Below are 144,179 nucleotides of genomic sequence, written 5' to 3'. Positions count from 1 at the left end.
GAGATGTTCAAGAAGGCAACTCTTGCTTCTTGAAAATTTTGTTCACTTTGCTAGATGCGTAAGTTAGCATTTTTGCCTTTTGAGATAGGCAAGATAGCACATTAGCTTCTTTTGAGATAGCAATTTTTTGCTTCTCTTTAGACCAACAAGCTAGCAATTTTTACGATATACAAGTTTCACAATATATAAGCTAGCAAAAATTTCGAAAGCAAATGCAAGATAGCTTTCTTGTGTAAGCTCATGATTCTTGCTTCCTATTACAATGTGCAAATTGCAAGTTTTGCTTCTTAAGATATTCAAGATAGTGATGTTCAAGAAGACAATTTTTCTTCTTGAAATAAGCAAGTTAGCAATCTTTGCTACTTAAGATAGGCAAGCTAGCAATCAAGTTTTTGCATCTTCTTGACTTGTACAAGCTAGCTATCTCCCCCTTTGTCATTGTAAAAAAGAAAGGAAGAATACAGTTTTGTAGTTCTTTTTCCTTTTACAATGATTTCAAAATCATGACAAAGGATGAATAATCAAGTCATGAATGTCAAGACAATTTTTCATCATGAATATCATTGCATGCATCGTTATCATAGGTTGAAGTATTACATGCATAATTTCATATCATCATTCATAATTACATTAATGTTTCAATATAGCAATTTTTTCTCAAAGTGTGTAACTTAGCACTCATAACATTTTAAATCATGATTTACATCATATGCAATACATCACATCTTAATTAGAAAGCACAAGTATTGCATGCATAATTGCACATCATAAATATATCATGATGGTATCAATTTTGTCAAATTATATCCTACTATACATGATTGAAACTTCTTATTTGTATATATCAAAACAAATTAATGAATATTTCATGTATTCTTCTCTTCACATAAGGAATATCAAGAAGAATTATTAGGTGATGAGATAAACATTTCATGAATACAAGGAATTGCATAAAAATCATATCATAAGTGTTTCATGTATTCATATTATCACATGAAGCATACAGGACAACAATGCAAAGAAATCATATCATGAAGAATATCAATGTGAAAATTCAGCAACGATCACATGATACAATCGCAAGGCATGATATAATTATGCGACATATCATGAGATGATAATTTATCATATCAATGAAAGATATCAATGAGGATCAATTCGTGAATACCAAAGATATGATTCATGGTTCATTACAATTCTTCTTAACAAGTTCACGATCAAGATTCATATAATTCTTAATAAAGCAAATTGATGTACAATCATCACACAAGACATACAAGGCGAAGAAATCTTGTTATTTCTGTATTATGAAATATATGATATCAAGGCTCATGATTCATTTGAAAAGATATAGTACAAAGGGCAACTTGAAACATTCGTATCAAGATCACATTTTAAAATATTTCAAGTTTCAAGATATCAATATGACACTTCATTGAATTCTAAGAAATCAAAAGACAAGTTGCATTTCATTTGAAGAACTCCTTTTTGATACATGTAGGGAGCATAATGAACGATCTTGATTTATAAAGAGCTTCATGTTATAATTATCAAGATCATGATTTTAATAATTATTTTCTTTAGCAAAAACACTATCATTCATATTTCGAGATGGAATTTATAAGCAGGAATCATTTCATCAAATCCATTTTAGAAAAATATTTTTCATAAGTGTATGAGAAAATCCGATTGTTAAGATACCAATTGTTAAGTGAATCCGAAAATGAAATTAGTACTTTCATGCATTCGGATAAGATTTTGCTATAGATTTTCAAGTTCAATTATGAAGATAAAACATGCTCATGATCATAAAAATTGATGTATCCAAAAAATATAATTTCCAACATGTTATAGTGTAAAATCATCATGGCAATTAAGTGTTTTGAACATTGAATCAAGAATGTCCGAAAAATAATCTTAACACGTTCATGCATTCGAGCATATTTTTGCCATAGTTTTTCAAATATACTCATGAGAATAACACATGCTTATCATCGGCTTAAAATCTCATGCATAAAATTGTTAATCAAAATATTTAATTTCATCATTATGCATTTCTTCAAATCAAACATGATCTTTAATCAAAATCGAGAAATAACAATGGAAATCAACTTAATACACATTATTACTTCTTAACCATGATTTCATATTTTCAATCAAGATCATTTTATTTGTTTATCATAAAATATGCAATATTATCATTTTCGAAATTACTTAGTATGATCATAGTAATTTTTTTTTTTTAAACATGTAATTTTTAAGAAAATTAATTCTAAACTAAAAGAGAAAAATACATCATGAAAGCATCAAGTAATTTCAAAATAAATTAGGGGGATTTTGATTACCTCATCATTGTAGGCTGTTAAGGCGTAGTTTGCCGCCTTACTTTTGTTGACTTTCTCTTCTTCGGAGGAGCTCGATTCATCCCAATTTTTGTTCTTCTTCTTGCGTTTAAAGCAAGTAGTTCAATTCTTTTTGCTTTTTAATTTTCATTTCATTTGTAGTTTAAGTTCACCATCACTTGAGCTTATGCTCGAGTGGTCTTCAAATGTTCTATGTCCCAAATCCTTCCTGTTCTTTGGAAGGTTGGTTTGTTCATCATTGTCCTCATCACTTGAGTCATCGCTCAAGTGGCATTCATTTGTCCAGAGTTCCAAATCCTTCCTGTTCTTTGGAAGGTGATTGTGTTCAACATGTTCATCATGTGCATTGTGCACCATTTCATATGTCATCAATGAACCAATTAGTTCTTCAAGTGGTAAGTTGTTTAGATTTTTAGCTTCTTGTATTACAGTTACTTTTGAATCCCACTTTTTAGAAAGAGAACGCAAAATTTTGTTTACGAGTTCAAAATCCGAAAAACATTTTCCAAGAGCTCTTAAACTATTGACGACATCCGTGAAACGGGTGTACATGTGGCCTATAGTCTCGCTTGGTTGCATTTGAAAAAGCTCGAAATCATGCAATAAAAAGTTAACTTTCGAGTCTTTGACTCTACTAGTTCCCTCGTGCATGATTTCAAGTGTTCGCCAAATGTCAAAAGCCGTTTCGCACGTGGAAATCCGATTGAACTCATTTTTGTTTAAAGCGCAAAATAAGGCATTCATAGCCTTTGCGTTGAAAGAAAAATACTTTTTTTCCAAATCCGACCATTCGTTCATCGGTTTAGAGGGAAGTTGAAAACCGTTTTCAACGATATTCCATAAATCCAGATTTAGAGAAATCAAGAAAACTCTCATTCGAGTTTTCCAATAAGTGTAGTCCAATCCGTTAAAGAACGGTGGACGAAAGACCGACAAGCCCTCTTGAAGAGCCATTTCTCTCGGGTGTAAATCCAAAATGAGAAATACCCCGCTCTTATACCAATTGTTAGGATCGAGAGCACTAAGAGGGGGGGGTGAATTAGTGCAGCGGAAATCTTTCAGCGATTAAAAACGAAAGTTGCGTTCGTTCAATAAAAACTATTTTGATGCAAAAGCCGATTCTAAGATTACTTATGATTAAGTGCAGTTTACGTTTAAACACAGTTAGCGTCTAAACGCAGTTTGCGTCTAAATGCAGATTGCATCTAAACTCAGATTGCGTCTAAGCGCAGTTTGCGTCTAAGCACAGATTGCATCTAAGCGCAGTTTGCGTCTAAACACAGTTTGCGTCTAAGCGTAGTTTAAGCAGAAGTATAAAGACAATGTGCTGCTATTGTACAGCTCAAAAAGTAATCTGCAAAAAGTAGATTTACGTCTAAACGAAGATTTACGTCTAAACGCAGATTTACGTCTAAACGCAGATTTACGTCTAAACGTAGATTTACGTCTTAAACGCAGATTTACGTATGAACTTTGAAACTCGTTTGTATACTCGCAGAAGGCAATATGCAGTTGAAATCAAGATGTAAATGTAAACTGAAATCTGATGATTGTGCGAGGAAAGCCGATTTACGTCTAAATGCAGTTTTACGTCTAAATGTTGAAACTCGTTCGTAAAATTACAAAAGACAGTTTGCAGTTATAAATAGAATCAAAATGTAAATGTAAACTGCAAGGAAACTCGTTCGTAAAAGCGCAGAAGACAGTTCACAGTTATAAACAGATTCAAGACGTAAATGTAAGCTGCAATGTAAAGATCGTACGAAAACACCTATTGACGTCTGAATCCAGATTGGGAAAGATTAGAACTTAGAAACTTGTTCGTAAAGGCGCAAAGAGCCGTAGTTATGTAGGAGGTTTGCAGTAATGATAAGGTATTCGAAATAAAAGCAAACCAGAGATTTAGAGTGGTTCGGTCAGTCTTGACCTACTCCACTTTTGGCTTCCTCCTCCGACGAGGTCACCGATGTCAACTAGCTGCCTTCCTTCAATGGGCGAAGGCCAACTGCCCTTTTATAGTTTCTCTCCTTTTGACGGGCTCAGGAGACAACCCTTACAGATCCTTTCTCTCCTCTCTTTACAACTCAAGACTTGAAGAACAGAAAAGAGGAGAACTTTTGGACTTTACACAAATTTGAGCTCTTAGAATCACTGAAAAGATCAAGAATTCGGTGTAGAGCTGTGTCCATTCAGTGCTGAATGGGTGGGGTATATTGGCCCCTACTTGGGTTATAGGATTAACTCCTAATCCTAACCCTAATTAACGTGCTAACTATGAATTTAAAGACATTTTCTAAGCTATTACAAAGTCCGCAAGTCAAGACTTCTTCTGGCGAGCTTCCGGCAAACTTCCGGCGGTCTTCCGATGAACTCTCGGAAACCATTCTGCGGACTCCCGGCAAGCTCCTAGACTTCACGATTTGATCTTAGCGAGTTTCAACGAGCTTCGTCGGCAAGCTCCGATCTTTCTCGGCGAGCTCTGCGAACTTCCAACGAACCTTCCGGCGAGCTTCCGAAAAACCCTTCGGCAAGCTCCCAACTCATTCTCGGCTAGTTCCGGTAGCATTCCCGACGAACCTTCGGACTTCCGTCGAACTCTCGAACTCGCAACAAATCATTCGCGCTTGACTCCGACACTTTGTTTCGCTTTATGTCTTCATCGTTATCATAGTTAATCCTGCACAACAAAAACAAAACTTCGATTGAGACAATTAATCCTAAGCAATTAACCAAGTTGTCCGACATGTCATTAGTCCCTCGACGCTTCGTCCGATTCTTCGGCGCATCGTCCTCTTCTGCAGCCTATTGCCCAATCGGCCAGTTGACTCCGCAACTCCGATATCCTTGGCACAATACCCGCTCTTCTTGGCCCGATGCCCGAGTCCACGGCCCGAAGCCTTCTGTCGATACGTCGACCGATCCACCGGCCCGACGTCCAATCTTCTGACATGTTCCTTCGGCACAATATGATTTTCCTGCTTTAATTGTCTCATCCTGATCGAAGCATCCTGCGTCACTCAAAACGCAGATTAAATCATAAACATATATCAAGTAGTTTCATCATCAAAATACGAGATTCAACAATTTCTAGAATTCATGGATCGTCAACCTCGAGGACAAGGCTGATTTGAAAATGGCAGGTCTGTTAGGACTCTAGCTAGGAGAGTCCTGATAGAATTTTATTGAAAGGGGCATTCATGTAAAACCTACCTAGCCGACCCCTATTAAAGAGGTTAAGAGGCCGGCTATGGTTAGGGTTAGTTGTGAGGTTGCTTCTTAAAATAGGAGTATTATTAGGAATTGGTTAGAAGCAGGAGTCTTAAGTAGGAGTCCTATTAGGAGTTGGGGTTTAGAAGCCCTATAAATAGTCATGTATTTATCCTCTTTTGATAAGCAATAGATGAATCTTTTTAGCAGCCTTTGAGTAGAAACTTAGAGGAAGGAACCCCTATAGAGTTCCAAGGAGGCCAATCCCCTAAAGAGATGTAACCCGAAGCTTAGAATCTACTAGGGTTCTAACACAATCACACATCACATGAGTAATCACACTAGATGATCATGGACCACAACCTAATGTGATCAGGCCCGAGCTAGTGGGCTTAATCACTCACATCAAGATCTATGTGTGAAGTGGTGCATCTCCATGCCCTGTGATCATTCATCTCGTCCTCGTCGGTTCCGTCAGCATCTCGACGCATCTCTATGCATCGCGATCATTCATCTCAGCATCGTGGGTCCTGCTATCGCTTCCACGCTCCTCCTGTGTCTCATCGTATGATTACAACTTAATCATAGACACGCAAGCTTAACAATAAACAAGAAATAAAATAGAGGCTCGTAGGCCCCAATAATAATAATCACAAGTACGCACAGATCACACAGTCCATGATCATCCGTCCACATATCATACATCACATGTAAATATTATTATGTAGCATTACTAGATAATAATAATAATAATAATAATAATAATAATAATAATAATAATAATAATAATAATAATAATAATCAATTAAACTTTTAATTAATTAATATTTTTTGAAATTAAGAACATGTAGGGAATTTTTTAAATTATGAGGGGCATTTTTATAATTTAGATAAGAGGATAAAATTAAAATTTCTCAAATTCATAAGGGTAAAATTATCTTTTTACCAAAAACCCTAACACTCTCCATCCCTGCTACTTGCTGCAGCTGCCGCCACCCTACCTACAGTGGCGCTCTACTATGGGGGGCGAGCACTGCCCGTGCTGCCCATGGGCGGGTGCCCCTGTTGGTGGCGCTGCCCCCGTGGGTGTTGTGCCCGCGAGTGCAGTGCCCACAGGGTTTGTGCCTGCGGGCAATGCCCCCTCTTGCAAGAGCTATGCCGCTCTTGCGGGCAGGCCGCCCGTACGCGGCTCGCCCCTATGGGCAGGTCGCCGACGGGCCAACCCCCCGTCGACCGCAAGCCTGCGCATGCGCCGTCGCTATGCTGCTTGCTTGGGTTGCCACCCTTGCGGCTACACGCACGTAGATGGCAGCAAACTGCCATCTACAAGGACAGCAAGGGTAGCAACAATTGATGCCCTTTCTCGTTTTTGCGTCAACGATTTTGACGTCAAAAACTTCTCCGAAATACAACACATTCAGTTCAAAACCAGTCTTTCACATGAACAACCTGGCTTTGATACCATTGTTGGGAATCTTAGGGGGCATCATATGCGTAGTGGAAGAACATAAAAATAAAACCCCTAATTTTCCAAAAGATATGTTCATCGTCATGCGAAGATTGGTGCGAAAAAACCACGAAACTTAAAACTACATAAATGAAAGATTGTGTTATCTAGGGAGATTGTATATCCTTGAATGCCTACAGATCTCTAAGAGAAGGTAAAGGAGGTCAAGTGTCCTCCTCTCTAGCGGTGATCTACACAGTAGGGCTGAGACGATGCTCCTCAAACTCCAAGCCTGTTATCTGAGGAGGTGAAGGGGAGGAGAATAGGAGAGGCAACCCAAAAAGACTCTCAACCTATAAACCATTAGTTCCCTCCTATTTATAGAGGTCTCCTATCAATTTGACCCTAATGGATCATGTCCTATTGGGTATTGGATCTCTATCCAACTACCCAAGCCTTTTAGATCAGTGGATCTCTATCCAATAATCTCTCATTGACTCTTATTGGATCTCATCCATAGGAACCAATAATTCAAGGGCTTATTGGATATCCAATAAGATAGGGGCTCTGGCGGATATCTTATATCTGAACCTCTACTCATCGCAACACCTGTCATATGTGTGTAACCCTTTAGGCCCAATATTGAGCTAGCCGTGAGTCATACCTATCAGAACACCTTCTGGCTCAATGAATTATTATCTCCATAATAATTCACTCGACTCATCGACTACGTACGTACTAGGCCACTACGCCGCAATCACCAGATGATACAAGTGAATCTAATTCATTAGATATATCTGTCCTCAATTACCGTTACCTATCGTCCCTTATCAGTCTAATATTCCAGAGATCGTATATTGGGCATGGTGTTGTCAGACCCATACGGTTTCTACTCGAGTCTTGCTCTAATCAGATTTTCTTGGAGAACTCTTTCTCTCTCAATCCCAATGACCATAGCTAGGGATTTGTTTGAGCAAGAACACATGTGACATTCCTCTCATAATACCGAGAGTGGATGATCCTTTATCGATACTCAATAGTCCTCATAAGGTTGGCTACCACTTCCGATGACCGATTGTGCTGGATCTGAAACCTCCAGACTTATAAGTCTGGTATCAAAGAATGAAGTACTCATACAGGACATCCTTGGTGTCTTAAGTCTAAGGACCAGATACACCACTAGGACTATAGAATCGTTGTCTGACAATAAGGCATCATCAACCATCCAACATTCCGTAAGCGGATCAATTAGTGAACTCATTCTCCAATGAGCACTGTATTGTATCCCTAGTGTCCCCACATGAGCAGCTATGATACCAGCAACATCTATCATATGGATGGGTATACAGCACACTAATCTATCTGGTTATCTCAATGTCCCTCTTGAGTAACCTATGATCGGGATTATTTAAGGTCTATGTTTAAAGGTGAATCAGTCTCATTATCGTGATCTCGTCACGATCCAATTCTCATTGCGCAGATCCAAGAACATCATAATATATACATATGTATATGCAACAATCAATATAAAGTGATAAAATATCAAATAATAATAATAAATAATAAAACTACGTGTCAAGTCATACGTGCCATCACTCATGTGATTGGCTTGCAAGACACCCATGATTAGCAACTGAGTGGTACCACCGCCCAGTCTAGCGGTACCACCGCCTAATATAGTTTCGAAGATTGTTTCTAGGCGATACCACCGCCAGACCTTGCTATAGGTAATTGAATAGGCCAAACAATAGGCCCAATTTAGCCCTAATTCAAGCCCAATTGGCCCCTAATTGAGTTGGCATTATTTTCACCCAAAACTGACTCAATTAGATCTAAACTAACTCGATCTAAGCACACAATTATGAGCATGAATCCTATGTTGTCCGGCATGTCATTGGTTCATCCGGTACTTCGTCTGATCCTTCGGCGCATCATACTTTCTTTCGACGTATTGCCCAATCGACACATCATCCTTGGTGCAATGTCCGATCCTTCGACCTAATGCCCGAACTTATGTCACAAAATCCTTCCAGCACGTCGACTAGTTCTTTGGCCCAACATCTAATCTTCTAATATGTTCCATTTCGGCTCAACGTCTGATTCTTCCTACTTTAACCAAATTGTCTTTCCTTGATTGAGGTTAGTCCTACGTCACTCAAACACACATTAGATCATAACTTCATCAATTGAGTTCATCAACAAAATCCAAGATTCAACGTTGAATCTCCCCATTTTTTATGATGACAACCAATTGATGATGGAGTTTAAACTAAACTCCCCCTATCAATATGCTATATTGAAATAAAGTTTAAATTTCATAAAATGATAAGCATTGAATTTCATATCATTGCATGTATCATAAAATCATAAGTATTGCATGCATCATTCCAAATCATCATGGTATCAAAATATCAAAGTATATTACATCCTACCATATATGATCATCATAACTTCTCATTGTTTGCATCATCATATCATGAGTATTTCATGCATAATTTCATATCATCATCATAACTTCTCCTTTGTCATGAATAAAAAGAAGAAAAGTGCAACTAGCAAAATTTTGAAATATGCAAGCTAGTAAGGTAGCAAGTTTTGAACATATAAGCTAGCAAGTTTTTCAGATATGAAAGTTAGCAAATTTTTTTTGCATATTTTGAGATGTGCAAGTTAACATGTTTTTGCATCTTCTTGAAATGTGCAAGCTAGCAAACTTTGCTTCTCTTTTGAGCTAGTAAGTTTTTCTCCTTGAAATATGCAAGATAGTAAGTTTTTTTCTCTTTGAAATGTGTAAGCTAGTAATACTTCCCCCTCCTTTGTTATTGTCAAAAAGAATGGAATAATAAAATATTATAATTCTTTTCCCTTTACATCAATTTTTAAATCATGATAAAGATAAATAACAAAGATAAATTTATATCAATATTTCAATCATAAAAAAAGATCAAGTCATAAATACCAAAAGACTATGTATCATTTTTGAAAAATCTCTTCTTTTATAAATAGAAGGAATGATAGGAAACAATATTAATTCAAAAAGAAAACTAAGTCATAAAAATCGAGAAATCAATATCATGATCCGAAAAATATATAAGAAGAATTTATGCATTTGGGATATTTAACAATTTACCTAAATTTAACATTCAAGTTAGTACTTTGGTTCTGTTGAGATTTTCTTTCTCCTTTATCATTATAAGAAAGAAGAAGAGGGGAATAATACAATTCATTTCCCTTTACATCAATTCTCTAAGCATCACATAAGGTATATAACCATAAAAACAAAAGAATTATATATAATGAAAATAATATCAATAAAGATATAATATCAAAAATCATGTGAATACCAAAAGTCATGATTCATTTTGATATCCTTTAAAAAAAATGAAAAGAAATATTAGGAGACCGAATAGTAAGGGAAATCTTAAGTCATAAATTCCGAAAAAGATATTTTCTTTACTAAATAGCAAAAAGGAACATAGGAGAATAAAAGATCTTGATTCATATATAAGAAATCTTAAGCTATCAAGATTATGATTTATATATTAAGAATTTCAAGTTATAATTCCTATAATTCAAAATAAAAATCATGATTCATTTAGATACTTCTCCTTTTGTAAATAGTGAAAAAGAAATATAGGAGATAAAAGATCTTGATTCATTTAGAACAAATCTAAAGTATCAAGTGAAATATTTGGAAAAAAGTCATTCAAATTTAAATTATCAAAATCACTTTCATAGTTCAAGAGATTCATAAAATAACATAAATTCATCAATCTCTTATTGAAAAATCGATAAGATAGAAAAATTTTCAAGAAAAATGCATTCCCTTTTTATGTGTTTCAATTTATGTTATTTATTTCATGCAAGCATACCTTTGTTTTTTATGGTAAATAAACATGCATCATCGTTTAAAATCGAAAAAGCAAAGTTCATCACAACAAAGATCAATAGTATAACATTAAAAAAATCATCATTAATTCAAATCATCATCAAATCATTAAATCATCAAGCAAGATTTCATTAAACATAAAGTATTTTCAATCAAAATTATTTTGTTTCGGCTAGCGAGCTTTGTGAAGTGTGTTGGATCTCCGGTCATAAGCCATGAGCATCCACAATCAAGATTTTATCTTTGCTCCTAACTTTCAATTTTAGAGAAGTCTACAAGAAGGGTGTGTTTGTTCTAGGTACCTAGTTAGCTTTGGGTCCCTCATGGTTTGATCTATCATTCTTAGCTTTTGACATTAAGTCATTCATGGTTCTTTTAGGAACCCAAACCAACTTATGTGAGCCATACATTTTAAATGGACATTTATATGTAAAATGACCATATCTACTACAAAAATTTCACTCAACCTTAGGGGTAACATGCAATATGGGTCTTTTAATAAAAGTAGTTGGCTTTTGTTGAGTGTAGTTACTTACAAAGTCGATTCCTTCCTTTCTATGAACTTGACTCTTATTAGCAAGAATCATATTTAAAAAATTGTTATCAATTTTAAATTTATCTAACGTTTGTTGTAATAACAATTTTTTCTTTTTACTTGAATCTAATTCTTTACATTTAGTGTATGGAGTTAACATAAAATTATCATGCTCATTTTTTAATTTTTTAAATTCATTAGAAAGAGAAATATAATCCTTTTTTAAAAATTTATAATTTTGACTAACTAATTTAAATTCATCAAATAAATCATGGAAAGCATCAAACAATTCATTGTAAGGTAAAGGAGTTTCGGTTGAGTCATTTACCTCATCGTTGAAAGCCATTAAGATGCAGTTCGATACCTCGCCTTTGATGGTTTGCTTCTCATCTTCGGATGTACTCGATTCGTCCTATGTTGCATTGAGTGCTTTCTTTTTTTTTGGTAGCTTCTTCAATTTATAGCAAGTTGTGTAATTTTTAAGTTTGTTTTAGAATTAGTCTTTTTCATGAACTGTAAGTTTTTTTGTCAAAAAATCTATTGTTCGAAGTAACAAATCCTTCTTGTTCTTTGGAAGGTAGTTCTCATATTCATCATATTTAATAAAAGTCATTTCATAGGTCATTAAAGACTTGATAAATTCTTCAAGTAGAAACTTGTTTAAATCCCTTGCCTCTTGTATTGCAGTTACTTTCAAATCCTAATTTTTAGAAAGAGATTATAAAACTTTATTAATAAGTTCAAGACTTGAAAATTATTTTCCAAGAGCTTTCAAGCCATTGACGATATCCGTAAAACAAGTGTACATGTCAACAATGGTTTTGGTTGGCTTCATTAGAAATAGTTCAAAATCATATATCAAAAGATTTATCTTAGATTCTTTTACTCTATTCATGCTTTCATGAGTTACTTCTAGTGTGCACCAAATCTCATATGCAGTTTCGCATAAAGAAATATGATTTAAACTTATTTTTATTCAAAGCATAAAATAGAGCATTCATAGCTCTAACATTCAAAAAAATAGTTTTCTTCTCCAAATCATTCCATTTGTTCATTGGATTAGAAGATTTTTGAAAATAAATTTCGATAATATTCCATAAATTCAAATCTATAGAAAGTAAGAAAACTCTCATTCGAGTTTTCCAATAAGTGTAGTTCGCCCCTTGAACATAGGAGGTCGAATGATAGAAAGACCCTCTTGATTGCTAGAAAAAACCATTTCTCTTGAGTGTTAAACCAAATGAGAAAAACTTAGCTCTGATACTAACTGTTAGGATCGAAATCGACACTGAAGGGGGGGGGGGGAATTAGTACTTATATAAAAACACGTCGGTTTAAAAATTCTCGTTCGATGAAAACTGATATCGAAAAGATGTTTAAACTTAAAACATTTACAAGAGTTGTAATGAGCAGGTAAAGCAATTGCAAAATAAGTAAACAAGCAGAGAAAGGGAGGCACACTAATTTTATGGTGGTTCGATCATTGTGACCTATATCCACTCTCGATTCCTCTTTACTCAAGGCCATTGGCTTCCACTACCGATCTTCTTTCAACGGACGAAGATCAACTACTCTTACAACTCTTTCTCCTTTTCACAGGCTCAGGAGAGAACCTTTACACCTCTCTTTTAGACCTAACTCCTTCCTTAGAAAACTTCTAACTCTATGAGGAAGAGACTCTAAATCCTAATAGAGTTTCCAAATTTTCTCAAGTATTCTTTCCCTCTTTTCTACTCAATTTTATGCTTAAATCGAGCAGAGATGAGTGGAGTATTTATAGGCCCCAAATGGATTCAAATTTTGAGCTTAAACTATCTCATCTTGGGTCTTTAGTGTACTGGCAGTACCACTACCTGCCAGACTAACAATTGGCGGTACCACCACCTGTCATTCTGACACTGGGCGGTACCACCACCCAGTCTGACACTGACATTGGGCAGTACCATCGCCCAGTCTAGGTGGTATCGTTGCTAGACCCTACTATAGGTCACTGAATGAACTAAACAATATGCTCAATTCAGCCTTGATTTAGGCCCAATTGGCCTCTAATTGAGTTGGCATTGTTTTCACCCTAAAACTAACTCAATTAGACCTAAACTAATGTAATCTAGATACACAATTACAATCATGAATCCTATGTTGTTCGACATGTCATTAATTCATTTGACACTTCGTCCGATCCTTTGGTGCATCGTCCTCTCTTTCAGTGTATTGTCTAATTGACATGTTGACTCCCGTAACTTTTGATCTCCTTGGCGTAATATTCGATCCTTCGACTCAATACCCGAACTTATGGCACAAAGTCCTTCTGGCATGTCAACTAGTTCTTTGGCCCGACGTTTAGTTTTCTAACATGTTCCACTCCAGCCCAATGTCTGATTCTTCCTACTTTAATCGAATTACCTTTCCTTGATTGCGGTTAATCCTACGTCACTCAAACACACATTAGATTATAACTTTATCAATTGATTTTATCATCAAAATTCAAGGTTCAACAGTCCTAGATTTTTCAATAGTATTGCTAGTACACCGTCTTTTAGGGTGTCAGGTGGTAGTACTACCCAAATTGAGTGGTGATACCACTAGTGCTCAGTGCTATAGGCGACGGTACCGCCCAACACTAGCGGTAGTACCGTCAGGACCTCGAAAACTTAGGGATGAGAATTTTTAACTCTATTTGTTAAGTCATTTAGGGTCTTTAAATACCCCACTTATTTTTGCTTGATAGTAAAAAAAGTGAACGAAAAGGTTTGTGATTCTAAGTTGTAAAATCTTGAAAAGTATTAAATGTTCCCCTCATCCTCTTTAAAGTTTAATGTGTGAGACTTGTAAAAGTTCTCTCCAAAACTTATAAAAAGTAAAAAGAGTTGTAATAAGGGTGATTGATTTTCGCCTATTGAAAGAAGATCGTTAGTGAAAGTTGATGGCCTCAACGGAGGAGGAATCAAGAGTGGACGTAGGTCGCAATGATCAAACCATATGTATTTCCTTTTATGCTCTTCATTACTATTTCTTTCTGATTTAATTACTTATTACACTTATTCATTACTCTAAATCAAGCATACTTTTGATATTGGTTTTCATCGAATGAATTTTTAAATTACAACTTCTCGAAAGCACTAATTCACACACCCACTCTTAGTGTCGTTACGATCATAATAATAAAAAACTTAAAGAAAAGCTCATGATTTTGAGATGAAAGTCTAAAACATATGATCTTATGTTTTTTGCAATTTCAAGATTTAATAAAAATAAGAGGATTATCTTCCAAAAATTTTGTCATACAATGGTTTAATTTAACTGCCATAATAGTATTGTCACGAATGTTCTTCCCATCGATAAATATAGATTACTCTTCTAAGAAGCTACGACGACTAGTTAAGTTTAACATAGGGCCATAATATGAGTTTAACATAGAGCTATATGAGTTTAACACAGACCCATCAATGAATATAGTATTACGGTAATATGAGTTTAACATAGAGCTATATGTCTATAATCAATATCCCTAGGAATGTTAAGTTTCTTAAGATATATTAACCTGAAATATGGAGAAAGCAGAAAAAATAGAATTATTAAAATAATTTCATAGCTTTTGTGTTAAATTCTACAGTAGATCCATATCTCAGAACTTTTGATAAGACCAATCGGATTAAGATTTCATAGTAAAGAACTCCTTTAACTACGTCAGACCTATCCCCATAAAAATCTTCTAAAGAGAGTAGTGCAACTGATTAGAGAAGGAATCAGTAGACCAAAGCAATTTATGATGGTTCACAATGGAAATATGGTACAATATGGTCCACCAATTAATATGGATTTTTCAATAAGGACACTGAGTTTATTGTTTATGATTGAAGGTAAATACAAGAAATTTATCATTTATAGCCCCTTCTTTACTATTGACAATCTCTTACTAGATAACCATTTTTTTTAAAAAAAATATTATTTTATTATTTATAGCCATCTTATCATCGATTTTATCTTTTTCTTCATAATCTTTTATTTCGTCCTCATCGATGTGTTTCGATCTCCCTTAGTACCCCTAAGTAGAACGAAAAAATAATTAGAAAGTAGAAGCAAAAGAAAGAGAAAATAAAAATATTAACAATTAGAAAGGAGTAATTTAGAAATATTATTTTTAAAAAAATAAAAATATAAATAATGAAAATATAAATAATAATATTATCATAAATATAATCCTTTAAAATTTCCAAAGTGTCCTTCATTTCTTTGACGACGGTGTCATCCATAAGCTGCTTAACACTCGACTAAAGAGATCAAATTATAGATATCTCATGCCCTTTTGGATCCAACTTCTATATTATGAAAGCCTCTCCTAACGTATCACAAGTGCACTGAAGTTTCCATGCTGACATGCAACTACTATAGCATACACGGACCACCATCAAACTTTAATGCTTATCCATACCTTATCCACACCGAGGATATAAAAGGGCAACACGTCTTGATCGCAAACCAATTGCAATTGTCTCTGAGGTGCATGTAGAAACTATATATACGAATGCAGACAATGAGATCTGTCATCGTCATTGTTGGATATTTTTGGACTCTCTCTCTCTCTCTCTCTCTCTCTCTCTTTCTCTCGCTCTCGTTCGGTTGCTTTGGATAGAATTACGGCAGGGAACACAGTTGGCAATCTCTGAGATGGGATATTTCTTTGTTTGCTTCCCGTTCTTGAATGAAAAAAAATGAGTTTCTAATTTTTTTGAGTTTTAGTACCTTATTTTGAAATTTTTTTAATAATTTTTTATTTATATCTAAAATAACTCTAATTATTTATTTTTATTTACTTATTTTTCTTATGAATCGATCCATAGGATGAGCAAATTCAGTTGCAATGTTTTTACATTATGTATAATTTTTTTAATAATATCAAAAAATAACTATAATATAGTAAAAATGAGTATAAAAATATTATATTATTTTATATTAAAGTATAATATTTTTAGTATTATTAAAAAAATAAAATCTTATGTTATAGTACTTTCCTAATATTATTAAAAATACTATAATATGATATAAAATGCTATAATTATAATATCTTTATAAAATTTATAAAAAACACTATGATATAATATTTTGATACTACATTAGAGAATGCACTATAACATAGTATAAAAATACTATAACTAGATTGATTCACGACCAATCCATTAAAAAAAAAACATTTTAGGTATTATACAAAAAAATGTAAAAGGCTCATAGCTTTAGGTTTTTCCCACCGAGCACCTTTATTTTCTAAATAATCATTTTACCCTTTTCGACCTCTATCGCCCCTTTCATTAGTCCTTACCATTCTACTATTGCTCGTAGCCCTCGTATGAGAACTCGTCATCACCTGCAGCCCTTGCATGACGGTCCATTGCCCACCCTCCACCGTGTGGGACCACCCTCTTCTATTTGTAGTTCTTGCATGAGAGCTGATTACCTCCCTCGCACGAGGACTCACCCATGGGCCTCTCGCCGTCACCCTTTATAGCATGGAGCTACCCATCCCCCCCCCCCCCACTTGCAACTCTCGTGTGAGGCCCCACCCACCAAGCCTCGTTGTCTCATCATTGCCTGTAGCCCTCATGCAAGGGCCCATCGGACAGGGTCAGCCCCCTCCACCTATGGCCCTTGCATGAGGGTTAGCCAACTCCCTCGCTCACCTAAGGGCCTCATCGTCTTGTTGCAACTCTAAGGCCCATCTCCCTTGCAACCCTTGACGAGTATTTCCACTGAAGGCAAGGGTCGTTGGGTTGGCTGATCAAAGGCAAAATGGAAGAAATATTTTAATAGTACAAGTAAAATGCTCTTTTCATACAATTGAGTGCGATAGAAAAACAACCCAAAGTTATAAGTTTTTTTCGAATATTCATCCAAAAATAATAATATTTAATAATTTTAAAATAAAAAAAAATATTAAAAATTTTAAATATATTTTTTAAAATACATCAAAAAATAAGTAGGCTTTTTGATTTTATCATTTTCAACTCTGGGTTATGGTTCATTAGAATCAAACATCCATAAATTATTTTAAGAAAGTGATTTTGAGAAAGATTCCTTCTTCATCTCTGTCATCCGTACCGTGATGATGTTGATAAGGTTAACTCTATTATTAATTTATGGACTATAGTAAAAAAGTATGTAAGCATACATAATTTATTTGAAACATTTCATATGTCAAAATAGTCCAAAGTTTGTCGTCTTATGGAGGCACATAAATATGGACATCTTGAAAGATATCTACTATCGATTATTTGGATCAAGATCCAATGATGTTATTCATGAATATTCATTTTGAGTGTCCCTCTCTCACCTTATGTGTTGTGTCAAAGACGATAAAAACAACGTCTTCTGAAGACCAAGATACAATCGAGAAGGCGTATTAGGCACTCTCTTCCCTTCGCCCTTTCGAAGGATATCCATAACTAAGTCATCGTCTAATAAATATCCACTTTGCTTTTTCTTTTTCTTTTTTTGTCTTCCATCGACTTCCAATTTTTCTCTCCAATAGAACATAGAAATAAGTCTACTATTTATTGGCGACAGGACATATTCTTCATTAAGAATTTGTTTTTTGTGGTGTTTGTATTGGGTCCAGCCCATATGTGGGCTTGGATAATTAAGTCTATTTAGTTTAAATCATTAATTAAAAGATAAAAGAGATATAGGATAGTAAAGGTGAGGGAGAGAGAGAGAGTAACGAGCGACGACGGCACATACAGAGAAAAATACATAGAGAAAAAAGGAAAGAGAAAATTAAGATATTTTCTACTTGACGATCAGTGGTCAAACGTTGTCAGTTTTGATCTAAATTTTATACGGAGAATCTTTGCAGCAAACTTTACAATTCTAACAATGTTGATCTACAGTTTACTCTCTTTGAGGTACTTTCCTGCTATACCCACTTTGTGAGACATAGAATTCTCTTTTGTGAGATTCGTTTATATAATGATGATATATTATTCTTGAGCCAAAATCTATGTTTTTGATGTTATTATGATCCTCTGGTTATTCTAGAAAAGATTTACTGTAAACTTGATATCATTACTATTGATAGTGGAAGTTTGAGGTGGACTACGGTCCCGTGATTTTTTTCACATTTGGTTTTCCACATTAAAAAAATTGATCTCACTATGTGATTGATTTATTGCTCTATTGTTTATGTTGTACTGATTGATATTTGTATTTTGATATCAAGTTGGTATTTTGATGAGGAACCCATTTTAATACACAAAGAGGGAAAATAATTATTCCGCTTTAACAAGTTTTTCTCAACAAGTAGTATCAAAGCAACAGGTTTTTTGGTGCTAGTTTTTCTTATATGATTGAGATGAAGTAGTTAGATAGTATGATTAAATTAAACTCATCAAATTATTCCACTTGGAAGCATATGATGGAAGATTTACTCTATTGCAAAGATTTGTATAAGCCTATCAAAGTTAAAGATAAACCTTCTACTATGGACGATGAAGAATGAGAAGTTCAATATAGAAAAGCTATTGCCTATATTAGAATATGGATAGATATAAACTTGCATGAGTATATTTCAGATAAAGCCAGAGTTGATGTTATTTGGCAAATGTTAAAAAATCTCTTTGCGAAAAAGATAGTGGGAAATATAATTTCTCTCCTCTAAAGGCTCGTAAATTTGAAGTATAAAGATAGTGGTAATATTGTTGAGCATATAAGCCTATTTTAGAGTCTTGTAAAAAAGCTTGTTGCTATGAAAATGAATATAGATGATGAGATGCAAGGATTATTACTTCTCAGTTCTTTACTAGAAAGTTGGGAAACATATGTGGTGACAATTTGTAACTCCACGCCACAGGAGACTCTAACTATAGATATGATTAAAGACAGTTTGCTAAATAAAGATGCTAGAAGGAAAGAACATGGTGAATCTTCTTTTGGTGCATTTGTTACTGAAAAACAAAAAAGACGTGGAAGAAATCATAGTAGAAATCCACATGGTTATAGAGGAAGATCCACGTCTAAAAGAGATATAAAATATTTTCACTGTAATAGACGAGGTCACATGAAGAAAGAGTGTAGGTTTTGGAAGCGAGAACAGAATAAAAGGAAGAAAAAATGAGAAAGAGACCAATACAGTTGTTGTTGAAGATAATATGACGGTTATGTCAGTTTTGTAACTTAGGATAGTAACTGGGTAATTGACTCTGGTGCTTCATTTCATATTACTTCTTATGGTGATTTCTTTAGATCTTACACTGTTGGTGATTTTGGTAATGTCAAACTAGGAAACAATGATACATCTAAGATTGTAGGTATTGAAGATATTTGCTTGGAGACTAGTATTGGGAGCAAATTGATACTCAAAGATGTAAGACATGTTCCAGATTTTCATCTTAACTTGATATCTATAGGCAGACTTGATGATGAGGGCTTTGCATATTATTTTGGGGAAAGAAAATGAAAATTCACTAAAGATTCTCTAATTGTGGCAAGAGGAAAGAAGCTTAACTCTTTTTATGTCATGGAAGCTAAGCTACAAAAAGGAGAGATTAATGCAATTCAAAAAGGTGAAAGTATAGATCTTTGGCACAAGAAGCTTGGTCATATCAACGAGAAGGGACTTCAAACTCTTGCTAGAAAGCAGTTCTTACTAGAGTTGCAAGGTACATCTCTTAAATCTTATGATCATTGCTTAGTTGAAAAAATACATAGAGTTACATTTCATACATATCCATCATCTAGAAGATCAGATGTTATTGATTTAGTTGACAATGATGTCTGTACTATGCAAACTAAAACTCTTGGAGGTGCTCTTTATTTTGTTACTTTTATTGATGATCATTGTAGAAAAGTGTGGGCTTTTGCTTTGAAATTTAAAGACTAGGTACTCGATGTTTTCAAGGAGTTTTCTGTTAGTGTTGAAAGAGAAATTGACCGAAAGATAAATTGTGTTTGTTCAGATAATGGTGACGAGTATAGAGGTCTTTTTGAGAATTATTGTAGGTTCCATGGAATCAAGCTTGAGAAAACAGTTCCTAAAACTCCTCAGCAGAACGATGTGACAAAAAAGATGAATAGAACTATTGAAGAAAGGATTAGGTGTATGCTTTCCCATGCCAAGTTACCGAAGTCATTTTAGGGGAGGCTATGAGAACTACAGTTGACTTGATAAATCTTTCTCCATTAGTTCCTCTGAAAGGTGATGTTCCAGAGAGAGTATGGAAAGGAAAAGATATATCTTATAATCACTTGAGTCTTTGGGTGTAAAGCATTTGTTTATATTCCCAAAGATGAGAGGTCCAAGCTTGACAGTAAGACAAAAGCATGTATCTTCTTGGGATATGGTCATAAAGAGTTTGGGTACAGATTATGAGATCTAATGAACAAGAAGATTATTAGAAGTAGAGATGTTGTATTTCTTGAAGATCAATTGTTTGATGATGGTGATAATGTTGAGAAGCCAAAAACCTTTGTTTATATTCCTTGGAGTTTGAGTGTAGTTCCTTCACCTGTAGTTCATGATGATCATGGGGGAGATGAACAAGAAGATTATGGTGAGAATGCCAGTAATGATACTTCTACAGTTGATGATGTTGGACCAACTAAACAAGCACCTCCACCATCAGTTGAGATTTCATTGAGAAGATCTACTAGAGAGCGATAACCATCTACCAAATATCCTCCACATAAGTATATTATGCTTACTGACGGGGGAGAGCTAGAAACTTACTAAGAAGCTATTCTACATGAGCATAAGAACGAGTGTGTTAAAGCTATGTAAGAAAAGATGAGATCTTTGCATGAGAACCACACCTATGACTTAGTAAATTTGCCTAAAGAGAAGAAAGCTCTCAAGAATAAGTGAGTTTACAAATTGAAGACTGAAAATAATAGCTCACAATAAAGATACAAGGCATGACTAGTTGTGAAAGGATTCAGTCAGAAGAAAAGTATTGACTTTGAAGAAATATTTTCTCCTATGGTGAAAATATCTTCTGTCCGAGTTGTTCCTGGTTTGGCTGCCCGCTTGAATTTAGAAGTTGAGCAACTTGATGTGAAAATAGCATTTCTTCATGGTGACTTAGAAGAAAAAATTTACATGGAGCAACCAAATGGTTTCAAAGTCAAGGGAAAAGAAATTCTAGTGTGTAAGCTTAGGAAAAGCTTATATGGACTCAAACAGACACCTAGACAATGGTGCAAGAAGTTTGATTCCTTTATGATAGGCCAAGGGTATGATAGAACCACATTTGATCATTGTGTGTTTATGAAAAAATTTTCAGATGATGATTTCATTATTCTCCTGCTATATGTTGATGATATGCTGATTGTTGGCCATGATGCTGGTAAAATTGAAAAACTTAAAAGAGAGATAAGTAAGTCTTTTGACATGATAGACTTGGGATCGGTGAAACAAATACTTGGCATGAAGATTCTTCGTAATAGGAAGAGAAAGAAGATTTGGCTATCTCAGGAAACTTACATTAAAAAGGTTCTTGAAAGATTCAACATGAGTAAAGCCAAAGCAGTTTATTCTCTACTTACAGGTCATTTCAAGCTTAGTTCGAAACAATGTCCAACAAGTGAGAAATAAAAATAAGAAATGTCCAGAGTGCCTTACTCATCTGCAGTAGGTAGTTTGATATATACTATGGTTTGTATTAGGCCAGATATAGCTCATGCAGTTAGAGTTGTCGGTCGATTTCTCTCTAATCCTGGAAAGGAACATTGAGTAGTAGTGAAATGGATATTAAGATGTCTAAGAGGTACTTTCAGGTTTGTTTATATTTTGGCAGTGATGAACCTGTGTTAGAAGGGTACACAGATGTAGACATGGCAAGTGATACTGATTCCAAGAAGTCCACTTCGAGGTTTTTGATGACATTTGTATGGGGAGCAATCTCTTGGCAATCAAAGTTACAAAATTGTGTTGCTCTATCAACCATAGAAGTAGAATACATAGCAATTACTGAAGCTCGCAAGGAAACTTTATGGATGAAAAAGTTTCTACGGGAATTGAGCTTGAAATAGGAAGGATATACTATTTATTGTGATAGTCAGAGCACCATTCACCTCTCCAAGAATTCAACATACCATTCTAGATCCAAGCATATTGATGTGAGATATCACTGGATTCGTGATGTGCTTAAGATGAAAGAATTATAGTTAGAAAAAGTATATGCCAATAAGAATGGTTCAGATATGTTGACAAAGTCTTTGCCTAAGGAGAAGCTTGAAGTATGTAGGTGAAGAACAGGCTTGATATAGCCTACCATATGAGTTGGAGAGGAAAAATTATTGGGTCCAGCCCATATGTGGGCTTGGACAATTGGGCCTATTAAACCCAAATCATTAATTAAAAGGCAAAAGAGATATAGGCAACAAAGGAGCGAGAGAAAGAGATAGAGAGTAGCGAGCGTGTGCAGCAAGCGACGGCACAGAGAGAGAAAATTAAGATCTTGAATTTTCTACTTGATGATCAGTGGCCAAACGTTGTCAGTTTTGGTCCAAATTTTATATAAAGAATCTTTGCAATAAGTTCTATAATCCTAATGGTGTTGATCTACGGTTTACCCTGCCTGAGGTACTTTTCTGTTATACCCATTTTGTGAGACCTAAAATTCTCTTTTGATGAGATTCGTTTATATGATAATGATATGATATTCTTGAGCCAAGATTTATGTTCTTGATGTTATTGTGATCCTCTGGTTATTATAGAGAAGATTTACTATAAATCTGTATTATTATTATTGATAATGAAAGTTTGAGGTAGACTATGGTCTCATGATTTTTCTCGTATTGAGTTTTTCACGTTAAAAATTTTGATCTTTTGATTGATTTATTACCTATTTTGATACACAAAGGAAAAGAATTATTTTTCTTTAACTGATTTTTTCCTTTGTCTCTCGGTATGTATTGACTTCTAAGGACAGGAGAAAGAGCTCTTCTGAGGAGGGTAAAGTTAGTCGTTCTCAAGATCTGTAGAGAAGGGGCTGAAGGAACAAGCATGGGCTGATGCCGATGGAGATGCCGTGGGAGCTTGCCGTGTACATAATGTACATGGTGTGGGATGCGCTCGATGGATGGATCTCGTCGTGTGTGTTGGTAGCCGATGAGATCGCCCGCTCACTCAGGACCAGCAACGTCGGCGTACTATGAAGCCTCTGTACACTTCTCCTCCTCTGCCGCCGCCGTCCGAGCTTCCTGTTTTTCTAGTCCTTTACCTCTGTTAGTCTTAAGGTGTTCAAAGGTACATACCTCTTTAAATGTTTGTTCTTCTTGTAACCAAGAGATGTTCGTCCATGTTCAACTGTAGAAAAAGCATCATATCATGTTCATCCACAAACAGGATCGAAGATTTTAGCGGAGATTATTACTCCAGAAATGTTTAGCAATTCAGCAAAATTGTCTGTTAATTTGGTCTACACGGTGAGTTCAGAGGACATGTTTTGCTGCAGGAATGTGTGATGTAACAATTTCACATTTCCCTGGCTTGAAATCTGCTTCCATTCAGTTTAGGCATGGCTTGATTGTTTTTATAGATCAGAGAAAATATTAGAGGATGATGAACTCTTCTCAGCCCTGGACAGAGGAGGATGATGAACTCATGGTCCCGAAGCTAATGAATGCTATTGGATGCAAAACTTAGAAACACACAGCCATACTATGTATGGGAAGCGATACAGCAATTACGAAAGCAAATTATTATTATTATTATTATTATTATTATTATTATTATTATTATTATTATTTATTATTATTTTGAAAATTCACATTAAATTTTTATGTAACACCGGTTTTCATAGACATATCTTGCAATGTTATTCTTAAAAAGCTATCTGATCTACAAGAAAGTATTTTGTCCTATAAATATTGAGAAGGACTAATCCATTGGTATTTGGTCGCACTGAAAAATAAAAACCCTTCGAAATGATGTCAAAAGAATTGAGAAATTAAATTAATTGATTCGGTCTAAGTCAGTTTGCTTCACTCATTTGAAAAATTATTAGTCAACTCACATGTATATCGTTATAAAGTTCAGAATCTTATATAATTATATACATATATGTATACATATATATTTATATATATATACATATATATATATATATACATATATACATATATATATATAAACATATATATATATACATATATATATATGTATATATATATATATATATATATATTCAAAATATTAAAGACTTTTACTGACACATATGCACTCATAATTCATTGGGCACTCACATTCTCAAATATAAAGATAAAGTTTAAAAAGAACCTAAAGGCATGTAATTACTATTTAAGATGAAATCACATCTCTACTTATAGCATTAATCAAGATTTTCATCTCAAGATTCAATTAGTATTATCTCATGAGATTAGATCAATTAGAGGTTTAGTACTCTATTTATAAAGCCTAAAAATACCCCAAAGATCACCCTAAAAAGTATTTATCCAAGTCACATGTCTTTTCATATATAATCATCAAAAGTTAATTTTAAAAATTAAATCCAATGATCTCTCATAAAACTTTAAATTTTTAGAGATTAGAATTAAAATAATTAATGAATAAAAATAGAATAACAAAATGCTTGCTCGAGGCTTCTATTATGCAATGAAGTACTTTATAAAGTTTGAACGCTTCCATCTAAAAGAAACAACGTGAAGCAGGGATGTATGTAAAGTCTATATTAAAACAATAAACATTTTTCATACGGATAGGGTTTGGAGTTTTAATTCTTTATTAAAACAATAAAAATTTATTAAAACAATAAACATATATTAAAACAATAAACATTCATTCGTGCACTAATATATTTTTAATTCTTTATTTTATAATATATTCCTTGGCCGAACAGTCAATTTATTATCACTATATTAAATCTCCTTCGAGGGATCTAATCTATCACAGTAGTTAAATTTTTGTCATAGGAAGGTCCATTATAGGCTAACATATCATCTTGATGACAATAATTCCTTTATTTTAATGCTTATATTAAGGCTATCATGACAAATTTTTTAATGATTGATAATAATAATAAACATGTAATCATGAATAATACGTTTGACATACATACTTAAAATGTCAATAATAAACATGTCAACAAAAGTATAAACAAATTCATATATACAAATAAGAAATGTAAAATTTAATATGAATTGACAATTTGCTCATGATATTGCACATACAATTTATTCATTACCATTTTTTTCATAAATATCATAGAAGATATGAAATAACATAAATATTATCATTAACATGAATTAAAGCCCCCAAAATTCTAGGATAATTTAACATCAAGAAGTTGACATAAAACTCATGATGTTGCATATGATAGTTTTCCTAACAATTTAAAGTCTCAAAACATTTTTCATGATTTTATATATGCATCATATATATCATAATTTTACTTATGCATGATACTTTGTCATGAAAAACATATCTTAAATTTCATGTACCACAACCCCCACATTTCAAGGGTTATGCGTTATAAATCATAATTATGTAATTAAAAGGATTGCAAGATATCTATACTAGTTGATAATGGAATCTTATAAGATAAATGTGACTAAAAACATGTGACACTAATATCCATTTTTCAATTTAACATGATAAGAAAATCTTCGCTATCACATTTGCAAACATAAATGGATCATATATTTATACATCAAAAACTCCTTTAAGTGGCAAAGAATTTTAGCACATGAATTGCATACCAGCGTTCTTGTTTGTTATTAGATAATATGACATAATATAAAATTCAAACATATCTGATCAGGTTTAATATAAATACACCATGACATAATACAAGATTTGAAACTTAGGAAAAAATAGAATATATATATATATATATATATATATATATATATATATAGAGAGAGAGAGAGAGAGAGAGAGAGAGAGAGAGAGAGATGTTGCATTCAATGAAATTACCATCTTATCATTTTTCTAATCGGAGCTAGCTTCAAATAATCTAATTTTATTATGAGATCATCAGAGAGCAATACCAATAGATAATATGTAAAACATTGACTCAATGATCGAACAACTTTGTCTAACCTATGATGAAAATACACCAACAGCGAGTTGCATTTGGATAACATCATTAATACATTTATGGGAATTCTAAAACATGTAGATGTGTACACAAAATGATGCCTTGTGGCAGCAAAATCAGACAAAAAAAAACAAAAAAAAAAGATGTTTTGCCTATTATCAATTTCGTAATTGATTTTCCTAGAATCATTGGGTTCTCTTCATTTTGTATGGTTTCTTCGCATAATCCCTTTAAGTATGTTTCTTGAGTAATTGAAGCTTCTTAATTATTTTCTCCAAAAAAAAAAAACTGTGTAATCTATCTATCTTACTTCGTTTAGCCAGCCGTCTTGAGTCTCCTCTTCCTTTTACGATGTTGATGAGACCAAAAGAATCTTAATCCTAAGAATATGTCGATGGCCGGATTAAGCAAGTGGTTGACGCAATCCAGCATCAAACATGAAGATAAATTCTTCATGAAATTGCGCAGCTAATTTGGTGCATTCAAATCTTCAAAATGATCATGAAACTTTAGATCAGAAAAGATATACTGAAGTTCAGATTAATCACACTGAATTGATTTAGCCATTGCTAGAATTAAGACACGAAAACAAACGGACTCAAACAGATGATAAGATAGAATGCCATTGTCTTAAATCAAACCTCAAACCTTGAAGAAAAGTGCAACAGTGAAATGCTTCTACACCACAGCAGCAATTAAACAAACAAGGATGTCAGAGTTCATCATCTGAAATAAACATATTTAGTTCCCTACTAAAGCAAGGAGGAAGCTATTGTAATGGCCACAAGTCTCGGTACCCACTGCATGTTTGAGCGTGGCATTAGTTCTCTTATGGAAAATCTCTTTGATCACCTTCAGATCCTTCTCCGCATGCATGACGATGACGCGAGTGAGTGCATCTTCATCAGTACCTGCTTTGCCGACTGCATTCTCGAGAACCTGCAGCTCAAATTACCCGGTCAAGTAAATAGCCGGAGATGAATATACACGAGAAAGATGAGATCTTCTTTCGTAGATTTGATGGATGTTCACCTTTGCAAAGTACTTCTGGGGTGACACAATGCATCGTATCGCCATTCGTAGTGCCAATGCAAATTCATTTGGAGACTCAGAAGTCAAAGCCTAGTCATAGTCATAGCACACGAATCAGCAAATCAATTCAGTACCTAAGACAGTTCGTTCTGTATGAATGCCACTCTAAGTGTAGTCACCTTTGTAATGGGAATGCCGTATTCGTCTTCGTAATAGTTAAAGGTAGCGCAAAGTTGGGCCTTGCTTCTGGTACTCAGGATTCGAATGACCTCACTGTGGTTGAAGGTCTGTGACTTGATAGCATCGTGAAGAGTTTTGGCTTCCAAACGAACTACGCCTGTGTCGGTCTCGTCACCATCGTATCTGTATGTGCTCACCAGTGAAACCAAAAGCTGCAATACAAGCCATTATATAGATGACATATCACCGCCAATGTATATATAAATGCCACAATTCTGAAGTGCATGCCTCTCTAAAGTCTCCAACAGTGTGGACCGCAATATCTTCTTCCAGGGAACGTTTATAACGAGCATGGTATTCCTCCTTCACCGCCAGCAGCTCTTTCGGGGAATTGACGCATGCAATTTCTATGATCGCTTGGTAGTCGATGTTCTTCTTCACGGCGATGTTAGCGATGATAGCCTCTCGTTCAACCGGGTCAAATATCCAGAGGTAGACAGCTCTCTTCAGGAAGAAGTGTGATCAAATTAAGAGGTATATATACGTAAGCTAAGGCAAGCAGGATGCAGAAGACAAATGTAGGTACCTCAAGGTCTCCAGATAATTCGGATTCAAGTCGCATGATAAGATTCTCCTTGTACTGTTCCTCGAATGCCAATCTTATTATCTTCCTTTGAGTAGCATCTCTATGTGCTAATATAGTGATGAGTGCCGTCTCATCTGTTCCCCAACCTAGCACAACAAATTAAAATGTGCTGTTTAGAGCTTACGAGTTTGTGATGCTAATCTTAGATTTCGCTGTGGCAATAAGGCGAAGCTAATTCTTAAATAGTAGCAGCACGTCAAAATGACCTGTTTTCATATGCAAATAGGTTTCCTACAAATACAAGCAAGACTTGTCAACATCAAAGAATGGGTGCCACTACACCTAACCAATGCAGAACACAGCCATATATATATATATATATATATATATATATATATATATATATATCCATCAAAGGGTTACATCTTGATGCAAATATGTTCTAGTTTTCAAACATAACAGAGTTCGATTCACAGAGGGTGATTTTTAACAATAAAAAAAAATTCCATTTGATTCTTTGTTAAAAATAATAGAAAAGAAAGTAAGCAGTAAAGAATCGAAGAATAAAGCAAGATGGGATAGGTGAGAGATGTTGCACTGCAATTTGTGGGCGAGAGAAGCAAAGGGAGACTTTATTTTTCACCGGCTCATCTCACCATGACACCTCGGAGTGGGGTTTACATCAAAAAATAAATAAATAACTGTAAGAAGCCTAAGAAAATACACACACAAACATATATATATATATATATATATATATATATGTATATATATTCGGAGGATGTGTAACAATAGTGATATCATACTTCCAATTAAATCTTTGCATGTACCAGAGAAGAGAGATGATACCTTTGCATGCCTTCCAGATCTGCTCGGCGTCCTCTGATGCAGACGGAATGGTTTCAGGCACTGCAAGAGTCGCCATGACAGCCTCTCCCTACTATTCCCCTCTCTCCACTTGTCTTCAAAGATGAACCAGAAAGTAGTGGTGCGAGAAGACAGTTTAAATACACCTTGGTGGCATGTATAACATATAGGTAGCGAAGGAAACGTAAGGAACTTCGAGGATAACGCCTCGCTGACTCGCACGGGAGAATCAAAGCTTGCTTTAAGAGTGAAACCGTAACGTACGCTACAGGTAAATGGCCTACCCATTTAGTGCCGCTTCATCCCAATCAGATCTCGAATCAGCACGGCAAGCCACATCAGTCTAATATAAAAAATATTAAAAGAATTTATCATCTATACTGCAGAATATTTTTCTGATTTAATTTATTATAAAAAATTTTAGATCCCAATAATCGAAATCAATTATTTTACTAAAAACTTTTATTTTTAGTAAGTTACTGACATAAGCATAGATCATATCAGGCAGGCATTTCACACTCATATAATCAATCTAACTCCTTTTATCACCCGGCTTTTCCCACTCATACATATTTCATGACTTTTCCTACCCATTCAATGTCGTCATGTTTGTCTAAGCTCCATGACCACCTGCCTTTTCTTTCCCATTCGAAGTCTTTTTTTTTCCCCCAAGATCTATATCACCTGGCTTTTCCTACATAAAGAAAAATTAATTTACCTTGTTTTGTCCAAACTCAAAGAGGCTTCGCAATACATGCACATTGAATTGGACTCCAAAGTACATGAAGGAACGACTCGATGGAGGTTTCACAATGTGTGGTGTACATAGTGAATTAGGTTCCGAGGTGCTTGTGCTTATGGATATTCTTAACATGAAGATTCCTATTCCCCTTAGGAAAAGCTTTGAATGTAATTGAGCGTTTGTAAGTATAAAAATATAATTATATTATTATATAAAAATAATAATATAAAAATTAAAACCATATAACCATAGATCAAAGATTATGATTATATATCTCTTAATGTCATTCAGAATATATTTCTTTTCATTTGTAAATACATCATCGTTCCATCTGAAGGAAGCAATGATACTCACATAAGAATTGGATTCACTTTTTTCTTTCTTCCTATTAGAACACCATAAGCGATAGAATAGATCTCCTCTCATATAATATATCATTCTTAGGATATCTAATTTATTTATTAGTGAGAGCAAAAGATTTATGATAGGTGATTAGGAGGGTTCTTTTCATATCTCCTATGAAATCTTATTTAACTGGCTCTTTTTGTATTAGTTGATAACCTTACTCAGAATCTAATTAGATCTATAATATATCTTATCTAATTAAATAGTATAACATAATCTAACATTCTCCTATTTTGTATATTAATTAGTAAAATATAAATAAATTTAAAAATAAAATAAATAAAATAAAATTTTATTTAAAAATAATTTTACTTGATTGAATTCTAAAAATTTTGAAAAGTGTTTTACACGTGGCTACGAATTCTATAAAACAAGTTAATAAGTCAAATACATATAATAATAACTAATACATTAAATTTGAGTATCAATACGAATCATAGCGATTGTATGTCATCAATATCATACTCCATTTTATGCATCAAAACATTATTAGTCTTTCCTAATATAGTTCATAATGACTCTTGTAATTTATCACAATCATGTTATCATATCCAACCATAATATGTACATACATAAATATGAATAGAATAATATAAATAAATAATTTTAATTATGTAAGCAAAATATCAATTATGCTATCCACTTAAATATGTATCATCATATCTTTTATAGGTCGCTCATCAACTCAATCATAAGAATATATATTTTTAGATATCAAAGATAGTAAGATATTTATAAATAGATTAACAATCAATGCAGTAAAATTTAAGTTCTTAATTGACATTAGTTGTTTTTGGACTTTTTTTCTAACTATCAAGTATTTTATACTATAATGCATAAAATTACTAGAGTATTTATCATTTTTAAAGAAAAAAATTACTATGATATGATAGAAAGTATTTTTAGCGACTTGATAATTGAGTTTGACCCTACTAAGTCATGTGATAAACTTTTACAATCGTAAATCTTAATTAGTATCCTCAAAGTATGTCACGAAGTCAATTTTTATTTTTAATAATATAATATATATTATACTATTCTTAAAACTTATTTTTTTAGTTAATATAAACATAAATAATAAAATAGACTTCCTACTATTAAGGTAATTTGTAGAATTAGTGTTTGAAAATATTATTATTTCAAGCTAATCTAATCTGTTGTATATGAGCATATAATACTTCATCTTTTACAAAAATTCTATTACTTTATTTACAACCTTCCGATGTTCTATTTATGGGTAATTCTAATATTTACTTAGTATTTTTTATTGTAAAATTAATATCTTGTCGTAACATATAATAGATTTTCAATTATACATTTATAAAGAATACATATTTTTTATTCTATTCTAAGTTATTCTTAGGACATCAGACTTAACAAAAATTTGTCTATAATAACAGGTGTATCATAAGCTAAATAAGTTGTATACAGAATCTCTCCAAGACTCGATGAATATATTCATTCTAAGATAGTCCTAACAATCTTTGAGATCTATTCCTAAATATCTTAATGTTAATAACATAAGTATTCTCATCCATATCGATTATCTTAAAATTCTTGATGAGAAATATCTTGATTTTATGCAATAAACCAAGATCAGTTTTGACAAGCAAAAATATCATCTACATACTAGTATAATAAATTTGTTTCCATTGACATTCAAATATAAACACTAATCAATAATATTTTTTTAAAATTTAAAAGAAATAATAGTATTATAAAACTTTTATATACCACTGTCTAGGGGCTATAGATATCCTAAATTTACCAGCTAAACTTTTCTTTCTTTTCTCTTCAAATCCTTTAGGTCATTCCATGTAAATTTTTTCATCTAGATCCTCATTTAAAAGACTTATTTTTGTTGAATCTCGAATTTTGATGATGAAATCAATTGGTAAAATGTTTGATCTAATCTATATATTGAGACAAGTGTGCAGGATTAACTACGATAGTAGTAAGGCATAAAGCAGATGTTGGGCCAGAGTCAAAGATCGAATGATACGTCAAAGATTCAGATGATGTGCTGGAAGTTTGCCGGAAGCTCACCAAGAGTTCATTGGGAGCTCACCGAGAGTTCGTCAGGAGTTCACTGAGAGTTCGTTGGGAGTTCGTCGGAAGTTCACCAAGAAGTTCATCGAAAGATCGCTAAAAGAACAATCGACATACCGGATAGAGATTGACTGTTTAAATATTTTAATTATCATGGTTAGACCTTAAGTTGAGTTAAGATTGGAAGGTAATCTCACTAACTCAGTTAGGGGTTAACTCGGCCCTTAACAGGGCTGAACTGGGCCGGTTGAATAGCTTATTCAGTACCTGAAGTCATGACTGGCAGTGGCACCGCCTGGTGACTCAATCTCCCAAGTGGTCTGGGCGGTGGTATCGTCGGTAGTTAATACTGTCAGGCGATGGTACCGCCTAGACTGAGTGGTGGTATCGCCCAAACTAAACGGTGGTACCAACCAGTGTTAGTTTGTAAGCGGTGGTACCACCCAATAATGGCGGTGGTACCACCAGTACTTCGGAAATCCGGGATGAGACACCATTTGACTCTAATTTTGAATCCATTGGGGCCTATAAATACCCCACCCTTTTCTGCATGAAAGGGCACGAAAGTGTGAACAAAATATTGAAGTCTTAGGGTGTGAAAATATTGTAAAAGTGCAAAAAGTCCTCCTCCTTTTCTAGTATTATGATCATTCAAAAGATGTGTGAGGCTTATAAAGGTTGTCTCCTAAACTCATGAAAAGGAGAAGAGAGCTGCAAAAGGGTGGTTTGTCTTCGCCCATTGAAGGAAGACCATTAGTGGATGCTGGTGACCTCGATGGAGGAGGAATTAGAAGTGGATATAGGTCACAATGACCGAACAACTATAAATTTCTGTGTGCTCATTTTTATTCTACTTTTCATTAATGTCATTACTTTCTAAGTTAATTTCTAGTTCATTTACTCTAAAGTCAAGCACTTTCCGAGATTGGTTTTCAACGAACGAATTTCTTACAAAGCCGATAATTTTTTCTGCTGCACTAATTCACCCCCCTCCCCCCCCCCCTCCCCCCTTAATGCCGCTCTTGATCCTAACAATTGATATCAGAGCAAGGTCACTCTCGGTTTGGCTTAAAACCCAAGAGAGTTGGTATTTACCGGCAACCAAGAGGGTCACTCAATTACATGTCCACCCATTTTAATGAGACAAACTATACCTATTGGAAGACTAGAATGAGGATTTTTCTATTTTCTATGGATTTTGATTTATGGAACATTGCAGAAAATGACTTTCAAAAGTCTTCTCTTCTAATGAATGATTGAATGAGTTGGAAAAGAAGACTTTCGCTTTAAATGCCAAGGCTATGAATGTCTTGTTTTGCACTTTAGATAAAATCAAGTTCAATTGAGTATCTATTTGTGAAATAACTTTTGATATTTGGCACACACTCGAAATCACCCACGAAGGTACTGCTAGTCATAGGTGCCCAGCAAGCCAATCACGTGAGTGATGGCACGTGTGACTTGATACAGAATCTTTTTGCTTATTATATTTTGGCGTATATCACTTTATAACTATTGCATAAATGCATACATATATTGTGATGTCCTTGGATTTGTGCAATGGGAATCGGATCATGATGAGATCACGATAATGAGATCGATTCACCTTTAAACACATATCCTAAATAATCCCGGTCATAGGTTACTCGAGAGGGACATCGTTATAACCGGATAGACTGGTGTGCTGTATACCCATCCATATGATGGATGCAGCTGGTCTCATAGCTGCTCGTGTATGGACACTAGGGATACAGTACAGGTGCTCATTGGATAATGAGTTCACTGATTGATCCGCTTACGGAATGCTGGATGGTTGATGATGCCTTGTTGTCAAACAGCGATTCCGTAGTCCTAGTGGTGTATCTAGTCCTTAGACTTGAGACACCAAGGATGTCCTGTATGAGTACTCCACTCTTTGATACCAGACTTATAGGTTTGGCTGTCCCAGATCTAGTACAGCTGGTTATTGGGAGCGGTAGTCGACCTTACGAGGGCTATTGAGTGTCGATAGAGGATCATCCACTCTCGGCGTCATGAGAGGAATATCCCATGTGTTCTTGCTCAGACAAATCCCTGGCCATGGTCATTCGGGTTGAGAGAGAAAGAGTTCTCCGGGAGAATCCGATTAGAGCGAGACTCGAGTAGAAACCGTATGGGTCTGACAACACCATACTCGATATACGGTCTCTGGGATATTAGATGGATAAGGGATTATAGGTACACGGTAACTGAGGACAGACAGGTCCAATGGATTGGATTCCCCTGTATCGTCTAGGGACTACGGCGTAGTGGCCTAGTACGTCCGTAGTCGATGAGTCAAGTGAATTATTACAGAGATAATAATTCACTAAATTAGAAGGAGTTCTGACGGGTATGACTCACGGCCAGCTCGATATTGGGCCTAGAGGGTCACACACATATAGTAGGTATTGCGATGAGTAGAGGTTCGGATATGAGATATCCGACGGAGCCCTTGTCTTATTGGATGCAGATCCAATACCCACTAGGGGAGGACCCATTAGGGTTTGACAGGGGACCTCTATAAATAGGAGGGATTCAGAGCCTCATAGGCTAGAGCCTTTGCTTGCCTTTCCTATTCTCCTCTTCCTCTCCACCTCAGATCAGGCCTGGAGTTTTGAGGAGCGTCGTCGCAACCCTGTTGTGTGGATCACCGCTAGAGAGGAGGACGCTTGACCTCCTTTACCCTCTCCTAAGGATCTGCAAGGAAATAGGGATATACGATCTCCCTAGGTAACACAATCTACTCTATACGCAGTTTCATGTTTCGCGGATTTTTGCGTATCAATCTTCGCACGACGACGAACATCTCTTTGGGAATCGGGGATTTTGTTTTCTTGTTCTTCCGCTGCGCATGTGATGTCGCCTCATGATTTCCCAACAGTGGTATCATAGCCAGGTTGTTCGTGCGAATGATTGGTTTTGAACTGCGTGTGTTGTGTTTAGGAAGAATTTTGATGTCAAAATCGTTGACGCAAAAGCGAGAAAGGGCAGCAACAGTTGCTGCCCTCGATCTACGTGCGTGAAGCACAGTCGAAGGGGCTGCGTCTGCAATAGCCGGCCGGCGGCCTGCTTGCAGTAGGCTTGCTGCCGCCGGGGCTGGTTGCCCACGGGCAGCGGCGCGAGCCGCCGCATGGAAGCAGCGCCTGTCGCCGCTGCTCCCGCGGCCGCCCGGCGGGACAGCACCCCCTGCGGAGGCAGCGGTGCCCGAAGGCGGCACCCACCCGCAGCGGCAGCGCCGCCAGCGGGCGTGCCGCCTGCAGGCGAGGGCAGTGCCCTCATTCGCCGCACAGGCCGCCGCCGGTAGGGTGGCGGCGGCAGCACCAGGAAAAGGGGAAAGGGCATTAGGGTTTTTTGGGCAAAAGATAGTTTTACCCCTCGGAATTTGAGAAATTCCAATTTCTATCTTTTGTCCAAATTACGAAAATACCCCTATAAATTCAGAAATTCCCTATATGTCCCTGATTTCAGAAAATATTAATTAATTAAAAGGTTTAGTTGATTATTATTTTTTATTATTATCTAGTAGTCCTACATGATGATGATTATTTATACATGTGATGTATGATGTGTGGACGGATGATCATGGACTGTGTGATGTGTGTACTTGTGATTATTATTATTGAGGTCTGCGAGCCTCCATTATATTTCTCGTTTATTGTCGGGCCTGCGTGCCTATGATTAAGTTGTAATCACATGAGGAGGCGCAGCGGGAGCATGGATGCGATAACGAGACCCACGAGACAGACGATCGCGATGCATGAAGATGTATCAAGATGTCGACGGAACCGATGAGGACGAAATGGACGATCATAGGGCATGGAGATGCACCATTGCACACATAGATCTTGATGTGAGTGATTAGGCCTACTGGTTCGGGCCTAATCACATTAGGTTGTGGTCCATGATCATCTAGTGTAATTGATTATACACATACTAGATAAGTATATATATTTGCATGCGATGTATATATATATTAAATATGTATATGTGTGACATGTCATATTAGGAGACCAAATCTTAGAAACATCTCTCGATAATATTAAGTCGATAAACGTGAGGCAATTAGATTGACCCACGTGGCCTTCAATCGTTATAAGTAGGAACCGATTCCCGGTATAGGTTGAGTTGGTCGAGTCCCTCGAGACTCACCTATATCGCGATTCGCTATCTTGCTTACGACATAGAGATGTCACCGATGACCTGAGGGCATGGTATATACTTGGTTGAGTCCCTCGAGGGTATATCATCAAATCAGACTCATCTTGTAACGAAGGTGTTGACTTAACCAAGCATCATGGTTGGTCGAGTCCCTTGAGGCCATGGTGATTCGGAGACCGAACAGGACGGGAATCACAAGGAGTTGTGATTGGTAAGAGTTGTCTACTTTTTAGGCTTAGTGTGATTGGTCGAGTCCCTCGAGGTTACACTAAGACACTGATTGGATCCTGATCCCCAGTAGAAGTCTACCGGAGACTTCTGTTTCACGTGCTGAGGGTGTCGCGTGACTCGTTAGTAAAATAGTGGGAGCATATTAAGATAGAAGTCCATATCTTGATAGTTTATTTCTTGCAAAATCTGCATGTTATTCATTTCTGCTGCATCTTTATTTTCAGAAAATGTTGCTTTTAAATCCCTTACATGGCATACTTGATGTCAACCGCCTCACTGGTCCAAATTATACGGATTGGCTCCGTAACTTGAGAATTGTTCTCACAGCGAAGAAAATCGTGTATGTCCTTGATTCAGTGATGCCTAAGCTCGAAGAAGGGGCAAACGAGGATGAGATCGCTTGCTACGTGAAATACATTGATGAATCCACTCTTGCTCAATGCTATATTTTGGACTCTATGACTCCTGAGTTACAGAGACAACATCAAAAGATGGATGCTAGATCCATTCTCCTATATGTCCGCAAATTGTTTGAGGAACAGGGAAGGACTCAGCGATATGAGATATCTAAGAGCCTCTTCCGTGCTAGGATGACTGAGGGGACATCGGTTCAGAACCATGTCCTAAAGATGATTGAGTGGAGAGAGAAACTCACAGGTCTAGGAATGGTCCTAGAGGATAACTTGTGTGTGGACATTGTACTTCAGTCCCTACTAGATTCCTTTTCATAGTTCATAATGAATTTTAATATGAACAAGCTTGAGGTGACTCTCCCAGAGCTCCTCAATATGTTGAGGGAAGCAAAGAGTACTATTAAGAAAGAGAAGCCAGTTCTCTATACTGGTGAGACCAGAAAGAAAAGGAAAGTAGAAAGGTCCCTTAAGAAGGGAAAGGGCAAGGGCAAACTAGGTAAAGCAAAGGTTGCTAAGAAAGAACCAGTAAAGGACAAAGGCCAATGCTTCCACTATGGTAAAGATGGGCACTAGAAGAGGAACTACAAAGAGTACCTTGTAGAAAGGGCAAAATAGAAGCTTAGAGAAGCTTCAGGTATATTCATGATCAATCTCCAATTGGCAGATTTTTGTGATAATGCATTGGTATTGGATACCAATATTAATTATCACATCTACAATTTATTGTAAATTCTAGCAAAGCCGAGGGGAGATTGACGAGAGGAATATTGCATAAAGGTTTGTTTATGCAAGATACTACTCCACATATCATGAATGTAAGTGTCTAAGAGGAAACGAGATGAGGTGAACAATGCATACCTATGGCATTGTAGGCTAGGTCACATCCATGAAAGAAGGATTCAAAAGTTGCTAAATAATGGATATCTAGATCCATTCGACTATGTGTCATATGCAACTTGCGAGCCTTGCCTTCGTGAAAAACTGACCAACTCTACATTTAGTGGAACTGGAGAGAGAGCCACTGAGTTGTTGGAACTCATACATAGTGATGTATGTGGACCCATGTCAACTGATGCCATTAGAGGTTACTCCTACTTCATTACATTTGCTTATGATTTCTCAAGGTATGGATATGTGTACTTAATGAAGTACAAGTCCGAGGCCTTTGAGAAATTCAGAGAGTATAAGAATGAGGTGGAGAACCAGACTGGAAAGAGTATCAAAACTCTTCGATCAGATCGAGGAGGTGAGTACTTAAGTACAGAGTTTACTCAGTTCCTCAAGGACCATGGGATATTATCCCAATGGACACCTCCTTACACACCTCAGCTCAATGGTGTCTCTGAAAGGAGGAATCGTACGCTATTAGATATGGTATGGTCCATGATGAGTTTCGCTAACCTACCCATCTTATTCTAGGGATATGCCCTAGAGACCACAGCTTACCTTCTGAATAGAGTTCCAACTAAGTCGGTAGTGTTTACACCATATGAGATATGGAAAGGGAAGAAGCCTGATCTTAAGGTTGTTAAGATTTGGGGCTGCCCTACCCACGTTAAAAGACACAACCCCGATAAGTTAGAATCAAGGACAGAGCGATGCAAATTTGTGGGACACCCCAAGGAAACTTGTGGGTATTATTTCTATCATCTCGAGGACCAAAAGTTCTTTGTAGCTAAGAGAGCAGTGTTCCTTGAGAAGGAACACATTCTTGGCGGAGACAGTGGGAGAATGATAGAGTTGAGCGAGGTTGGAGAACCAAGCTCAAGCACCACTCTACAGCCTAAGTCTGTTCAGGTACCTAATACACAATTTTCAACTTTACGCAGGTCTAATAGAGTATCTCATCCTCCTGAGAGATATGTGGGACATATTAGAGGAGAGGATGTTGAGGATATTGATCCTCAGACCTACAAGGAGACTATTATGAGTATAGACTCCGGGAAGTGGCAAGAAGCCATGAATTCTGAGATGGATTCTATGTACTCCAATAAGGTTTGGAACCTAGTTGATGCGCCCGAAGGTATTGTACCCAACGGTTGCAAGTGGATCTTTAAGAAAAAGATCGGAGTAGATGGAAAGGTAGAGACCTATAAAGCAAGGCTAGTGGCTAAGGGGTATCGTCAAAGGCAAGGTGTTGATTACGACGAAACCTTCTCACCCGTAGCAATGCTAAAATCCATCAGAATTCTATTGGCTATTACAGCACACTATGATTATGAGATCTGGCAGATGGATGTGAAAATCACATTCCTCAACGGGAACCTGGAGGAGGAGGTGTATATGATGCAACCTGAGGGATTCGTGTCCAAGAACTGCCCAGATAAGGTGTGTAGGTTGCTTAGATCCATTTATGGACTAAAGCAAGCTTCCCGAAGTTGGAACATAAGATTTGATGAGGCAATCAGACCTTATGACTTCGTTAAGAACGAAGATGAGCCTTGTGTATACAGAAAGGTAAGTGGGAGCGCTATCACCTTTTTGGTGTTATATGTGGATGGCATCCTCATCATTGGGAATGACGTAGGAATGCTATCCACAGTAAAGGCTTGGTTATCTAGACACTTCTCCATGAAGGACTTAGGGGAAGCATCCTATATCTTGGGGATTAGAATCTATAGAGATAGATCCAAGAGGATGCTTGGCTTGTCCCAGTCCAGGTACATAGAAACCATTATCAAAATGTTTGGCATTGAAAATTCCAAGAAAGGGAGAACATGGATATGATACCTTATGCCTCAGCAATAGGGTCTATCATGTATGCCATGCTATGTACTAGGCCTGATATAGCGCATGCTCTGAGTGTCACGAGCAGGTATCAGGCGGATCCAGGCTTGGAGCACTGGAAAGCAGTAAAGTGTATCCTTAAGTACTTGAGAAGGACTAAGGATCTTTTACTAATATATGGAGGTAATAGCCTTAAGATTGAAGGCTACACTAACTCAAGTTTTCAGTCTGATGTCGATGATAGCAAGTTGAATTCAGGGTATGTGTACACCTTGAATGGAGGAGCAGTGTGCTGGAAGAGTTCCAAGTAAGATACCACTGCTGACTCGACCACAGAGGCGGAGTACATTGCTGCATTAGATGTAGCAAAGGAGGGAGTCTGGTTGAAGATGTTCATCACAGATTTGGGAGTCGTTCCGGATAGCGAGAAGTCGACTTCCTTATATTGCGACAACTATGGGGCGATTACTCAAATAAGGGAACCCGAGTCTCATCAGAAGTGTTCTGAGGAGGTTCCAGCTTATCAGAGAGATCATAGCCCGAGGAGATGTAGCAGTGGAAAGAGTTCCATCCGAAGATAACATTGCAGATCCACTGACAAAGTCGTTGTCTCATTTTGTCTTTGAGCGTCACAGGGGTCTAATGGGGATCAAACACATAGGTGATTGGCTTTAGGTCAAGTGGGAGATTGCTAGTCATAGGTGCCCAGCAAGCCAATCACGTGAGTGATGGCACGTGTGACTTGATACAGAATCTTTTTGCTTATTATATTTTGGCGTATATCACTTTATAACTATTGCATAAATGCATACATATATTGTGATGTCCTTGGATTTGTGCAATGGAAATCGGATCGTGATGAGATCACGATAATGAGATCGATTCACCTTTAAACACATATCCTAAATAATCCCGGTCATAGGTTACTCGAGAGGGACATCGTTATAACCGGATAGACTGGTGTGCTGTATACCCGTCCATATGATGGATGCAGCTGGTCTCATAGCTGCTCGTGTAGGGACACTAGGGATACAGTACAGGTGCTCATTGGAGAATGAGTTCACTGATTGATCCGCTTACGAAATGCTGGATGGTTGATGATGCCTTATTGTCAGACAGTGATTCCGTAGTCCTAGTGGTGTATCTGGTCCTTAGACTTGAGATACCAAGGATGTCCTGTATGAGTGCTCCACTCTTTGATACAAGACTTATAGGTTTGGCTATCGCAGATCTAGTACAACTGGTCATTGGGAATGGTAGTCGACCTTACGAGGGCTATTGAGTGTTGATAAAGGATTATCCACTCTCGGCGTCATGAGAGGAATATCCCATGTGTTCTTGCTCAGACAAATCCCTGGCCAGGGTCATTCGGGTTGAGAGAGAAAGAGTTCTCCGGGAGAATCCGATTAGAGCGAGACTCGAGTAGAAACCGTATGGGTCTGACAACACCATGCTCGATATACGGTCTTTGGGATATTAGATGGATGAGGGATTATAGGTACACGGTAACTGAGGACAGACAGGTCCAATGGATTGGATTCCCCTGTATCGTCTGGGGACTACGGCGTAGTGGCCTAGTACGTCCGTAGTCGATGAGTCAAGTGAATTATTACAGAGATAATAATTCACTGAGTTAGGAGTTCTGACGGGTATGACTCATGGCCAGCTCGATATTGGGCCTAGAGGGTCACACACATATGGTAGGTATTGCGATGAGTAGAGGTTCGGATATGAGATATCCGACGGAGCCCTTATCTTATTGGATGGAGATCCAATACCCACTAGGGGAGGACCCATTAGGGTTTGACAGGGGACCTCTATAAATAAGAGAGATTCAGAGCCTCATAGGCTAGAGCCTTTGCTTGCCTTTCCTATTCTCCTCTTCCTCTCCACCTCAGATCAATCCTGGAGTTTTGAGGAGCGTCGTCGCAACCCTACTGTGTGGATCACCGCTAGAGAGGAGGACGCTTGACCTCCTTTACCCTCTCCTAAGGATCTGCAAGGAAATAGGGATATACGATCTCCCTAGGTAACACAATCTACTTTAGACGCAGTTTCATGTTTCACGGATTTTTGCGTATCAATCTTCGCACGACGACAAACATCTCTTTGGGAATCGAGGATTTTGTTTTCTTGTTCTTCCGCTGCACATGTGATGTCGCCCCATGATTTCCCAACAGGTACTAGTAGAGTAAAGGAGTCCAAAATTAATCTTTTAGTCCATACTTATGAGTTGTTTCAGATGAAACTAAGCGAGACCATTGGAGACATACACACCTGGTTTACAGATGTCATCAATAGTCTAAAAGGACCTGGTAAAATTTTTTCTAATTTCGAACTTGTTAATAAAATATTGAGATCCCTTCCAAAGATTTGGGACCCTAAAGTAACAGTTATTCAAGAGGCCAAGGACTCGAATAATTTTCCTCTCGAAGAACTTATTGGGTCATTAATGACCTATGAGATGACTTGTAATGCTCATAAAGAGCTTGAGAACAACCTTCCAAAGAACAAGAAGGATATGACACTAAGAACTCATGAAGACTACTTGAAAGAAAATTCAAGTGATGAGAACTATGACGATGACTTGGTACTCTTGACAAGAAAGTTTAAAAATTTCATAAAAAGAAATAAATCTAAAAATGACACTAAAAATAAAATTGAACCCAAAAAAGAACAAGTTATATGCTAAGAATGCAAGAAGTAGAGACATTTCAAAAACAAATATCCCTAAGTAAAGAAGAAGCAATCAAAAAAGAAGAATACGCTCAAAGTAACATGGGATGACTCAAGCAATTTCGAAGGCGAAGAACAAAGCAACGAGGAGATCGCCAACTACGCACTAATGGCTATCGAAGATGAGGTAAGTAGTTCATTAGATGCAAATTTATCTTTCAATAAGCTTTTAAGTACTTTTCATAAATTATTTGATAAACATAAATTAGTTAGTAAAAAGTATAAACTATTAAAAAAGGAGCATGCTTCTCTTGTTAGTGATTTTGATAGATTAAAAATTGAACATAATGATAGTTTAGCTTTTTGCATAAAATGTGATGAATTAGAAACGCTTAAAAAGGAGAATTTATAACTACATGAAACCTTAGAAAAATTTGAAATAGGTAGCAAATCCTTAAACATGATCCTTGCAAATAAGAATCATGTTCATAGAGGAGATGGAATTGACTTTATGAGTAACATTCATAAAAATCTAACCATCTTTGTTAAAGGCCCAACTTTGTATATTTCATCCTAAAATAAATGTAACTTTTGTTACAAATTTGGACATATTGCTTATAAATGTTCGTTTAAGAGATATAGTCTACACAAATTGATTTGGGTTCCTAAAGGAACCATAAAAAACTCTATGCAAAATGATAAGTTGAGTCGATCTACTTTTGAGGCACCCAAGGTCAAATGGGTACCTAAAAATCACTATTTTTTTAGAAATATTTATCATCACAAGCTAGGAGCAAGAGATGGTACCTTGTTAGTGGATACTCAAGGCACATGACTAGAGATTCATCTCAATTCTCTAAGCTCACTAGCCTAGACGAAGGGTATGTCACCTTCAGAGACGACAACAATGGTAAAATCATTGGCAAATGAACCATAAGTAACAAATTCAACTTTTTTATTAAAGATGTGTTGTTGGTTAAAGCACAATCTTTTGAGCATTAGTCAATTATGTGATAAAGCGTGCTTACAAAGAGCCTTGGCTATTGACAATAGCACGCTTTCCTCCTTACGCTTTTAAAATAGTCAATTGCATATTACAGACTATTTAATTGACTCTATTAAATCATCGTCCTCTGCATTAGTCAACGATGATTTAATAGAGTCCAAGGCTCATCGATGATTACCCTAAAACAAAATAATGTGTATGCTATTGACATTGATAATCTTTGTAATGAAATGTATTTTTCGGTTTTGAATGATGATGCTCAGCTTTGGCAGAGAAGATTAAGTCACGCTAGCACGAAACTAATCTTTCAAATCTCATCTAAAGAATTTGTAAGAGGTATTCCTAACATTAAGTTTGTTAAAGATAATGTGTGTGATGCATATCTGTTGAATCTCGGATTTTGATGATGAAGTCAATTGTCATTTGTTATCTAATCTATGTGTTGAGATAAGTGTGCAGGATTAACTACGATGAGAGTAAGACAAGCAGCAGGTGTTGCGCCGGAGTCAAGATCATGATCACGTTGGGAGTTCGAGAGTTCGACGGAAGTTCGGACGGTCGTCGGAGGTTCAGCGAGAACAGATCCGAGAAGTCCAGAAGCTTGCCAAGCGAAGCTCGTCGGAACTCGCCAAGTGGATCGTCGCAAAGTCCAGGAGTATGCCGGATGTCCGCAGAAGGATCACCGAGGGTTTATCGGATGATCGACGGAAGTTGGCCGGAAACTCGCCGGAAGAAGCGATTGACGCATCGGAGCAAAGCTGCAGAAGTTGTCTTAGAGTTAATCGTAGTTAGCATGATGATTAAGCATGAAAATGGGAGGTGAACCCATTAGCTTAATCTTGGGGCAATTGGGCCCCTGAAAAGATTCAAATTGGGCCGAATGGAGTGAACCATTCGGACCCTGATTGCACCAGGCGGTGCAACCGCCCCAGCCAGGAGGTGCAACCACCTGGGCTGTGAGGTTGGGAGGTGCAACCGCCCCAGCCAGGAGGTGCAACCGCCAGGGCTGCGAGGCTGGGAGGTGCAACCGCCCCAGCCAAGAGGTGCTACCGCCCAGAGCTCAGTCTTCGAGCTAGACTGGGCGGTGCAACCTCCTCTGTTAAGAGGTTGCACCGCCAGAGCTCAAGTTTCGAGCTCTGCCAGGCGATGCAACCACCGAGCTCAGTCTTCGAGCTCTGGCAGAGAGGTGCATCAGCCTGAGCTCAGTCTCGAGCTCTGCCAGGTGATGCAATCACCAAGCTCAGTCTTCGAGCTCTGGCAGAGAGGTGCATCAGCCTGAGCTCAGTTTCGAGCTCTGCCAGGTGATGCAACCACCGAGCTCAGTTTCGAGCTCTGCCAGGTGATGCAACCACCGAGCTCAGTCTTCGAGCTCTGCCAGGTGATGCAACCATCGAGCTCAGTCTTCGAGCTCTGGCAGAGAGGAGCAATCGCCTGAGCTCAGTCTTCGAGCTCTGCCAGGCGGTGCCACCTCTCCAGTCAAGAGGTGCAACCGCCTGATCCCAGAATTCTGGGATTTGATCGATTTGATCGTTTTGAGCTCGAATTTTGAATTGGGTTGGGGCCTATAAATACCCCACCCATTCAGCACTGAAAAGATACAGACCTACACCGAAATCTTGATCTTTTCTGTGATTCTAAGAAGCTCAAAAGTGTTGTAAAGCCTTTAAGTCTCCTCCTTCTGTTCTTCAAGTTTTCAATTGTAAAGTGAGGAGAGAAAGGTCTGTAAAGGTTGTCTCCTAAGCCTGTCAAAAGGAGAGAAACTGTAAAAGGGCAGTTAGCCTTCGCCCATTGAAGGAAGGCACCTAGTTGACGTCGGCAACCTCGTCGGTGGAGGAAGCCAAAAGTGGAGTAGGTCAAGGCTGACCGAACCACTCTAAATCTCTGGTTTGCGTTTATTTTCGAGCACTTTATCATTACTGCAAACCTCCTTCATTGCTACTGCTCTCTGCGCTTTCACGAACAAGTTCTAAGTGCTGTTCTTCCGAATCTGCATTCAGACGTAAATTCGTATTTTCATACATTACTGTTTACGTTTACGTTTGATTCTGCAGAACTGTCTTCCGTGCTTTTACGAACGAGCTTCTTTGCAGTTTACACTTACATTTTGATCCTATTGATAACTGCAAACTTTCCTCTACGATTTTACGAACGAGTTTCAACATTTAGACGTAAAACTGCATTCAGACGTAAATCGGCTTTCCTCGCTCAATCATCAGATTTCAGTTCACGTTTACGTCTTGATTTCAACTGCATACTGCCTTCTGCGAGTATACAAACAAGTTTCAAAGTTTAGACGTAAATCTGCGTCTAGACGTAAAACTGCGTTTAGACGTAAATCTACGTTTAGACGTAAATCTGAGTTTAAGACGTAAATCTGAGTTTAGACGTAAATCTGCGTTTAGACGTAAAACTGCGTTTAGACGTAAATCTGCGTTTAGACGTAAATCTGCGTTTAGACGTAAATCTGCGTTTAGACGTAAAACTGCGTTTAGACGTAAATCTGCGTTTAGACGTAAATCTGCGTTTAGACGTAAAACTGCGTTTAGACGTAAATCTGAGTTTAGACGTAAATTGCGCTTAGACGTAAACTGCGCTTAGACGCAAAACTGCGCTTAGACGCAATCTGCGCTTAGACGCAAACTGCACTTAGATACAAACTGAGAATTTGCTTTTGCATCATAATAGTTTTTGAACGAACGCAGCTTTTGGTTTTTAATCGCTGTAAGATTTCCGCTGCACTAATTCACCCCCCCCCCTCTTAGTGCTCTCGATCCTAACAATTGGTATCAGAGCAAGGTTAACTCTCTAAAGGATTAAAACCCAAGAGAGATGGCATACGCCGAAAACCAAGAGGGGCATTCGATTACACGTCCACCCATGTTCAGTGGAACGGACTACACTTACTGGAAGACCCGAATGAGGATCTTTCTTATTTCTATGGATTTTGAACTGTGGAACCTTGTTGAAAACGGATTTTCAAAGTCTTCTCTTCCAATGATCGATTGGAATGAGTTGGAAAAGAAGGCTTTCGCTCTTAATGCAAAGGCTATGAATGCCTTATTTTGCGCACTTGATAAAAACGAGTTTAATCGTGTTTCAACTTGCGAAACTGCTTTTGATATTTGGCACACACTTGAAGTGACCCACGAGGGCACAAGTAGAGTGAAAGAGTCAAAAATCAATCTGTTGCTGCATTCTTTTGAACTTTTCCGAATGAAACCGAGTGAAACCATTGGCGACATGTTTACCCGTTTCACGGATGTCGTCAACGGTCTAAAAGGACTCGGAAAAAGTTTTTCGGATTTTGAACTCGTAAATAAAATACTAAGATCCCTTCCTAAAAGTTGGGATCCTAAAGTCACTGCCATTCAAGAGGCAAAGGATCTGCGCAACTTCCCTCTTGAAGAACTAATCGGGTCATTAATGACCTACGAAATGACTTACAAAGCTCATGAAGAGCAAGAAGACATCCTTCCAAAGAACAGGAAGGATATGGCACTTAAAACTTCTGAATGCCACTTGAGAGAAAACTCAAGTGATGAGGACTGTGATGATGACTTGGCACTTTTGACAAGAAAGTTTAAGAAATTCTTCAAAAGAAACAAGTTTAAAAAAGATGTGAAAAATAAACTTGAACCCAAGAAGGACCAAGTGATCTGCTACGAATGTAAAAAGCCGGGACACTACAAGAGTGATTGTCCCCAAGTCAAGAAAAGAACAACAAAGAAGAAGGCGCTCCAAGCAACATGGGATGATTCGAGCGCATCTGAGGAAGAGGAGTCCAACACCGAGCAAGTTGCTCATTACGCCTTAATGGCCATCGAAGACGAGGTAACAAATTCAATAGATGCTGATTTATCTTTCGATGAATTATTAAATGCCTTCAATGACTTATTTGACGAATGCAAGAGCATAAGTAGAAAATATAAATTGCTGAAAAAGATGCATGATAGTCTTACTTGTGAGTTTGATAAGTTAAAAGTCGAACATCATGATAATTTAAATTCATGTATCAAATGTCATGATTTAGAAACTATGCAAAAAGAAAATCTGCTACTCAAGGACACCTTGAAGAAATTCGAGGTTGGTAGCAAGTCATTAAACATGATCCTTGCAAACAAGGATCACATTCCAAAAAGGAGCGGGATTGGATTTGTGAGAAATCCTCATCAAAATCCAACCACCTTCATAAAAGGCTCCATCTTACATGTTCAACACCAAACCAAGTGCAACTTTTGTTGCAAATCTGGACACAAGACACATTGTTGTCCATTCAAGAAAATAAGTCCAAACAAATTAATTTGGGTTCCTAAAGGAACCATGATAAACTCTATGCAACATGATAGAAAATGTAAATCTATTTATGAGGCACCCAAAAGCAAATGGGTACCTAAACATCATCCTTTCTTGTAGAAAACTAAACAATCGCAAGCTAGGAGCAAGAAATGGTACCTTGATAGTGGATGCTCAAGGCATATGACCGGAGATCCATCTCAATTCTCTAAGCTCACTAGCATAGACGAAGGATATGTCACCTTCGGAGACAACAACAAGGGTAAAATCATTGGCAAAGGAACCATAGGTAACAAATCCAACCTCTCTATTGAAGATGTTTTACTAGTTGATGGTTTAAAACATAACCTCTTGAGCATTAGTCAATTATGTGATAAAGGATATATTATAAGATTTGAATCTAATGCCTGCATCATTGAAAAACCACACAAAAATATATCTATGATTGCATTAAAACAAAACAACGTATACACTATTGACATCAATGACTTATGTGATGAAATGTGCTTTGCCGTTATGAATGAGGATGCTTGGCTATGGCATAGAAGATTAGGTCATGCTAGCATGAAACTAATCACTCAAGTATCATCTAGAGAACTTGTAAGAGGAATTCCTCATATCAAGTTCATCAAAGATAATGTATGTGATGCTTGCCAATTAGGTAAGCAAATTAGGGGTAGCTTCAAAGCTAAGAATCAAATAAGCACCTCTAGGCCCTTACAATTGATCCATATGGACTTGTTCGGACCAATCTCTACATCGAGTCTAGGAGGTAGCAAATACGCCTTTGTCATTATTGATGACTACAGCAGATATACATGGACCTACTTCTTAAAACAAAAAAATGAATGCTTTAGATATTTTACCAAGTTTTGTAAACTTGTTCAAAATGAGAAGGAATCTATGATTTCGTCAATTAGAAGTGATCATGGTGGAGAATTTCAAAACCATGACTTCCAAGAATTCTGTGAACTCAACGGATACAACCATAACTTCTCTACTCCAAGAAATCCTCAACAAAATGGGGTAGTAGAAAGAAAAAATCGAAATTTACAAGAAATGGCAAGAACCATGTTGAATGAACATAGCCTACCCAAATATTTTTGGGTCGAAGCTGTAAACACTGCATGCTATATTTTAAATAGAGTCCTAGTAAGACCCTTACTCACCAAAACTCCTTATGAGTTATGGAATAACAAAAAACCCAATGTCTCATATTTTAAAGTCTTTGGGTGTAAGTGTTTTATCTTGAATGAAAAGGATAACTTAGGAAAATTCGATGCTAAATCTGATGAAGGAATCTTTCTTGGTTATTCTTCGGTTTCTAAAGCTTTTCGCATCTTCAATAAAAGAACCTTAATTATTGAAGAATCCATCCATGTTGTTTTCAATGAGATTTCAGAAATTAAGAAAAATGATCTTGATGATGATGTTAATTTTGATTCCTTGAATTTAAACGAAACCCCGTCTCCAACTAGCAACTTGGATGCATCCACTTCCAAAACATCCTTACCCAAGGATTGGAAGTATATAGATGCTCATCCTAAGGAGCTAATCCTAGGAGACACATCAAAGGGGGTTCAAACACGATCTTCTTTTAAAAACTTTTGTGCCAACGCCGCTTTTCTCTCCCAAATTGAACCCAAATGTGTTGATGAAGCCATGAAAGATGATTCATGGATTATCGCAATGCAAGATGAATTAAATCAATTTAAGAGAAATGAGGTGTGGACGCTTGTTCCTAGGCCAAATGACCATTTAGTAATTGGTACTAAATGGGTCTTTAGAAACAAGCAAGATGAAAATGGTATCGTGGTTAGAAACAAGGCTAGATTAGTGGCCAAAGGTTTCAACCAAGAAGAAGGTATCGATTACGAAGAAACCTTCGCACCTGTGGCTCGATTGGAAGCCATAAGGATGCTCCTTGCCTACGCTAGTTGCAATAATTTTAAGTTATTTCAAATGGATGTTAAAAGCGCTTTTCTAAATGGTTTCATTTCCGAAGAAGTTTATGTTGAACAACCTCCTGGATTTGAAAATAATGGCTACCCTAATCATGTGTTTAGATTAACTAAAGCTCTCTATGGTTTAAAACAAGCCCCAAGGGCTTGGTATGAGAGACTTAGCTCTTTTCTCATTGAAAATAATTTCATAAAAGGCAAGGTTGATACTACATTATTTATCAAGAATTTTGAAAATAATTTTCTCATTGTTCAGATTTATGTTGATGATATTATCTTTGGTTCTACAAATAAATCTCTTTGTGAATCCTTTGCGAAAACTATAAGTCATGAATTCGAAATGAGTCTAATGGGAGAGTTAACATTCTTCTTAGGCCTAGAAATCAAACAACTAAGCAATGGCATCTTTATTAGTCAAACCAAATATGCTGTGAGTTTGCTAAAGAAGTTCAAAATGAATAATTCAAAAGCCATTGACACTCCTATGAGCACCTCCACTAAGTTAGAAATTGATAAGAATGGAGAAAGCTTCGATCAAAAAACCTATAGGGGTATGATAGGAAGTTTACTTTACCTCACTGCCACCAGACCAGACATCATGTTCAGTGTAGGACTTTGTGCTAGATTTCAATCAGACCCTAAGATATCTCATCTCAAAGTAGTCAAAAGAATACTCAGATATCTTAATGGAACTACCAATCTAGGATTATGGTACCCAAAATCAGAAAATTTTGAATTAACAGCTTATGCTGATGCAGACTTCGCTGGCTGTAGACTAGACAGAAAAAGCACATCAGGATCATGTCAATTTTTAGGACATGCCCTTGTATCCTGGTCATCTAAGAAACAAAACTCGGTTGCCCTATCAACAACCGAAGCTGAATACATTGCAGCAAGTGCATGCTGTGCACAAGTTGTATGGATGAAAAACACTTTAGAAGATTACAAAGTGAATCTTAAAGATATTCCCATTAAATGTGATAACACGAGTGCAATATGCTTAACTAAAAATCCTATACAACACTCAAGAACAAAACACATTGATATTAGACATCACTTTATACGAGATCATGTCACTAATCATGATGTAACCATAGAGTTTATTGATACCAAACATCAACTGGCTGATATCTTCACAAAACCCCTATGTGAAGAACAATTTGATTACATAAGAAGAGAATTAGGAATGTTGAATTGTCCGAATACTTTAACTAGTTAAAATTATTTTTCGGATGTTATTACTATTACATGCCTTGACAACGCTTGATCAAATAACATGTTGCAAATTATGTGACAAATATTTTTAATCAAATGCATGTAAGAAGTTCATTTTTCGGTTTGTATGCTAAAAATGGGATGTTCCTGTACACTCTTATGAAAACTCTTTGAAAAATGACTTTCCTCCGTCAAGCAAAAACAATAAAGAGATATATGTGTCATGACTTCCTTTATATGCTTGATAATGCTATCATGCTTTTTGTTGATGACAAAGGGGGAGAAACATATGAATTGATAAACACTATGTCATAGCTGAACTGCCATAATCATGTCTATGTCATAGTTGCAAATACTTGAGTGATGCTATAAACAATGTTATGCCATCCTTGCATCACCAAGAGATATGTGAACATGTGCTATAGTTTGCATCATATCTTGATTTGATATTCTATAGAAAATGCAAACTTGCTAGAAAATCTCAAATGTGTGCATCATGTAAAAAGTCCTTCGTAGCTTTATATTATTACATGATGAATGGTTACAAACACTATCATACAAACTTGATGATGTATGTCATGCCTTGACATCATTCCTGAAGAGATACATCATGATGGGCATCATGATGAGAGCATTGATAAGTTTAACCGATCTAACTTATCAATACGTCACTTGAATTCTTTGGTCTTGAATTCAAGGTTGACTTATCTCAACTATGGCATATAGATAGGGGGAGTTAAGGACAACTCCTTTATCAATTGATTGTCATCATCAAAAAGGGGGAGATTGTTGAATCTCGGATTTTGATGATGAAGTCAATTGTCATTTGTTATCTAATCTATGTGTTGAGATAAGTGTGCAGGATTAACTACGATGAGAGTAAGACAAGCAGTAGGTGTTGCGCCGGAGTCAAGATCATGATCACGTTGGGAGTTCGAGAGTTCGACGGAAGTTCGGACGGTCGTCGGAGGTTCAGCGAGAACAGATCCGAGAAGTCCAGAAGCTTGCCAAGCGAAGCTCGTCGGAACTCGCCAAGTGGATCGTCACAAAGTCTAGGAGTATGCCGGATGTCCGCAGAAGGATCACCGAGGGTTTATCGGATGATCGACGGAAGTTGGCCGGAAACTCGCCGGAAGAAGCGATTGACGCATCGGAGCAAAGCTGCAGAAGTTGTCTTAGAGTTAATCGTAGTTAGCATGATGATTAAGCATGAAAATGGGAGGTGAACCCATTAGCTTAATCTTGGGGCAATTGGGCCCCTGAAAAGATTCAAATTGGGCCGAATGGAGTGAACCATTCGGACCCTGATTGCACCAGGCGGTGCAACCGCCCCAGCCAGGAGGTGCAACCGCCTGGGCTGTGAGGTTGGGAGGTGCAACCGCCCCAGCCAGGAGGTGCAACCGCCAGGGCTGCGAGGCTGGGAGGTGCAACCGCCCCAGCCAAGAGGTGCTACCGCCCAGAGCTCAGTCTTCGAGCTAGACTGGGCGGTGCAACCTCCTCTGTCAAGAGGTTGCACCGCCAGAGCTCAAGTTTCGAGCTCTGCCAGGCGATGCAACCACCGAGCTCATTCTTCGAGCTCTGGCAGAGAGGTGCATCAGCCTGAGCTCAGTCTCGAGCTCTGCCAGGTGATGCAATCACCAAGCTTAGTCTTCGAGCTCTGGCAGAGAGGTGCATCAGCCTGAGCTCAGTTTCGAGCTCTGCCAGGTGATGCAACCACCGAGCTCAGTTTCGAGCTCTGCCAGGTGATGCAACCACCGAGCTCAGTCTTCGAGCTCTGCCAGGTGATGCAACCATCGAGCTCAGTCTTCGAGCTCTGGCAGAGAGGAGCAATCGCCTGAGCTCAGTCTTCGAGCTCTGCCAGGCGGTGCCACCTCTCCAGTCAAGAGGTGCAACCGCCTGATCCCAGAATTCTGGGATTTGATCGATTTGATCGTTTTGAGCTCGAATTTTGAATTGGGTTGGGGCCTATAAATACCCCACCCATTCAGCACTGAAAAGATACAGACCTACACCGAAATCTTGATCTTTTCTGTGATTCTAAGAAGCTCAAAAGTGTTGTAAAGCCTTTAAGTCTCCTCCTTCTGTTCTTCAAGTTTTCAATTGTAAAGTGAGGAGAGAAAGGTCTGTAAAGGTTGTCTCCTAAGCCTGTCAAAAGGAGAGAAACTGTAAAAGGGCAGTTAGCCTTCGCCCATTGAAGGAAGGCACCTAGTTGACGTCGGCAACCTCGTCGGTGGAGGAAGCCAAAAGTGGAGTAGGTCAAGGCTGACCGAACCACTCTAAATCTCTGGTTTGCGTTTATTTTCGAGCACTTTATCATTACTGCAAACCTCCTTCATTGCTACTGCTCTCTGCGCTTTCACGAACAAGTTCTAAGTGCTGTTCTTCCGAATCTGCATTCAGACGTAAATTCATATTTTCATACATTACTGTTTACGTTTACGTTTGATTCTGCAGAACTGTCTTCCGTGCTTTTACGAACGAGCTTCTTTGCAGTTTACACTTACATTTTGATCCTATTGATAACTGCAAACTTTCCTCTACGATTTTACGAACGAGTTTCAACATTTAGACGTAAAACTGCATTCAGACGTAAATCGGCTTTCCTCGCTCAATCATCAGATTTCAGTTCACGTTTACGTCTTGATTTCAACTGCATACTGCCTTCTGCGAGTATACAAACAAGTTTCAAAGTTTAGACGTAAATCTGCGTCTAGACGTAAAACTGCGTTTAGACGTAAATCTGCGTTTAGACGTAAATCTGAGTTTAAGACGTAAATCTGAGTTTAGACGTAAATCTGCGTTTAGACGTAAAACTGCGTTTAGACGTAAAACTGCGTTTAGACGTAAATCTGCGTTTAGACGTAAATCTGCGTTTAGACGTAAAACTGCGTTTAGACGTAAATCTGAGTTTAGACGTAAACTGCGCTTAGACGTAAACTGCGCTTAGACGCAAAACTGCGCTTAGACACAATCTGCGCTTAGACGCAAACTGCACTTAGATACAAACTGAGAATTTGCTTTTGCATCATAATAGTTTTTGAACGAACGCAGCTTTTGGTTTTTAATCGCTGTAAGATTTCCGCTGCACTAATTCACCCCCCCCCCCTCTTAGTGCTCTCGATCCTAACAATATCAACTAGGAAAATAAATAAAAGGTAGTTTCAAACCAAAGAATTAAATAAGCACTTTTAGACCATTACAATTGATCCATATGAATTTGTTTGGACCAATTGATACATCAAGCCTAGGAGGTAGCAAATATGCCTTTGTAATTATAGATGATTATAGTAGATACACTTAGACATACTTCTTGGCACACAAAAGTGATTACTTTAGGTATTTTTTTAAGTTTTGCAAACTTGTTCAAAATGAAAAAGGCTTTATGATTTCAACAATTTGGAGTAATCATAGTGGCAAATTTTAAAACCGTGATTACTAAAATTTTTATAAATCTAATGAATACAACCACAATTCCTCTACACCGAGAAATCCTCAACAAAATGGAGTAGTAGAAAGAAAAAAATAGAAATTTATAAGAAATAGCAAGAACCATATTGAACAAACATAGCCTACCCAAATATTTTTGGGCCAAAGCCGTTAATACGGCGTGCTATATCATGAATAGGGTTCTAGTAAGATCATTACTTTCTAAAATTCCTTATGAATTGTGGAATAACAAAAAACCCAACATTTCATATTTTAAAGTTTTTGGTTGTAAATATTTTATCTTGAATGAAAAAGATGTCATACGAAAGTTTGATGCAAAATCTGATGAAGGCATTTTTCTTTGTTATTCTTCTATTACTAAAGTCTTTCGTATCTTTAACAAAAGAACTTTGATTATAGAAGAGTCTATTCATGTTGTCTTTAATGAAGTTTTCAAATTTAAGAAAAATAAGTTTCATGATGATCTTAATTTTGATACTTTAAATTTAAATGAACCCTCTCCTCCAACTAGCAACTTGGATACATCTTCTTCTAAAACATCCTTATCCAAGGAATGGAAGTACATAGATGCTCATCCTGAGGAGATAATCATAGGAGATACATCAAAAGGGGTTCAAACTCATTTTTCTCTTAAAAATTTTTGTGCCAATACTGCTTTTCTTTCTCAAATTGAACCTAAATGCATTAACAAGGTCTTGAAAGATGATTCATGGGTTATCACAATATAATAAGAGTTGAACCAATTTAAGAGTAATGAGGTTGGGAGCTTGTTCCAAGACGAAGTGACCATTTAGTTATTGGTATTAAATGAGTCTTTAGAAACAAGCAAGATGAATTTGGTATCATGGTTAGAAACAAAGCTAGATTAGTATGGCCAAGGGTTTCAACAAAGAATAAGATATCGATTATGAAGAAACCTTTGCTCCTATGACAAGATTAGAAGCCATAAGGATGCTCCTTGCCTATGCTAGTTGTAATAATTTTAAGTTATTTCAAATGGATGTTAAAAGTACTTTTCTTAATGGCTTTATTTCCAAAGAAGTTTATGTTGAACAGCCTCCCGGATTTGAGAATAATAATTTTTCGAATCATGTATTTAAATTGACTAAAGCTCTCTATGGATTAAAACAAGCCCCAAGGGCTTGGTATGAGAGACTTAGCTCTTTTCTTATCCAAAATAATTTCTCTAAAGGCAAGATCGATACTATATTATTTATTAAAAATTTTAAAATAATTTTCTTATTATTCAAATTTATGTTGATGATATTATTTTTTATTCTACAAATGAATCATTATGCAAATCATTTGTCAAAAGTATGAGCCAAGAATTCGAAATGAGTTTAATGGGTGAACTAACTTTATTTTTAGGCTTACAAATCAAATAACTAAGTGATGATATCTTTCTTAATCAAACAAAATATCCATTAGACTTACTAAAACAGTTTAATATTGATAGTTCAAAGGCTATCAATACTCCTATGAGTACCTCCACTAAGTTAGACAATGACGTAAGTGAAGAAATCTTTGATCAAAAAATTTATAGGGATATGATAGATAGTTTACTATACCTTACCATAACTAGACCGAACATCATGTTTAGTGTAGGACTTTGTACTAGATTTCAATATAATCCTAAGTTATCTCATCTTAAAGTAGTTAAAAGAATTCTTAGAATCTCATTCAAGCTAAACACATTGATATTAGACATCATTTTATTAGAGATCAAATTAATAATAATGATATATCTTTAAATTTTATTAACACAAAACATCAATTAACAAATATTTTTACTAAACCATTGAACGAGGAACAATTTGATTTTATTAGAAGAGATTTAGACATGTTAAATTTTCAAACACATGAATTCTTCTCATATATTTTATCTTAATTTTACAATTTTTATGATTTAAGTTTTCTTATGAATCAAGATCGTTCACTATGATTTTTATTGGTATCGGTTTTCATGACTTAAGTTTTCATGAATTCTTACTTTTTGCTATAGAAGAGATTTTTTAAAATGAATCATGATGTTTTATATTGATCTTTTATGATCTTTAATATCTCTCAAGTGATGATTGAAATATTAATATAATTTTTTTTTTCTTTTATATCCTTCCCTTCTTTTTTTTAATGATAAAGGGGAGAAAGAGAAGCAAGATTGCTAACTTACATATCTCAAGAGAAGTAAAAAGTGCTAGCTTCCACATTTCAAAAGAGAATAAAAAATTGTTAGTTTGCACATCTAAGTGAAGTAAAAAGTGCTAAGTTGAATACTACATTATTTATCTAATGTAATGACAAGATCTAATGAGAATTAAATATAATATTATTTCTTTGGCACATAAAAGAATATATATTGAATAGTTGGATAAATTTTCATCTTTTCAATTGTTTTGTTTATTGAGTTACACCTCAACTTATATTTTATGTCAACAATCAATTAATTTTTAAAATTTAAAAATTCTAGTGATGTATTAGATATAAAATTTGATATGCTTGTTTTGGGTAATCTAAAACCAAATTATTGAATGAGGTTCATTAATTTCTTATATATTTTATGTTAAAAAAAGAATATATACAATATATATATATATATATATATATATATATATTGACTAAAAGTTTTCGAGTGGCACATTTGATCTAAATAATTTTCAAGCTAATTTCGATTTATCTTTTGACTTAGTATTTTAAGAGCTAAATATATTGATTAATATTATTTTAATCAAATTTGAGGACTAAATTTCTATTAAATGAGGGAGAAATGTAATCACCGATAATTTCTCTCTTAACATAAATTAATTACTATAAATAATGTATTACTTTATTATTAACTTTCATATTTATGTACTATAGATATGGAAATGATTAAATTTGATTTCCTTAATCATGTGGATAAGTTAAAAATTCTACTAATCAATTAAATTATTAATTGATTTATTTTCTAATGAGTGATTTAATTTTTAGGAAGTAAATAGTTTACATTCTTTGTGTATGAATCATAAGAAATGAATATTATATTTCTCTCTTTACGTGTGAAAGTAAAATAAAAATAAATTAAATATAAAAATTAAATTATTACTTACCTTTCGAATGTCTCTATCTTCTCCTATATAAAGGGAGCTCTTCCTCCTATATTCCTCACCTAGCTTGACAATGAGAGGATTGAGGAAAGGACTTTCCGAGGAGATGATTTCAAAGAAAGGATAATCGAGGAGAGATAAGATCATTTCCTTTCTTAATTAGTTTTGATTTATGTTTTGAAATCTTAATATTAGGATTGTTATAATTTTATGATGCATAATGATGTTTTAATTTTAAAATTTTATGATTAGTAAATAATAATAATTGATTTGTGATATTAGAATGATTATTTGATTTATATTAATTCTTTAAGCTTAAGTGAATTTTAATATTGATTTAATTATTAAAATTCTTATTTTTGGATTAACACAATAGTTCTAATTTATTTAATTAGATATATCTATGTTTCAATAATTATGTATGAATTTCTATGATGTAATTAGTTTTAAATTTCATATCATAAATTTATTTTTTTTAATTCACGAATTTGAGTTATTCTTTAATAATTTAAAATATTAAAATATAATTTGATAAGAGGAGTCTAATTGGGATTTGACTTGAGTTAGGTTGATTTGTTTGATTGAATCGACTCAGCCCATGTGGTCATATACGACCTAGCCCATGTGGCTAGGTACGACCCAACCCATGTGATTAGGCATGACCCAGCCTATGTGAACAAGTAAGAGCTAGCCCAAAAAGGTGAGATATGACATAACCCATATGACCAAGCACAACCTAACTCATTTAGCCAGGTACGATCTACTCCATATGACTATGTACAACCTAGCCTATGTGATAAGGTATGACCCAACCATATGGCTAAGCATGATCCAACTCATGTGGCTAAGTTCGACCTAGTATATGTGGTTAGACACGACCCCAACTTATGTGTCTAGGCACGACCTAACCCGCAAGATAAGCATGGCCTAGTTTAGTGGTAAGGCTCAACTCAACTTGTAAATGAGGCTTAGTCTAGTTAGTGAAGTTAAGCATGCTCAGCTATGCGATTGGCACTAGGCATATCGTCACTCCTCTATCTAGCCTATTATACTTCAACCCAACCTATTACTTGGGATAAGCATGTGCGACACACGTGACTCGTCCAAGACTCAAGTGGTCAGTTCAATTTAGGAAAGCACTATACAATATAGTCTGATTCTTCTTCTTTTATTGGTTTAAGCTCATTAATTGACTGAAGTAGATATGTTTGATCGGTTAAAGTTAGTTTAGGGTGATTCTAGATGAACTTGATTAGTTTAAATCTACTTGATTTAATCGGGATCAATCAAATCTAAATTAGATGGTGATTCCAAACTGGGTCTATAAGGATTTGAGGTTAGTTCTATTATGTAATAATCGAATTGGGTTTAGTTAAGTCAATTAAGCTAATCCAATTACGATTTCGGTTGATTGAGGACTATTAAGATATTGATGTTTCATGCTCTTACGATTTGATAAACTTAAAGGTTTTATTTAAAGATGTCATTTAAAAATAATTATTTAATTTTTACTTTTCTTAACTTTATGATATTGATATGATTGTTATCGTGTAGTAGATGTTGTAGGAAAATCTAGGGATGACATTACATGCATAGAGGAAGAACATAAAATAAAAATCATAAATTTCTCAAAAGGTGTTCATCGTCATACGAAGATTGATGTGCAAATACTCGCAAAAATGAAAACAACATGTGAGATAGTTATGTTACCTAGGGAGATCATATATCCTTGAATTTCCGCAGATCTATGGAAGAGGATGAAGAAGGTCAAGCGCTCTCCTCTCTAGCGATGATTCATATGACAAGAGCTATGAAGAAGCTCCTCAAATTGCTGCTCAAATCTCCACACCTGCTATCGGAGGAGGAGAAGAGGAGAATAAGAGGTGACAACCAAGAAGGTCTAGCTTATAATCCTTTGGTTCTCTCCTATTTATAGAGGCCTTTTATCAACTTAACCCTAATGGATCTTCATCCAACTACTTAAGCCTCTTAGATTAGTAGATCTCTATCCAATAATCTCTCATCAGCTCTTATCAGATCTCATCTATATGTTCCAATAATTCATGGGCTTAATGGATATCTACTAAGGTAGGAGCTCCGGTGGATATCTTATATTTGAATCTCTACTTGTCGTAACACCTATCATGTGTGTGAACCTCTAGGCCCAATAACGTGCTGGTCGTGAGTCATACTATTGGGAAATCTGGAGTGACATCACATGCGCAACAGAAAAACAGAAAATAAAATCCCAGAATTCCCATAAAAAAAAGAAGGTTCCATCGTCATGTAAAGATTAGTGCGCAAAAACTTGTAAAATTGAAAAACTACACATATAAGAAAGATGCGTTACCTAAGAAGATCATATATCCCTGAAAACCTATAGATCTATAGGAGAGGATGAAGGAGGCCAATTGTCCTCCTCTCTAGTGGTGATCCACATAACAGGGGCTGCGAAGACACTCCTTAAATCACTACTCAAATCTCTTCCTCGCGTGTACCACATAATTAAGAAGAGGCTGCCCCTTCTTGCTGTCCACATGCCCCAAATAGGGGCTGCAGTATAAGGAGGAGAGGGAGAGAGGAGAATACGAGGTGACAGCCAAAAAGAACCTAGCCCCTGGCCCTTTGGTTCCCTTATATTTATAGAGGTCCTCTATAACTTACCATAATAGATCCTACCATATTGGGTACTGGATCTCTATCCAACTACCCATGTTTCTTATATTAGTGGGTCTCTACCCAATAATCTCTTATTGGCTCTTATTGGATCTCATCCATAGGATCCAATAATTCAGGGTTTATTGGATATACAATCAGATAGGGGCTCTAGTGGATATCTCATATCCAAACTTCTACTCGTCATAACGCCTACCATATATGTATGACCCTCTACGCCTAATATCGAGCTAGTCATGAGTTATACCTGTTATAACTCCTTCTAGCTCAGTGAATTATTTTCTCCATAATAATTCACTTGACTCATCGACTATGGACGTACTAGGCCACTATGTCGTAGTCCTCAAACGATATAGGAGAATCCAATCCATTGGACTTGTTTATCTTTAGTTACCATATATCTATAGTCCCTCATCTATCTAATACTCTAGAGACCATATATCAGGCATGGTGTTGTCAGGCTCATATGGTTTCTACTCGAGTCTCGCTTTAATCGAATTTTTCCGGAGAACTCTTTCTCTCTCAATCCAAATGACCCTAGCCAAGGATTTGTCTAAGTAAGAATATATGAGATATTTCTCTCATAATATCAAGAGCGGATAATCCTCTATTGACACTCAATAGCCCTCGTAATGTTGGCAATCACTCCCGATGACCGATTGTGTTAGATTTGAAACTTTCAGGCCTCTAAGTCTGGTCTCAAATAGTAGAGTGCTCATACAGGACATTCTTGATGTCTCAAGTCTAAGGACCAAATACACCACTAGGACAATGGAATCATTATTTGATAATAAGACATCATCAACCATCCAACATTCCATGACCGAAGCAATCAATGGACTTATTATCCAATGAGCACATACATTGTATACCTAGTGTCCTTATACGAGCAGCTATGAGACTAGTTGCCTCCATCATATATACGAGTATATAGTATACCAGTCTGTCTGGTTATCTCAATGTCCCTCTCGAGTAACCTATTGTTGGGATTATTTAGGGTTTATGTTTAAAGGTGAATCAGTCTCATTATCGTAATCTCATCACGATCTGATTCCCATTGCACAAATCCATAGACATCACAATATATATTCATGGAACAAGCAATATAAAATGATAAAATATTAAATAATATAATAAGAAAAAACGTGCGTGTCATACCACACGTGACATCACTCACGTGATTGGCTTATAGGGCACCTATTATTGGGAAATCTGGGACGATATCACATGCATAGAGGAAGAACAAAACAAATAAAATCCTAGAATTCTCAAAGAAAAGAAGGTTTCATCGTCGTACAAAAGTTGGTGCGTAAAACCCCGCGAAACCAAAAAACTATACGTAAGAGAATTACATATGGAGATCGTATATCCCTAAAACCCGACAGATCTATGGGAGAGGATGAATGAGGTCAAGTGTCCTCCTCTCTAATAGTGATCCACACGGTAGGGGCTATGAAGATGTTCCTCAAATCGCTGCTTAAAACTCTTCCTCGTGCGCACCACGCAATCAAGAAGGGGTTGCCCCTTCTTGTTGTCTGCACACCTCAAATAAGGGCTATAGTACGAGGAGGAGAGGGAGAGAGGAGAATAGGAGGAGGTAGCCAAAAATAACTTCTAGCTTATAGGTTTTTGGTTCCCTCCTATTTATAGAGGCCTCCTATCAACTTAACAGTAATGGATCCTACCATATTGGGCATGGATCTTCATCCAACTATCCAAGCCTCTTAGATTAGTAGGTCTCTTTCCAGTAATCTCTTATTAGCTCTTATTAGATCTGTTGGGTACTCTTGGGGGAAACATCACATGCGCAGCAAAAGAATAGAAAATAAAATCCCCAATTTCCCAAAGATTTGTTCGTCGTTGTGTGAAGATTGGAGCGCAAAAATTCACAAAACTTAAAACTACATATAGAATAGATTGTGTTACATAGGGAGATTGTATATCCCTGAATCCTTGCAGATCTCTAGGAGAGGGCGAAGGAGGTCAAGCGCCTTCATCTCTAGTGGTGAGTCACACAATAGGGCTGCGATGACACTCCTCCAAACTCCAGGCCTGCTCTGAGGTGGAGAGGGAGAGGAGAATATGAGAGGTAAGCAAAGGCTCTAGCCTATGAACCACTGAATCCCTCATATTTATAGAGGTCCCCTGTCAACTTAACCCTAATGGATCCTCCCCTATTGGGCATTGGATCTTCATCCAACTACCCAAGCCTCTTAGATTAGTGGATCTCTATCCAATAATCTCTCATAGGCTTTTATTGGATCTTGTCCATGGGATCCAATAATTTAGAGGCTTATTGGATATGCAATAAGATAAGGGCTCTAGCGGATATCTCATATCCGAACCTCTACTCATCGCAACGTCTACCATATGTGTGTGACCCTTTAGGCCCAATATCGAGCTGGTTGTGAGTCATACCTATCAGAACTCCTTCTGGCTTAGTGAATTATTATCTCTATAATAATTCACTCGACTTATCAACTACAGACGTACTAGGCCATTACGTCGCAATCCCTAGATAATACAGGAGAATCCAATCCATTAGACATGTCTGTCCTCAGTTATCATGTACCTATAGTCCCTCATCCATCTAATATCCCAGAGATCGTATACCGGGCATAGTGCTGTCAAACTCATACGGTTTCTTCTCGAGTCTTGCTCGAATCGGATTCTCCTGAAGAACTCTTTCTCTCTCGATCCGAATGACCCTAGCTAGGGATTTATCTGAGCAAGAACACATGAGATATTCCTCTCATGACACCGAGAGTGGATAATCCTCTATCAACATTCAATAGCCCTCGTAAGGTTGACTACCACTCCCGATGACCGGTTGTACTATATTTAGGACATCCAAACCTATAAGTCTGGTATTAAAGAATAGAGCACTCATACAGGATATCCTTGGTGTCTCAAGTCTAAGGACCAAATACACTACTAGGACTACGGAATCGCTGTCTGACAATAAGGTATCATTAATCATCCAACATTTTGTAAGCGGATCAATCAGTTAACTCATTTTCCAATGAACACCTGTACTGTATCCCTAGTGTCCCCACATGAGTAGCTATGAGACCAACTGCATCCATTATATAGATGAATATACAGCACACAAGTTTATCCGGTTATCTCGATGTCCCTCTCGAGTAACCTATGATCGGGATTATTTAGAATCTGTGTTTAAAGGCGAATCGGTCTCATTATCGTGATCTCATTACGATCTGATTCCCATTGCATAGATCCAACGACATCATAATATATACATTCATATATGCAATAGTCAATATAAAGTGATAAATGCCAAAATATAATAAGCAAAATAATTACATTTCAAGTCACACATGCCATCAGTCACGTGATTAGCTTGCTAGGCATATATGACTAGTAGGATCTAATTGATAGGATCCAATAATTTAGGGGCTTATTGGATATCCAATAAGATAGGGGCTCCAACGAATATCTCATATCTGAATCTCTACTCATCGCAACGCTTACTATATGTGTGTGACCCTCTAGGCCCAATATCGAGCTGGTCGTGAGTCATACCCGTCAGAACTCTTTTTGACTCAGTGAATTATTATATTTATAATAATTCACTCGACTCATCGATTGCGAATGTACTGAGCCACTACGCCGTAATCCCTAGATGATACAAGAAAATATAATCCTTTGGACCTATCTATACTCAGTTACCGTGTATCCATAGTCCCTCATCCATCTAATATCCTAGAGATTGTATACCGGGCATGGTATTGTCAAGCCGATATAGTTTCTATTCTATTCTCGTTCTAATCGAATTCTTTTGAAGAATTCTTTCTCTCTCAATCTGAATAACCCTAGTCAGAGATTTGTCTGAGCAAGAACACATGGGATATTCCTCTCATGATACTGAGAGCGGATGATCCTCTATCGACACTCAATAGCCCCCATAAGATTGGCTACCACTCCCGATGATAGGTTGTGCTAGATCTGGAACCTCTAAACCTATAAGTCTGGTATCATAGAGTGGAATACTCATACAGGACATCCTTGGTGTCTAAGGACCAAATACACCACTAGGACGACATAATCGTTCTTTGATAATAAGGCATCATCAATCATCCAACATTCCATGAGTGGATCAATTAGTGAATTCATTCTCCAATGAGCACTTGTACTGTATCTATAGTATCCCCACATGAGTAGCTATGAGACCAGCTGCATCCATCATATGAATGGGTATATAGCACACCACCAGTCTGTCTGGTTATCTGGATGTCTCTCTCGAGTAACCTATGATCAGGATTATTTAGAATCTGTGTTTAAAGGTGAATCGGTCTCATTATTATGATCTCATCACGATCTGATTCTCATTGCACAGATCCATGGACACCATAATATATTAATGCAATAGGTAATATAAAGTGATAAAATATCAAATAATAATAATAATAAGCAAAAATACTACGTGTTAAATCACACGTGTCATCATTCATATGATTGGCTTGCAAGGCACCTATAACTAGCACCTATGACTAGCTCATACCTGTCAAAACTCCTTCTAGCTCAGTGAATTATTATCTTTATAATAATTCACTCGACTTATCGACTATGAACGTATTAAATCACTACGTCGTAGTCCCTAAACAATATAAAGGAATCCAATCCTTGGACCTATCTATCCTTAATTACCGTGTACCTATAATCTCTCATTCATTTAACATCCTATATTTCATATACCTAGCATGGTGTTGTCAGGCCCATATGGTTTCTCCTTAAGTCTCGCTCTAATCGGATTGTCCTAGAGAACTATTTCTCTCTCAATCAGAATGACCTTGACCAAGGATTTATCTAAGTAAGAATACATGGGATATTCCTCTCATGATTCCGAGAGTGAATGATCCTCTATCGATACTCAATAACTCTTGTAAGGTTGGCTGTCACTCCTAGTGACCAGTTGTACTAGATCTATAACTTTCAAACCTATAAGTCCGGAATCAAATAGTGGAGTACTCATACAGGACGTCCTTAGTATCTCAAGTCTAAGGACTAGGTATACCATTGGAATGACAGAATCACTGTTTAACAATGAGGTATCATCAACCATTCAGTATTCTGTGAGCGAATCAATCAGTGAACTCATTCTCTAATGAGCACCTACACTATAGCCCTATTGTCCCCACACGAGCAACTATAAAACCAGCCGCCTCTATCATATGGATAGGTATACAGCATACCGATCTCTCTGGTTATCTCGATGTTCCTCTCGAGTAACCTATGACGAAGATTATTTAGAGCCCGTGTTTAAAGATGAATCGATCTCATTATTGTGATCTTATCACGATGTGATTCCCATTGCATAGATCCATGAATATTATAATATACTTATGCATCAAGTAGTCTAAAGTGAGAAAATATCATAATAATAATAAGCAAAAAGACTGTGTGTTATGTCACACGTGTCATCACTCACGTGATTAGCTTATAGGGCACCTATACTAGTAAATGTGACTAGGCTAGTGGTTCACATTGGAAGTGCAACCTATGAAATGAACTATGGGCCCATTATAGTGTGGAGCCACTAATGAACATAGTATAGCAGATCATTTATCAAGCATAGTCTCTCATAATATTTAATTATATTGATTTCTTCATTCATGCGTGAGTGATTGGATGAATGTAAATGAATGATCATAAATGTTTATGTATCCTTGTCGAATGCAAGTATGATGATTCCCTTCGGGGATTATCAAGCCATCATACGTGATAGTTAGATGATTCCTCTATCCATTGTTGAAAGGAATATGTCCCCACTTGGGCAGGTGAGAAATACCACTCCATTCGTTGTTGGGAGTACGATATGGGTTATCTCCATCCGTTATTGGGAGGAATCCATCTCGTGGAGTATGCCTCTCCATCCGCTGTTGGAAGAGTGCACTATCAAGTGTGATGTATGCCTTTGTTATCTGATTATTATGTATATACTACATGTGGCTAATGCATGATTTTATTTATTATATAAGAAATTATATTATATTTCTGATGCATAAGTTTTATGAGAAATCAATATATTATCATTTTTTATTAAATTATTGATATTTTTATATATTTTATAAATATTAAAGATTATTTTTATGATTTTTCAAAGGTTCCTACTAGCATTTATGGTTGTTGATATGTTTTTATCTCATATTTATTTTCATAATAATCTATTATTTTATAATACATCTGAAGTTGGGTGGAAGAGACTTATAATCCTACCATGTAATCCTTTTTATAGTTAATAAAATATTTATCATTTTAAACGAAAGAATTTGAATTCAAAAATAAAGAAAAAAATAAATTATGAATGATAAAATGATAATTTATTGTATTTTATAAATCTAGGATGTGACACTTTTGGCTTATTTATTTATTTATTGCCAGATCCCCTTCCTCGGGAGCTCGAATGCATCTAAAGGGATTTCATAGGCTTCGAGGGATTTACTTTGCCTTATCAGCAAAAAGAAGCTTTAGGAAGCTTATTGGTAAGGAAACTACATTTATTAACATAGATGAAATCAATAATTTTCACAATGTAGCCGAGCTGCTGCATAACTATTCAAGTGCTATCGGTTATTCTCACATGATCTACTGGAAGAGGTCTTAGCTATTCTGGTCCCTATGCTTCCTTTTGCTTATAGATATGGACGCCACACCCTCTCAATGCCAATAGCAGTTAAGGGGCTTACAAGTTTTTGATAGCATCTGGATTGCTGAAAAGATGGTTTGAGCCCTCAATATATCTCCAAAGGTAAAAAATATTCATTTGGAAGATTATTTGGCGTCAGTGCCCAATTTCATCATAGTTATCGAGAATTTATTATTCTCAAATAGCTCCCTGTCATATTTACAATTTATTTCAGGATTTAGTTTTTTATATTTTCTTTATATGCTCCAATGTCTCCTCTTGCTAGATATTGGTGGAATCTAAACTCAATTACTCTTTCAAATTCTTCAATTCTTGAGAACAAGACACTTGGATCAATGAAGAATCTAATCTTGATAAGGATTATGATATTTTCCTATGTAGGTTAATTGCTAACTCTCTACAGTGTTCATATATCTATTGAAACAACCAACTATTACGCAATCGTCACTCCACATTGCTATCAACTTGGTGTCATGCTATTATTATGTCTAATGATTACAAGATTCAACACAACTCTACAAAGATACATAGACCCTTATCTTTTGTTACCCAAATAACAACTCCTCATCATAGTGATAAGACCCTAGGATTTTATCATGAAAGAAAAAGGAGAAAAGAGAATGATCGCTTCGAGGGGATCAGCCTCTTTGATCACTTCGAGAGGATCGACCTCCTAGGGTTTATCAAAAGACTGAATAATATTTCATTGTATTATATCACTATTCATAGAGTTACACATAGAGTCAACCAGGACTTAAACTCTAATAATAAATATTAAATAAACTTCTATTCGACCCTAACTAAACTAAACAGACTCAATAAATATTATTCAAAAGCTTAGAAAATAATGAGATCCTAACAATTCCTCTCTCTTCAAATCAACCTTGTCCTTAAGGTTGAGCAGCATTAAACTCGGAGGCTATCTATAGTACATCACAACGCGTTGATCAAGTAAGTATGGTCTCCACTTTTTTATAGTGTAAGCAATAGGTCAACATTTCAATGTAGTAATCATTGCAAGAAACTTCTAGCCTGTATAATCAATTTTATCTTTAAATATTTGCTATCACAAGTTAAAATCCGTCCATCAACGATCTTTACTTCGAATATGTCACAACCTTCAATCTGGTAGGCCAATCGATCGGCAACCTTACTGTCCACAAAATTGTTAGTGCTACCAGTATCAATCAAAATAGTGAGAGGCTGATGTTTCAAAGTTCCTCTAATTTCCATAGTTTGTGGGTTAGCGTAGCTAGCCAATGCATGCACTGTATATGTGATAGCTTCAGTATCTTCATCGGTTTTCACACTTTCATGATCGGAGTCCAACTCTTCTACTTTCGGTTTCTCCTCATTTGACTCAATCATCAAAAGTTTCCCTTGTTTGCATCGGTGCTCCTTACTCCACTTTTCATCGCAATGCCAGCACAAACCCTTCGCTGATCTTTCTTTGAGCTATTCTCGAGTTAGTCTTCGAGTGTTAGGATTTCGATTGGGAGTAGATGGGGTGGGCTACTTATTGATCACCTATTTATTGACACCTCTGTTCGACGATATTCTATGCTGATTTTTTCCTTATGTAGGCATGCAAATGAGATCGTAGCTATCATAGTGCGTGATTGATGAGCCTTAACTTCACACCGAATATCTAGATTAAGTCCTTCGATAAATGTACACACGAGTTGGCGTTCAGACCAAGCTCTAGCTTGATTTGATAATCTTTCAAACCTGCTCTGATATTCCAACACTGTAGAAGTCTGACGAATTTTGGCGAGCTATCCATCAACGTTCTCGTATTCTGATGGGCCAAAGCGAACAAGAAGCCCTCTCTTGAACTGCTTCCACGAGGGAACTCCGTGGCAAGTTTCATACTAATCATACCACTATATTGCATCTTCGTCTAGTTGGATTGAGGCTATTTCTACCTTGGATTCTTCTGGGATCTAATGGAAACGGAAAAAATTTTCTGCCCTAGAGATCCAACTGGTCGGATCTCCATCTTCCCATCTCGAAAATTCCACCTTCATGTGTGAGTAGTTTGTGTCACAATCTTGGGGCCCTTTTCCTATATTTATATATCTATGCAACGTAAAACTTGAGCCCCCATCTTGTTGAAATTTAGGCTCTCCAATAGGCTTTTTTTGAAATCATTAAGTGTTTCTTACAACCGGTTCTCAATTCTAATTTCTAATGCTTACATTTGTACTTTCATTGAGTTATTGATGGCCATTGTGTAAGACTGCAAATCTGTAATCTCAACTCTTGTTTCTGGTGTCAAGACTAGGGCATCAATCACTGCCCTATTCGGTGCTGTTGTTGTGAAACAATCGGTGGCAGCACTGTGGGAATGAAGGGTTGCTACGAGGATGCGAGGATGTAGTTGTGATCGTTGCATGGAAGCTTGTTGCGATCGCTACATGGAGGGATCATTGTTGCTAAGGGCTAGGAGGCAGCGATGGTGGTGCGGTTGGGGGTAGCGCCGCCAAGGGCTCACCGCTGCGGTGGCTGCGACGACGCGAATGGAAGGTAGCGTTGCTCTATCTCTGTCGCAATATGAAAGGAGGCGCTGGTGATGCCAAGGGATCGCATGCAGTTGAGGAAACGACAGTGGCTGTGGCAGTCACGGTTGTCTTGTTTTGATCACTGCAAGCAGGGATGGTCGAGCAACTGCAGTTGTGACCCAAGGGGAGGCAACGATGGTGGCATGGAGGGATCGCTGCTGCTAAGGGCTGGGAGGTAGTGATGGTGGTGCGGCTAGGGGTAGCGCTGCCAAGGGCTCGTCGTTGCGGTGGCTGCGACAACGCGAATGGAAGGCAGCGTTGCTCTGTCTCTGTCGCACTGCGAAAGGAGGCACTGGTGATGCTGAGAGATCGCATGCGGTTAAGGAAACAGCGGTGGCTGAGGTGGTCCTGGTTGCCTTATTTTGATCGCCACAAGGAGGGATGGTCAAGTGACTGCAGTTGCGACCCAAGGGGAAGCAGTGATGGTGGCACGGTTGGGGCCAGCGTCGTTGACCGGGAAGTAGCGGCGGCGATGGGGTTGGCCGAAAGCAGGGGGCCCCTTTCGAGCAACGTCATCGACGGTAGAAGTGATAAGGGGGTTGGTCTGCTGGCCAAGAAGAAGCGGCTGCGGTCCTTCTTGCTCGAGCAAGGTGGAGCAGCAAGGAGGGAAAGGCTACTGGCCGGGGAGCAGCGACGATGGTAGTCGTTGACCGGGAAGCAGCAACGGTAGTGGGCCTGGCCGAAAGCAGGGGAAGTAGGGGCCCCTGTTGACCAAATGGGCTTCAGATGGGAGAAGATGTGGTTGTGGCGGTTACAACGCAACGAGGAGGGGAGGTTGCTGGCTAAGGGCTGGGAGGCTGCGTGTAGGCTGAAGGCTGGGTGGCTGCGGCGACGTTAACAAGGTCAAGAGGTAGGGGAGGGTCTGGTGGCTGCGATAGCAGAGGATGCTTTGTTGTTGATGCCGATGGAGGAGAGGAAGTGGTGGTCATCGAGGCTAGGAGCAAAAGGGAAGATGGTCACGGGGCTACGACGGGATAGGACGTTGGCAGCGTCATCTCTAGCGAAGGCTTAAAAGGATGACTATGGTGGAAGGTGGGATGAGGCGCTCTTTTCTCGCTCGAGTGGGATGGGGGCATGAGCGGCTGCAGTGCAACGAAGGGGGCAGGGGCGCTGGCCGGGAAACAGCGGTAGTGATGGAGAACGGGTTGCCCTACAGCAACGATGGAGAAGGGGAGCAGGGCAGAGTCGGTCGCTGGCCAGAGAGCAACGACGGCGGGTGGGCTGGCTGGAAGCAAGGGAAGCATGGGTGCATGGCTACAACCTCTTCATTTTTTTTTTCTTTTTACGATGATAGCTACGATAACACTACACCGAGAACACCAAGGATCACCGCTCTAATACCAATTGATAAGACCCTAGGGTTTTATCATGAAAGAAATTGGAGAAAAAGTAATGATCGCTTCGAGGGGATCGGCCTCCTAGGGTTTGTCAAAAAACTAAATAATATTTCATTGTCTATCAAAAAGAAATGATTACATTACTATTTATTGAAATGATTACATTACAATAATATTTCATTGTCTATCGAAAAGAAATATTTATAATATTTATTTAATAATAAATATTAAATAAATCTTTATCCGACTCTAACTAAATTAAATAGACTTAATAAATATTATTCAAAAGCTTAGAAAATAAATGGATCTTAACTCATATTTACGGTGATGAAGAATTGTTATTTGGTGGAATCAATAGATTTATAGAAACCAAGAGAGTTAGCAATCATAGTTACTAGAGATTGGTGGAATCTAAACTCAATTACTCTTTCAAATTCTTTAATTCTTGGGAACAATGCACTTGGATCAACGAAGGATCTGATCTTGAAAAGGATTCTGATATTTTCCTATATAAGTTAATTGCTAACTCTATGTGGTTTCTATAGATCTATTGGAACAATCATTTGTTACACAACCGTCATTCCATGTTGCTATCCACTTGGTAGCATCTAGACTCTTGCCTTATATTATCCAAATAACAACACCTCATCATAGTTTCTATGCTTAATGTGATGGGTCTTTCAAAGCTTCCTCTAAGTTGGCTTGTATGGGTTCGCTATTTGAACCACTATTTGATCCATTATTGCTACTGGATGAAATTTTGTCATGGTTTTTTCTCCTGATATTATTGAATATCTAGCTATTTTCATTATCTCTCAAGAGCTATTCAAGAAAGCTTGAAAGACATTTGGATCAAAACAAATTGTGGCTTATTATACTTTTGACTTAAAACCCAACTTCTTTATCATGGGCAGTCAAAGTGCCAACATAATCTCCTTGGTCTTACATTACTGGTAATATGAACAAGAAAGCTCACATATTAGCCACCTTAGCACGTTTAGAAAGATCTCAGATGTGATCTGCCAACTAACTTTTGTTTGAGCATGTTTAGAGATGAATAAATGATTTACATTTTAATAGGCATGTTTCATATTTGTTTTTAAACCAAAAAAAAAAAAAAAACAGCCAACAGTTAAAAGTTGTTTCGTCTTCTTTAACAAAGCAACATACTACCAAGACGCATAGTTCACCACACAAGTCATAACTAGAGTTTTACTTAATTCTTATTGCAAACTTCATCTTAAAGCAACAAAATTAAGTATGGTAAAGAAGGATAAAAGATTAGACAATCTAGTTCATTAAGTGTCAATCCATTTCTTGTGTCATGATATCTTATGCCATCAGCACATTTCCAGAAGTTGGATTATGCCTATTAATGTGTAAAATAGCTGCTTCCATGCCTGATAATTAATTCTAGTTGAAACTTGAATATACCAAGAAGAATTTCAACATCAAATTATGAAAGATCAAAATGCTTGATGTATAATTGTAATATGCCAAGCTGATACTTTTATTAGCTACTTGTAAAAATATCATATTTGGCTAGTCACAGTTCATGGAGCAATGATCTGGTTATTACTTAGTTGAAGCTAAAACATAAAGAAATGACAAAATTAACACAAAACAGATACAGGTAATGTTTCATATCTGTTTATTGCAAATGCCTCTTCATCATTTACACAAAGAGTTTCTGTGATTTAGAATCTGATAACCTGTTTGGGATGGCTGCCTGATTTCCCAAGTGCCCTATCTAGTGCAGTACTGAAATCTTCGAAAGGAACCAGCTCCATCCTGCACAATAATATTTCTATCGATGTTAAATTCTCAATAAGAAAGAGTTTTAAAGTATGCCATATAATCAGGTCAGTAGAAAAAAATTAGCAATAAAGCGGTGACATTTTCCTGATAGAGGAATGTTCATAACAAACTCAAGATAAAATACATACTCGTACTTCAGCTTGCCATTCTTCACCAAGGTCAAAATGTGGTCTATCATTGGTATACAATCTTTAGCTTTCTCTGAATTTGTCCACTTCTGCAGCCAAAATCCCCGCAGAGCAAGATCCTACACAGAAAAATATTTGCATCAAATGGAGTTCCTATTAGCATGAAATATTTAGTAAAATAATCAAATGTATGAAAAGGCCTACATCTTGATAATTTAATAATTCTAGTTCAATAACCAGTGCTAGCTATTAGTTGATTGGCTCCACTTGGTTCCAGTGAATCCTTCTAACTTGAAATCTAGAAGAAAAAATGTATTCTTTATCAAATTTAAACGACCATGGATCGTGAAGCGATCAAAGCTAAAACAAGGGCTAAGTTGCATCAATAGCAGCTATTAGTTGATTGACTTATTTGGTTCCAGAGGAATCCTTCTACCTCAAGGTCTAGTAGGAAAACATGTTTTTCTTCTCGAATTTAAACGGCCAGGCTAAGTTACACCATAGCATGGTTTTGTTGTAGGGTCTTCTTATACAGACATCACCATGCTTTTTAGTTTGATTAATGTCGCTACACATGCACCATTTGTTCTTAGTCACAATAAACCACACGTACTTTAACTGGCAGCAGCAACTACAAAATTATTTGGCAACCGAGAAAAAATAAGTTGAGATTTAAACTTGGGATCCTTAAGGTTTTAATAAATCAGCAGGTGCCACAAAACCTAAAGACCTTTTTAATCAAGACAACATGTTGAAAAAACAATTCTCTCCTGTTATACAGTTGAATTTGAGGCATCATTTCTCTTCGGGTAACATACAAAATGTCATGCAACTAAAAGAGTACTTAAACTAGATATTGGTTCTTTTCCAGTCACAGAGACTAACCTTGAAAATGAATGCTGAAGTAGGTACAGTGACAGGTTTCCTTGACATGCCTCCATATGTTACCATGGTGCCTCCTTGCCTGATGCAACAAAATTAATAGTACTCAACCAGTTACTGAGGTATTGATCTGCTTAAGCAAAAAGGGAGGAAAACAATTCCTCTATGTTGGAGTTACCTCAACAACTTGAGAACCAGTGAAGCAGCACTCCCCCCAACACAATTGAATCCTAAGATGGGTTCTGGCAGATCACCCTGACAATGGTGACTAAATTTAGTGCAAAACAAAATACTCAAAAGATAAAGTAAACAAAAAATATCCTCATGGAAATTTCTCATCAGCAAGTACACAATGGGCAAAATAGCAGCCGTAGAAGATATCTATATCTAATATTCTACTCCTAGGCAGACTTGACTAGTTTAAAAGTCATTCAACCAGAAGACTCTTGATGTTCTTCACTTCCAGCTGGCTTTCAGTGTACACCTCATCTGCCCCAAGATTCTTAAGTTTTCCTTTAGCTTCTTCTGATCCAACTCTTCACATGCACAGGTAGAAAAGCAATTGAATCAGGACACTGTTATAATAACCAATTTGAACTCCCAAGATACAAAATTGAACATTTAAGCTAATAAAATATTCAAAAATCTATCCAATAAACAATTCTTATTAATTTCACAGCAAACTTTATAATAAAATTTAGTTATTGATCATATGGATATAAAACATTCTTGAAAATCTTACTAGTAACTCCAAATAAATACAAGAAGAACTATTCTGCCTTTCATAATATAACAAGAACAAACTTATTATACTCGCAAATATTTACAACAAAAGTTTTTAAAATGTACTATCTTGGTGCATGAAAGTCTACAAACAACCCAACAGGGCCTAGGACTTGGTCCATGATACTCGTATATTCCAGGGATTAGATATAAAACTAATTCAAGACATTTTACATAAAATTGCTAATCAGATTTCTTTTAAGTTGTAACATCCTAATAATATGACCTTTTAAAAGATTTTTTCTTTCATGCTTACCATACAAAAGAAATAGCTTCAGCCTCTAACTACAAAACAACATTATGTTATATGTATGAATCAAGTAAAACTAAAATTTATTATTATTTTCTCATCTGGTACACATATGTCCACACAGTCAGCAAGGTTACATAGTCCCACTAAGAGTTTGGTGGTGCTGAAGCGAATGGTATACTCTAAAAATAGAGAATCTAAAAATGTTATTATCATCTTCATATATGGAATCAAGATTAAATACTCAGAATAATATGCAAGGATAAACTATATGTATTGTTACTTTAAACTATCAATTGTGTTTGGAAAGAAAGGCTCCAAAAGGTTTGGCTTTTGCTCTTTAGACATAACATGACTAACTGTAGATTTTCAGCATGATAGGTTCAATTTCAACTTCAGTATCTAAGTTCATTCAAATTACTGCTGCTTAAGGTCAGAGATACAGTTCACATAAGCAAAGAGGTTAGATCATCAAATTGATATTTTTTTCTGGTTGAACTTGTCCCAAGTCTTGGTTTCAAAACCCTGGACAAACCTCAAATAATCCAAAAAATGGCAATCTCTAGATACTAGCTACAGAACAAATAAAAAATTGTTTTGATAAGATAAAGTGCATAACAGTAAAAGCAAAATGTTGAATGCCTTAATTAACCTTGATTTTGTCTGTTCATGGTGCTCTAGATATTTAAAAAATCATCTAAAGCAGAAGCAGCAAAAAAAAGAGAAAAACATGTGCTGCTCCTAGAAAATTTAGCCCTATAAAGTGTGCAATAAGGAAATATCTGTATTAAATATTTTGAGTAATGATGCTGCTCAACTCTTCTTGATCAACAGCATGAAACTTTACCCATCATTGACTGTTGACATGCAAGCAAATGAGAATAAGAAGTAAAGGCTACATGAACCACTGGGGAATCAGATAGTTTGATGTGCCATTTTAGTATTTATGAAGCAAGATTAAAAAAGTAAAGGCTATCATCCACTTGGTTTGTATAAAGTCCCTCAAGATTTTGGCAATTGCCAAAGATGTTCTACTCTTCAATGTGATTCTAGGTATGATCAGTTACAATTTAGTTTGTAGTCACCATCAGCATGAAATAAACAAGCACTCGATGAATATTTATCATGTAATCTCTATAATTTTGTATCAAGTCTTTAGCTGAAGAGAAGAAATCAAAATTGTTCAGTAAAAGTTCATTTGCACCTGTCTCTTATAATATTTACACTATGGACACCCTGAATTCTAGCAAGCTGAATAACACATTGTCCCACAATACTCGTAGCACCATTTTGGATGATGGTATCGCCTGATTTCATGAAGTGAACAATCAACTAATCAAGGGATGTTGAATGAAAAGAAATCTAGAACTCAAAATCTTTTGTAATATAGCATGCTAAAGAGACAGGACCAGGGTTCAGCTTGACAAAATCTTCCAGCATCCGCAGAGCAGTCAGAGGATTTACATTAATGGTCGCAGCATACTCCATAGGAACATCTTTATCTATTTTGTGCCAAACAGTCTCTTCTTTCACAATATAAGTTTGCCATGTTCCTAAGAGGCAAATACATAATCATTTATTAAAAAATCAGGACATGTAAACCATTTATGATTAATGAAAAAAACATAAATACTTAAGAGATGCATTTATCAGGTAGGAAAAAACTTACCAAAGGATGGAGGAGATGGTATGACCCAGTCACCTACTGAGAGATTACACACACCAGAGCCCACTGAGTATACTTCTCCAACCCCCTCATGTCCTCCGATTGCAGGTAGTATAGGCCTCGCAGGGTAAACACCTTAAAAATATGTTGAAAGAAGACATTAGGAAAACCAAATTTTAATTCATATAATCAATAAATAATAAAAATCAGGTGCAAAATTGAGCATTCGTAAACTCCACTAGCCATAAGGATGAACAGATCTTTCTATGCAAAGTACTTCCACTGCCTCTTCATTCTCCTACACCTCGCCTCTCCTCCTCATCTTATTCTCCTACGACTCTCCTCCTTCTCATTCTCCTTCTACTCCTCTTCTTCTCCTCCCCCCCTCCTCTTCTTCTCCTTCTCCTCCTCCTACTGTTATTTCCCCTTCACAGTGCCGGCCGGTATGCCATTGTATCATGTGCTAGTATACTAGTATATATCATGCTCGTACTAGTACGACCAGGTCCTAGACTGGTATGGGTCAGATACAGAGATTTAAAAGCTTTTAAAGAATTGTCAAGGCCTCTAAAATTGTCTCCAAGACAAGGAGAAGATAACATAATAAGTGCTAGAGTTATGTTTTGATTTTGCGGCAGGATTTATTCTCTCACTAATCAAATACAACAAAAATAATGGAGTGGCAACTGAATTCAGGTGTTTTTTATGGTGATGGAATTATGGTGGTCCTTCATAAGATTATCCAATCACTCATCAATTTTTTTCTTAGGTGACTGAGTATTTGTTTCAGAATATTACTGAAACATGATGTCTTCTTTAACTTGCACCACTGCAGATGATTCTGACATGCATCTTCGATAAAGGTCATTGGAATCAACTCAGTTTGTTATCAGTTATTAGATGTGACATTTCTTTCTAGGTTTTCTCCAAGTCAAGGAGCACAAAAGAACATGCCAGTGAAGAATAAGATTGAAGGAGATTGATTAATCTAACTTTTACTTTCAGTAAGCAAAAAAATTATACATACATAACCAAGAGGCATTATGCGAGAACAATATCCTTTTTAAGAAATCTTGTCACTCAACAACATCCTTTCTAAAAACACATCCACAACTTCAAAGGACAATTCAAAAGGTGTTTTTTAAATACTATCTCTAACCAAAATAGGATCTTTATCATCACAACAACAATATGAGTTTATAAGACATCATAAAATAATCAAGACAAAAAAACAAAAATCTAAACGAAAATCACTAGGAATAGAAAATCCAGCTAAAAAACCCTTGCATATGGCAAACCAAGGTAATACATCCATGGGGAATGATTCAGGGTCCTACTGCATCAGAACAATGCACCATATTATCAAATCAATTTTTTTTGGCACATAATACTTTAACCAAAAGGACAAAAGCGAGAAATAGAAATAAGAGGTAAACTTATAGGATACCTAATGGACAAACTGTATTTTGTATTACACAAAAATATGATACAAAAAATTCTCTTACATATAGACACTCCAACACCAATATGCAGAGGGGCATAACTGAAACACACAAGCAAGGTACTTATAATTGAAAAAGAAAATAGAAATACAATGTTTAGAAGGAAAATATGCAAGCATGAGCGTTCTAACAAAAGATGCATCAACTACATTCAAAAAGCCATGGCAGTACCAGACATAAAGACTTCTAATAATAAAGATAAACAAACTGCTAGTGAGTCTTAGGGATGCACTAGCATTATTTAGCGAAACATTTATGGTCACAAAATGTGCTGGTAATAACTTCCAATGAACATTCATTGTCTGCTGGAATAAAACTATCTAAACATAATGGAGTTGACTATATAAAATCATAAGGTGCTTTATTTCAACTTATGATTAAAAGCAGTTTTACCTTTTAAGACAACAATGAGGCTTGCCATGTCATATCAATTTGTATGTGAAAAAAAGAGCCATCTAGGCATATGGGGCATAATATAGGTGAGCTTGTGAGGGTGCGTTGGAGATTAATACAATGGAAGGACTAGACTGCAATTAACAGAGGCTAAGGTCAGGGATGCTATAGACTGCAAATGATATAGTTCTTTCTTGGAAATAAATAGGGAAGAAGAACGTATGATTTATTGAAAAAAAAAACTGCACTTGTGAGTTGAGACAAAATCCTACTACATAGAGAAAGAAATGTATGAGCGAAATATCTTGTATACTAAAGCAGACATTTCTCCATTTCAGAAAATATGCCAAACCAAGATTCAAGGGAAAAATGTGCACGTAAAACAGCAAGCATCAAATCCTGGTACCTGTTTTCTTCTACTTAGAGATAATGCAGCTAAGCGCAAAATGAACCAAAATTGCTTTACATTCCATAGTGCTGCTCGGACCTCCATCCTAACCCAAAAATTGAACTTTCAAGAAAATGAGCAATAAAAACGCCAAACCTTCTATCCTGTTGATGTCTGAAGGATTGATAGGAGCCGCAAGCATCTTGACGCACACATCATTCGCTTTCAGTTCCACGGGCGGGAGATCAATTACCCTACACACCAAGTAACGTTATGACATTGAAAACCAGCAGGTGTTGCCTATGTCTAACAATAACGTCTTTAACCAATCTTATTGAAAGTGAAGATAAGGAAATTGAAGTAACAAGGCCAGGAGAAGGGCAACCAGCCAGCGGAAGAATCTGATTCAGAATCAGAAATATCCATAGAAGTAGTAAAAGATTAAAGGGACTGGGAATGGACCTGGTGACCTGATCTGGGGGCCCTTGCTGTTCGTAGATGACGGCCTTGGAAGGCGGAGAAAGGTTGGTGGCGAACCCTCGAAAGGTGTTCGACGTAATGCGCGAAAGAGGGAATCGCGGGCAGCTTCGATGCGACACGCCGAGGGACCTCAGAGTCAGCCTGAGAGACGCCATCAGCGTTCACTGCCGCGGTGAAGTGTTTCTTACGCTGCGGAAGCACATAAATTGAGCGAGCCGTCAGGAAGCGTCAAGCAACGGTGGCGTCGTCGCTACGCTCCCAACAAAAACGGAGAAGGTACACTCACCTGTTCTCTCACAAGGAACAGGATTCAGGTTTACACCTGTGGGAATGGGTGAAGAACCTGCGTAGGCTCCGCTAATCTCACCCTCTAATTGGCTCAGTTACGAAGCATACCCAGCACAACAACCTCCCAAGTCTTGAGACCACGGGGGGCACACAAGGCGCGTGACGTTATCATTTACGGGACCCAGAGCTCAGGACCAATTGAAGGAGCGCCTTGTCGAGATCGGAACCGCACCCTTCAACGGGTGGGAACAGCAACCAATGGGAGGAGTCCCTGCTGGAGACCGGAGTGGCAGTCTTAGGTGATGGTTCACCTAAGAGGGTCCAAATGCAAAAAAAAGACACCCAACTTTTTGAACAGGGAAATGAGAGGCATTGAATAAGAAGAGCGAGACAGATTGTTCTGTTTTGTTTTTTTCTACAATTTTATACCCACGAGTTCTTATATATGTTTGTTTATACACACAACCATTTTCACTTTCATGTAGTTTAGCTACTCATATTATTCTATTATGTAGTTTAAGTTTCATGCAGTTGTGATGTGTGGTTAAATTACGACATCATCGACCTTAATCCAACCCACACGGTCTCAATTTGAGAACCTCGACCTAATTTCATCAAAACTTGGCCATCTTTAAATTTTTGTTCAAGTCCTCTGACATAATTGTGACCAATAATGAGTCAATTAGTTTTAGCATTCTTCCAAGCCTAATGCTGCTGTTGACTAAAGATCACAATTTTGCTTCGACTACTATTAGGTTCTAAAAATATTAGTTCTCTTTTAAACCTCCGTCCGAGTTCCAAAAAGTGTAATATGCACAAGTATTTGGAAGTATAAGCTACTTGAATGCAGGTACGCTACAGCTGACTGGCTTGTGGCTAACAAAACACTTGAAAATGAGAGCTGCTAGATGTAAAATTATAAACGGGCAACCGCAAGCCTCCAATATATAAAACATAAGATATACGAGATGCATAAGTCACCATGCAAAATGTTGCCAAGTTTCGGGTCCGGGTGTTGGATTAGTAGTATTTACAAGTGACGGGCAAAGGAATTTTGGGATGAATGGTATGGAAATGTAATCTCGATGACATGCCATCTTTAGTCAGATTTGATGTATTCTAATGAATGCTATCACAACAGTAACTAGCTAAGCAAATCATTTCTATTATTATGTCCAATAAATGACAAGCATAAGAGTTCCTTATCTCATGTTCCACCAGTTTTAGCAATACCCATACGAGTATGAAAACAGAACCCCAGAGGCAGCATAACAATACAAGTCATGTATCGTCACTGGCATCAATAAAAAATAACACTACAATTACCATGTCTAATACATGCTAATTCATCCAAAAATAAACAAAATTTCAGACCACGAAACCAAACAAACACATTCGAAAAAAATAAAAATAAAAAAGGCATCAAGATGTAATTACTCAACTAACCTGGAAGTTAAATATTCAGTGTCAGCATCAGCACTGAGTCATCACTATAAAAACATGATAAACTTGCAAACGAGATTAAATAAAATGATATCAACAAAGTAATTTCAGTTTAGCTATAGAGCCCCGTGATAATCATTCTCTGTCTTTTTAACTTGTGAAGCAGAAAAAATATGCATCAAAACTTGCTTCTATGGCACAGCAAGCAATCTCTATAAGAATTTAATGAGATACAGCCAAATGTAGGACCTTGATTAGAACAGAACCAAGTTCTATCACTTCATGGCTATCACACTACTGATTTTAAACTCAAGCCTTGAAATGCATTGTGCAGAATTGCCATCATAGGTAATTGGCATGCAGGGCCACAGAAAACATCTGGCTACGAGCTGCAGCTAATTGCAAGCATCTTAAGATTGTGATTCTATGCCTGGCTCATGTATCTGGATAGATGTTCTAGATAGGCTTGCTTCCAATTCATTTAGCTCATCAATATCCAGTTCATCATCATCATCATCATCATCATCAAGGATTTCTGAATTCATGTCAACAGAAGGCATGGAACTTGATTCCTCCACCCCTGGCTCACTCTTGACCTGCAACTAAAACCAAATACATCATCAAAAATTTACTCGGAAGAGCATTGAAACATTAATAACACTGCCCATGAAGCTAAAACTAAAAGCAGATATCAAAATGGTATAACAAGCTCACAAGAACTGGGTGGAAAGGTAAAGTTAAGCTTTTCTATCAATTTTACTGGAGTATAAATAACAGATTCCAACGTACAAGTCAACCTCTTAAAAAAAAGGTCAGTTATCAGTGTTATCGTGGGTGGCATCCCATCCCATCCATTGAAGAATGTGTAAGACCTATCAAAACCCAATGCAAATCAACATCTGTGTTTTTCTTAGTTTTAGTGGGTTCAGGTTAATGCGCCACCTTCTGAACGTTCATATTTAAACTTAATAACTCTATCATTATATCAAGCAGAATAAAAGACTGCAAAGTAATGTCTATACAGTCAAAAACATCCTGAACAGGACTACTCTGTTGGCACCATAACATCATGAATAATTGGTCATATTCTTTCTCATGAGGCACCAGAAATCCAAAATATGATGAAAATAAAGAAATTGTTTGGTAGATGGGTCATTACACATTCAATCTTAAAAAGAAGTTTTACAAACCAACAAAAGAAAAGATGAATTGTATAATGCAAAAAAAGACAATATAAATATAAGCACATGAAAAAGCACTCCGAGGAGCCATATCAATCAGAATGAGAGGTGGCAAGGAAATAGGATCTAAAGCCATCTAGAAGTTTGATTAAAAAAAGTGAGAAACCGATCATTAAAAAAGACAAAATACCAAAGGATGGACAAAAGAATTTATTGCAAATTCTTTAGCAATAAATTTCAGGTGTCTTTAATTTTGAGATCATATTTCATTGATGGCCATACTTGCAGCTTTAAGTTTGTTGGATTCTCATGATGTCATTTTCATGATTCTTCTAACACCCCCAATATAATTTAGAGCATAACCATATTGATGATATAAAAATTTAAAAAAAAAGTTCTTTAACCGAAAAAATAATATGAACACAACCTCTGGTATAACAATTTTATTGAATGCTCTCCAAACTAAGGTAAATTAATAATTAAGACATTACCTTCTCAGTAGATTCAGGTTGTTCTTCTCTATTATACTTCTCATATGCCTCATCATCATCAACAAACAAACTTGAATCTGACAGAAACAACTCACGACCACTGAAATAAATAGAAGGTATTAGTTGCAATGATTAGAGAATAATGTACAATGCATGTACTGGACAATAAAAATAAATTTACCTCATGCGATCATTCTTAGCCCTATCAGCACGCATTGCAGCAAGATCAGCTTCTCTTTCTTCCATCTTTTTCCTTTTCCATTGTGTGAACAACTCAGGAGTAAGAGGAGTTGACGTCGAAACTTTTGCCCGCTGGGGAAGGAAAAGATCATACAAGCATGAAAGAAAGTTCCATCTTGGAAAACCAAGAAACTCCAGACAATAAAAAAAGCATGAGATTGCCGTGAGAAGAAAGGGATAAGCATGAAGATGCTACAAAGGCACAAGAAAAAGAAAACAGATAACAAGCAGCAGCACTGCACTTGCCTGATTTTCTATCTCTTCTTCAATTGTTATCTTTTCAGTTTCTTCCTCCAGCAATGCTTTCATCTGAGATTTCAATACATAACCAGGAGGAAGCGCATGCCTATAATGGCAGTCCTTGCCACCATTTGGGCAAACCCAGAACCAACCATACTGCTTCTTCTCCACTGCATCTAAAAAGTATTTACAGACCTAACAAAGAGCAGATGTTACAAAGGAATGATAACAAAGTTTTGAATAGAAATATGTTGAACACTTATTTGGGACCAAACTTCAAAAATATGCTATCAATTCGCTACAAACTATTTTTTATTTGTTTAATGAAAATAAATATCAAACTCAACAAAAACAGAAGTGCAAATCACCAAACCCATTTAACATAAAGAACAAAACAATTGAGCAAATCAAGCTGTTTTGTACCAGTGTATAGTACCCTCCCCAATTCACATGCTCCATCAACACCCTCTAAGCAGATTGCTTGGTCAAATACTTGAGATCTTTCATATAACACCAAGAATATTGTAGAATCCTTTTTGACTATGCAATTTCAAGAACAACCAATGGAAAATACAGAGCAAAGATGATAGAGAAAAGTGAACATAGCATAAGTCCGATACAGTTGCTTTTAGGAGTATCAAGATGGCATTCCAGACTAAATAAATTGGCTGACCAAGCATAAAATGCTATGGATTATAAGCATATCAAAAAAAAAATTATCTAGGGATAGTGCCATGTAACCAGCAATATGAAGACTACAATCTATGAATCTAAGCCAGTCAGATTTATCCTTCTATCCTGTCAATTTGATCTTCCTTAGATCCACATATATGGACTCTGGAGATGAATAAATCTTTAATATGTATAGCCTCATATGCTCATTCTATATTCCTGTGAAACCAATAAAAATTTTGCTAGGATTGACTTCGCATGGACATATTCACAAGATCAGACACCAAGACATCAGGAGTTTCTGAGATAAAAAGAGAATAAAAGTCTGCATAGATAAAAAATTCCACATGTATATTAGAATAGAAAACTACATTATGTTATAATAAATAGACTTATTCAGCAATGCATTGGATCAGGTCAAGATAATGAGATTGTGTATTTGATCCAGGTTACCATTTGAGACAAGCATCCCCGCCATATAAGTCCAAAAAATATCTCAAAGGTAAAGGAAGAAAAACTTGGAAGGCTTCTATCTAATCTTAAAGGAGATGGAATCTACGTATAGATGGTAAATGGCATTCATCATCATTATGAGGGGACAGGTATTAGTGAATGACATATTGGCTAGAACTCAGCACTTCCTAAGGTTAGAATTCCAATCTAATACTGATACTGGAATCCTGTTGGACTGATATGTACTGGTTGTGTGGTACTACTACCAGTTGGTACACCCAATAAATATTAGATGTTGTTCGGTATTACCAACATACCAGAACCTAGTAAGTCTACTAAGAAATCTCAAATCATGCTCATCCCCTTCTTGTTAGTGAAAGTGGGTTTTTTGTTCCCCCTCCCCGTTGCATGTTTCCTCAGAATCACTCTTTTTTTCGTGATTTATACTGCAAATTTGCTTAACAAAAGGGACCTCAACCAACAATAACCCAGTTCCATAAATATAGTGATTTTTAGTAATATATCCTTTACAAGTAGTACAGGAGCGCCTATCCTAGAATTTTGAACAACACTGGTTAATTTACCCAGAAAAATGGACCATACATACAAACAAAATCAAGGTTTGCCGTACCGGACTGTACCGTCCGGTACGGGCGGTACGTACCGGTCCGACAGGCCAGCGGTACGCGGACCGCTCCGTACCGTACCGACACTGTAGCAGTGTACAGTACACAGTAGCAGTATACAGTAACACTGTAGCAGTGTACAGTGCTCGGTACACGTGAGTGTACCGCTCGGTACACCTGGGTGTACCGAGCGGTATACCGTACCGTACCAGTACCGAGCCCGGGTCGAAACGCCGGTACGGTACGGTACGGCGAACCTTGAACAAAATAATGTCATTTATAATTGTAAAGAGATGATTAAATAAAGAAAATGAACAATTTGAGATTTTTGTGAAAACTATAAGAAAATATCTGAAACATGCTCAAGAACTTGCAGTATTGCAGTCAGACCTTCAAAAATAACTTCCGACATTGACATTTTTCTCAATGCATGGATAGCATGCTTGTGGACTTCTGATTATGGTGTTCACTTGATAGGCTGATTATACTGATGCTGAGCTGCAACAAGCAGCTGTAGCTCTTTTCAGCCAGAAGATGATAAATTAAAAAAAAAAAGAGAAAAGCTGGAATAAGCTAAAAAGGTGAGAGGACTACAGATGATAGGCTGTTGCCTCTTTTAATTGTTTTCCTTATTTTTCTAAAGAAGTCATAGAAGTTAGTTGTTTCAGCTGTCATTGTCCAGTATAAATAACTACAAAATTGGCACGGTTGAGTGTATGAGGCTCCCATTGATGTAAAGGCTGAGACTCTAATTAAAATAAGAAAAGAAATCAGCCAACTAATCTTCATCCTGATAAATCCAACTGCCTTTTCTCTAAACAGAACACAATTCCATTTTTGGAATCTATATAATGCTTCAAATAGCTGAAACTAACCAGTCAACTTGATTTCTGATTCTGAATAACTCTTTTTGGGTAATGAACGGCAGCAGATACATAACCTTAGCCACTTATTCCTTTCACAAGAAAACTGAGTTCTTTAAGTATTCTTTGTAGTGTTTGAGAAGCCCGTTGAAGATCTAAACCGGAAAACAGTGATTAGTTTTTACAAGAAAACTAATCTCCTGAGTCAACATATGACATCCCAAAAAAACATGGGAACAATTAGCTCCTTAAACAGAAAATAATGAAAATAAGAAATACAACTCTGATAAAGCAAGATTCAAGGACTTATAATATTCAATTTAAAGACCATAAATGATTTATCAGCCGATCTAGACTCTAAATTGTGTCCCGAAGAAATTAGAGGTACCCCAATAGAACAAGTGAGTTATACATAAAAGTCAGGTATCTTGGAATTCCAAGAGCTCATGCTCCCATTGATAATTGATGAGTTATCATGTTATGTTAATAGATGAAATTCAAATAGTCCCACTAGAATAGACCATCAACAGAGGTTGTCATTCTAGTTACGGATCATATAAGTCCTCGCTTGGACCAATACGGTATCAATTACTTACTGAGGCAGACAATGGAGTATAACCATGTAATTGACCCAAAAGGTCCCCATAATGTAGTAAAAAGGGAAAAACAAAGAAGAGAAGAAAATTTCAACCATAGAATTTAACTGAAAGAAAATGAAAAACAATATACTAATCACTAACTATCTTAGAGCTTTGACGCTACTGGTGGCCAGAGGGGAATGGCGGTCGATTTAGTTATTAGGGCATCAAAAGCAATGAGGGAAAGAAGGCATTTAGTAGATTTTACTTTGTTGTTGCCACCACAGAAGTGGGCATTATATCCCCTGCTGCTAATACCATCGTCTAGGAGGAGTCCCCAACCTGGAAATGATGGTCCAAGAATGGTCTTGATGGAGTTACAAGAAAGAGAAATATAACTAGTCATGATTATAATTCCTGGAGAAATCAACCAAAACATTTTTCCCTTTTACAATTTCATTGGATAACTGAGCATCACTTTATGTTGCAAGTCAAGGGTTTAATGTGTCCTGATTGAAATCAATTGCATTTTTGGTAAAATTTTGAGAAAAAAAAGGAACAAAAATGTCTCGAGCAATCCTGCCAAACATTGCCAATCCACATGCTAATATAGCAGTGATTGGTAAGTGTCATTCAACATGGGTGGTAGGTATCCTGAGAGGGGAAATCCTTGGCCATCATTAGTTTATTTGGTAGTGCATCTCAATGATTATGGTTACTGTAACCATAATAATACCAACCATTATGTTTTTCAATAAAATGAAAACAAATTATCTGAGCAATAAACAAATAAATAATACTTCCCAAGTATATGAGCTCAACTACATGGTTCCCATTCTGCCATTGTCATGTACACCAAGTTTGTGACAGTTAGAGAAAGCATGTTCCTTGTTACTCAAGAACAGAGGAAAGTGAACATAATAATAGTAACAGATAATAGAAAATTGATAACTATGAGACTCGATCTGGCGCAAGGAGTAATTCTTGAACATGAAGTCACACATCTCATAAATGGATGAGAAAAATCATACCATTGGGAAATAAAATGTGAACCTGCACCACTCACACATAACATGAGTGGTATGGGTTCACTAAATCCTAAGAAAAAAGGCACCTAGAACTCTCCAAATAGAATTCTTAATATTAAACAACAGTGCCTTCTTGTATCCACGTTATGACTCTTAGACACTAATTACCCTCAGTGTAGGATTCTAAAACACCCTAAAATAGCCATTACAACTAGAAAATCCCTGAAAAACAGAAGCCAAATCTACACTCACTAGGAGTGGTAATGAGATTTAGCTTGCTCTCTTTTTTCATAAGTAGGAAGAGTGTTGGTTTAAACCCAAAGCAGGAATGCCCTTAAAGTTTTCTGAACTGTACGTTTGTATTTTCTTCTACTGGTCCAACTAAGAGTATTGTAAGAGCTGGGTTATCCATCTCCAAGTTGGACTGAGCCTTCCTAAATCTATGGGTTGAACCAAAGTGCGTTGAAGCTAGATTCAGCTAAAACATGAACAGAATTAAACTCCAACAAGTTGCAACCCATTGAATCAGTGATTTAAAAAGCGCTAGGCGCCAAAAGGCGCCAAGGTCCAAAAACGCCCGAGGCGCTAGGCGCTCGCCCGAGCGAAGCGAGGCGCTAAAATATAAAAATATATAATATAATTAATAAATATAATTATTTAAAATTTTAAATAAAAATATGCTATTAAATTTAAAAAATCTAAGATACAAAATCACAAAATTAATAACATTAAAATCAAAATAATATATTATTAATCTATTAATGAAAATTAATCATTTCAAAATTCAAATAAACTTAATATTAAGATTTAAGAGTATACTGAGCAGTCTGAGCTAGACGGAGAAAGGAAGCAGCGTCGGCAGCGGCAAGCGGCGAGGGGAAAAGGAAAGGGAGCGGGAGGCGCGAGTAGCGGGAGGGCTCGCGGGAGTCGCGAGCAGAGGGAGGGCTCACGGCAGCTGGGAGGGCTCGCGGGAGTCGCGAGCAGAGGGAAGGCTCGCGGGAGGGCTCGAGGGAGGTGCGAGCAGTGGGAAGGCTCGTGGGAGGGCTCGCAAGAGATGCGAGCAGCGAGAGGGCTCGCGGGAGGCGCGAGCAGCGAGAGGGCTTGCGGGAGGCGCGAGCAGCGGGAAGGCTCGCGAGAGGCGCGAGCAGCGACAGCGGCGAGCAGCGTCAGCGGGAGCGAGCGACGAGATCGCGATCGCGATCAAGAGCGGCAGCGGCAGCAGGTTAGTGTTGGGTTAGGGTTAGGGTTGGGGTTATATCGGTTTAGTTGGTTCGATTGAACCAACTAACAACCGAACCAGGACCGAACCAGACCTAAAATTCTGGTTCGGTCGCCTTGGTTTACCCAGGCGCTCGCCCGAAGCGCCCAGCGCCTGGGCTCGGGCGAGCGCCCAGGCGGCGCCTATTTGAAGCGCGCCGCCTGGGACATTAGCGAGGCGCTCGGGCCTCGCCTCGCCTCGCCCGAGCGCCTAGGCGAGCGCCCGAGCGCCTTTTGCAATCACTGCATTGAATCAATGTGTATATGGTTAAAAATACACAATGGTATTCCGCCAGGGTGCCTTGCTGGCCGAAAATGCTGATTTATGGTTAGAAGAGCCTGCGGCTGATAGGGTCAGAGTTGGACCACATTGTAGCATCCATTTAGGAACATTAACCATTTTATTTTGGGAGTAATTATTGGCCTTGAGCTTTCCATTTATGATTTCTTGATCCACTTCCTTGAGGCATCTCAAAGTTTAAAACTGGCCGCTAATGTGGGACACAAACATAATGATATATTGACATGCCAACAGGGAAAATCATCAAAATTAAAACACAAGGCGACATGGAGACCACAGAAAAAGCATATATTTTCTATTTGTTAATATAACTTTACAGGTTGATATCTATTATGTACAATTTAAATAATGATTGCTGCATTTTGTGAAAGCACTTCAAGTCAATATCAGTTATTCACATCATACTAGGGGACAGTCTGGTGCATGAGGCACCCACCAATAAGGGTCTAGGAGGGCCGATCTGCATATTTTTATCCCTGCAAGTAAAGAGGTTGTTTCTATTACTCAACTTCTGGTCACTTGGGTAATAAAAAGAGCAATCCAAGTGTAGTGCCAAGACTTGCCCTCATGTTCACGTAATACTATGTTGAAAACCAAAATGCATATATTCTGCCAATACTCAATTTACCTGGAAGCTTTAGGTATATGTTATAAGCATCCAACATTAATACGAGTGCAGATGACATGTGCCCTAATACATTCTGAAATTTCTGATGTTTGTTGGTGAGTTCAAACTAGTTTAGTGCTTGACACAAACAAAACATGGATAGAACAAGCATTATCTATGAAATCTTACGAAATAATAATAATGCTTTGCAGTGTTCTTTTGCAGACATCTTATGAAATTCTTATTGCAAGCAACTTGCCAAGGCAAAATTCACCTCAAGTCGCCTTCTACTTAACCAAGCTAAGGTAATGGAGCTCATGAAGTTGCAGTACTTGTTGACTATCGAGTTATTATTTATGTGCTGAAAGCCTAAGCTACATTAAAAAAAAATCATAGTCGTATCGACCAAAGTAAAGTTAGTAGGTCAAGTCATCAAAAGAATTGGAGGAAATATGAACGGATAAACATTAAATCATCATATAAGTTGACAATCATCAATATTTAAAGCATAATCAAGCAAAAGAGTGCCGATAACATTAACATGTTAGGCTAACATTAAGAATGAAAGAAAATCATCCACGTTTAGGAAATTATGGAGAAAAATTAATATTGAGGAAAAGCAGAAAACACTCCATATGATCCTATTACTAAATATTTTTAAGGAATTGAAATACATCATAAGCAAAAAGCAACAACAATAATGCATGTCCAAGGGTGGAAGTAGCTAATGACACATACAATATCAGTAGGTTTGTTCTGATTATACTCCTTATTCTTTGTTTCAACGACCTTCTCCAACATTTCCTGATCCCAATCCTCCATTGTTCCTACACCACATGAAAACCAAATTAGCCCAAAAATATATATACATACTAATATTTCAATTCTTCTTAATACCCAATATCCTAAACCATAGTGCACAACAATCCTTGCAGATTAATGGAACACTCTCACTTTGTCTATTAACATGATAATTTTTTGGCAACTATCCTTTTCTTCCACCTCAAAATCACACATCCCAAAAGTTTAAAGAAACCATCCCTTTGACCTTCTAACCTTTTCTAAGTAACTATTACAACTCTAACATCAACAACTAAGCAATTAATCAATGTCTTTTTATTCGTTAAATTTAGTGATGTACCTCCATTCTTTACCAATTCATCTTAGATATAAGACCTAGAACATTTCAGAGCTCTTAAGATACAAGTCTTACATTTAGATCTTGAAAGTTGGGTTGGAGGGTTATTAGAACTCTATAAGATAAATGGTTAGAGCACAAAAATATTCTCTCACAAAAGATATAAATAAAAAATAAAGCAAATAAAGAATTAAGTCACGTTGTGAGGGTTCTTTACCACTGAAAGATAATAGAAAGTAGTTAATAATGAGTGCCTGAACTGAACAAACTATGGACAAATAGGCAGAAGGTCAGATATGTACTATGATTTAAAACCTAAAAAATTGAAAGTAGCAGTGCTCCATTCCTGACCTTGATCACAATCACGCTGATCACTGTACAGATCGATCTTCTCACCCTTCCTCTGAACATTTAGGTCATGTGAGAACTTGCACTTGAAACCTTTCTGACATTGCCCGACCTTGAAGAACTCGCACAGTATCGACTTGGGGTCGACACCTAAGCCAGAAGACCAATATCCACATAAGAAATACAATAACAATCAATTGAACGACCCTCAATGACTTAATTAATCTAAATGTTGGTGCTTCAAAAAGAAGAATATCACATACCAACTGGGACCTTAGGCTGGCTGACGGCAATCTTGAACAGATCGTTCAGCTCCTTCTCTCGGGCCTTATCTTCTTCCTTCTTCTTCTGCTCTTGCATCAAACAATACATTGACCAACAAAGTATATTATAGATTTCGCTTTTCTCCATTGGAAGAAAGGGTGACAGAGATCGAGAGAAACAGAGAGAGGACGGACCTTGGCGGCGATCTTGGAGGAATCAGGTTTCGGCTGGACGGATTGCTGGAGGCTCTGAACGTACTTTTGAACATTCTTGCTCTTGTTCTTGTTCTTGAGCCCGAACGTCTTGTCCTCCACGACCTTCTGCTTCTTGGCGAGCTCCGCCTTGGACGGCTGGCCCTTCGGCGGCATCGGCGGCGAAGTCTACTGAGCTGCGTTTGAAATCAAACGAGGAAGAGAGGCTATCGAGGGAGCGATGCTCCTCTAGATCGACGGGAAAAAGGAAAACGAGAAGGGAATAGGGCTTGAGTCCGTACAGTCGGCTGCCTCGTTTGCTGTGGATTTTGGCAATCGGGTGTTGCGGTGGAACGCCTGGTGTTATCGATGCCAATGAGAAGGTTCGTGGGGGGAAGTCCAACTACAAAACGGGCCAAGCCCAAATTATGTTCTTGGGCTTAATAAGTATTCCGTTTCTGGGTTTACATGTCTACCCTTACAAATCTTGAGGAGAGGATAATTGATCCTTCAAAAAAATATTAAATATCCCCTTCATAAGAATAAATTTTTGAGAAAAAACTCATGTTTCTAACGCATAGAAATCCTTAATATTTTTTTACTTTTAAAAATATATTTTTAAATAGTTCAAAAGAATATTGATGTCAAATAAAGTTATGATATGTATATATATATATATATAATTTATTTATTTATGTATTCTTAAGTTTTACTGAGAAATATAAATAATTTAAGGTGAATTCAGAGCCTTTCTTTTTATTTTTTCGCGTGCAGTTTTTCTATTTTGATTTTTCTTATAGAGCATCTCTTTTTTTTTATATTATTTTTCTTATAAGATAAATGACAAAGAAAAGTACTCTCCTTTATCATTTATCTTATATTATTTATATATAAAACTAGCTTAGATAGGCCCTTCAAATTTTAATATTGTTTATATATACATTTAAAAGGACAAGGTTAATCTATATGACCCTCATCAATGTATGGACTCACGAGATTCAAAATCTATCTAGTCTTTACCCCCTCCCCTGTATGCCAAGTTATTTCGGCAAGTCCTAATATGACACGTTGCCCTACGTATTTTCTATGTATATATTTATAATAATAAATAAGAATGACAAAGACATAGTAACAATTATAGTATGAAATCCCTCTAGATGATATCTATCATGGATGGGTCAAATAGGTTAAAAAGTTGACCATCGTTAATGACGTCTCTAACCATAAGAATCATCTTTATGGTAACATACTGTCTTGAGATTTGTCCTCGTTAAGAACTTTGAAATCGTGTAGGAAAATTGTATGACTGTGATTAGAATCTATTACAAATGTTCCAAATTCTCATTTCTTTTTTCTTTCTACTCTTTCCCAATCTATTATTACCTGAAAATTTTTCTATATTACCATCGTTCATTGGCTTTTCCCCTTGTGGGACAGTACAGTATCTGGTTCTTATCCTTTAATTGATGAATATATGGAGTGAAATGGGAACTAAAATCATCTATATGGAGTGAAATGGTAAACCGTATATATATTTTTATTTTTATTTTTTGAGCTGAAATCAAAATCATCTAAAATCTATTCGATTCGATTTTAGGTCCAAATTGGACTGAACCTAAATTATCCGATCCTGAACCCGAGATCAGGGTTACAGGTAATTAATTAGTAAGCAAGTGCAAAAAATTCACGTGTGATTCTGTGTCTTATTATTATTCCTCAATTAAAGGCGCTACGTAGTGGAATTCTATTTGCAGATGACGATGCAAAACTGCTTCTTCCATCACCCCCCGATTCACGTCCTGTTGGAGTTCTCGCAGTGGAAGCGCCGCTAGAAATCCCTTGATGTATTCTCTGCAGCAGATGACACCTTCACACACGGCCTCTCCGTCTGTGTAAGCCCCTCCACCCTGTCGAACGTCTTGTCTGCATTCATCTGAGTCTCCCGCTTCAACGCTCCGCTTATAGATCATACTCTTGCTGTCGAACTTCAGAATGTATGCTTGATTGCATCCCTCGAAGAGTCTCTCCCCGAAGGTGTCGACCAGATAGATGGCATCGCCTTCGATCCTGAGGACGAAGAAGTGATCGTTCCAGCTCGCAATGTATATCCTTTCTTCCGACGGTGAACTACGCAGGAGCTCATCCCAAATGTTGTCGAACGACATCGTCCCTTGCAGAAATTGTAGGCTGTCGGGCATGTCGTCGAGGCCGAAGAATCCTACGTAGGACATCGTCTTGTTCTCTGTCAGCGGCCGGACTTTTGCTTCCAGTACCGTGTCGAGGTCGAAATGCTGATCCGAGAATTTCTCCTTGTGGGCCTCATCTGCACAAAGCTTTCTCCACTCCAGGGATCCTTGATGTATCAGTTCGTCGAACTGACACCGCAGTGGCAGAGCTTTCGGGTTGTGATGCAGCCAATCGGCGATGACGACGGCGAGCACCGTACAGGCACTCTCACCTGCGGCCTTCTCGCTACGCTGATCGATGGATGCAAGAAAGACGTCGGCGACGAGCTCCATCCCCTCGTCTCTGCTGCTTAATCTTCTTCTCTCCCATACGCCGACCTCGAAAGTTCCTTCATCTTCGAATCCTCGATCTCGAGGTTTCTCCTCACGCTGCAGCAACGCAGACTCGGTGCTCGACTGTTGGTGCCGCTCGAGATCGATATCGTCACCTCCAACATCACTGCATGATTTGTTCAGAAGTGGCTCTCCTTTCGGGTGCTTTGTGGCTTTGAAGTTGAGTCTCGTCTTGTTCGACAGGAGCCTAACAAGGGAAGGTTGTCGTTTGACTGATGTCTGCAGATTTTGTTCTTCCTCCTCGTGATCTTCGAGCTTTCCAGGCAACTCAGCACCGAGGAGGATGTTAGCAGTGGCTATTCCACTATAACTAAATTCATGCTCATCTTCTGACGAAGAATTCCCTAACGATGGATGTATCATTCGATCGCTTGAGAATTCAGTACCATAGTTTCGCCGCAACCCCACACACGACAAGGCACGCGAGCTAAGAGCTCGTCGCCGCGCGAAATCCATGCTGCCTTTTATGTTGAGCTCCACGACATGCAGTTCAACCTGCGCAAATATGGGATACCTCAAATTGTTGAATCGAGAATAAAGAAGAACACAACATTAATTACCTTCAGCACAATTTCCGCAGTCTGGTCCTTAATCTTGCATCTGATTGGGATGCTAATTGTTTTCTTGTGATTTGGAGAGGCGTACTCGGCAATGTCTATCTTGGTTTCTCCGTACACCGTAGACTTACCGTTCGAGTTCTTATCAGATTCCTGCAAGCATTTCAGATCAAATTACATGATATTTGTTGTCACATGACACACAACATGGTTGACTTACTTGAACTTGTAGATTGACAATCCAACTCTTGTAACCATGGGAATTCATCCTCTTAAGCTTGCAGATGCAGTTGAATTCTTCGTTCCAAATCACGGTGCCGTCCGGTCTCATGTGCTGCTTGGAAGTGCAGTTCTTCTTCGACCCCCGGCGCAGGAAACCGACTTTTCTTCCACTTCCTCTCCATTCTATTTCCACCATCAAACTGCTCTTGCCGCAATCCCCCAGCTTCTCCACTGGTATATTCTTGAGTTCATGGATGAGTAGGATCAGCTTAAAGCTCATGGTGGAAGGAAATCTTTGGCTCTGTTGAAATGCTTCTTCAAGCAGATGGAGAAGAAAGGTCTTTAGAACTGGGATTTGGGTTCCTTTGGGACATTAAGGCTTTTGTAATTATGTCGGATTTGTGTTGTTCTAAGTCAACTGCTTCTCGTGTAAGCAAAGATTGCCTTGTTCAGAAGATTGACTTGTTCGGCCACAGCCGTCCTGCTTCCTTCAAACTTCCTTATCCTCTTCACTGTTGTGTCTTCTTTTTTATCGCATGCCCTTGATGACAATATTATCATTTGGACATGCTATTATTTAGATGATTGACATTAAAGACCTTTGAGTATGCTAATTGCTTCGAAATCAAACTGGTTTGTAGTCTAAACTTTTAGCTTCTTTCCATGATATTTGTTGCCTTCCATCATAGCTGAAACTGTTAACTAGTTAGTAGCATTCGACTAATTGTCCGGTCCTATAATCCAAGAGGCAAATGAACTCTAAACCACATTAACATCTTACAAACAATTTCACATATATTTCTATAAATGGCTAATATTTTTTTTTGTATTTACCCTTTTAAATTTTAGTTCAAAATAAATGCACTAAAGGGTGTAATTTTTTAGAGAATTCACTATTGACCATGATTAACAGGAGTTAGCTTGAGTTCTACTGGATGGATTAGGATAGAAATGACATAAATAATAGGGTGATTTTTATTTTTAAAAATTCAGTTTTTTCCTCAAAATGTGCCCCTATTTTTATTTTAGATATTACTATTTGCAACTCCCTTTTTTTTATTTACAATTCTGTGCTAAGAATTTTGAATATTCTTAAGTTATCCCTTCATAGACATATATGATCTCAATTTATAATTTATTGTAATAAAATATTTTTACTCCTTATCTACAATCTCATTTTCTTATCTTTATCATCATCTTCTTCGTCTCCTCCCCCCTCCTCTTAATTGGCAAAGATAACGAAAAATAATTAAAAAAATATGATGAAATGGAACGAACCGAAGATCGAAGAGAATGTGAGACATAATTTTTAATATTTATTATAATAATTTAATTTTTTATATATTATATAATAACTCGAAAGATATCATTTTCTAGGTCAGTTGTATTAACCTAGAAGATATCATATTTCAAGTTTTTGAAACTATCCAACAGGGTGCATGGGCGGTAGAAAGAGTCGACGACAAAATAATAAGAGACATATGGGGAGGAAAAAAAAATAGAGGTTAAAAACATAATTAAAGGGATTATGATTAATAAAATATTATTTTATTATTTTTTTAAGGGATTGTGAATAGTAAAAGAGCATAGTAAACTCCTTTATTTTTCTTAAGTGGTACCGTATTTCAAATAATATCCATAATATCCTTCATCAACTCTAGTATTTTTTCATCGTTTTGACAACATTATAAAGTTTATTTGAAAACACAATAAATGATACAAATTGACTCATAATCTCAACTAAATCAACTTTAAATCTAAAAATTTGATACCATAATGATATGTGAGCAATGACAATCAAAGAAACACAATAAAATGTTATTTATAATGTTTTTCGCACCTCATTAAAATATTATTTGAAAACATAATAAATGACACAAATTGACTCATAATCCCAACTAAATCAACTTCAAATCTAAAAATTTGATATCAAATTGATATGTGAGCAATGACAATCAAAGAAACACAATAAAATGTTATTCATAATGTTTTTAGCACCTCATTAAAATATTATTTGAAAACATAATAAATGATACAAATTGACTCATAATCCCAACTAAATCAACTTCAAATCTAAAAATTTGATACCAAAATGATATGTGAGCAATGACAATCAAAGAGACGATGTTATTTATACTGTTTCTAGCAATTCATTAAAATATTATAACACTAATAGAAAATATTATACGTGAACCAAATGAAATCAAAATATACTAGAATCTATTTGATATATCATACTAGGATTCAAATAGATATTTATAATAACTTACAAATAACATGACCCAAATAAGGATCAAAATTAGCTTGTTATAGTGTTTTGACAATCACAATAAAACATACTTAAAAATACTGTAAATGATTTAAATAGACTCCAAACCTCAACAAAACCAACTATAAGCCTAAAAATATGTTATTATAATAATCTACAAGTAATGATAATCAAAGATATATAATATGATGTTATTTTTCAATAGCTTCATAATATTTTGAGCACCTCAATAAAAACATTGTAATGTTATTGAAAAACACTAAGTCAAATAAAAACACTATAACGATTCAAAACCAATGAAAAAATTAAGAGAAAAAATTATCATTGGAGTTGGTGAGAGGTATTTGAGGTATTATTCAAATTAGAGGCACCATTTAGAAAAAATCAAAACAGAGGATGCCCTTTTAAAAAAAAATAAAAAATAAAGATTTTTCGAAAGAAATCACCCTATATAATACAGTATAAGTATTTAGAGGGTTATTTTATATGTTATATTAAATTTGAAAGTGGTGAATATACTATTGGGCAATTTACCTAAAAAGGCTCCCAATAGAGTTTTATGAGATAACATATCTATCTTTGAATTTTATCAAAGGTACCCATTTTATTTAAAATATCAAAATATCTTAAAATTGATGACCTTTTTATTGAATCGAGTTACCTAATTCAAATCCAACCGATCTAAAGGCTAGGTTGGTTTTGTGGGGGTCAAATTTGAATCAAAAGTCAAAAGGGGTTATACGAGCTTACATTGAATGAATATAACCTTAATGTAATTGATAGCCAGCCTTCCTCTTCTTTCCTCTACTCCTCTCTTGCAACAACATCCTTCTATCTCTAACGATAACGAACCCCTCTCTTGTATTTGCAAATGACGATGACATTGTTAAATCTCCTATTTTAATGATAAAATTAATTAATAAGTTTACAATCTAATCTAATCTGTATTTCGAGTGTTGCAGGATTAACATCGATAAAAAAACGTAAATCAATTAAAGCAGAAAGAATCAGACATTGGGTTGGAGTGAACATGTCAGAAGATTAGATGTTGGCCGAAGGATCGATCGACGTGCTGGCAAAAGGACTTTGTGCTATGAGTTCGGGTATCGGGCCGAAGGATCGGACATTGCGCTAAGGAGATCGAAAGTTGTGAGAGGTCAACATGCCGATTGAGCAATACGCCGAAGGAGAGGACGATACGCTGAAGGATCGAACAAAGCATCGGATGAACGAATGACATGCCGAACAATATAGAATTGTAATCTATTAACTTAATTGGTCGTAGTTATGTCATAATTGAGTTGGTTTTGGGTGTAAACATATCAACTCAATTAGGGGCCCATTGGGCCTAAGTTAAGATTGTTTTGGGCCAAGTGGAAGGCTTATTTGGTCACCCAAGGTTATGTGGAACCACCTATGAGTTGGAAAAGTCAAGAGCATACATTTTCAGGCTGTCAAGTGATGATATTGCCATGTTGAGCGATGGTACCATCTAGACTCATGATAAGACCCTAAAGTCTTATCGTAGGCTCTGATACCAAATGATAAGACCCTAAAGTCTTATCGTAGGCTCTGATACCAAATGATAAGACCCTAAAGTCTTATCGTAGGCTCTGATACCAAATGATAAGACTCTAAAGTCTTATCGTCGCTCTAATACCAATTGATAAGACCCTAAAGTCTTATCGTAGGCTCTGATACCAAATGATAAGACCCTAAGGTCTTATCGTAGGCTCTGATACCAAATGATAAGACCCTAAGGTCTTATTATGGAAAAAATTGGAGAAAAGGGAATGATAATGATCACTTCGAGGGGATTAGCCCTCCTTGATCTCTTCGAGGGGATCGGCCCTCCTTGATCTCTTCGAGAGGATCGGCCCTCCTTGATCACTTCGAGGGGATCGACCTCCTAGGGTTTGTCCAAAGACAATAGTATTTTTCATAGATTTTTGAAAAAAAGCAATTACATCCCTATTTATAGAGTTCCACCCAGAGTCCATCAAGACTTGAACTCTAATAATAAATAAACATTAAATAAACCTCTACTTGACTCTAATTGAACCAAACCGATTCAATAAACAACTGGACTAAACAGACTCAATAAACATTATTCAAAAGCTCAGAAAAAGGGTCCTAACAATTCAATCTTTCAGATTATGTCAAGCGATGGTACCGCTAGTCCGAGCAATGGTACCAACTAGTATCAGGTAGTGGTGTCGCTAGATTGGGTGATGGTATCACTAGTGTTAGTGCTACAAGTGGTGGTATCGCTCAGCACAGACGGTGGTACTGTTAGTACCCCGAAATCTCAAAGATTTAAATTTTAACTCTAATTTTTGAAGTCATTTGAGGTATATAAATATCTCAATTTTTCTTATTAGAGATAGCATAAAAGGTGGAATAAAACTCTATAATTCTAAGGTTGTAAACCATATTAGAAAGTTGAGTTCCCTCCTCCATATGCTTAGAGGTTCTTCTAAGGGAGGGTGTGAGGGAATACTTGTAATAAAGTGGTGTAAATGTTCTCTCCTGAACCTGTGAAAGGGAGAAAGAGTTATAAGGATAGTTAATCTTCACTTATTGAAAGAAGATCGGTAGAGAAAGCTAGTGGCCTCGAGTGAAAAGGAATCGAGAGTGGATATAGGTCGGCATGATCGAATCACTATAAATCTGGTTTGCACTTTCTTTCTACATGTCATTGCTATTACATTCTATGTTAATTGTCCATTTCACTTATTCTAAGTCAAGCATGATTTTATTATCGTTTTCGTCGAACAAAGTTTTTAAATCTACATAATTTTATGAAAGCACTAATTCACCTTTCCTCTTAGTGTCGATTTCGGTCCTAACAAACATCCTCTCATTTCTAACAGTGGCAAACTCCTCTGCTCCTCTTTGATAATGAATGGCGGTGGTGAACTCCTCTACTCTTCTCTAGTATTTACAAATGATGATACATCCTCTGTTAGAAATCAATGAAGCCAACTTGTGTTTCTAAATCGTTATAATAGAAACACAATAAAACTTATGCGGAAACGAAATAGCATACCTCCAGCCATTATCGCCAAAATTTCTGTAGAGGTTTCTTCTTGAACTTTGGTACTTCTCGGCTCAGAACTCTCGCTTTAGATGGTGTAGGAAAGTCTTTCGCTTCAAAGAGATGATTGAGCCCAAGGACCAAAATCCTCATATATATAGATGTTTTCCCATCAAGAACATTTATTATCACCAAATCATAACGTTCAAGAATTAATTCAGATTTGTAACGTTTGGACCATAATGAAGAACTTTAATGATATTAAATATTTAATTTAATAATAACGGTTTCATGTTTAAAGAATAAAAAACTGAAATCATTTAAACCATAATTAATGAAGAAATTCATGATAATGAATTATGAATCTTAATGATAACAGTTATATTATTATTAAATTAGATATTTAATAATAACGGTTACATTCTCCCACTTAGTCCATACGTTTATCTTAATAATTTGAATTAATTTTTCTTGAACAACTTTCTTAAGAAATAAATACACGAATCATAGCGATAAGTCCTCTAAAAGCGAGTATTATCATCCATTTATCACGATGTATTTAGTTTCTTAATCTTAATATGTCAATATTACTTAATGAATAAACCTTATGTTTATTCTTGGTCCAGTAACAATATATTTTCTCAAAATAATGTGCACATGAATGAGAAAATTGAATAATATATAAGAGTTTCAATATCATTACAAAGTGGAACTAAGTCCCATTTTCTCTACATGATCCTTGAATTTCAGAGGTGGCATGCCTTTAGTCAAAGGATCAGCAATCATCAATTCAGTGCTAATATGCTCAATGACCACTTTCTTTTCCTTTACACATTCTCTTATGGCTAGATACTTAATGTCGATATGTTTACTTCGACTTCGACTTTTATTATTTTTAGCCATAAAGACAGCAGCTAAATTGTCACAGAAAATTCTTAATGGCTTAGAAATAGAATCCATGATTCTAAGCCCAGAAATGAAACTCTTAATCCATACACCATATGAAGTAGCCTCAAAACAGGAGACAAACGCAGCTTCCATGGTAGAAGTAGCAGTCAATGTCTGCTTAGCGCTTCTCCAAGAAATAGCTCCACCGGGCATCATAAAAATATATCCTGATTTGATTTACGAGAATCAACACAACCGGCGAAGTCTGAATCTGAGTAACCAATCACATCCAGATTGTCTGTATGTCTATACATAAGCATGTAATCTTTGGTTCCTTGTAGATACCTCAATACTTTCTTTGCAGCTCTCTAGTGGTCCATACCTGAATTACTCTGATATCGACCTAGCATCCCCACAATAAATGCAATATCAGGTCTTGTACAAACTTGAGCATACATAAGGCTTCCTACGACAAAAGCATATGGGATGTTTTTCATTGATTCCCTTTCAAAGTTGTTCTTTGGGCATTGGTTCAAATTGAACCTATCACCTTTCACAATGGGAGCAACACTTGGTGAACAATCCTTCATCCGAAATCTTTCTAAAAGTTTATCAATATAGGTTTCTTGTGATAGACCTAAAATGCCTCGAGGTCTATCTCTATGGATCTTAATGCCAATGACATAAGATGCTTCACCCATATCCTTCATGTCAAAATTTTTAGAAAGAAATTGTTTCACCTCATGCAGCAAACCCTTATCGTTGGTTGCAAGCAAAATATCATCTACGTATAAAACAAAGAAATATATTTTACTCCCACTAACCTTCTGGTATATGCATTGATCCATGGGATTTTCAACAAATCCGAATGAAGAAATCACTTCATGAAATTTAAAATACTATTGTCGGGAGGCTTGTTTTAAGTCGTATATAGATTTCCTAAGCTTGCAAACCAAGTGTTCACCAACACTAGAGGAGAAACCTTCATGTTGTTTCATATAAACCTCTTCCTCTAGATCTCCATTTAGAAATGTCGTTTTCACATCCATTTGTTGCAATTCAAGGTCAAAATGAACAACTAATGCCAAGATTATACGTAGAGAATCTTTCTTAGATACAGGAGAAAATGTCTCCGTATAATCGATTCCCTCCTTTTGAGTAAATCCCTTTGCAACAAGTCTTGCCTTGTATCTCTTAATGTTGCCTAATGAATATTTCTTAGTTTTAAAGACCCATTTGCAACCAATAGCCTTTGCTTCATTAGGCAACTCTACAAGATCCCAAACTCCATTGCTCATCATGGAATTTATCTCTTCTTTCATGGCATCATGCCATAAATTTGATTCTTTGCAACTCATGGCTTGTGAAAATGTTTCAGGATCATTTTTTGCTCCAATATTATAATTAGATTCTTGTAGATATACAACATAATCACTAGGAATTGCTGATCTTTTATTTCTAGTAGATCTTCTTAATGTTGTACTAATGGTTCCTTGAGGAACTTGTGGTTCAACTAATTGTTCAGGAGCTTGTTGTAATTCCTGAACTGCTTGATCTATTAGAATACTATCAACAACTTGTGGAATTTCAATGATTGGTTGTTCAGCACTAGTTTGTACTTGAAGAGTGCTATGAACTATAACCAATCTATCATTTGATGTGGAAGGTTGAGATTCTATATGATCATGTGCAGAAACTATGTTCTTGATATGATCGCTCTCACTGATCACATCATCCTCAAGAAATTTAGCGTTTCTTGATTCCACAATCTTAGTTGTGTGAGATGGACAATAGAATCTGTAACCTTTGGACTTTTCGGCATATCTAATGAAATACCCACTAACAGTCCTCAGGTCCAGTTTCTTCTCTTGTGGATTATATATCCTGACTTCAGACGGACATCCCCAAATGTGCATATGTCGCAAACTCGGTTTCCAACCTTTCCATAATTCAAATGGTGTCTTTTGGACAGCCTTGGTTGGAACTCAGTTTAATATATACATAGCCATCTTTAGTGCTTCAGTCCACAAGAACTTAGGAAGACTGGAGTTGCTAAGCATACTCTGCACCATATCTAATAAGGTTCGGTTTCTTCTTTCTGCAACACCATTCTGGTCTGGAGAACCGGGCTTAGTGTATTGGGCAATAATCCCATGTTCTTGAAGAAACTTAGCAAAAGGACTAGGTGCTTGTCCATTTTCAGTATATCTACCATAATATTCTCCACCCCTATCTAATCTCACAATTTTAATTTGCTTACCACATTGGTTCTCAACTTTAGCCTTAAAGACTTTGAAGGCATCCAATGCTTCATTTTTGTTATGAAGCAAATATATATACATATATCGTGAGTAATCATCTATAAAGGAGATGAAGTATTTCTGACCATGTATGTCCATGTCCGGACAACATATATCAGTATGAATTATCTCTAATAAGTCTGAACTCCTATTAGCACCCTTTTTAGACTTATTGGTCTGCTTTCCCTTAATACAGTCCACACAAGTATTAAAATTAGTAAAATCAAGAGTACTAAGTACCCCATCTTTAACTAATCTCTTAATTCTCTCTATGGAGATATGTCCTAATCTCTAATGCCATAATATAGAGGAGTCATCATTAATATTACATCTCTTAATGCCAGCGTGAACATGCATTGAACTTTGAGTATTATTTTGTAATAAAATACGGTAAAGACCGACAAAATACCATTTCCAACACAATCATATTTATGTAATAAACGAAATAATTTGTCTTTAAAATTAAAGGAATACCCAAATGGTACAAGTCTGGAAACAGAAATTAAGTTAAACTTTTAGAAAGATTCTTGGAGTTAAAATTTTTATTAAACGTTCTGGAATACCCAAAAGGTTCTTTCTAATTTTAAAACAAAACCACTACTTAAAGTTAAAATGCATATTCCGATTGCTTCCACATGGGAGCCCATCTTATTTCCTGATAAGATGCTTTGCTCACTTCCCACTGGCTTCCTTAGGTTTTGCATACCCTGCAAAGAGTTTGCAATATGGATTGTTGATCCAGAGTCAATCCACCAAGTGTTAATATTAACATTAACCATATTAGATTCATAACATACATATGAGGTTGGTTTACCTTTCTTTTCAAGCCATTGTTGGAATTTCGTGCATTCCTTCTTCATGTGTCCCTTTCTTTTACAAAAGAAACACCTTCTTTCTTGATATCAGCTTGGGGTGGTATTTTACCTTTTCCCTGCTGATGAGCTTTCTGATTGGCTTGATGTTTGTCAGTTTTGTTTTTCCCTCGAGTGGTTACTTCCAATGCACTCTCACCCAATTCCATCACTAGCCTCTTTTCTTCTTGAACACACATGGTCATTAATTCATTGATTGACCATTTGTCCTTATGTGTATTGTATGAAATTTTAAAAGGGCTATATTGAGGTGGAAGGGTGTTCAGAATATAGTGCACCAGGAAGGATTCTGACTTATTAACCTCAAGTTTCTTAAGTTGAGCCGCAATATCTCGCATTTGCATTATGTGCTCACGCACACCCTTTATGTTGGTGAGTCTAAGAGATGAAAATTTTATAATAGGGTACTTGCTAGTGCCTTATCCGAAGTGACTAATTGTTCATCAATAGCTTTCAGCAAGTCTCGTACATTTTCATGCTGATCAACAGAACCACGTATGCCAGCAATCATCTTAGTTTTGATAAACATCACGTTGAGCCGATTGGATCGCTCCCATCGCTCATATAACGTGATCTCAGTTGGAGTGCTGGTATTAGTGACTATAGATGGTTCGTCTTTCCTGATAGCATAATCGATATCCATCCACCCTAAATGGAGGAGAACCCTCTCCTTCCATATCTTATAGTTATCACCATTAAGTTCGGGAATATCACATCGCATATCAGAGAAATTAACAGTTTGAGAAATTACATAAAATCAAACATGCTTATATCAAAATTTGAAGCTTAATAGACTAAATTACATGTTTTACCAATGTGAAACATGTCAAAAATATAAATCTCATGACATAAAAATTGCTTGTGGGCTAACTTCTTAATTCAAATAGATTCATATGGTCTTTATGATAAAATTATCAAATTATATTCCAATTCATAATCCCTGTGGGTAAATTATGAAAATAATCTGATATTTTATCCTGATTAATTATATTAAATATAATAAAAGATCCTATGGGATAACAATTATTATACGAAATATAATCAATCACAATATGATGTCTAATTACTTATGTGATCCTTATTTTAACTTTATATATAATTTTAATTAATTAAGGATGCTATGGCTAATTCTTAATTAATTAAGATTATATGAATCACTAGACATTTTAAACATAAAAAATTTGCTCATAAGCATAATTTAATATAACTAAATATGCATACATAATATGAGCATTTTACCGATAAAATTGTTGAAAATCATATTTCCTTATGATTTTCAATAAAATATATCAAGAAGTTTTCAAGAAGAAACCAAAATCAAATAATTTTCATGGCATAAAAAAATGAAAACTCTTTCGTATCAAGGCAGAGGTCAAAAGGCTCTGATACCAAAATGTTAGAAATCAATGAAGCCAACTTGTGTTTCTAAATCGTTATAATAGAAACACAATAAAACTTATGCGGAAATGAAATAGCGTACCTCCAGCCATTGTCGCCAAAATTTTTGTAGAGGTTTCTTCTTGAACTTTGGTACTTCTCGGCTCAGAACTCTCACTTTAGATGGTGTAGGAAAGCCTTTCGCTTCAAAGAGATGATTGAGCACAGGGACCAAAATCCTCATATATATAGATGTTATCCCATCAAGAACATTTATTATCACCAAATCATAATGTTCAAGAATTAATTCAGATTTGTAACGTTTGGACCATAATGAAGAACTTTAATGATATTAAATATTTAATTTAATAATAACGGTTTCATGTTTAAAGAATAAAAAATTAAAATCATTTAAACCATAATTAATGATAATGAATTATGAATCTTAATGATAACAGTTATATTATTATTAAATTAGATATTTGATAATAACGGTTACATCCTCCCCTCTTCAGATGTGGCAAACTCCTCTACTCTTCTTTGATGACGAACTCGTATGCTTGTCTCTAATGGTGATAAAAACTCCTATGCTCCTCTTTAATAATGAATGTTGGTAATGAACTCCTCTGCTTCTCTTTGATACCATCATTTTTATTTTTTTTTATTTTAGGGTATTGAATTGTCCAAATAGGTGAGTGAGATTGAATTGAGTGCAGCTTGAGTATATTTTTAGTAATTTTTTCAAACATACTAAAACTTCTCTATAACAATCATAATATAATTCAATATATTTAGTATTTTTTAATTTTAGATGATTTAAAAAATTAATTTTTAAAAAGAATATTATAGATCTAGACAATGCTATCACCCAAGGTCAGTGGAGCACTAGTTTAGAGCGATACCACCACTTTTAGTTTTTTTTATTATTTTAGGGTATTGAATTGTCTAAATAGATGAGTGGGATTGAATCTATGATTGAATGCAGCCCGAATATATTTTTAGTAATTTTTTCAAACATACTAAAACTTCTCTATAACAATCATAACATAATTTGATATATTTAGTATCTTTTTTAATTTATTTTTTTATTTTTAGATGATTTAAAAATTAATTTTTAAAAAGAGTATTATAGGTTTAACTTGTGATATCGCCCGAGGTCAGTAGAGTACTAATTTGGAGCGAGACCACCACTTGTCTGGTAGTACCACTACTACCGAGTAGTATTATATTGAGTGGTCTAAAATAAAAATGTGATCGAATGTAACTCGAGTTATAATAAACATAACTGATCAAAACTTATTTGAAAACTAATAGGATACAATTCTAAATTGATTACTATTATTTTTTAATATTTTTTTATGATTTTAGTGTAACTAATAAATTTTGGCATGCGATGATCCTAAAATTATTTGAAAACAAAACATATCTCAACAAAAAAATTATCCTAAAATCCTCTTTGCAAATATTATCAAAAACAAAATACAACAATGATGGTAACATTAATTGTAAAGTGATAACTTCAAATTTAAAATTATAATAAGTTTAGAATGTCTTACTGTACACTTGTCAAAACTTCATATATATATATATATATATATATATAGGTATACTCTCCCTGTAATAAGTAGACTATTCGAAATTAATAATATCAAACTACAAAGATGTATTCATTTAATACTATATTTTTTATTATTATTATAGTGAACAATTCATGTTGCGATAGACCGATGCAACCAATGCTTCAGCAACACTGGATAGGACAATGTCAAGACTTGTACGACATTACAAATGTTTCATCAATACTATGGTAAGTCTGAAGCTGCATAAAGTTACATGAGGATATGACTAAGGCTCGTGTTATCCTTACTTTTTATTGGTTATTACGATGGCAAAAGATATAATGATGGAGATTACGATGTTGGTAACCACCACCGGTAAAAAGGTTGGCAATGGCGATCTCCTTCGACATTGCTGTTGCACCGGAAGAATGGGGTGGCAGAGATGATTTGAAACAAAAAAAAAAAGAAAAAAGGGACCATATAAACTATAGTAATAATAAATGAAATACTTAAAATTTTATTAAGTCGATCTAGTTCAATAATAAAACCTGATCTGAATAATAAATCTAAATTCATCAAATTGGTTCAATCTAAAAAAATCATAGTCAACAAACATCGGATATATTTTTTATTTTATTTTATAAAAAAGGGGTACCAGCATGCTTAAAATGAAAGATGAGGCGTCATCCCATAAAATCTCATTATTATAAAGGTTTTTTTTAGGAAAATTACCTTATACTATTTATCAAACTTTAAAAAGAATAAATTATGTACAAGCCCCCCAACATAAATCAGCCAGCTGTTCTTCTACTGTCATTATTCAATCGTCGTTGACTCGAGAGGAATTAAAAGTTATATTCTGTCCCATCCTTCTCTGCCTAATTCATGCGGCGCTTTTGAACCGGTCCAGTCTTTTTTAGATGTGGCCAATGGCAAACTAATAGGCCAACACTGACCAATTCAGCCCCATCATCATTCCTATTACACTCTTTGTTTTTGACCGTGGAAAACACGGCAGGCACATCGTCAACGACAACAAGAAGCCAGCACAATAGCTTGTCACAAGTCGCAGAATACGTCCCACCAATGATGACTATAATAAATGACAATTTGCATCATCATCATCATTTCATAAATCTTTGAATGTTTCGTAAGTCTAAATCCACGTTTCAGACGTTATCCCGAAGGAATGCCTGACTACTATTGTTTTTTTTTATTATTATAATTAATTCATCAGATTTTTGTTTCTGCAATAAGCATCTGACCAATTAGTCTTATTGTTGATGTTCCTCTTTGTTTTCCACCGTGTCTTAAATAAAGACCATGCTACTAAATCTACAATATTATCAATCACTAGTTCAAATTACATCCACAAATCGTAGCTGCTCCAAAGATCAATTATTGGGGTCCAAACGTACTCATCATCATATTAAGGCTTTAGGCTTCATTTAAGAACATGCATACACGTAGCGGTTTATTTAACTTGATACTTAAATGGTTCTTGGCATGATTCTCTGGATGATGGGAGGGAGAGCGTTGTTTCCTCCTTCGCTCCAAGCGTTGGATCCTGCTTTAGTTGCTCAGCCCTGTACCAAAAAAGCAAAGCTCCAGCGTTATAAGTGAGTGTTCAACAAGGAATCGTGAAGATTCATTCATACGGAAAACGATTGCAAAGGTTTCGGTTGATGTCCTCGACACGGCTACCAAACATTTTTCATTATTTTATTTTTTTTATTGATATCAAAATTACAAACAAGCATTCGTTTTTAGAGTAATTTTTGTACCCGTTTGAGGGTCTAATATTAACTTGCTTTTCTTGGGAGAAAAATAAGCCTATTTTGAGTGTCATTACTCATAAATTTACCATAATTTATTGATCATACACAAAAGAAAAAAAACTTTTCAAGTTGTCATTTGTATTTCTACCTGTGGGATCACTTTTTTTTAAATTAGAAAAGAAAAAAAAAAAAAAAGCTATACAGTATGGTTCTCATATTATTTTTCTCATTTAAAATTGTTTCCCCAAAAATCACCCACAAGGAAATTGCAAAAAGAGAGAGAGAGAGAGAGAGAGAGAGAGAGAGAGAGAGAGAGAGAGAGAGAGAAGCAGAGATAGCAGTCAAAACATTCGTTTAGCTGTTCATAAGTTTCCATCTTCAAATCAAATTTTATTTTTAACACTTGTTTTCTTCTTCAAAGCTCATATGCTATATTGCAAGTAAAATAATTAGCAACTTAACTTAATTCAGCTGATGAGAAATCAACTCCTCATCAAAGAGAGGGTTGATTAATCTAAAAGGAGAAGAAATTGGGTCACGTATCCCAAAACCAAAGTCAATATGGAGTGCCATATAATTATCATTCTTTCATCTTCTTTGAATTGCGAGGAAACTGAGGACTTGTTATTGTTGTCGCTTATTTTAACATGGCATTCGATCAAATCTTACTTTTACATCCTCATTTCTAATCATTTCATTGTTTCAATATATTATTTAATCTTATCATCATAAACTAACCATTGTTCGTAAACTTTCATGATTATTTCTTACCCCATTGGTGGTTTATATGTTTAAGGGTCGATTGATGTTGTGTCAGGTGAGAATTAGCAAACGAGAAATGAATGTCAAAACATTAATCACTTCATTTGGTAATACACTTCAAGAAAAAAGGAGAAAAATACAAGGACACAACATTTCTCAAAAGCAACCACTCTAGAAAAGATGAAGTCCAAGGAACACTCATTGCATCAAGTTCTTCTAGCATAACTCTTAAAAGGAAAACAAAATTAGAAAGATGAAGCTACATGCAAATGCAACTGCCCGCTATGCTCCATTTCCTCTAGATTGCAAGTTTGATCATAGGAATTGAACTAGACCCTAGTTTTGTATCCGTTACCGAAGGTCAGGCTGCACAAACAACTCGGGAAAAGAGGCATTCTGATAAGTAGGCAAGTTCAGAGGGTGGTCCACATTCATCCAAGTGCCTACCGGCTTTTTTGAGTCTCTCTCCATCACACAGTTCCCGTCAAGTTCTGATCCATGTTGGATTGCAATGGCCTGCTGGATCTCCTTGAGCACTTCTGATATCGATGGCCTTTGCGCTCCATGTGGTTTGACACACATGATAGCTATCTCCGCAATTTTCCACACCGATTGTAAGTCGTAATCATCCTGCAATGCGGGATCGACAACAGCCTCGACGTTACCACTCTCGATGAACGATTTTGCCTGCCATATGAAGATTCAGTGATCAGATAACAACATGGTGATGTTTCATTCTGGTCAAAACGTACAGGACAACTTTTTGCAGCAATGAACTATGAACTGACCCATGCAACAATGTTACGGCAGTTGAGGCCAAAGCTTTCACTAGATATTGGCTCTTGACCTGAAATCAGCTCCAGAAGTATAACACCAAAACTGTAAATATCACTCTTCTCTGTCAATTGCTGAGATACATAGTACCTGTGCATGTTTCACACTAATCAATCTGGAATTGCTGACACTATTTTGCAAGATATGAAACTCAAAACAGAAAGAAAAATGAATTAAAGAGTTCTTTGCAACATTATGATTTCAGGCAGCAACCAAAATTGATTTCATAAGCATCTGAGATAACCATAAACGAAATAAAAATGTCTTACTCGGGGTCCAAATATCCAACAGTCCCCCGAACCATGCTTGAGACATGGGAACCATCCACTGCATGTTTAGAAAGACCAAAATCAGATACTTTAGCTCTCATGTGATTGTCGAGGAGAATGTTGCTGCTCTTAAGATCCCTATGAATAATGGTAGGAAAGCAGCCCGTGTGGAGATACTCAATGCCTGAAAAGATTCGAGATAAGTGGTCATGTTAACTTCAGTCTTTTAAAACTAAAATTATGCATTGAAATAGTGTTCTTGCGATTCAACCTTTTGCAGCATCCTCTGCAATCTCAAGACGATTGATCCAACTAATAGTTCTTTCTCGAGCTGAGGGGCCTGCAATGTTTCCAAATAAGAGGTCCGGTATAGACATTTATCCAGAAACAAATATATGACTTACCACGAAGATGCTCTTTCAAGGTTCCATTGTGCATAAATTCATACACAAGGATGTTTTTCCCATCCTGTTGACTGTAACCAAGAAAAGTTACGAGGTTCCTGTGATGGATTCTTGAAAGTAATGTGACCTGAAAGAATCATGTTAGTCACACTACTGATGAAAGGAAAAGAAATTTTTAGTATTGATGAAACAAAAATAAAAGGCAAAGTAATTAACATTACGCAGACAAATGTGATGCAAGTAGTGGCTAAGACATCTTAGGGAGAAGAAAAGTAGAACTGCAACTTTGATTTGGAAAGTGAGCTGATATCCACCAATAAAGTTGAAGTCGAAATGCTGTTTTACAGCAACATAAAACAATTTGGGAAGCAAATGGGAGTCCTAATCCCACTAGAACTACATCAAAGACAGGAAAGCCACACACGTTTCTGACATGAATAGTCTTGCCAAGGGATAGTACTGTAGCAGTACTATAGCATATTTTGTGGATGATGCTATAGTAGCAATTTAAAATGCTATTCTCAACATATTACATATCATAAATAAGAAATCATAGATTAGGTTAGACACCCAGTTGAATAAGAGAATTTGGCATTAGTAACCCTATAAATAAACATGAATGTAACCCTAAGTTTTGTGTTTGGGACTATTGCTTTTTCCCTACTAGCATGAATAAAGTAGAAGAGGTAATAGTAAACCTAGTTTATCGTTTTCTTTGGAGGCTTCTACATCTCAAATGAGATAATGCTTGTTAGACACATTCAGGGAGATATTTACAACCAAACGACAACTAGATTTCAGTAAATTGAAATCCTTTTTATAAAGTACAAAACCTTGAATTGAAACATACCGTGATAACTTAGGTACATTTACCTCATTCAAGAATTCCCGGATTCCTTGGAATGAATCATTGGTAAGAACCTTGACTGCAATTTCTTTTCCATCTGCCAACTTCCCATAATAAACTATCCCAAAACCTCCCGAACCAATTTTCTTTTCAAATTTACTGGTGGCACCTTCTATTTCAGACAAAGCAAACCTATGGGCTGATTCTGCAGAAACTTCACTGAAGAAAGTACTCAATTTTTGAGCTGGTTGAACACTGTTGGCATTCTCTGGAGGATGGAAAAATATTCAGGGTCATGGTCCTTTAAAACATCTACAAAGAACTTCCAAGCATACCTTTTGAAAAATTCTTCCTTGTTTTGTCTAAGAACAAGTAGCATAAGATAGAAATTACAAGCAGCAAGCTAGCTCCAAGGACAGAACATATGATGAGTACCATGCGATTCACATTTTTCTTCCCTTCATGTAGACCTTCATTTCCTGAATAGCTAAACACAAACAAAACAATACCCCTTTTGAAGTTCACTACTAGTAAAGATAAATGGTTGATATGAAAAAGAAAAAGAGAAGATTAAACTTATGTGCAATGTCTGATCACACACATTTCCAAAGGAAAAAAAAACTATAATCACCAATAATTTTCCAACTTAACATAAATTAACTCTATAAATAATATATTACTTTACTTAAATTATTAATTTCCTTGTTTGTGTAGTATGGTTAAGGAAATGATTAAAATTAATTTTCTTAATCATGTGGACAAGTTAAAAATTTTGCCAATCAATTAAATTATTAATTGATTTATTTCCTAATGAGTGGTGTGATTTTTAGGAAGTAAATACTTTATATATATTTTTGTGTAAACCATAAGAAATGAATATTATATTTCTATATTTGTGTGTGAAAGCAAAATAAAAAAAATTAAAAATTAAAAATTAAAAATTAAAAAATTACTTATCTTTCAGGCGATGGGAGGATTGAAGAGAGGATTTCCTGAAGAGAGGAGAGGTAGTATCCTCTATTCTTTTCTAATAAGCTTTGATTCATGTTTTAAGATCTTTGATATTAGGATTATTATAATTTTATGATGCATAATAATGTTTTAATTTTAAAATTTTATAATTAATAAATAATGATAATTGATTTATAATGTTAGAATGATTATTGACTAATAATGATCACTTAAGCTTCAATGAATTTCAAGATTAATTTAATTATTAAAATTATTATTTTTGAATTAACATAATAGTTTTAATTTATTTAATTAGATGTATCTATGTTTCAAGAATTATATGTGAATTTCTATGAATTTAATTAGTTTTAATTTTAAGATTATGAATTTAAATTTCTTAATTCAGTGAATTGGTGTTTGACCTGAGTTAGATTGATCTATAAGACCGGGTTGACCCAGCCCATATAGCAATGTACTACCCGAACCATGTGATTAGGCAAGACCCAACCCATGTGGCCAAACATAACCCAACCCATGTGGCCAGGCATAACCTAGCCCATGTGACCATGTATGATCTAGTCATGTGGCCAAGTAGGAGCTAGCCCATGTGACAAAGTACAACCCAAATCATGTGGCTAAGCATGGTCCAACTCATATAGCCAGGTACGACCCAGTCCATGTGATCAGACACGACCCTAACTTGTGTCTAGGGATGACCTAACCCACAAGCTAAGCGTGGCTCGATTCAGTGGTAAGGTTCAGCCTAGTCTGCGAAGTTAGGCCCGCCTAGCTATACAATTGGTGCTAAACACATTGTCGTTCCTCTATCCAACTCGTTGTATCTTAGCCCAACCTATTATTTAGGATAGGCACGTGCGACACATGTGACCCGTCTAAGACTCTGGTGGGTCGATTCGGTTTAGGCTAACACTATACGACATAGTCTAATTTCCTTTCCCTTTATTGGTTTGAGCTCGTTAATTGACTGAATCAGATAGGTTTGATCGGTTCAAGACGGTTTAAGGTGATTCTAGACCAACTTAACTAGTTCAACCTACTTGACCTAATCAAAATCAATCAAATCTAAATTAAACTAGTCTAGGATGATTCAAACTGGTTTTATAAGGATTTGAGGTTGATTCTATTATGTCCTAATTGAATTGAGTTTAGTTCAAGTCAATTGGGCTATTCCAATTAGGGTTCTGGTTGATTGAGGACTATTGAGAGATTGATGTCTTACGTTGTGATAATTTATTTCATCTAAAAGTATCATTTAAAATTAATTATTGATTTTTTACATTTTTTAAGTGTATGATATTGATATGATTATTACCATATAGTATATGTAACTATACTAGTGGTTCACATTGGAAGTGTAACTTATGAAATGAGCTACAAGCCCATCATTGTGTGAAGCTATCAATGAACATAATCTAGTAGATCATACATCTAGCATGGTTCCTCATAATATTTTATCATACTATTTCTTGAATGCATATATAAATGAATGGATGAATGTAAATAAATTATCATAGTTGTTTATGTATCCCTACCGAAGGCAAGTAGAGCGATTTCTCTTCGAAGATTAGTGGGTCATCAGATGTAACAGTTAGATGATTCCTCCATCTGTTATTGGGAGGAACATATCCTCACTTGGGCAGGTGAGAGATCCACTCTACCTACTGTTAGAAGAAATCAATCCCGTGGAGTATATCCCTCAATCCGTTATTGGGAGAGTGCACCCTCGGGTATGATGTACTCCTTTATTATTTGACTATTATGTATGTGTTACATGTGGCTAATGCATGATTTTGTTTATTATACAAGAATTATCATTATTTTTCTAATGCATAAGTTTTATAATGAATCAATATATTATCATTTAATATTAAATTATTGATATTTGTATATATTTCATGAATATTAAAAGTTATTATTATGTTTTTTCATAGGTTCCTACCAACATATGTGGTTGCTAATATGTTTTTATATTATATTTATTTTTCAAGTAATCTACTACTTTATAATAGATCTAAGGCTTGGGTGGAAAAAACTTTTTTTTATTATTTGTGGTCCTATCAAGAAGATGTGATCCTTTTTCTAGTTAATAAAATATTTACTATTGTAAAGGCAAGGATTTAAATTCAAAGATGAAAAAAAAAGGAGTGTCTTTTGTAAATTATGAATAATAAAATGATGATTTATTATTTTTTATAAATTTGGGATGTGACAAAAACTATCATGAATGATGTCTCGATATTAGAAAAAGAATTGAGCAAGCAATTCAGGTACATGAACATATAACATCCTAAATATTTAGAATAAGCTACATGAATTTGTTTTCAATTGTTTAGCCCTCAATATAGGATAATATTCTTAGATAAATTAAGAGCAATCAAATATTTTTTTATTATTTTAGTTTAAACTTCAGGACTCCCTTCACCTCACATAGAATAACTAATTTTAACTAATTTATTTAATCTAATTAAGGCATCTATCGATCCCTTTGAATATAAAAATATTACCATAAATAATTTTCTCACATTTTATAGATGCACATAATTGTCCAACAAAGGAAACATATATTCTATGTTCCCTTGTTACTGACACATCCACCTCAACTTTCTATTCTTGACTAAACTAATTTTTTTCCAAGAGTTTTCTTATTGACTAATAGTTGGTCCATAAAACGTTAGCTTTACAATGGTCTTACAAAATTTTTCATTCATTTAATAAATACACAACAACCTTCTCCACATTAATTACTCTGCTTTAATTTCATTTAACAATGTCTTCACTACTCTTTTTGTCTAATCAATGACAATATGATCAAAATCAGCAAAATAAAGTAATTAAAAATTCAGAAACTAAAAATATATAATTAAAAAGACTAAATATTAGAAAATATTTTTAAAAATAAAATAAGTAATGTAGAGGAAATTTTTATATTATTTTTGTACAATACCATATATTTTAAGTTTCAGTAAAAGCAATATTCATTTATATTACAAGATATACTTTATTAACTATATATTCATATAGAGATGCATTATCATATTTTCATAAATTATAACTTAAAACCAAAAACTTTAATTTTTTACTTAACTCGAGATGACGTGAGGATGGAGAATGAGCAAAGACACAAGCAATGAATAAATTGCAAGCAAGTTATGAGGGATTTGTGAGCCAACGTCAATCTGATCATGAGTAGAAGCCAGCAATGAGGTAAGTTTCGTCGGTCTCCCTCCAATTCTTCACATCCTCCAATCTCTCCTTCCATATCCTCTCTTCCTTGTCTTTCTCTTTTTTTCTTTCTACTATTTCCCCTTCTTTCCCATTTCATGGTTGATCATGCGAGTATAAAACAAAATTGATACTCAAAAGTAGTTATCTCATTTCTTTTCCTTCTTTCAATCACCCTTTACAAGATTTTCATAATATGACATTAACTTAATTTCTTTATAGTTAGAGCAATCTTAAATATCACCCTCATTCTTGTATATGGATACCCAAAATCTTTTCCTCTCTTCATCAAACATATTTTTACTTCTCAATTTTTGTCAAATAAACTAGTCAATGAAACAATCACATGGTCTCCTAAATTCTTTCAAATCTCAGTAAGGATATCACTAAGTCCTACCATCTTATATCAAATTGCTAATCTGAAAACAAATGGTAGAACCTTACATATATTTCACCACATCAATATACCAATGCTGTGGGTTGCTTTCAGGCAACCTCTTCATCCACCTTTTGTACCTTTGGACATCTGGGAGGTGAAAATGCCTCGCATTACTTTTAGGTGACAGTATGATACTATAATGAAATCAGTCAAGATCTACCTTTATTCCTTGTATAAAATTAAAATAGATTTTTTCTTCTACCCTTTCCATCTAAACTCAACTAGATTTTTATAAAAGAGATCTGAATAACTATAGCATTGACCAAAGTACCATGAACAGGGACAATCAAACCATTATAAAGAACAGTTGTGTAAATGATGTTAAGCAAAAATTGTGTCTAAATACTTCCTCTACTTGAGGAATTTGCAAGTTTCTGAGTTAATCTGAAGAAGTGCAACAAGGTTAAGATGCAGGATGTGCATCAGAACTCTAAATATAATTGTATAGGTTAGAACCCTTCAAACATAATGAATGAAGGCCAGAAAAAAGCTAACATATTAAAAGAAAGAGAGAAAGTAGGGTGTTCTCATTGATGTTATGGTTAGCTAGATTAATCTTCAATAATTACGTTTCATCTTAGGATAGCTAATTAGTATGCACACATATTCTCAATCCCATATTATTAAAATAAACTCAAGTACTAGCGCTAAATAGCCTATGAAGAGGAAGTGATACTCACTTGAGAAAAATATTTTTATGTAGGAGCGCCTTTGGAACTACTCCACTCAACTTATTATTCTGCAAGTACCTATAAAATCAAAATTTGCAAATGAGTTAATTTGTATAAATAACATATGTAGTGGTGCATGTGACAGAGATCCAAGCTTTTGGGATCAACAAAAGAGTAGCATTTATTAGTTGTCTGGTAGAAAAAAAAACTAGCTTAATTTCGTGACATGAAAAATGCAGGTAATACCTTGAACTTTCTGGTAAAATAGATACAAAGATGAGCTGTAATTTCTAGATTACTATATTAAATTTAAGTAACAATATCAGGAGCTATAAAACTTACAATTCTCTTAGACTTGGCAGATCTCCCAGTGACGAAGGAAGGACACCGGTCAACTCATTGTTCTCAAGATGACTATATGAAACATAAAACAATTATTTCTTCAAGCATATGGAAAAGCTAAAGGACATTATTACCAAGATGATTGCCTCCTTACACGGTCTTTAGATTTAAGCATTCACTAAAGTCAGGTATTGTACCAGAAAGTGAATTTTCATCAAGCCATCTGCAGTAATCAGCTGCTTCAGTTTTATAATATGAGAAATATTCAACTTATTGAGATAAGAAAGTTTCCAAAGGCAAACAATTAAGAGAAGAAAAGATCCAGCTCTTACAGTTCAACCAAGCCTGTTAACTTAGTCAGCTCTAAAGGAAAGTTTCCTGTCAAATTCTTCCCAGATAAATTACTGCCAAACAGCAATACATTTACGAGTTAACTAAAGATTCAAGAAGTGAGAAGATTAGACACTAGAAACTTGAAGAGAGTTTAAGACATAGGAGCATCACTAAGAAATCTGTACCAACTCATAATTTCAGTACATGAAAACTATACTCGGTTGTGGATCTGAACTACATTGCAACCAAGACCATGGTACTGGTAGACATGGGTCACCACCTTCTTTTGCCCAATCTGCTAGTGGATAATGAGAGATGAAACTGGCCATGACAGTTGCTGCAGACTCATGAAACCAATATATCTAGAATCAAATATTTATGCAAAAGCACATGCAAAATAGCTAAATTCAATAGAAGGAACAATTACCATCCCGAGATCCATAATTTATTTCGAGGTACTTATAAATTTCTAGGGCATTTAAGATAGGTCCTCGAGATGAATCATTTGTCTTCTTAAAAGCAAAAGAGAATACAAATGGAAAGGAGACATTGGTGTATCCAGGTTCATACAATCGGTATTTTCCCTGAGCATTTTCTTGAACATTCACAGTGGGTTTACTAAATTCTGGCAAGCCTGGAATTATTAGCTTAAACTTTCTGGTTTCATTTGAACCAAAATCTTCAATTTCTGCAAAGTATGAGAACGCCCAACCATTCCCCGGAAAACCATCCAGATCAAGACGATAAGTTAAGGATCCATTTCGACCCAGTACTGCTGTCTGCATGCATGACCTTTTCAGGTGGTCTTTCACCACTACTAACATCAACTGGCATATCAGTTGATATTGTTTCAGTTCCAGGAGCAACATCAACAAGGTAATTTGGCCTCCTAACAGTATCAGATTCCCATATTCTATCAAATGGATCATCGGGATATCTGCAAGAATAATGAAGAGATCGATTAAGACAAATCCAAGCGGAAAAATTTAACCTTATAGATACTGAAAGACAAGCATATGGAACTTGAGATTAAATTGAAAAATACATGCAAGAATAGATAATCATCAAAGATAAAGGTAACAGTGTATGATGTTAGGTGCGTAGACATTATCCTTTAATTTTGACCTTAATTTCCAACTATTACTTAACTACCTAGGAGAGATTGTGCTTCTTATAACCAAGGCTTCCACCATCATAAATTTTATCAAGGCTGCAAGATTGAATATATGATGGAATGGCAGAAAATCGAGAGTCTGATATCCCCTTTGTTTATCTTCATTTTAACTAATGCAATTTACTAAAATCATATGACTAGTCCAAAGAGAATTTGTCCCCTTTAATTCAACATAGTTGCTATAAGCACTGAAGCAGATCTAAGTTTTTGTTAGTCAACTTTCTGTTCACTTTATCTAACCATCTGGATCCTCAGCCAGTCATCCTGATAGTCAGTCATAGCTACAATTCAAATTTCACCATTTTAATAAAATTTTGAACTTATTTTTATTTTTTGCAGAAACATTGTGTCCACCCTACAAGAAAAATGTTGACATACATGAAATTGTAAATTACAAATATCAACTGACAGCAATAAATCTTTTATTTTTTTCTTGGGCGCTTCTTGTAGATCCATCTTTCAAAAATTTGAAAAAAATATTGTTAAAGGATATGATGTATAATCTATAAAATTCATTGTTCCCCTACAATATCTAACTCCTGTTGTCTCCTTGCCAAATCATCCATTCAATTAACATCAAACTCTCTTGTGTGGCACTATGAAACATCTAATTAGTAATCTAAAATAAATTGGGTATTTGATGTTTCCTAGAAAGTACAATTTCAAGTGCAACAACATTACTAAGTGATCCAGGACGATGTAGCTGAGTTCGAGTCGAACTCTAATTTGGCTCAACCAGCATTCAAGTCGAACTCGAAATCAATCCCAATCCAACCTTGAACTCGAAATCAAAACCAAGCTCAAGCTTGAATCTGAGCTCAAGGATCATATTCAAGTCAACTCAAGTCTCACTCAAGTTCCGCTTAACCCGAGTATGATTCAAACTCCAATTCAGCTCAATCGGACTTCGACTCAAACTCCAATTCAATGTTGGAACCAACTCAAGCTCAATTTCAAGCCCAGAAGTCGGATTTGATCAGCTCCAACCTTGGGAAGATTCAACTCGAGTTCCATTCGGATTGGAAGAGGAGGCGGCCAAATTGAGGAAGAGAGCTAGGGGCACCGGCCCTAGCAAGGTAGAGTCCTAACCTAGTTAGCGATCTAGGACTAGGAAGAGAGAGTCCTAATCTAGTTATGGCTCCACCTGTAGAAGCACTAGGAAGAGGGAGTGCTAACCTAGCTAGGACTCCATCCCTCCATCAATTAAACATGGGGGTGCACAGCCCCTTCAGCTCATTGAGTCCCAGCAGTTCTAGGCAAAGTCCTAGCCGAAGAGAGGAGAGTAAAGAAGGTAAGAAGTCAGCAATCAGCAGCCTACTTCTTACGGCCTGCGGCAACACCTATGCTGCAGAGATTCTTCCAAAAATCTGTCGTCCCTAACAGCTTTCAAAGGAGCCTTTGACAGCAGCAAGGAGAGGAGAATAAAGCAGAAGGAGAAGAGAAAGAAAAAGAGAACCTGTGGCAGCTCTCCTTCAAGTTGCAGCCGACAGTAGTCCTTCCTTGCAGCAGAGCACGCCTTCTTGTACCACAAGTCCAGCAACTTCTTTCCCAAAGGGCAGCAGCTTCCAGCTGCTACTACAACCCTCAGCAACCTCTGAAAGGGAAGTAGACAGCTGAGAAGAAAGGAAAAGAGAAAGGGAGAGCTCGGCAGCAAGTTCACAGCCCAAACAGTCCACGCTTGTCGAGCGAGAAGTTCGAGGCTGTGTTTAGTTCCCTTACTTTTATTTCAAAGCAAAGTAGATGGATTTCCCTCTTGGATTTCTGTTTTCTGCAGCAAAAGACACAACTCCTCCACGAAGACATAAATCTGCTCGAGGGAAAGTTCAACATCATCGAATCCTTCCCCCATATGGATCACTAAGATTCCATCGGGACTTGTTACTTGTATGGTTCATTTAGAGTTCCATTAGCATCTCCACTGGGCAGTAGGCTTTCCACCCAGTATATAGCTCAGTACTGGTCAACTTACCACTTGTTACGCCCTATGATGAATTCATTGAGCATTAAAGCTCACGTTAAAATTGCACGATGTATGGACCAAGGTATATAATATCGTACCGTACCGGAGTTTCAACGTTCGCTCGGTACGGTACGATATTGTATACCGAGCAGCATACTGTTTGGTATATCGTTCGACATATATATATATTTATACATATATATATAATTCGACGACGTCGTCTCTCTCTTCTCTCAAGCGGGACGACATCGCCTAGTTTATATATATATAAATTAATATATATATATATATATATATATATATATATATATATATATATATATAAAAGGCGACATCGCATCGCCTCGACGACGTCGCCTTTTCCTTCTCCCACGCGGGGCGACGTCGCCGAGGCGACGCGACGTTGCCTCGTTTATATGTATATATAAGATATATATTTATATATAAATATTCTTATAAAAGGCGACGTCGTCAAAAAAGGCGACGCGACGTCGTCCAAAAAGACGATGCGACGTCACCTTTTATTATATATATATATATATATATATATATATATATATATATATATATATATATATATATATATATATATATATATTTCGTTCCGTCCGGTAACGGGCGATCTGTGTACCGGTCAACTGACGGACCGGTACATACCGCCCGTACCGGGCGGTATTATTCGAAATTGCATACCTTGGTATAGACTACACAAGAGTCTACGAGTTAGTAAGCTTGGTTTTGGATCAGACTACATGAAATTGCACGGTGCAAGCATTGGGTAGAATTGTGTGTTGAGAATTGATTCATAGTAGTTACCTAGGAAGTTATCATGTTCTAGGTGGTTTTAGGCATGTTTCAAGAAGTGACTCATGAGCTAGAAGTTATAGGGTAGTTCCTACAACTAACTCAATCATAGGTGACATGGTGGAGTGAAGTAGTTACCACTAGGTCCTATAAATAGGACCATAGTTCATGAAGCAAGATAGAATATGAATACACTTGGAAATATCTTGTAAGTGTTCTATGTCAATCCTCTTGTTTTAAATACTACATCGGTTTTCTTGATCGAAATGATTCTTTTTACTTGCATCGTAGTATTCTGTTTTTATCATTTCCTTGCTCCTCTATCCCCAACATTTGTGGTATCAAAGCTTAGGTTCAATCTGAACTGGGCATTATGGCTTTCAATGACAATTCCATGTCGCAACCCCTTATTCCTATCTTCTCGGGCAAATGCTATGAATTTTGGAGTATCAAGATGAAGACTTTGTTCACGTCTCAAGATCTTTGGGACTTAATAGAGAATGGATATGTAGATCCAGATGAAGAAATCAGGCTGAGCGAGAATAGAAAGGCCTCAAAGGCATTGTTCTTCATTCAACAAGTTGTATATGAGACAATCTTCTCAAGAATTGCAGTAGCAATAACCTCAAAGCAAGCTTGGTTGATACTTCAAAATGAATTTCAAAGTTCATCAAGGGTGATTACAGTAAAACCTCAAATCCTTCGTCGTGAGTTTGAAATTTTGTTCATGAAAAACAATGAATCGATGCAAGATTTTTTTTCTCGAGTGATTGAAATTGTTAGTCAAATGAAATCTTATGGTGAATATCTTCATGATCATATAATTGTTACAAAAGTTTTGAGAAGTTTAACTCCGAAATTTAATCATATTGTTGCCGTAATTGAGGAGTTAAAAGATTTATCTACATTTTCATTTAATGAACTAATGGGTTCCTTACAAGCACATGAAGCAAGGTTGAACATGTCACTTGAAAAAAGTGAAGAAAAAACTACTTCTAAAGAAGACAAAAAATCAGCAAGAAGAGGACGTGGTAGAGGAGGATTTCGTGGTAGAGGAAATGAAAGAGGAAGAGGAAGATGACACTTTGATAGGCATGATGAACAAAGACAATCAAATTATGATAAAAAAAATTACAAGAGTGGAATTCAATGTCACTATTGTAAAAAGTTTGATCACATGAAGATAGATTGCTGGAAAAGAGAAAAGCAAGCAAGCTATGTGGAGGAAAATAAAGGAAATAGTAAGTTGTTTATGACTCATTCACAAGTTAATGATATCTCAAATGATATTTGGTTTCTGGATAGTGGATGTTCTAATCATATGTCAGGCATAAGATCAATGTTTAAAGATATTAATGAAACTCATAAGTTGAAAATTAGACTTGAAGATAACAAGCAAATCCAAGTGGAAGGAAAATGAACAATTGAGGTGAAGACAAATTAAAGGAAGGTAAAATACCTTGATAATGTTTTCTTTGTTCCTACTTTATCACATAACTTGTTGAGTGTTGGACAATTGATAGATGATAGATATTCAGTTATATTTTATGATGGTTCATGCACTATTAAAGATAAAAAATCTGGTTTGATTATGGTAAATGTTTGCATGACGTAAAACAAGAAGTTTCCACTTGATATTTCAAATATTGAAAAGCATAGTCTTGTCGTAACTCATAAGAATGATTCTAATTTATGGCATTTAAGATATGGACACCTTAACATTAAGGGTTTAAGGTTGTTAAATCAAAGATAAATGGTTTTCGGATTGCCTAAAATTAATACACTTGATGTATATGAATGATGCATTTATGGTAAACAAAGTAAAAAATCATTTCCTATTGAAAAAGCATGGAAAGCATTTAATTGTCTTGAATTAATTTATGTTGACTTATGTGGACTTATGAATATAAAATCATTTGGTGGAAGTCAATATTTTCTATTGTTTACTGATGATTATAGCTGCACGAGTTGGTATATTTTCTGAAACTGAAATCTGAAACATTTGATAACTTTCAAAAATTCAAAGCACTTGTCGAAAAGCAAAGTGGTAGATACATAAAAACACTTCGGACAGATATATGTGAATTTTTATCTAATGAATTTAGTTCTTTTTGTGAAGAAAATGATATTCACAAAGAATTGACAGCATCATATACACCGGAACAAAATGATGTAGCTGAACGTAAGAATCGAACTGTCATTAAAATGATAAGAAGTTTGCTTAAAGGAAAACACATTCCAAATCAGTTTTGGGCAGAAGTAGTTGCAACGGCAGTTTATTTGTTGAATATTTCACCAACAAAAGCTATTATGAATCAAACTCCTTTTGAGGCTTGGTACAATATGAAACCAAGTGTAAACCATCTAAGAATTTTTGGTTGTATTGCTTATGCTTTGGTGAATTCACAAAATCATCACAAGCTTGATGAAAAATTTGAAAAATGCATCTTAATTGGTTATTCCTTACAATCCAAAGCATATCGATTATATAATGCTGTTCGTGGCAAAGTTTTTATCAACAGAAATATTATGTTTGATGAAAGGGCAAGTTAGAATTGGGAGACCAATAAAGGTGGAAAACAAATTTAGATTCCAACAGAACTAGACACTCCACAGAATCAAATTGCAGATCCTGCTCTAACAAGTTCATCGTCAACCTCACCTAATAGTAGTTCAAATTCTGATTCCTTAGATAAAATGATATGAAGAAAAGGGCATAAACCTCACCATAATCTAATTAACTCAACCTGAAGGATTTTTGGTTAAAGGGGATGAAAAAAAGATGTATAAGCTAAAGAAAGCTCTTTATGAGTTTAAACAAGCTCCAACGACATGGTACAGTAAAATTGATTACTATTTTCTTCAAAATGGATTTAAGATGAGCAATAATGAACCTACTCTTTATGTAAAGAAGGAAGATGAATATAATATTCTAAAGGTTTGCCTCTATGTTGATGATATTATATATATGGGTTCATCTAACTCTTTTGTGGCAAAATTTAAAAAGTGTATGATGAATAAGTTCGAAATGTCAGATCTAGGTTTACTGTATTATTTTCTCGGGTTGGAAGTGAAGCAAGGATCAGATGAAATTTTTATTTCAAAAAGAAAGTATGCAATGGATCTACTCAAAAAATCTAATATGATTAATTACAAAGCTATAGCAACACCCATGAATGTAAATAAGAAATTAAAACTTGATGATGGTATATGCCTGACAAATGCAAGATATTATAAAAGTTTGGTTGGAGGTTTGATTTATCTAACTCATACTCGACCAGATATTATCTTCTCTGTTAGTGTAGTATCCAGGTTTATGCACAGCCTAAGCAAACATCATCTCAGAGCTGTTAAAAAAATTCAACGTTATATTGCTGGAACAACAGATTATGGTATTTGGTATTCTCATAATTTTAAATGTAAATTATTTGGTTTCACTTATTGTGATTGGGCAGGAGCTTTAGATGATAGAAAGAGTACTTCAAGTAATATTTTTAGCCTCGGATCAGGAGCTATATCTTGGAGTTCAAAAAAGCAAGCAATAACTGCGTTATCGATATCGGAAGCAGAATATGTAGCCGCAACATCAGCAGCTTGTCAAACAATATGGCTTAGAAGACTTCTTAAAGATCTTCATCAAGAACAAAAAGAAACAACGGAAATATTTTGTAACAACAAAGCCACAATTGCAATGACAAAGAATTCAACATTTTATGGAAGAACGAAGCATATAGAGATTCGCTATCATTTCATCCAGGATCTTGTAGCAAATGGAGCCATATCAATGAAGTATTGTGGAACAGATGAACAAGTTGCGGATATCCTCACTAAGTCGCTTCTAGTTCAAAAGCATGTTTATTTCATATCGCAAATCGGTGTATGTAACTATGACTCAAGGGGGAGTGTTGAGAATTGATTCATAGTAGTTATCTAGGTAGTTATCATGTTCTAGGTAGTTTTAGGCATATTTCAAGAAATGGCCCATGATCTAGAAGTTATAGGGTAGTTCCTACAACTAACTCAATCATGGGTGACATGGTGGAGTGAGATAGTTACCACTAGGTCCTATAAATAAGACCATAGTTTATGAAGCAAGATAGAATGTGAATACACTTGAGAATATCTTATAAGTGTTCTATGTCAATCCTCTTGTTTTAAATACCACATCGGTTTTCTTGATCAAAAGGATTCTTTTTACTTGCATCGTAGTATTCTATTTTTATCGTTTCCTTGCTCCTTCATCCCCAACACTGTGGTCCTTGCACCATACCCTTATTGGATAGTTAAGTCCTGGTCTGTACCAACCATTATAGACAAAGCTTAAAACCATGTATTCTAGTATGATTTTAGGAAAGGATTGAAATATCGCACCATACCGGAGTTTCTACATTCGCTCGGTACGATACAATACTGGATACCGAGCGATATACCGTTCGGTATATATATATATATATATATATATATATATATATATATATAAAAGAATTTTCGGTAACGTTGCCAAAAAAGGTGACACCCCTTCGCCTTTTTCGGCAACGTTGCCAAGGCGACGCGACGTCGCCTTTTCCCGCTGGGGAGAAAGAGGGCGACGTCACATATTTATATAATATATATATTATAATATATATATTTATTATTTATAATATATATATTATATATATAATACCGCTTGGTAGCGGGCGGTCTGTGTACCAGTCTACTGACGGACCGATACGTATCGCCCAGTACAGGCGGTATTATTCGAAATTGTAATCCTTGATTTTAGATAGGCTATTCGTATTATTTAAGGTTTTGGAGATTGTAATATTCCACATAAAATGCTCTTAAGATCCATTAACCTGTCCATCCTATCAAGGTCATGTGTGACTTCAATCTCGAATAGGAAAGTCTCATTTCCAGCATGCACTGCAGAAAAGGCTAAATTCATGACAGTCCACAAGGCTTATTCAATCTTATATCCTCCTACAAAAATCATTTGATCATGAAAGTTTACTTTGATGGTAGCAAGAACCAATTCAACAATGCGATAGATATTATGGTAAAAAATTTCTCAACTCTAGCATACACTTAGAATTGATGATGAATTCTAATTGATAAACTCCAAAGCATACCTTACAGGATCACTGCTCCCTGCACCAAAGTTTATTCTTGCGGCCAGAGAGAGAAAGAATTGATTTTCATATGTTGTATAGTATAGAGAACCATTGAACTGCCGAAGCTCAAGTGTTGAGATAAATGGTTGCCCCGTAGTGGCATTTGATAGACACACACTAACTGTTGGAGAAGATGCTAACATAACTACCTCTTGAACTTCGATAGTGTTTGCATCAGATATCACAATGGTCGACCAATAAGTTGCCCCAAGAGATATGTCAAACTTTGGATAAACATTGCTTCTATCGAAGTTCCCATACAAGAAAGTTGCTCTTATGAGGTAGCGGGTTCTAACTTTCATGCTCAACATGTAACAGTACTTCTTGCTGTCCGCAGGGAAGTATCGTACTTTCATATATTGCCTTCTCTTCTCACCTGGAACAGATATGCTGGCAGTCTGACCAAAAGTAATCTGATTGTCAGTAGTCCACTCAAGCCCAATTTCATCTGTATAATTATCTGTTCCTCCGCAGTCCAAACTTAAAAAACCTGCCGCAGGACATGCAATAATGTAAGACAGTGCTAGGAAAATTTATCCTCACATTATGCACTTCAAAAGAATATTGTTTGCTTATTCGGATCATCCATATGGACCTTCTGAGGTAAACACAGAAAAGGATGTTGCCAGGATTTATATCAAGGGTATAAAAAAAACACTAAATACTATCCAAGACGACTATCAGAATTAAAGCAATCGAAAATAATGTTTTCTACAGTAAGCTTATGGAGCACATAAGCTCGTACACACATAAATAAAATGGTGTAGATGTTTTTACATTTTGAATGCACATAGTAGCAACTCATGATTGATGAAAAAAGCTTATTAAATTGTCAACGCAAAGTTATAACAGATACAAAAATACCTGACTACCATGGTAGAATAACATCATTGACTGGAGACTATCAGAAACAAAAGATGTACATCATATATAATTGCATGGTAGAAACTCACGATAGCAGCACTTCGTTTTTGATATAAACCGAAACAAAATGTCTAAAGATATATGGCAAATGCTAAAACTGGAGTAAGGCAAAAGAAGATATGTAGCATAAATAAACAAAAATGTATATGCATACAATTTTATTAGGAAAACAAATAATATCTGTGCAAAGATATTTGTTATAGACTAAATGATAAGTGGCCATAATCTAGATGCCTATTGAGAAAGAAAATAGTGACAGAAGAATATCTTAGCTACATGATCACAGTTTATCATGCTGTTTAAGATCCGATGAAGTGACTTGCATTAAAAAAAGATTACAAGATAATGCTTAAAAACATGTGAAAAATGAAAAAACAGATCCTTTGATTCCATGATTAATTAAATATGGAAAAACAATGGAATCTGATCGATAATAAAATGTCCTGGTGCCTCATATTACATCAAACATTTCCAAACTGGACCCCATACAAAATGAGTACAATTTGCAAGTGACCAAGAAAATACCCGCATAATACATTGATCATGAAGCAATAGGAAATAAGCTAAGCTAATTATTCCTCTGCGTCACCCCTTTTTTATGTATCAGTGGCCACCCAACATACAATCATTTATTATCACCCTGGCCTTTGAGAAAATTGTTTCAGAGAAATGCTATACCATGCACGGGTGATCAGACATCCCCTTTTGCCACACACATTTAGTTTCAAAAAAGAAAATCTGAATCAACAAACATCTGCTGGAAGACAAACTAAATTTCGACATTGGATGTAAAAACAGATAAGAAACCCCTTCACATAAAAGCTGCTCCTTTTAACAGTAGAAGAAGCCAACTCTTTTTCTTTTTTTTTTTTCCTTTTCAGTTCTATTGACCGCTAGCACTGCTCAAGCACTTCATTCCTAAAACGTCTAAGACAAACCAAATTATTGTTTAAGATGCCAATATATTGTCTCACTTCTGGAGCTACTGACGCAGGCCCTTGAAGTGTCAAACACCTGTGCTGACATCTACAGCACATTCCACACAGTAGATCATTGGAGGCATTGTTAGTTCCATCAGACTCCTAACCAAATTGACAAGATTCAAGATACTTCTGCATATGATCTACAGATTAATAAGCGGGAAAAGCCCACAACACCAGACTCACCAGGCATCTGAGCTCTTGATGCAGAGTAAAGAAAGAGGTGGAAGATGAGTAGGTGGAGAAGAGTGGCCATCTGCCGCTGGTGACAGTGAGCGAACTCTCTTGCCTCACTCCCTGCCGTATAAGCTTTGAACAGTGTGAGTAGGAAAGCTGGTGCAGTGGCCTATGATGGCCTCCAATACGCCCCATACTCCCTGATATCATGCGGTAAGAAAGAAATATGCCCTCCTTCCATCTTTTTACAGTGGAAGGAAGGTGGCGGAGGCGCGTTGGGTACTCTTTTAAGACGGTGACAGGGAAAGCGAAAGGCCAACTAAAGCAAGCAAAGAACAGAACCGAAAAGAAAAAGAGCGTGGAAAGCTGGTGGCGGATGGTTGACGAGATTCCCCCATGGGCGGTGATGGTAGCGCTGTGGGAGGTGGAGCGGACCAATTTCCAGCAAATACAGCCAATCATAGGAAGCCACGATTTAAATTCGATACGTGGCGTGATTCCATTACTGCCGCTGTCAGAATTGTGTGTATACAGTTTTGGCCGTGTTATGCGGTGAGGGGACGACATGAACACCTTCCGAAAGCCAAACAAGTATTCCTTATATATAATGCTCCTTTAATTTATTCACAGCAAAAGATATCCACAGGAAGATTCGTGCCTTATTAATTAGCTTCAAATGTTCCATGATGATCATGCAAGACTTTTTTTTACATCTAATAAACGACAAGAAAATGTTGCACATATGAGTGTTATATCATGGTTAATGAGCTTATTTCGGTAAAACTTCGTAAGCATCGTATATGACATGATATACATACACACATACGTACTCAAAAAAAATATTATATTAATTTCACTCAGCCAAGCACTTATTGATAACAAATCTTAATACAGTCCATATATTGTTTTTATTACAATGTGGATAATAATATTTCAAAATTTCCTACTTAAAGTATATTAACATCTTATCTGATAATCTAAATCAATGTTTATGATGGGAGTATATGTAATTTAAGCTGCCACCAGTCGCGTCAGTTCATGATTGTATGGCGAGGGAGGAGAGACCCCTTCAAGCTAAGGTTACTTCGACGTTAAGCTAAGGGGACCGACCAAAGGCTCCTCCCCCAAACTCTCTCACCTCTCACGTGGCCCTTCCACTCACGGGGCCCACCGGCAGGTGTGGAGGTTTGGCGGAGGGCCTTTGCTACGTGAAACATTGCTTCGTTCTTCCCCCTGCCACGAGACGTCCGGAAAGGTCGGAAAGCATAAATGCTGGTGTCAGCTGATGCAGCCCTTCTTCTGCAGTGGCTTATGGTCAGTCACAGCAATTTATTTATTATGAATCGAAAGATGGAAGTTCATGAATCGAGTAATTTATTACGAGAGATGATTTTATTTATTGAGATAGTTATATATATTTAAATTATTTAATCAAATTATATATTTAAATTTATGATTGATCCTCATATTAGATTGACAATGTAAGAAATATAAGTATGTCATTTTATGGTTATCGATATCATAATCTTTTATTATGTTTTTATAAAATTAAACATCCATAAAAAATATCAACGATGTTTGATAACTTGATCTTTAATAAAATAAAAATCGATAATAATATGTTTCATAGAACATCGAATTGATGCATAGGTAAGTGACACTAATATTATCACAATATATTGTAGGAGTGAAATGGAAGGTAATATCAATTTCATATAGTAGATTGGTGACCTAGTTAAGTTTATTATGACCGAAATTGACACTATGAGGGGGGAGGGGATGAATTAGTGCTTATAATAAAAATATTAGTTTTAAACTTACGTACGATGAAAAATGATATCTCTTTATTAGACCTCACTTTTTCCTTTAGAAGAACTTCTAAATACCTTTAGAAGAACTTCTAAATACTAGGAAGAAGTGACCCTACACTTTAAGAGAAATTACAACCTTTCTTTCTCAAGAATATTTTCCCCTTTTCTCAACTCAATTCTTGTTTCTCCGTACAGGAATAGTTGGGATATTTATAGACCCCAAATGACTTCAAAATTAGAGCCAAAAAAGGTCTCATCCTAGGTTTCCTAGGTCATGGCAGTATCACTGCTTGTGCTAGGCGGTACTACCGCTTGCAGCACTAACACTAGGCGGTACCATCGCTTGACACTATGCGGTACCATTGCCCAGTCTAGCTGTACTACCGCTTGACATAGTTTCAGAGATTGTATTTTGGAGATTGAGCCTCTAACGGTGCCACCGCTTGACCCAACTTTTGGGTCATTAAATGAGTCTTTCTCTTGGCCCAAAATAGCCCCAACATAGGTCCCTAATTGAGTTGGCCTAATTTTAACCCAATTACAACTTAAAACTACTTCGATCTAGATAATTATTATAAAAAAATAATCACATGTTGTCCGGTATGTCATTGGTTCATCGGCGCTTCGTCCAATCATTCGACGCATCATCCTCTTTTGCGGTCTTTTGCCCAATCGGTATGTCGACCTCCGCAACTCTAATCTTTTTTGTGCAATGTCCGCTCTTCTAGGCCCAATGCCTGAACTCTTGACACAAAACCTTATGCCGACTCATCGACCGATCCTTTGGCTCGACGTCCAATCTTCTAACATATTCCACCCGGTCCAACATTGATTATTCCTACTTTAATTATCTTTTTATGATCGAAGCTAGTCTTACGTCACTCAAAATATAAATTAAATCATAAACGCTATCAATTGGTTTCATCATCAAAATTTGAGATTCAATAATCTCTCCCTTTTTTATGATGACAACCATGACAGAGTTTAAACTAAACTCCCCCTATTAATATACCATATTGAAATGAACCTTGAATTCAAATTGAATTCAAGTCAAAACAATTTTAATCATGATTCACATCATATGCAATACATCATATATATCATCATAATTAAATTATGAGTATTACATACATAATCATAATTTCAAAACATCAAATTTTATATACATCAAAGTGTATCATATCATACATAATTCAAATCATCATCGTACCTTCTCTCCCTTTATCATCAACAAAAAGAAGAAAAGTGCAACTAGTATATTTTTGAAACATATAATTTCTACTTCACTATAGAACATGCAAACTTAGCAAGTTTTAGATATATAAAAATTAGCAAAAATTTTTTTTTTAAATATACAAGATAACATGTTTTTGCATCTTCTTAATATGTGTAAGTTAGCAAACATTGCTTCTCTTGAGATTTGCAAGATAGCACTTCTTGTTTCTCTTTTAAGATGAGCAAGTTAGCAAGTTTTACCTTTCTTTGCAATATGCAAGTTTATAATTTTTACTTCTCTTTTGAGTTGAGCAAGCTAGCAACTTTTGCTCCCCCTTTGTCATTGTAAAAAAGAATGGATGGTTATAATAGTGCAAAACTTTTCCCATTACATAAATTTTTAAATCATCACATGAAATATATTAAGAAAATTTAACTTGGTGATGAGATATATAATTCATGAAAATAAATTTTAAGTTGTGAATATCAAAAGACAAATTATGATTCTTTTAGATAAATTAAATAGTGAAAAGAAAATTCATATTAAACAGTTTTGATTCATAAGAATCTCAAGTTATAATTATCAAAGAATTAAGATCATGATTTGAATAAAACTCCTCTTTTGTATAAATTAAAAAGAATCATAGGAGAAACAAATAAAATATCTCGATTCTTGCATAAGAAATCTCAAGTTGTCAAGATCATGATTTATATATTAAAGAAAAATCTCAAGTTATAATTCAAAAAATCATGATTCATAAAAAAAAAAATCCCCTCTTAAATAATACGAGAATACATAATAAGATATATTAATTCATAAAAGATTTCAAGTTATAATTCCAAGGAATCAAAATCATGATATAGGTAAAATCCCATTCAAATTCAAATTCAAATAATCAAAATCACTTTCAAGAGATTCAAAATGACATGAATATATTTATTAATCTCTTAGGATCTCTTGTTGAAAAAATTAATAAGATTTTGGGGATAGCATCATTTTCAAGAAAAATAATGCATTCGTCTATGTGATTGATTTCGTACAAGTATGCCATCATTTTCTAAGCCAAAACCATGCATTATCGTTTAAACTCGAAAAATAAGATTTATCACAAAAATCATCAAGATCAAAAGTGTAACACATAATTCCAAAACTTAAGATTTCAAATCATCATTACTTTAGATCCTCGTGCATAATGTAAAATCATCATGATACCAAACCTTTTAACATTTTCATTACATCATTACATCATTAAAACATTATATTTAAAATCATCATTACTTTAGTATTTTAACCTTTTAAAATACTTTATATTTCATGAAATATAAAGTATTTTCAATCAAAATTATTTTATTTATTATAGTAATACACTTTTCTTTTAAATGAATCTAGCTTTTGCTAGGAGTTAACATGCAATTGTGATGCTCAAATTTTTATTTTTTTTAAATCATTAGAAAAAGAAGCATGATTTTTTTTTTACTAACTAATTTAAAAATAACTCATGAAAAGCATCAAGTAATTTCATAATAAGATAAAGAGATTTTTGGTGAGTCATTTACCTCATCGTCGAGAGCCACCAAGGCATAGTTCACCACTTTGTCTTTGTTGGTTTGCTCCTCATCTTCAAAGGTACTCGATTTGTCCCAATTCGCCTTAAGTGTCTTCTTCTTCTTTGGCAGCCTCTTCTTTTTAAGTTCACTTTTATTTTTTAGTTCTTGTCTTATGAACTTTTTAAACTTTGTTTTTAGGAGTTCAAGGTCATCATCACTTGAGCTTTTGCTCGAGTGGTCTTCTTTTGTTCTAAGTGTAAAATCCTTGATATTCTTTGGAAGGTTATTCTCAAGTTCGTCATGTGCCATATAAGTTATTTCATAGGTCATCAAAGACTCGATAAGTTTTTCAAGTGGAAACTTGTTTAAGTCTTTTGCCTCTTGTATTGTAATTACTTTTGGATCCCAACTTTTTGGAAGGGATCTTAGTATGTTATTTACAAGTTCAAAATTTGAAAAATATTTGCCAAGAGCTTTTAAACCATTGATGACATCCATAAAATAAGTGTACATATCTCCAATGGTTTCGCTTGGTTTCATATGAAATAACTCAAAATTATGTATCAAAAGATTTATCTTATAATCTTTAACTCTACTAGTGCCTTCATGTGTGACTTCAAGAGTGTGTCAAATGTCATGTGAAGTTTCATAAGTCGAAATACGATTAAATTTATTTTTATCAAGAGTACAAAACAAAACAAAATATTCATTGCTTTAGCATTCAAGGAGGAAGTCTTCTTTTCTAAATCATTTTATTTGTTTATTAGTTTGGAAGACTTCTTAAAACCAAATTCGACTATATTCCATAAATCGAGATTCATAAAAAGCAAGAAAACTCTTATTTGAGTTTTCTAATATGTGTAGTCCGTCCCATTGAACATATGAGGACGAAAGATAGAGTGACCCTCTTGAAATCCGATAAAAGCCAACCAAATGAGAAAAATATGGCTCTGATACCAACTGTTAAGATCGAGTCGGCACTAGGGAGGGTGGTGAATTAGTGCTTTCATTAAAATCACGTCGGTTTTGAAACTTCATACGATAAAAAACCGTATCGGAAAGATGTTAACTTGAAAGTGTACGGAAGTATAGTGAACAAGTAAATAAAGCGGTTTGCAATGAAAGTAAAGAGCTTAAAGTAAATGCAAACCAAGTTTTATAGTGGTTTGATCGTCATGACCTACATCCACTTCCGATTCCTCTTCCGTCGAGGCCATCGACATCCACTAACGGTCTTCCTTCAATGGGCGAAGACCAACTACTATTACAACTTTGTTCTTCTTTTGATAAGCTTAGGAGAGAACTTTTGCACCCCCACTTACTCCTTTCTTAAATAGAAATTAACACTTAGACTAGAGAACTCTCACAAGATTATAATAGAATTTTCCATTGTTTTTAATTTTAGTTCTTGTGTAATCAGGGATGAGAGAGAAATTTATAAGCCCTAAATGTATTCAAATTTAGAGCCTAAAAGTGTCTCATCCTCAATTTTCAAGATATTGGCTGACATAGTCTTGGAGACTATGTCTCGAAGATTGAGCCATTGGCGATGCTATCGCCTGACCCAACGTTTAGGTCACTGAATGAGCCTTTCTCTTGGCCCAAAACAACCCCAATTTGGTCCTAGTTGGCCCCTAATTGAGTTGACTTAATTATATTCTAAACCAACCCAATTACAACTAAACCTACTTCGATCTAGATAATTATTATAAAGTATTAATCACATGTTGTTCGGCATGTCATTGGTTCATCGACGCTTCGTCCAATCCTTCAACGCATTATTATCTTTTGTGGCCTTTTGTCTAATCGACATATTAACCTCCGCAACTTCGATCTCCTTGGCTTAATATCCGCTCTTCTAGTCCCGATGTCCAAACTCATGACATGAAACCTTCTACCGACACGTCGATGTTATGATCTAATCAACACGTAGATTAGATCATAACATCATCAATTGGTTTCATCATCAAAATTCGAGATTCAACAACCTATTTGTTGCAAGTGGATCTTAAAGAAGAAGATTGGAGTAGATGAAAAGGTAGAGACCTATCAAGCAAGGTGTTGACTATGATGAAACCTTCTCACCCGTAGTCATGATAAAATCCATCTGAATTCTATTGGCTATTACAACATATTATGATTATGAGATATAACAAATAGATGTAAAAATCATATTCCTCAATAGTAATATAGGACTAACTTTGATCATGGAAAAACAAATCAATTGAAGCAAGAGAATCAGACGTTGGACCATAGAGCATTATATTAGAAGATTGGACATCGTGCTAGAAGATAGACTTCATGCTATGAGTTCAAGCATCGAGCCAGAAGGATCGAACATTGCACCAAGAAGATCGGATGTTGCGAGAGGTTAACATGTCGATAGATCAAGCAATACACTGAAGGAGAGGATGATGCACTGAAGATTCAGACGAAGCACCGGATGAACCAATGACATGGTGAACAATATAGGATTCATATTTGTAATTGGTTGTGTCTTGATCGAAGTAGTTTAGGGTTTAATTGAGTTAGTTTTGGGTGTAACCAAGTTAACTTAATTATGGGCCCATCGGGCCTGAATCAATGTTGAATAAAGCCTATTGAAAGACTAATTCAGTGACCTAAAGTTGGGCCAGTCAGTGGCATCGCCAAGCCAGGTGGTGGAACCGCTTATGAGCTAGAAAATACTAAATGTACTTTTTCGAAAAACCTGATAGTGGTACCGCAAAGATCAATGATGGTACCACCTAAATTAGTGGTGGCACCACCAAAACACAGTCTCCTAAACTATGTCAAGCAGTGATACCGCCCAGATTAGGCAGTGGTATCGCTAGTGGACAAGGTGGTAGGCGATGGTACTTCCCAATGCAGGCGATGCTACCGCCAATACCCTAAAAACCTATGGATTTAAATTTTTAGCTCTATTTCTGAAGCTATTTGAGGCCTATAAATATCCCACTCATTCTTGCTTGGGATAATAAGAAAAAGAGTAGAAAGGGAAAAGAATTATTGAGGATAAAAGTGTTATAATTATTGAGAAATCTAGGGTGATATCACATGCATATTAGAAGAACAGAAAACAAAATCCCAAAATTTCCTACCAAAAAAAAAAAGGTTTCATTGTTTTACAAGGATTGGTGTGCAAAAACCCAAAAAACCAAAAAACTACATATACATATGAGATTATGTTACTTAGGGAGATAGTATATCCTAAAATTCCTATAGATCTATGAGAGAGGATGAAGGAGATAGATTGTCCTCCTCTCTAGTGATGATCCACACATTAGAGGCTACGAAGATACTCCTCAAATCATTGCGTAATCCTCCTCGCTGCATACACCATGCAATAAAAAAAGGGGTTGCCCCTTCTTACTATCCACATACCTCAAATAGGGGTTGCAGGTTGAGGAGGAGAGAGAGAGAGGAAAATAGGAGGTGGTAGTAAAAAAACCTAACTCATGGCCCTTTGGTTCCCTCCTATTTATAGAGGCCCCTTGTCAACTTAACCCTAATGGATCCTACCATATTGGGTACTGAATTTTCATCCAACTACCCAAGTCTCTTAGATTAGTGAGTTATTACCCAATAATCTCTCACTGGCTATTATTAGTTCTTATACACCAGATCCAATAATTTAGGGGCTTATTGGATATCCAATAAGATAGGGGCTCTAACGGATATCTTATATTCGAACATCTACTGGTCACAATACTTACCATATGTGTGTGACCCTCTAAGCCCAATATCAAGCAGGTTATGAGTCATATATTAGGCATAGATGTACAACAAGACAATTACGTGAGTGATGACATGTATGACTTGACACGTAGTCTTTTTGCTTATTTTATTTTGGTATTTATCACTTTATATTGCTTGTTGTATATATATATATATATATATATATATATATATATATATATATATATATATATATATATATATATATATATATATATATATTGTGATGTCCTTGGATCTATGCAATGAGAATCGGATCATGATGAGATCACGATAATGAGACTGATTCACCTTTAAACACAGATCCTAAATAATCTCGGTCATAACTTACTCGAGAGGGACATCGAGATAACCAAGCATACTAGTGTGCTGTATACCCATCCATATGATGGATGCAGTTGGTCTCATAGCTGCTCGTGTGGGGATACAAGGGATGTTGAATCTCGGATTTTGATGATGAAGTCAATTGTCATTTGTTATCTAATCTATGTGTTGAGATAAGTGTGCAGGATTAACTACGATGAGAGTAAGACAAGCAGCAGGAGTTGCGCCGGAGTCAAGATCATGATCACGTTGGGAGTTCGAGAGTTCGACGGAAGTTCGGACGGTCGTCGGAGGTTCAGAGAGAACAGATCCGAGAAGTCCAGAAGCTTGCCAAGCGAAGCTCGTCGGAACTCGCCAAGTGGATCGTCGCAAAGTCCAGGAGTATGCCGGATGTCCGCAGAAGGATCACCGAGGGTTATCGGTTGATCGACGGAAGTTGGCCGGAAACTCGCCGGAAGAAGCGATTGACGCATCGGTGCAAAGCTGCAGAAGTTGTCTTAGAGATAATCGTAGTTAGCACGATGATTAAGCAGGAAAATGGGAGGTGATCCCATTAGCTTAATCTTGGGGCAATTGGGCCCCTGAAAAGATTCAAAGTGGGTCGAATGGAGTGAACCATTCGGACCCTGATTGCACCAGGAGGTGCAACCGCCCCAGCCAGGAGGTGCAACCGCCTGGGCTGTGGGGTTGAGAGGTGCAACCGCCCCAGCCAGGAGGTGCAACCGCCTGGGCTGTGGGGCTGGGAGGTGCAACCGCCCCAGCCAGGAGGTGCAACCGCCAGGGCTGCACGGCTGGGAGGTGCAACCGCTCCAGCCAAGAGGTTGCACCGCCAGAGCTCAAGTTCCGAGCTCTGCCAGGCGATGCAACCACAGAGCTCAGTCTTCGAGCTCTGGCAGAGTGGTGCATCAGCCGGAGCTCAGTCTCGAGCTTTGCCAGGTGATGAATTCACCAAGCTCAGTCTTCGAGCTATGGCAGAATGGTGCATCAGCTTGAGCTCAGTTTGGAGCTCTGCCAAGTGATGCAACCACCAAGCTCAGATTTCGAGCTCTGCCAGGTGATGCAACCACCAAGCTCAGTCTTCGAGCTCTGCCAGGTGATGCAACCATCGAGCTCAGTCTTCGAGCTCTGGCAGAGAAGAAGCAATCGGCAGAGCTCAGTCTTCGAGCTCTGCCAGGCGGTGCCACCTCTCCAGTCGAGAGGTGCAACCGCCTGATCCCAGAATTCTGGGATTTGATCGATTTGATCGTTTTGAGCTCGAATTTTGAATTGGGTTGGGGCCTATAAATACCCCACCCATTCAGCACTGAAAAGACACAAACCTATACCGAAATTGTGATCTTTTCTGTGATTCTAAAGAGCTCAAAAGTGTTGTAAAACCCTTGAGTCTCCTCCTTCTGTTCTTCAAGTTTTCAACTGTAAAGTGAGGAGAGAAAGGTCTGTAAAGGTTGTCTCCTAAGCCTGTCAAAAGGAGAGAAACTGTAAGAGGGAAGTTTGGCCTTCGCCCATTGAAGGAAGGCACCTAGTTGACGTCGGCAACCTCATCGGTGGAGGAAGCCAAAAGTGGAGTAGGTCAAGGCTGACCGAACCACTCTAAATCTCTGGTTTGCGTTTATTTTCGAGCACTTTATCATTACTGCAAACCTCCCTCATCACTACTGCTCTCTGCGCTTTCACGAACAAGTTCTAAGTGCTGTTCTTCCAAATCTGCATTCAGACGTAAACTCGTATTTTCGTACATTACAGTTTACGTTTACGTTTGATTCTGCAGAACTGTTTTCCGCGTTTTTACGGACGAGCTTCCTTGCAGTTTACGCTTACATTTTAATCCTATTAATAACTGCAATCTGTCCTCTACGATTTTACGAACGAGTTTCAACATTTAGACGTAAAACTGCATTCGGACGTAAATCGGCTTTCTTCGCTCAATCATCAGATTTCAGTTTACGTTTACGTCTTGATTTCAACTGCATACTGCCTTCTGCGAATATACAAACGAGTTTCAAAGTTTAGACGTAAATCTGCGTCTAGACGTAAAACTGCGTTTAGACGTAAATCTGCGTTTAGACGTAAAACTGCGTTTAGACGTAAAACTGCGTTTAGACGTAAATCTGCGTTTAGACGTAAAACTGCGTTTAAACGTAAAACTGCGTTTAGACGTAAAACTGCGTTTAGACGTAAATCTGCGTTTAGACGTAAATCTGCATTTAGACGTAAATCTGAGTTTAGACGCAAAACTGCGCTTAGACGCAAAACTGCGCTTAGACGCAATCTGCGCTTAGACGCAAAACTGCGCTTAGACGCAATCTGCGCTTAGACGCAAACTGCACTTAGATACAAACTGAGAATTTGCTTTTGCATCATAATAGTTTTTGAACAAACGCAGCTTTTGGTTTTAAATTTATTATACGATTTCCGCTGCACTAATTCACCCCCCCCCTCTTAGTGCTCTCGATCCTAACAATTGGTATCAGAGCCCGGTTAACTCTCTAAAGGATTAAAACCCAAGAGAGATGGCATACGCCGGAAACCAAGAGGGGCATTCGATTACACGTCCACCCATGTTCAGTGGAACGGACTACACTTACTGGAAGACCCGAATGAGGATCTTTCTTATTTCTATGGATTTTGAACTATGGAACCTTGTTGAAAATGGATTTTCAAAATCTTCTCTTCCAATGATCGATTGGAACGATTTGGAAAAGAAGGCTTTCGCTCTTAATGCAAAGGCTATGAATGCCTTATTTTGCGCACTAGATAAAAACGAATTTAATCGTGTTTCAACTTGCGAAACTGCTTTTGATATTTGGCACACACTTGAAGTGACCCACGAGGGCACAAGTAGAGTGAAAGAGTCAAAAATCAATCTGTTGCTGCATTCTTTTGAACTTTTTCGAATGAAACCGAGTGAAACCATTGGCGACATGTTTACCCGTTTCACGGATGTCGTCAACGGTTTAAAAGGTCTCGGAAAGAGCTTTTCGGATTTTGAGCTTGTGAATAAGATACTAAGATCCCTTCCTAAGAGTTGGGATCCTAAAGTCACCGCCATTCAAGAGGCAAAAGATCTGCGAAATTTTCCTCTTGAAGAACTAATCGGGTCATTAATGACCTACGAAATGACCTGCAAAGCTCATGAAGAGCAAGAAGACATCCTTCCAAAGAACAGGAAGGATATGGCACTTAAAACTTCTGAATGCCACTTGAGAGAAATCTCAAGTGATGAGGATTGTGACGATGACTTGGCACTTTTGACAAGAAAGTTTAAAAAATTCTTCAAAAGAAACAAGTTTAAAAACGATGTGAAAAATAAACTTGAACCTAAGAAGGACCAAGTGATCTGCTATGAATGTAAAAAGCCGGGACATTACAAAAATGATTGTCCCCAAGTCAAGAAAAGAACAACAAAGAAGAAGGCGCTCCAAGCAACATGGGATGATTCGAGCGCATCTGAGGAAGAAGAATCCAACACCGAGCAAGTTGCTCATTACGCCTTTATGGCCATCGAAGAGGAGGTAACGGATTTATTAGATGCTGATTTATCTTTCGATGAATTATTAAATGCCTTCCATGATTTATTTGATGAATGCAAAGTTATAAATAGAAAATACAAGTTGCTAAAAAGGGTACATGATAATCTTACTTGTGAGTTTGATAAGTTAAAAGTCGAACATCATGATAGTTTAAACTCATGTATCAAATGTCATGATTTAGAAACTATACAAAAAGAAAACTTGCTGCTTAAGGACACCTTGAAGAAATTCGAGGTTGGTAGCAAGTCATTAAACATGATCCTTACAAACAAGGGTCATGCTCCCAAAAGAAGTGGGATTGGATTTGTGAGGAGTCCTCACCGAAATCCAACTACCTTTGTAAAAGGCCCCATCTTACACGTTCAACACCAAACCAAGTGCAACTTTTGTTGCAAATCTGGACACAAGACACATTGTTGTCCATTCAAGAAAATAAGTCCAAACAAATTAATTTGGGTTCCTAAAGGAACCATGATAAACTCTATGCAACATGATATAAAATGTAGATCTATTTATGAGGCACCCAAAAGCAAATGGGTACCTAAACGTCATCCTTTCTTGTAGAAAACTAAACAATCGCAAGCTAGGAGCAAGAAATGGTACCTTGATAGTGGATGCTCAAGGCATATGACCGGAGATCCATCTCAATTCTCTAAGCTCTCTAGCATAGACGAAGGATATGTCACCTTCGGAGACAACAACAAGGGTAAAATCATTGGCAAAGGAACCATAGGTAACAAATCCAACCTCTCTATTGAAGATGTTTTACTAGTTGATGGTTTAAAACATAACCTCTTGAGCATTAGTCAATTATGTGATAAAGGATATATTATAAGATTTGAATCTAATGCCTGCATCATTGAAAAACCACACAAAAATGTATCTATGATTGCATTAAAACAAAACAACGTATACACTATTGACATCAATGACTTATGTGATGAAATGTGCTTTGCCGTTATGAATGAAGATGCTTGGCTATGGCATAGAAGATTAGGTCATGCTAGCATGAAACTAATCAATCAAGTATCATCTAGAGAACTTGTAAGAGGAATTCCTCATATCAAGTTCATCAAAGATAATGTATGTGATGCTTGCCAATTAGGTAAGCAAATTAGGGGTAGCTTCAAAGCTAAGAATCAAATAAGCACCTCTAGGCCCTTACAATTGATCCATATGGACTTGTTCGAACCAATCTCTACATCGAGTCTAGGAGGTAGCAAATACGCCTTTGTCATTATTGATGACTACAGCAGATATACATGGACCTACTTCTTAAAACAAAAAAATGAATGCTTTAGACATTTTACCAAGTTTTGTAAACTTGTTCAAAATGAGAAGGAATCTATGATTTCGTCAATTAGAAGTGATCACGGTGGAGAATTTCAAAATCATGACTTCCAAGAATTCTGTGAACTCAACGGATACAACCATAACTTCTCTACTCCAAGAAATCCTCAACAAAATGGGGTAGTAGAAAGAAAAAATCGAAATTTGCAAGAAATGGCTAGAACCATGTTGAATGAACATAGCCTACCCAAATATTTTTGGGCCGAAGCTGTAAACACTGCATGTTATATTTTAAATAGAGTCCTAGTAAGACCCTTACTCACCAAAACTCCTTATGAGTTATGGAATAACAAAAAACCCAATGTCTCATATTTTAAAGTCTTTGGGTGTAAGTGTTTTATCTTGAATGAAAAGGATAACTTAGGAAAATTCGATGCTAAATCTGATGAAGGAATTTTTCTTGGTTATTCTTCGGTTTCTAAAGCTTTTCGCATCTTCAATAAAAGAACCTTAATTATTGAAGAATCCATCCATGTTGTTTTCAATGAGATTTCAGAAATTAAGAAAAATGATCTTGATGATGATATTAATTTTGATTCCTTGAATTTAAACGAAACCCCGTCTCCAACTAGCAACTTGGTTGCATCCACTTCCAAAACATCCTTACCCAAGGATTGGAAGTATATAGATGCTCATCCTAAGGAACTAATCCTAGGAGACACATCAAAGGGGGTTCAAACACGATCTTCTTTTAAAAACTTTTGTGCCAACGCCGCTTTTCTCTCCCAAATTGAACCCAAATGTGTTGATGAAGCCATGAAAGATGATTCATGGATTATCGCAATGCAAGATGAATTAAATCAATTTGAGAGAAATGAGGTGTGGACGCTTGTTCCCAGGCCAAATGACCATTTAGTAATTGGTACTAAATGGGTCTTTAGAAACAAGCAAGATGAAAATGGTATCGTGGTTAGAAACAAGGCTAGATTAGTGGCCAAAGGTTTCAACCAAGAAGAAGGTATCGATTACGAAGAAACCTTCGCACCTGTGGCTCGATTGGAAGCCATAAGGATGCTCCTTGCCTATGCTAGTTGCAATAATTTTAAGTTATTTCAAATGGATGTTAAAAGCGCTTTTCTAAATGGTTTCATTTCCGAAGAAGTTTATGTTGAACAACCTCCTGGATTTGAAAACAATGGCTACCCTAATCATGTGTTTAGATTGACTAAAGCTCTCTATGGTTTAAAACAAGCCCCAAGGGCTTGGTATGAGAGACTTAGCTCTTTTCTCATTGAAAATAATTTCATTAAAGGCAAGGTTGATACTACATTATTTATCAAGAATTTTGAAGATAATTTTCTCATTGTTCAGATTTATGTTGATGATATTATCTTTGGTTCTACAAATGAATCTCTTTGTGAATCCTTTTCGAAAACTATGAGTCATGAATTCGAAATGAGTCTAATGGGAGAGTTAACATTCTTCTTAGGTCTACAAATCAAACAACTAAGCAATGGCATCTTTATTAGTCAAACCAAATATGCTGTGAGTTTGCTAAAGAAGTTCAAAATGAATAATTCAAAAGCCATTGACACTCCTATGAGCACCTCCACTAAGTTAGAAATTGATGAGAATGGAGAAAGCTTCGATCAAAAAACCTATAGGGGTATGATAGGAAGTTTACTTTACCTCACTGCC

General features: G+C 36.3%; 4 protein-coding genes and 1 pseudogene across 6 annotated transcripts; all 5 read right to left on the bottom strand.

Moving 5' to 3' along the window:
- Window positions 1–27,229: 27,229 nt before the first annotated feature.
- On the bottom strand, window positions 27,230–29,247 carry LOC135618458 (annexin-like protein RJ4). The gene is made up of 6 exons (XM_065119322.1): window positions 29,136–29,247; window positions 28,287–28,432; window positions 27,989–28,204; window positions 27,700–27,912; window positions 27,521–27,610; window positions 27,230–27,427 (listed from the first exon to the last, which is right to left on the bottom strand). The coding sequence occupies exons 1-6, from the start codon at window positions 29,209–29,211 to the stop codon at window positions 27,230–27,232; spliced, it is 939 nt and encodes a 312-aa protein (XP_064975394.1). The 5' UTR covers window positions 29,212–29,247.
- Window positions 29,248–72,302: 43,055 nt separating this feature from the next.
- LOC103994820 (enoyl-[acyl-carrier-protein] reductase, mitochondrial) lies at window positions 72,303–79,554 on the bottom strand. Of its 2 annotated transcripts, XM_009415258.3 has the most exons (11): window positions 79,398–79,554; window positions 79,094–79,300; window positions 78,788–78,885; window positions 76,352–76,483; window positions 76,092–76,235; window positions 75,887–75,989; window positions 74,086–74,185; window positions 73,828–73,904; window positions 73,653–73,731; window positions 72,768–72,886; window positions 72,303–72,612 (listed from the first exon to the last, which is right to left on the bottom strand). In XM_009415258.3, exons 2-11 carry the CDS (start codon window positions 79,264–79,266, stop codon window positions 72,519–72,521), a joined length of 1,119 nt encoding a protein of 372 aa, XP_009413533.2. In that variant the 5' UTR covers window positions 79,267–79,300; window positions 79,398–79,554; the 3' UTR covers window positions 72,303–72,518. The 2 variants fall into 2 exon arrangements, with proteins under 2 accessions (XP_009413533.2, XP_009413532.2); XM_009415257.3 differs by having other exon boundaries at window positions 79,094–79,488.
- Window positions 79,555–80,900: 1,346 nt separating this feature from the next.
- On the bottom strand, window positions 80,901–91,672 carry LOC103994821 (zinc finger CCCH domain-containing protein 11). Of its 2 annotated transcripts, none has more exons than XM_009415259.3 (8): window positions 91,324–91,672; window positions 91,129–91,213; window positions 90,869–91,015; window positions 90,118–90,206; window positions 83,001–83,189; window positions 82,696–82,826; window positions 82,515–82,614; window positions 80,901–81,444 (listed from the first exon to the last, which is right to left on the bottom strand). In XM_009415259.3, the coding sequence occupies exons 1-8, from the start codon at window positions 91,495–91,497 to the stop codon at window positions 81,253–81,255; spliced, it is 1,107 nt and encodes a 368-aa protein (XP_009413534.2). In that variant the 5' UTR covers window positions 91,498–91,672; the 3' UTR covers window positions 80,901–81,252. The 2 variants fall into 2 exon arrangements, with proteins under 2 accessions (XP_009413534.2, XP_009413536.2); XM_009415261.3 differs by having other exon boundaries at window positions 80,901–81,438; window positions 91,324–91,671.
- A 1,118-nt stretch (window positions 91,673–92,790) lies between these two features.
- On the bottom strand, window positions 92,791–95,021 carry LOC135618252 (uncharacterized). The gene is made up of 3 exons (XM_065119120.1): window positions 94,677–95,021; window positions 94,460–94,609; window positions 92,791–94,394 (listed from the first exon to the last, which is right to left on the bottom strand). Exons 1-3 carry the CDS (start codon window positions 94,956–94,958, stop codon window positions 93,030–93,032), a joined length of 1,797 nt encoding a protein of 598 aa, XP_064975192.1. The 5' UTR covers window positions 94,959–95,021; the 3' UTR covers window positions 92,791–93,029.
- Window positions 95,022–109,597: 14,576 nt separating this feature from the next.
- On the bottom strand, window positions 109,598–129,285 carry LOC135619308 (probable LRR receptor-like serine/threonine-protein kinase At1g67720; annotated as a pseudogene).
- Between the last annotated feature and the right edge of the window lie 14,894 nt (window positions 129,286–144,179).

Source organism: Musa acuminata, chromosome BXJ2-8, assembly GCF_036884655.1.
Source record: "Musa acuminata AAA Group cultivar baxijiao chromosome BXJ2-8, Cavendish_Baxijiao_AAA, whole genome shotgun sequence".
Taxonomy (NCBI): domain Eukaryota; kingdom Viridiplantae; phylum Streptophyta; class Magnoliopsida; order Zingiberales; family Musaceae; genus Musa; species Musa acuminata.
The sequence above is the reverse complement of the archived record's forward strand: the minus strand, read 5'-3'. Positions and strand labels throughout refer to the sequence as shown.

Excerpts from the sequence above, each read along its gene's own strand:
- LOC135618252 (XM_065119120.1), bottom strand. The coding sequence starts at position 94,958 with ATGAGCTTTAAGCTGATCCTACTCATCCATGAACTCAAGAATATACCA. Across the intron at positions 94,610-94,676 it reads TTGTCAATCTACAAGTTCAA|GAATCTGATAAGAACTCGAA; the intron begins GTAAGTCAACCA and ends AAATGCTTGCAG. Across the intron at positions 94,395-94,459 it reads CTGCGGAAATTGTGCTGAAG|GTTGAACTGCATGTCGTGGA; the intron begins GTAATTAATGTT and ends ATATTTGCGCAG.
- LOC103994821 (XM_009415259.3), bottom strand. The coding sequence starts at position 91,497 with ATGCCGCCGAAGGGCCAGCCGTCCAAGGCGGAGCTCGCCAAGAAGCAG. Across the intron at positions 91,016-91,128 it reads CCAGCCTAAGGTCCCAGTTG|GTGTCGACCCCAAGTCGATA; the intron begins GTATGTGATATT and ends CTTCTGGCTTAG. Across the intron at positions 82,827-83,000 it reads AAGAAGAGATAGAAAATCAG|CGGGCAAAAGTTTCGACGTC; the intron begins GCAAGTGCAGTG and ends TTCCTTCCCCAG.
- LOC135618458 (XM_065119322.1), bottom strand. The coding sequence starts at position 29,211 with ATGGCGACTCTTGCAGTGCCTGAAACCATTCCGTCTGCATCAGAGGAC. Across the intron at positions 28,205-28,286 it reads AATTATCTGGAGACCTTGAG|AGAGCTGTCTACCTCTGGAT; the intron begins GTACCTACATTT and ends TTCTTCCTGAAG. Across the intron at positions 27,428-27,520 it reads CCCAGAAGTACTTTGCAAAG|GTTCTCGAGAATGCAGTCGG; the intron begins GTGAACATCCAT and ends TTTGAGCTGCAG.
- LOC103994820 (XM_009415258.3), bottom strand. The coding sequence starts at position 79,266 with ATGGCGTCTCTCAGGCTGACTCTGAGGTCCCTCGGCGTGTCGCATCGA. Across the intron at positions 76,484-78,787 it reads AGACATCAACAGGATAGAAG|GTGTTTACCCTGCGAGGCCT; the intron begins GTTTGGCGTTTT and ends CATATTTTTAAG. Across the intron at positions 72,887-73,652 it reads CTTCAGCATTCATTTTCAAG|GATCTTGCTCTGCGGGGATT; the intron begins GTTAGTCTCTGT and ends TTTTCTGTGTAG.